Below are 144,179 nucleotides of genomic sequence, written 5' to 3'. Positions count from 1 at the left end.
ATAGTTTTATATTTTTGATACCTAAACCACCCTCCCCTTGGTTTACATAAAGTTGCCCTCATCATCTAAACTGTTTTACTCCCTTCTAAGCCCCAATCCCATAAAAAAAAAAATTGTATTCTCATTATATATGTGCTAACTCTGATGGATATTTTAAATAAAGACATATAATACAACAGTATATATGTCAAAAATGCTACATGGAAAAGGAAATGCAAACCTTTTTAGTTGAAGATCATAAAACTTATGTGGGATATTCCTTATTTTTTAATCCTTCTATATGTCTCTTTTTTGATTGAATCTTCTTTTTGTATGTTTCATTAGAACACCCCAAATGGTTTTTATTGATTTATTCTTTATTTTTGATAGAAAAAAAAATGATTCAGTTGTTTTGTAGTTCTGTTTTCTAGCTCAATTCTTTTTGTTTCAGTTGTTGTGTAGTTTTATCTTTGTGTTTTGAAGCATGGTTCTCTTTGTTTTGAATCTTTTCGAATGCTCTTGTATGAATTACCCCAAGTGTACTTATTGTATATTTTCTTTGTTATCGATAAAACATAAAATAAAATAGAAATAGAAATAGAAATAGAGACATTAAATATATAATTAAATAATGTTCAGATAATACAAACCTAATTTTTCTTTTAAAATGGTCATACGTGATTATGATTCAAAGATAAGACTGGATATGATATATATCCAATATGTTTATATGTTTATGTGAAAAATAACAAGATATTTGATATATATATATATATATATATATATATATATATATATATATATATATATATATATATAATTAAAAGTATGATAGAATATATAATTATTATTGTGTGAATCAAAATTAAAATTATATATATTAAATATTGTTAACATAAAAAAGATATATTTATTGTCATCATATTAGTACTATTGTCTAATAAATTTAGATACTTCATTAATAAGTATCAGTAAAGTATATTAAAGTATCGAACATGGATTTATATGTAATCTAAATTGAAATATCAGTGTATATCATAACATGTGACTATAAAGATGACTATTAATCTTGATTGTTAAAGTTAAAATTAATAATGTTTTGTTAGAAATGTTTTTGTTAATAATGTTACAACGTAGAAAATGTTGACAAAGGAAATAAAGCATAATTTTTTGTTTGAATAATTTCGAAGGCAAGATTGAGTTCAGTTCCCCTTTTAACAGCAACTCGAAAGTCAGGAATGTTAAATGTTCAGATCTCTGCATGCTCACACCAACCAAATTATGAAGTATTTGACACTCATAAGCATCAACAGTATGCCAAACATTTAAAAATAAAAAAACGAAAATTCACTCATGACATGAAAAACTTAAACTTGTAAACTAATAAAATATGAATGAACTTGCTCTTTATCTTTTATTTTTCTTTTATAATTCATATTGATAAGTTGCAAACAATATGGATGAACTCCTATTAATGTTCTATTATCTCATAATCATTAACTGGGTGTCATCTTTCATATAAATGAATTAGCTTATTACAATTAAATTAATTTATGCAATGCAATTGAACTAATTTTTCTGTGTTGTAGCTGTGGATAGTCACAATATCTTTTCAACTAAAACTTTTCTGAGAAACACTTGCAGGTCTCAAATCTGCAAATCTGTGTGTAGCACCAATGAAAGCAAGGAAATTCAAAAGATGTAGTGATTCAACAATAAAGAAGCAAAACCTTGAAGGTCTATTCAACAAGGAATGCTAGATAATGAAAATGGAAACACAAACCTTTTTAGTTAAACATCATAAAACCTATGTATGATATTCTTGTTTGTGTATCCTTGTCTTTGTACCTTCTTGTGATTGAACCTTCTTTTTGTATGTTTGGTTAGAACACCCCAAATATTCCTCATTAATAAATTTTTTATTGTTGATATAAAACAATTTTCAGTTGTTTTGTAGTTCTGATGTCGTTGCTCGATTCTTTTTGTTTCAATTGTTTTGTAGATTTGAATTTTTTCTAATGCTACTGTAAAAGAATTTAAATACCCCAAGTGTTTCTTTTTCCCATAAAAGATAAAATAAAAAAAAAGTAAAAAAAAAAAGTTATATATATAATTAAATAGAGTTCAGATAATTAAATAGTTTTCAGATTAATCTTGATTGTTGAAGTATAGTCATTATAATCTTTGTTTTTATATCGTTGTAATATTTGTTTCTATACTTAGTTTGTGAAGACGGTGATATACTACCCTACGGGGTATTGGTGAAGGAAAGTCGGAGCTCATTTTGTTTTAATGATAAAGTTATTTAATGGAGTAATTCATTTATTTAGAGAATTTAAAATTTTTTGAAATAACATAAATTAAAAGAAAATTGAAATTGAAAAAATTCAAGAAGGTATTTCAAATAACTAAAATAGTAAAATTTGAAATTCACTCAAAAAAGAAGAAAATTGAAATTTTACTTATTTTCACTCCACTCACAAAGGTTTTAGTCGGCCTGTGATGAAGGTCAAGCCTGTTAGGTTTATAAGGAGGGGGTATCATTTCTGGCCAATGTGAGACTTAGAATCATGAAGGTCAAGCCTGTTAGGTTTATAAGGAGGGGGTATCATTTCTGGCCAATGTGAGACTTAGAATCACACTTGGATTCCTAACAATCTCCCCCTCAAGGGTGAGGAGTCCCTTCAACCACATTGGTACACTCCCCCTCCAGCGGAACTTTCGATACAAGGACCATACTGCACTCGTCTGAGCCCAACCACATAAGGCATTGACACCACTCTCAACCCAAAACCTTAAGGCAATGGGTTTATGGGTCTTTATTCTTATATAGTGCTTCACTTTCTCATTTCTAGCCAATGTGGGACTTAGAATCACACTTGGATTCCTAACAGAGCCAGTGGTCTTGGCCGAAGGTTGACCTGGGGTGGTCCGAGCTGAAGTTGAGCTAAGTTGATTTGGACTGAAGTCGAGCTAAGTCAGCCTAGGTCGAAGGTCGAGCCGATTTGGCCCGATAACTAAAAGTCAAACCGAGTCAAGCTGAATCAAAGGTCGAGTAGAGTCGGCCTAGACCGAAGGTCGAACCGAGTTAGTCTGTGTCGAAGATTGAGTCGAGTCGGCTCAAGCTGATGAGCGAGTGGAGTCAATTCGGATTGAAGATCGAGCCAAGATGGCCCGAACTAAAGTCGAGCCAGGTCGGTCTGGACTGAAGTCGAGTAAATTAAAGAGTATGATTTGATACGGTTCCAATAAACATTTATCCCAAAATTATTTTAAAAGTCATACCTTATATAATTATACTTCTTAAGTGGTCGTAGTAAATTACCCACGATATATAACATTAGAATATTGAAATTTGAGACCATTTCTCTAATTTTTCTACTTGCATGGTGGAAAAAAAAGTCTATAAATAGCCTCCACAATAGAGAGGAATCCTCAAGTCGTTCATTTCATTCTCCATTTCACACCCTTCTTCTATTCTTCTGTCTTGAACACTTTGATATAATGTCTTCATTCCTCTTGTTTGGTTTGGTGTTTTTAAGCCGCATCATGGGTGGATTGAATACACCATTGCCACCTCCAAGCTATGGAGAGCATGTTTCCATTCTCAGCATTGATGGTGGTGGCATCAGAGGAATTATTCCTGCCACTGTTCTTATTCACTTGGACTCTAAACTTAAGGTCCAATTTCTACTATATTATCACTGCGTGTGGGTTTCAAATTTTTAAGCAGTTATCCCACAAACTCGTGTATTGTAGGATTAAAAACCGTACTGTATACATTAATTGTAACATTGAGATTGTGTTTTTTTTGCAGGAAAAGGATTCAAACTCATCGTTAGCAGATTATTTCGATGTGATATCAGGAACAAGCACTGGTGGACTCATGACTCTTATGTTATCAGCTCCAAACGCATCTGATTCCAATCGTCCTCTCTTTACTCCATCACAAATCGTAGAGTTCTACAAGAGATATGGCCCTGATATATTTAAACCTAGGTAAGTAACATAGTCATAACAACTATTTGAGACATGTTATATCACCAACCATAATTAAGTTTCTAAACTTTAGAAGTAAATGTAACTGGGTAAAATTTAATAAAAATGGTTTTGATATTACCTTTGTCTTAGTAAGTTTGCTGAAAGGCTTGGGTTCTTGTGATGCAAAACCATTGATAATGTTAATTTTTACCATTATCCAAGCTATATTTCATTAGCAAAATCATCTCTTCCAAAGCTTTTAACCTACTTAATCCTCAATTTTACCTTACTTTTGCAAATAAATACATTGTGGGTTACATTGATCTAATTAGTCCACTAATCCCCATTTTTGTGTCTTTTTGTAGATGGGAAGCTTTGTTCCAAGAATCCAGACTAATGAGTGACCCGGAATAGCAAAGAGAGAAGAAAATTGTCAACAGGAAGCGCCTGGCGACGCGAAGCCAGCGCCAGGCGGAACAGACCGCCAGCCACGCGCCAGCCAAGCGCCAGACAGGCGCTACTGTCAGTACCGCCTGGCGGCACTCAGTCACCGCCGGGCGGTAGCGGGAAGAATTGCCCCCTGTTTGGTGGCTTGCGCCTGGCGGTGAGATCCTTCCGCCAGGCGCCCTTGTTCGCTGATGTGTCAAGTGACCCCTTTTTCTTCTGTTTTCGCGAAGGAACCAGGATCTTGGACATTTTGGAGCTCGAGCAACGCGATTTGGAGAGCTTGGAGGTCTGCTAGGGCTTGTGGGAACAGCCCCATCTTCCTCTTTGTGTCTCCTCCCTCTTCCATTTCCATTTTGTAAGCTTGAGCTCTCCATGACAATGGAGAGCTAAACCCATTTTTGTTGGGGTTAGATGTAGCCACTGAACTTTCATGTATTTTCGAATGGTTTGAATCTATATATGCTTCTTCCATTGATTTCTAGTATCTTTGTTTATGCATTTAATGCTTGCTTTGTTTTACCCATTCATTGCATGATTTTTGGGTTATTAGGTATTGGAAAATATCTCTTGAAACCTTGAATTGGAACAAGATACCTAATGGAACTTGTATTTAGGAATGGAACTTGAACCATTAGTTGTCTTAAACCCTAATTTGTAAAGCGGGTTTGTTTATTTAGGGATTCAAGGAATTGACTCTAAATAAGGAAACCTAGGCTCATTCAACTAAGGGATTAGAGTTTGAGTAAAATTGTGGGTTGACATTAGTAATTAATGGAGAAGAGTTTTATTGCTTAATATACATGAGAGTGAAGTAGGTGAAGTCTAACTCCAACAATATCAATCCATTGCATTTCTAGTCTTTACCATTTTCTAGAGTCTTCAAATATCCAAGTTCAACTTTACTTGTTTATGCAACATTTAATTTAATTTCATACAAAAACCCCAAATTATGAATTTATTCATTAGTCTAAATTAGTCACTAATTACGCAAATATTTAGTATACACGAGTCTCTTGGGAAACGATATCCCGGTCTTACCGGTTACTACTTGCGCGACTTGGTACACTTGCCAAAGTCATAACAAGTTTTTGGCGCCGCTGCCGGGGACCCGTGTCTAATACTAGACTTTTGTGTGATTTTTGATTTATTTAGACTTAAATTCTTTTGTGCATATTTACTGTTTTTGTTTACTTTTATACGCACATTAATTTTGGGCTAACGTGTAGTTCGAGCTTGCTTTTGTTGTTGTTCTATAGTCTATGCAGGGTAGGATCCGTACAAGGAGGACTGCATCTTCAGAACCACTCCTTGTTGATCCTGAGATAGAGAAAACTGCCCGCAGAAACAATAGTGCCACAAGGAGAAGACGAGCTCAAGCACAACAAGTTGCCCATCACTCTTCTACTTCAGACACTCTTCCATCTACTTCTCGGAATCCTGCTTATTTGCCAGAAGAAGGAATGGCAGACAATCCTCATGGTGATGGTAGGGGTCGTGAAAGACGCACTTTGGAAGATTATGCAGCGTTCACAGGCCATATAAACTTCAACAGTATTGCTAGGCCAACCGTCAATGCCACCAACATGGAGATGAAGCCAGCTCTTATTCATTTGGTGCAGAGTAATCAGTTCAATGGCCTGTCTCATGAGAATCCCTACACTCATCTGGCCACATTCTTGGAGATATGCAATACTGTGAAGATCCATCAAGTTCCTGATGAAGCCATACGCCTGAGTCTCTTCCCGTTCTCACTAGCAGGACCTGCAAAAGCCTGGTTGAATTCCTTTCCTGAAAATAGCCTCACTAACTGGGATGATGTGGTTGCAAAGTTCTTGAGCAAATATTTTCCCCAGTCCAAGGTTAATAAGGGAAAGCAGGAAATCTCGGCATTTCAACAAGATATGGATGAGTCCTTGGGCCAAGCATGGGATAGATTCAAGGGACTGCTGAGGAAGACTCCCATTCATGGGTTTGATCAACCTACACAGCTCACTCTTTTCTTGGCAGGACTTAAATCCCAATCAAAGTTGATGTTAGATGCCTCTGCCGGTGGGAGTATCAAGTGGAAGACGCCAGAGGAAGCTTATGAGTTAATAGAGAATATGGCCGCCAATGATAATGAAGCTTACACTGAGAGAGCCCATTCTCAAAAGAAGGGTATTCTAGAGCTTCAATCTCAAGATGCTCTATTGGCTCAAAACAAGATTATGACTCAGCAGCTGGAGACCCTGATGAAGAAATTGTCACAACTTCCTCAAGAGCTTCAAAATGCCTCTGTAGCTCAACTCCAACAAGTGCAAAGTTGTGAGTTATGTGGAGGAAACCATACTAATGGGCAATGTGCTATGCCAAGCACATCTCAAGAGGAAGTTAGTTATATGGGCAATCAAGGCCGACCAGGGAACTATAACCAAGGATGGAGACCTCACCAAAACATGAGCCAAGCAGGACCTTCCAATAGGCCCCCACATCAACAAACTTACCAACCCCTCTTTGACTGACAGAACCTCAAAGCTTGAGGACATGATGCAACAGTTCTTGCAAATGTCAATTCAAAATCAAAAGAACACTGATGCATCAATAAAAAACTTGGAGGTGCAAGTGGGGCAATTAGCCAAGCAATTGGCTGATCAACGAGGAAGTTCTTTTTCCGCCAACACTGAAGCCAACCCCAAAGAACAATGTAAGGCCATCTTCACTAGAAGCGGAAAGGAGGTTGGACTAGGTTCTAAAGAAAAGGTGGAGGCTAGAGAAAAGAGAAAGAATGAAGAAAAGATTCAAGAGGAAGAAGTGGATGAAGAAATTGTTGTAGAAGAAGAAAAGAATAAAAGTGAAGAGAATGATAAAGAGAAAAGACAAAAAGAGAAGGTTGTTGTGAAACCCCTTCCCTATCCTAAAAATCCTTCAAGAAAAGATAAAGAGAGACAATTAGCTCGCTTCAAAGACATATTCAAGCAACTTGAGATCAAGATTCCCTTTTCTGAAGCACTGCAACAAATACCTTCTTATGCAAAATTCATGAAGGAATTCCTTGGCAAAAAGAAGAAGTACATAGAAGAGGAAACTATTGAAGTGCAAGGGAATTGTAGTGCCATAATTCAGAAAAATCTTCCTCCAAAATTCAAGGATCCGGGTAGCTTCACCATCCCCTGCACCATTGGAAATCAAGATATGGGGAAAGCTCTTGTTGACTTAGGGGCTAGCATTAATCTTATGCCCCTATCTATGCTTAAAAAGATTGGTGGTCTCGAAGCCAAGCCAACAAGGATGACCTTGCAGCTAGCAGACAGCTCCGTCAAATACCCCTATGGTGTGGTGGAAGATGTGGTGGTGCAAATTGATAATCTTAAATTCCCAGTTGATTTTGTGGTGATGGAGATGGAGAAAGATGAAGGGGTACCACTCATTCTTGGGAGGCCATTCATGAAGACAGCCAAGGTTGTTATCAATGTGGATGATGGAACGCTAAAATTGAAAGACCAAGATGAGGAGGTGACGTTCAATGTTCTTGAAGCTGTGCAAGAACCAACTGATGAACAAACTAGTCTTAAAAGTGTAAATGAGGTCTTATCTGTGACTAGTAGACCTTGGCAAGCTTCAAAGTTGCTTGAAAACTGCTCCAATTGCTTCTCTGCGAAGGTGAATGAAGAGAGGGAAGAGAAAGATGCTCTAGTTCACCACCATTCTTTGATGAGGACTAATGAGCTTAGACCCGGCCAACCAATTGTGATGAGAAAGGAAAGTTTGAAGATTTCTCCTAGAAGATTCAAGTCAAATTGGGCAAGGCTATGGGTTATTAAAGACATCAAAGTTGATGGAAGAATTGAAATTGAAGCTCCTTATTCTAGAAGGACTAAATTGGTGACTAGTGATCAATTGAAGTTGTATAGGTGTGAGGTTGGGAAGGAGCACACCAAAAGCAACAACCAAGCTTAAGCGCCTTATCCGTCAGGCTCGTGACGTTAAACAAGCGCTTCCTGGGAGGCAACCCAGTGCTCTAAACTCATTTTAGCTTTTAATTTTCATTTTTAATTCAGTATGATGTTTGTATGCATGTGTGAATTGTGTTAGTATGATTGTTTTGTTGTTGAGATATTGAACTTTGTGTTAAATTTGCATTTGTGAACTTGTGGTAGCTTAACTTGGAGTGTTGTCATGCATAGTTAATTATAGGATGGGATAGCATGTGCTTGTTGTTGCATTTTGAATTGAGTTTAGCCTTTGTGCATCATAGAATGTGGTAGTTTAAAATTGGTTGTTTGTGAGAGTAGTAGTAGCATAGCTTGTGTAGTGAATTTGTGTTTTAAGTTGAGTGTGCATGTGCTTATGTGAATTGAATGTTTTGCTTGAGTGTGAATGCTTAATTTAAAGTTGGAAAAGCTTGAAATAGATGCTTGCAAGAGTGAAACGTTGGGTGGAGTACAATAGAGTCAAAACCAACCCATACATAAGCCAAAAACACAAAATTCCACCACTGCAGCTTAACCGCCTGGCGGTGCATTCCCTCCCGCCAGGCGCCATCTGTCAAATAAGCCACTGGAAGCATTCCAGGATCCAGTCGCCTGGCGGCTCCCTAGCTCCCGCCTGGCGCCATACCAGAAAAAGAGGCCCAGAGGCATTTTACTGGTATACCGCCTGGCGGCTCGTGACCTACCGCCAGGCGGTACCTCTGCGTCAGCACTACTGGACCTTTTTAAGTGTGTTTTCGACCTGGCCCATTCACTTACCCTAAGTTCTCTCTCGCCTGGCGCCGTTGTCTTCCCCACTCTCACACTTACCAAACCCCAATCCTCTCTTAAATTCACAAATCCCCTAACTTCAAACCCCACTCTCGCGCCCTAATCTCACACTCACTCACACTGCCGCCACACGCTCGCCAGGCGAAGTGCCATTGCAGCTGCTTCCACCACTCAACCTCTCCACGCACCAACCCACTCTCACAGACTCCCCAATCTCTCTTCTTGCAACATTCTCTTTTGCATTCAACTCAAGTAAACTTCCTTCTTGTACTATTTTCGTTCTAGCATCTTGTTTTGTTACTCCATTGTTGATTCACTAGCTTAGGGTTTACTTTGCTTTCATATACATGTTGTTTCTGTTGCTATTTGTGTTTAAAAACTCATATTTGTGGTGTGGGCTGCCATTGAGATGTTGTTTTTCTGCTGTTCTGTAACCATTCACTGATTTCCATGGCTGCCCTGTTGTGTACCGCCTGGCGGTGGCCTTTTTGGCCTGTTTTACCGCCAGGCGGTGGCGCCCTACAGAGCTCGCTGGTTCGAGCTGGCGCCTGGCGCACGTTTTGGAGGGGCCAGGCGGTGGCCCCTGTTTTTGCCTCTTTCTTTGCTTTTCTTGTGATTGTAGCTTGGGTTGTGAGGCACCAATGCTACAAGAGTTTTTGCATATGAATGGCTTGACATTTTGTTGTTCTAATTTAGTCTTTAGATGCAATTAACTCTCCTTTTGATTGAATCTCTCACTTCAATGCTAACTCTAAATTGCCTCTTTGTACCAATGTTTATTTTGCAGATGGCATCCTCCTCAAATCCCAAAAGAATGAAGACCTCCGCGGGGAACCCTTCGAAAGGGCAGAAGTGAAAGGAGAGAATTTACTCTCATCACTTTCTCACAAAGGATAATGAGGACCGCTTCCAAGTGGTCATGCAACGAAAGTTGGTGGCAGAGAGGAAAGTGATTCTTAAGCCCGGGGAGGTCAACAACTTTCAGCTGGAATTGATTTCCTGAGTTGCACACCCCATCAGCTGAGGAATTTGCTGCCACTGTTGCTTGGCCTGGGGCCCAGGCCACTACTACTGGGGGAGGTGGAGCCTCAGCTGCTGGTGATGATGACGAGGAGGAGCTAGACGAAGAGGGCGAGGATGACGCCTGAGCATTTGGAGAGAGTGATTCATATTTTTTGCAAGACTTGTTTCGTTTATAGTCCTGATTTATTTTATGCTTTTAGTTTTCAGTCTTAACTTTCTTTTGATAGTACCTTGTGACTTGGTTGTGGTGAACTAATCTTTTGCGTTGAATTAGTACTTTTCATGATCATCTTTTGTGCTTGTTATGAAATGATGTTGAATTGGCTTGTGAGCTTGAGCTTGTGGTTGTTCTCATTTTGATATTGTGATGCTTGAGTTTAATTGTGACCAATGATTTTGGCATATGTTGACAATTTTGGAACCCAAATACCCTGTGAGAGGTTGTGCCCCAGAGTTGAATTGTGTGAATGCTATCACTGTGGACTCATAATTGACTTTGCTTGAGTTCATTTGTTATTCATTTACTTGCATGCTACAGGTGATCAAGGCCATCTTTCTTTTTCTTGTTACATAATTGAGCCAATCCTCTTTAAGTTAATTTCTTGTGCAAATCCTTTGAGTCTTCTTTGAGCCTTAAAGATAATATGTGCCATTCTTTGAACCTTGAGCATAGTGAAGATTTTGACTACCTTACTTTGAGCTTGAGAGAGCAAATGATTGTTAGTCATGAGTATGGTTCAAGTTTGGGGGAATTATTACTAATACAAAGGAGCATGGGAAAATTTGTAAAGTTTTTGGTTCAATTCAAAAAAAAAAAAAAAAAAAAAAAAAAAAAAAAATTGGTGCAAGCAAGTTGGGAATTGGTTTCATTGGTTCAATAGAGAAGGGAGAAAATACTGTCATGATTTGATTAGTTGCTCTCTTAGCTCAAAGTACTTTTGCTATCCTGAAAAACCAAATTTCTTTCTTAGCCTAGCCACGATACAAGCCATAAAAGACCTTGTGATGATAGCATGCTTGTGAAAGTCTTAGACATTTTGAACAAAAAGCAAAGTTAAATTGTGTGACATTGTGATGGTAGAGAGAATGTTGTTTATATCCATACACTAGTGGGCTTGAGTGAAAAACTTGTTCTTGTGAGAAGTGGTTCCTATTGATCAAGGAAACATTTTGCCATGATTGTTGATCCCTTATAAACTCTTGTATGCACTTGTGATATTTTTGTTTTGTGAACACCATAACCTTAGTTTGCCTTGCTAATGAAACATATGTGCTACACAATCTTTCAGATAAGAGCAAGCATAATTGACATTTGTTTTATTGATTTGCTAGATCATTGCAATTGTGTTGTTCATCTAGGCCAAGTTACCTTTTTGCTTGAGGACAAGCAAGGTTTTAAGTTTGGGGGAGTTGATAATGTTAATTTTTACCATTATCCAAGCTATATTTCATTAGCAAAATCATCTCTTCCAAAGCTTTTAACCTACTTAATCCTCAATTTTACCTTACTTTTGCAAATAAATACATTGTGGGTTACATTGATCTAATTAGTCCACTAATCCCCATTTTTGTGTCTTTTTGTAGATGGGAAGCTTTGTTCCAAGAATCCAGACTAATGAGTGACCCGGAATAGCAAAGAGAGAAGAAAATTGTCAACAGGAAGCGCCTGGCGACGCGAAGCCAGCGCCAGGCGGAACAGACCGCCAGCCACGCGCCAGCCAAGCGCCAGACAGGCGCTACTGTCAGTACCGCCTGGCGGCACTCAGTCACCGCCGGGCGGTAGCGGGAAGAATTGCCCCCTGTTTGGTGGCTTGCGCCTGGCGGTGAGATCCTTCCGCCAGGCGCCCTTGTTCGCTGATGTGTCAAGTGACCCCTTTTTCTTCTGTTTTCGCGAAGGAACCAGGATCTTGGACATTTTGGAGCTCGAGCAACGCGATTTGGAGAGCTTGGAGGTCTGCTAGGGCTTGTGGGAACAGCCCCATCTTCCTCTTTGTGTCTCCTCCCTCTTCCATTTCCATTTTGTAAGCTTGAGCTCTCCATGACAATGGAGAGCTAAACCCATTTTTGTTGGGGTTAGATGTAGCCACTGAACTTTCATGTATTTTCGAATGGTTTGAATCTATATATGCTTCTTCCATTGATTTCTAGTATCTTTGTTTATGCATTTAATGCTTGCTTTGTTTTACCCATTCATTGCATGATTTTTGGGTTATTAGGTATTGGAAAATATCTCTTGAAACCTTGAATTGGAACAAGATACCTAATGGAACTTGTATTTAGGAATGGAACTTGAACCATTAGTTGTCTTAAACCCTAATTTGTAAAGCGGGTTTGTTTATTTAGGGATTCAAGGAATTGACTCTAAATAAGGAAACCTAGGCTCATTCAACTAAGGGATTAGAGTTTGAGTAAAATTGTGGGTTGACATTAGTAATTAATGGAGAAGAGTTTTATTGCTTAATATACATGAGAGTGAAGTAGGTGAAGTCTAACTCCAACAATATCAATCCATTGCATTTCTAGTCTTTACCATTTTCTAGAGTCTTCAAATATCCAAGTTCAACTTTACTTGTTTATGCAACATTTAATTTAATTTCATACAAAAACCCCAAATTATGAATTTATTCATTAGTCTAAATTAGTCACTAATTACGCAAATATTTAGTATACACGAGTCTCTTGGGAAACGATATCCCGGTCTTACCGGTTACTACTTGCGCGACTTGGTACACTTGCCAAAGTCATAACAACCATGCAGTATTATCGACCAATGTCCCAAGTATGATGGAACGGCCTTAGGAAATATAACTCGTCAGATATTGAAAGATACACGACTCGATCAAACGTTGACGAACGTGGTAATACCAACTGTTGACGAGAAGAAAGCCAAACCAGTTATATTCTCCAACTACAAGGTTAGCATGCTATATAAAAATCGTGTACATGCATGTTTGCATGAAAAAATGCTATAAAATTTAACATTGTGGTTTGGATGATGCAGCTGAAGACAGAAAGTTACTTGAATGCGAAACTCTCAGATATAGGTCTTGGCACTTCGGCTGCACCAACTTATTTTCCACCTCACGAATTTCAGAACGATGGTGTTGAATTTTACTTGGCTGATGGTGTTCTCGCTGCTAACAATCCAGTAAATATTCATCACTAACTCAAATTATATATATAAATTCATGTTTTTTTACCCTAAACAGATTGTAGTAGCACGTAAGATTTTAACCTAGTTAAGACCTAGTAAATCTTTTGCAAGAAATATGGAGAAATATGTGAAGAGTTTGATTGAATACTTTAGGCCATGGCTGCTGTGAGTGAAGTGATACAAAACAATGGGGAAAAGGAAATTCTGTTGCTGTCATTAGGAACTGGAATACCAGAAGCTCAGAACAAGTTAGGTGGCATCTTTGATCTTGTGTGCCAAGCTTTATGGCTAGGTTTACACCAAGATGTCTTTAATGAAGCTATATTCAGGACAGACATGACGCATTACTACCTTGCCACTATCTTCCCTGGCCTCTTACCTGCAGATAACTATCTTCGAATTGAGGTATACATAGTTAGGTTTTTGTGCTTAAATTTTTCAATATACCTATAATTGAAGAAAACAAAACAGAAAATGAATTTAACAAGGAATAATGTATGAGTTAAAATGATTGATGATATGTCTATGTAATTGCAGGAGTATAACCTGGATCCATCCATGGAAAGAATAGATAATGCTTCTAAAACGAACATGGATAACCTTGAAAACGTGGGAAATGACCTGTTACCCCAAAAAGTTAAGAGGATGAATGTCAATACATTTCTCCCATATGAACTTGACCAAACAAATGCTCAAGCTCTTGACAAGTTAGTACAATCACTTTCTCAAGATGTTTTTTTTACTACTATGTATGTTTAATATCAGTAGCATGACTTATTTGATAAAAAGCATGTTATAGAATTGTAAATACTTTTATACTATGTTTTCTTTTTGTTGATTATATATTAATACTGATTTTGAGAGAGTTTGTTTTCTTAAGGTTGGCTGAGGAATTATATGCAGAGAGGCAATTGCGTCTGAAAAGGAAATCTATGGAAAAAGTAGGAAGACCTTTCATTGAAACTATATAAGTTCCTTATCGAGAAATCAACATCTTCACATTTATGAATGAATGTCATGTGTATGACATTATATTATGTTTGTTGTAATATATGTATGTGTGTTTTATGTCGGAATAAGGTTGATGCTTTGGGGTTCTGTGTAACTCCCATTTGGAGGAACCATGGATCACGTAACATATAAGGTTCAATTAATGTGCTTTTGAGTTTTATGTAACTTAATTGCTAGGATCATTGAAGTAAGTGATTCCTTTGTTTGATACATGATAATCCCATATCATTCTAAACTTTTTGCACTACCTCCTCAATTGTTCCTGAAAAAAAAAATCAATCAAATATTTTAAATTTTAAACCGTAAAATAACAGCAACTTTAAAGAACTGTTAAACTCAAGAAACAAGAGTTTTATAGATTAGATTCTGTGCGCATTGAAATGTGTGTTAAGTGTAAAAACCAAAAAACCACAAATATCATAGCATTCAATTGAAATACGATGAAATATAGGTATGACAAAGGTTGTGAAGTGTAAGCTGATGCGAATAAAGTCATCATTCCTTCTAACATTTTACTTTTACTCTTTACTTTCTAACTTTGATCAACAATTTGAATAATTTGTTTAACCACCCGTTATTTCAATTAAACATGTTCCAAAACTAATATGTTTTCCGCACTTATACTTAAAAGTCTAATTATATAGAACCAATTATGATGAAAATAAAAAGTAATTTCTGAAAAACAAAATTGAAATGTGTACATACACTTTTCAAATAAAAACTAGATGTTATTGTTCTTCAAACACAACTAGAAACTCTCATATTACATGAAATTTTTCTTCCAAATTTTTTAAAAAAATTTGCAAGAAAATATTTTTTTCTGTCACTTTTTCTAAGAATTTTAATTGGCAGATAATTTCTTCGTGAGTAATTATTTCCTACGAAATTATAAAATTTGCAAATATTTCCTACAAAATTTATTGTGAAAAGTGTTTTATACAAAATATTTTACAAGAAAATTGGTACAATTTCTTGCAAATTTTTTTCACAACAAAATTTGCAAGTATTTCTTATGAAAAACTTTTCAAAACAAAATTGGCATGAAATATGAATTTTTTTTAGTAGTGAAAATGGCTGAACGAGTGGAAAAGAAAATCAAGAGTATTCAAAGAAATTTCATGTGAGATGAGGGAAGGAAAATATCATATACATAGGGACGAATGATGAATCATAAAAATGCACCGTCAAATCTGGATATTTTACTTTTCATGAGAGTAATTTTATATATCGTGATATGAGAGATGATTTAAGTCTAAAGAGGGTGATGCTTGGCAGTGATCTGTGTGGTTAATCGGAAAAAAAAAATGAGTCATTTGATCTTTAGCAACTGGATTGCAAGTATTAAGATATCCATAAGCTCAGTCACTTTGTATCAAATTCGCGAGAACCTCATATGGCAACAGCTCGAACCTTTTTCTTATTCTGATTGGAAAACTTGTGTTGATTTGATTTATTACTAGTTATTATGTGTTTTTGGGAAACTCTTTTAATCTCATTGGAACTCTTTAAACTCTATGTGTGCGCGCGCATGTGTGTGTTTGTGTATGTGTATGTCTATGTGTGTTGTGTGTGTGTGGTTGTGTGTCTGTGTGTGCACTAACACCAGTGCAGAAAGGACTTTCTGTCCCGGTTATTTTCCACATTTTGCCTCGGGTCTGGAACAGAGGCATATTGGGGCGAGGCCAAAAGGTACACCTTTTGGCCTTGGTTATCACCCGAAGCCATAGATCCAGTTTTATGCCTCGGTTATGGTTAAAACCGAGGCCATATGTGAGTTTTTTGCCTCGGTCTTGGTGAGAACCGAGGGACAATCCCAATTAAAATATTCTCATCGTTTATCACAGGTAAAAACAGAACAGGCGACGGAGGTGCCTCCATCTTCTTCATCGCCTCCACCGCCATAGCCTCCGGGCCAATAATTCTTGGATTCCTAACATCAACAAAAAAACCTCACTGTTATATACTCTTCTCCTCAACCAAGCATCAAACATAACTCGAATGCATAATGATATGTATTATTGATACCATTCTCTGATCAAAATTGGAGTTTCCTCTTAGAATGGAAGAAAACACAGCATCTGAGTATTGCTCTTTACCTATTTGTTTCTAATGAATGACATTTACTGTGAAATTTTGTTCTGATTATGAGCTTTCTAGGTAGTATGTACGCATGTATTGATATGATGATGATTGTTACCTGTTGCACATCTTCCCCACAGTGAGGCATCTGCATCCATTACTCGTCAGTTCCACAAGCTGGTCCATAATCAAATCCGATTCTCTGCAAATCGGAAGGTCATCCTGATTCCTCATCACATCCTTCACCTGCAATTCAAATTCGCAATTCAAATTCCAATCAGACAACAACAAATTAGGGGAAAACAAATGTACATGCAAGGGAACAGAAAGAGGACCTTGAAGATGAGACTCTTCCCGATCTTGCCGGCTGGATGGTTCGCGGCGTACTCCTCCTTGGTGAGATTCCTGGCCTCCATGAGCGTGATGGCCACGGTGTCCCCGAAAACCATCTGAATAGCGGTGGATGTGACCGGCACAAGGTTGAACGGACAAAGCTCTCTCTGGAGAGGCAAATGCACGGCCATGTCGCACGCTGCGGCCAGCGCGTTACCTTCGACGGAGGTGAGCGCGATGAGGAGTGCGCCCTTCGCCCTCGCGCAAGGCACCAGGTGGAGGAGCTCCTCGGTGGCGCCTGACTTGCTGAGGAGGACGAGCACATCACGTTCGGTGAGGATCCCGATGTCACCATGGAGCACGTCGACCGGCGACAGAAAGGCGGAGCGCATGCCGAGCGAGACGAGTGTCTGCGAGATCTTGTGGGCGACGAATCCGGACTTGCCGACACCAATGAAGAAGACAGTGCCTGTGGCGTTAAGGAGGGCGCGCGTGAAGGCTAGGGTTTGGGAGTGGTCTATGTGTTCGAAGAAGAAGTTGAGGTGGCTCTGCTGGGACTTGAACAGCGTCGTGAGGGCGCTCTCGCTCGCGTGGTGGTTGCACTGGCCGGAGGAGGGTGTGGTGGCAGTGGGTGCAGCGGAGAGAGAGAGAGAGTGGAATTGCAGAGGCGCTGACGCGGGGAGGAAGAAGGGTTCGCGAATTTTGACCCCTAAATAAACCCTATGGCTTCGGTTGTTAGAGGAACCGAAGCCATTGACCCCCTTTTGGCACCGAGTCTCCTTGGACCGAGGTTTATACCCTGACTTCCAGCCACTTTTTGGCTTCGGGTCCTACTGGTCCGAGGCCTATACCCCTCTTTGGCACCGGTTTTGAGCGAACCGGGGCCTATACCCTCTTTGGCTTCGGGTATTTGGAGAACCGAGGCCTAAAACTTGGCTCTAATTTCAAAAATGCCACCGTGCCATTATATGCTTCGGTTCCTGGCCAACCGAGGCATATAAGGCGAGGTAAAATGGGAATTCTACACTAGTGTAATAAACTATTAATGATTGTCGCGAGAGAGGAACCTGGACCGGGAGCAAGTGAGAGCAAGAACGAGAGAGACTGAGACCAAGACCAAGACCGAGAGTGAGACTATTGTTAGTAATTTTAGGTCATGCATATATATGACACATAATTAAATGTGTTAGGGCCATTATTTATAAATTCAAATAATAAAGGTGATACGACTAAATTAAAGATTTGGCTAAAGGCATATGTCATGAAAATAAATATTGTATAGAGACCAGTTAGTAATTTCTAATTTGATGAGGGGCCAAATTAGAAATACTAAAACTTAAGTAATTCAGTTTATAAATAAATGGTCGTTGTCCCCTTCTGAGAACACACACACAGAGTCATAACGTGATAAGTATGAAAAATACTTATTATTCTTATTTTATTGGACTCCTTAATTGTACTTAATCATGTGTTTTGTGGGTAGTTTTAGGTTGTTTTTAGGTTCTTTTAGGTTAGATATATTTTGTGTTATTTTTGAGATTATTGTATAGGAAAGTGAAGGATTGGAGAAGAAGTGAAGTTATTCTGTCAGGACCCAGTCGCCCAGCGAAATGGATCAATCGCCCAGCGAGTGTTCTCCTTCGCCCAGCGAGTGATCACCGGTCGCCCAGCGAGTAAGTCATCTCGCCCAGCGAGAAGACGGTTTTCTGAAGTGGTTATAGTTTCGAAAACTTACACGAAACGGTGTGCTGGAGTGTGGGAACGCGACAGAACCAGAAAGGAGACGAAAAAGCGCCATTCTAGGGCAAGGAGACTTCACAACAATTCATCCATTCCATCAAATTCATCCATACTTTGTTCTAGATGCTTAGGAGTGATTAAACTCCTCCTTCATTGGGGTTGGATGTAATGAACCTATACTCTTTGTAATTTTCCTATGCAATGTAATCTCTTTCGTGTTCATATGTTTTATCTCAATTATAAATGTGCTTGATGGAAATCTTTGTTATTTGGTTGTATCTAATTATTGGAAAATGAATTAGAACTTAACCTTTGATAGAACAACCATGAGATTGGGTTCTAGGAATAGACGTAATCTCTAGGTCATTCTATACATTAAATCTTAATGCAAGTCATGTGTTAAAATAGTTAAGGAATTAATATTTTGACATATTTGACTTGAAACTTACTTCTAAGGAATTAGTTGTTAGTAAGCTTATGATGAGGATGTTTGAGCACGATAGAGAAATTGTGTAGGAAATATTGCGTTAATGGTTCATGAAATCCAACCTTGATGAAGTGTTTCTTAAATCCTTTTATAACTTTAGTGTTTATAAATTTTGCATGTTGTTCTTAAATTAAATCAATCTTTTACTTTGACGTTATTGCTAAAATTAGTAAATAATCACACTTAGACAAACGAACACAAATCCCTTGGGAAAACGATACTTGGACTACCATTTTTACTACTTGTAACGAATTGGTACACTTGCCAAAGAGTTAACAAGTTTTTGGCGCCGTTGCCGGGGATTTGATTGTTTTTGATTTGTTTGCTTGTGTTATTTACCAATTTAGGCTGCTACATCATTTGTACATTCATTTTAGTTTATAGTTTGTATATATTTAGTCTGTATATGCTTATTTGTCTTTTCTAGTGTTGTTGTTCTGTATGAGAAGCAGGATTCGAGCTGATAATCTACTATTTGATCCTGAAATTGAAAGAACAGCTCGTAGGAACAACAGTAGAAGACGAAGAAGAGGGCAAATTCAGAGGGCTAAAGAAGAGATAGAGGCAGCATCTACATCTGACCAAGCTATCTTCTCCTCAACTGATCCAGAGGAGGAAGAAATGGCTGGTGAAGGACATGGTGACAGGCATGTTCGCCGTACTCTGGAGGATTATGCTTCATTCTCCACCCCTCTTAATTTCAGCAGCATCGCACGACCTGTGGTGAATGCTGCCAACATGGAGATGAAGCCAGCTTTGATTCATTTAGTCCAGAGTAACCAGTTTCATGGCCATTCACATGAGAATCCATACACCCATTTGGCTACTTTCTTGGAGATCTGTAACACAGTGAAGATTCACCAAGTGCCAGATGAGGCCATCAGATTGAGTCTTTTTCCTTTTTCTTTGGCTGGAAATGCTAAGGTTTGGTTGAACTCCTTTCCTGAGAATAGTTTGACTGACTGGGAGGATGTTGTAGTCAAATTCTTGAACAAGTATTTTCCACAGTCAAAGGTCAATAAAGGGAAGCAAGAAATCTCATCCTTTCAACAAGAAGATTCTGAGTCATTGAGCCAAACATGGGATAGGTTCAAAGGCTTGTTACGAAAAACCCCTACTCATGGTTTTGACATGCCTATGCAACTTACTCTATTCCTTGGTGGATTGCAATCTCATACTAAATTGATGTTGGATGCCTCAGCTGGAGGCAATATGAAGTGGAAGACACCAGAGGAAGCCCATGAAATGATTGAGAATATGGCATCTAATGATAATGAGATGCAGAATGAGAGGGCCACTTCACAGAAGAAAGGAGGTATGCTAGAGCTTCAGTCTCAGGATGCAATATTGGCTCAGAACAAAATAATGACTCAACAGCTTGAATCAGTAATGAAGAAGCTTTCTCAATTGCCTAAGGAACTTCAGAATGTCTCACAGGCTCAGCACCAACAAGCTGTGCAAGGATGTGAGTTATGTGGTGGAGATCATCCAAATGGGCAGTGTGTTATGACGACCAATTCTCAGGAAGAGGTTAACTACATGGGAAATCAGGGCCGTCAGGGTAATTATGGTAACTACAACCAAGGTTGGAAGCCTCACCCAAGCATGGGCCAGCCTGGACCTTCTAACAGACCTCCACCTCAATCCCAACCATCTTTGAATGAAAGGACCACTAAACTTGAGGAAGCAATGCAACAGTTTGTGCAAGTGTCTATTTCTAATCAAAAGAGCACGGAGGCATCTCTCCGTAACTTGGAAATGCAAATCGGGCAACTTGCTAAGAAGTTGGAGGACAAGCTAGAGAAGAACTTTAGGGCTAATACTGAGGTTAACCCCAAGGAGCAGTGTAAAGCTATTGTTACAAGAAGTGGTAAAGTGTTAGTGGAGAGAGATGTGATCAAAAAAGAGAGTGAGAAAGAACAAGGAGAGACGAGTGGAGAGAAAAGTGAGAATGATGAAAAAGTTGAGGGAGAAGAAGAGAAAGAAGTGGAGAGAAAAAACAGTGAGAAAAAAGAGATTGTGAAACCACTTCCTTATCCCAAAACCCACTCTAGAAAAGAAAAGGAGAAGCAATTCTCTAGGTTTTTGGATATCTTCAAAAAATTAGAGATTACCATTCCCTTTTCTGAAGCTCTCCAACAGATGCCTTCTTATGCCAAGTTTATGAAGGAGTTGCTCACCAAAAAGAGGAAGTACATTGAGGAGGAGACAATTGAAGTGCAAGGCAATTGTAGTGCAATTATTCAAAAGATCTTGCCTCCCAAATTCAAAGATCCAGGTAGTTTTACTATACCATGCACCATTGGGAAATTACCCATTGGAAAGGCATTAATTGATTTGGGAGCAAGTATAAATTTGATGCCTCTTTCCATGATGAGAAGAATTGGAGATTTGGAGGTGAAACCCACGAGGATGACACTTCAATTGGCTGATCGATCTATTAAGTGTCCATATGGTGTTATAGAAGATGTATTGGTGAAAGTTGATAAGTTCACTTTTCCAGTGGATTTTGTCATCTTGGATATGGAGGAGGATACTGAGGTCCCTCTCATATTGGGGCGCCCATTCATGAAGACTGCCAGGGTGATTATTGATGTGGATGATGGTCATCTAAAAGTTCGTGTGCAAGATGAAACTGTGACTTTTAATGTCGTAGAGGCCATGCAACATCCAAGTGATAGTGGCAATTGTTTCAGAGTGGAGGTCCTTGATGAAGTGATTGACAGAGCTAAGAGTCAGATGCATGTAAAATCCTCTCTTGAGAGAGTTTTGACTGATTCTTGTGATGATTTGACTTTGGAGGAGGAAGCAGAAGTGGAAGAGGTTACTATGCAGTTGGAAAAGACTAGAGAAGTATCTTCCACTCATGCTAAAGTGGAGAATTTGACAAAGGAGAAATCTGATGATCAAGACAAACTTGAGTTGAAAGTATTGCCAGATCATCTCAAGTATGCCTTCTTAGAAGAAGATTGTAAGAAACCGGTGATAATTAGCAGTGCACTTTCACAGTTTGAAGAGCAGAGGCTTTTGGAGGTTCTCAAGGCAAATCAAGGGGCTATAGGTTGGCATATTTCTGACTTGAAGGGGATAAGCCCAACCTATTGCATGCACAAGATCATGTTGGAGAAGGACTACAAACCCATTGCACAACCACAAAGACGTTTGAATCCCACTTTGAAAGAGGTGGTGAGGAAGGAGGTGTTGAAATTGTTGGAAGCAGGGATGATATATCCTATTTCAGACAGTTCTTGGGTAAGTCCTGTGCACGTTGTGCCAAAAAAAGGGGGAATGACTGTTGTCAAGAATGAGAAAAATGAGTTAATTCCAACTCGCACAGTCACTGGGTGGAGGATGTGCATTGATTATAGGAAGTTGAATCAAGCCACTCGGAAGGATCATTTTCCACTCCCTTTTATGGACCAAATGTTGGAACGGTTGGCTGGGCAAGCTTTCTACTGTTTCCTGGATGGTTATTCAGGATATAATCAGATAGTTGTTAATCCAGAGGATCAGGAGAAGACTGCTTTCACGTGTCCTTATGGTGTATTTGCTTATAGGCGAATGCCTTTTGGCCTTTGCAATGCACCGGCCACCTTTCAAAGATGCATGCTAGCCATTTTTGCTGATTTGGTTGAGAAGAGTATTGAGGTATTCATGGATGATTTCTCAGTTTTTGGTCCATCTTTTGATTCATGCCTTGAGAACTTGGATGTGGTTTTGAAAAGATGCATTGACACAAACCTTGTGCTGAATTGGGAGAAATGCCATTTTATGGTGAGAGAAGGTATTGTGTTGGGCCATAGAGTTTCTTCCAGGGGAATTGGTGTTGATCATGCTAAGGTGGATGTCATTGAGAAATTACCACCTCCATCAAATGTCAAAGGGGTTAGAAGTTTTCTTGGTCATGCAGGTTTCTATAGAAGATTCATTAAAGATTTCTCCAAGATTGCTAAACCCCTGTGCAATCTCCTTGTTAAAGATGCTCCTTTTGAGTTTGATGATGAGTGTTTGCAAGCTTTTAATAGCTTGAAGGAGAAACTAGTTTCTGCCCCAGTGATAATTGCACCAAATTGGAATCAAGAATTTGAGTTGATGTGCGATGCTAGCGATTATGCCATTGGGGCGGTTCTTGGCCAGAGAAAAGAGAAAGTCTTTCATGCTATTTATTATGCCAGCAAGGTCTTAAATGGTGCTCAGCTTCATTATGCTACAACTGAGAAGGAGTTTTTGGCCATTGTCTATGCATTGGAGAAGTTTAGACCTTACCTTATTGGGTCTAAAGTGATCATATATACAGACCATGCTGTCATAAAGTATTTGTTGTCCAAGCCTGACTCCAAGCCACGGTTGATCAGATGGGTTCTCTTATTACAAGAGTTTGATTTGGAGATTAGGGACAAGAAAGGGAGCGAGAATGTAATCGCAGATCATCTCTCTCGGTTGGTAAATGATGAAGTTACATGCAAAGAGAGGGAGATTTGTGAGACTTTTTGTGATGAAAGCTTGATGCTCATTCAACAAAGGCCATGGTTTGCAGATATGGCTAATTTTAAAGCTGCAGGTGTTCTCCCTGAAGATCTTTCATGGCAGCAGAAGAAAAAGTTTTTACATGATGCAAAACAGTACCTTTGGGATGACCCTTTCTTGTTCAAGCTTGGTGCTGACAATCTTTTGAGGCGGTGTGTCACTGCAGAGGAAGCTGCAGGTATCCTATGGCATTGTCATAATTCGCCATATGGTGGACACTTTAATGGAGAAAGGACAGCCGCCAAGGTGCTCCAATCTGGTTTCTACTGGCCCACTTTATTCAAGGATGCTCATGCTCATGCTAGGAGTTGTGATAAGTGCCAGAGGATTGGAAGCATTTCAAGAAGAAATGAAATGCCACTGCAAGCAATTTTGGAAGTGGAGGTGTTTGACTGTTGGGGCATTGATTTTGTTGGTCCCCTACCTTCATCGTACAGTAATGAGTATATATTGGTTGCAGTGGATTATGTCAGCAAATGGGTGGAAGCAACTGCTTGCCAAAAGAATGATGCCAAAACAGTTATCAAGTTTTTGAAGAGACAGATTTTCTCACGGTTTGGAGTTCCTAGGGTCCTCATAAGTGATGGTGGATCCCATTTTTGTAATGCTCAGTTAGACAAGGTTTTGAAGCATTATGAGGTTAGGCACAAAATAGCCTCTCCTTATCATCCTCAAACCAATGGCCAAGCTGAAGTGTCCAACCGAGAGATTAAGAGGATTCTTGAGAAGACTGTGGCATCATCCAGAAAGGATTGGTCGGTGAAGCTTGACGATGCTCTTTGGGCATATAGGACAGCCATGAAAACACCTGTGGGGCTGTCACCGTTCCAATTAGTATATGGCAAATCTTGTCACCTGCCGGTGGAGATGGAGCATAAGGCTTATTGGGCCTTGAAATTTCTTAACTTTGATTCATCTTTGTCTGCAGAGAAAAGAAAGTTGCAGTTGCAGGAACTTGAAGAAATGAGATTGACAGCATATGACAACTCCAAGAGATACAAGGAAAAGGTAAAGCTCTATCATGATAAGAAGCTTTTGAAGAGAGAGTTTCACCCAGGCCAGCAAGTGCTACTTTTCAATTCAAGATTCAAGCTCTTTCCTGGCAAGTTGAAATCAAAGTGGTCAGGGCCATTCACCATCAAGGATGTCAAACCATATGGCGCAGTTGAACTAATGGATCCTTCTTCTAGTGATCCAAATAGAAGTTGGATAGTAAATGGTCAGCGCTTGAAGCAGTATTTGGGAGGTGAGGTTGAACGCCTCACCACTATCATTCACTTTTCTGATCCATGAACTGTTACCCGTCAAGCTAGTGACGTTAAAGAAGCGCTAACTGGGAGGCAACCCAGGGTTGTTGTTTGCTATTGTTTTTAGAATAGGTTTGCTTCAGTTTGTATTTGTTTCTGTACTGTTTTGTTCGCCCAGCGAGTGGTGTCGCCCAGCGAGTCCGTTTCTGCAGAATCTGGTTTTCAAAAAATTATGCAGACTCGCCCAGCGACCACCACTCGCCCAGCGAATAATTGCGTAAATTTGCTTCTGGAGCAGTAGCTGGGCGAGCCACTCTCGCCCAGCGATTGTGGCTAGTTCTGAATTCAAAAATCTTACACACTCGCCCAGCTAGCACGCGCCGCCCAGCGAATAATTGAAACATTTTTTTTTGCTCTGGAACAGTAGCTGGGCGACGCTACTCGCCCAGCGACCAAGCTTCAAAAAAAAAAACAAAAAAAAAATAATAATAATAAAAATAAAAAAAAAATTTCGAATTTGGAATTGGAGGGAACTGGGACGCTCGCCCAGCGAGCTGCCTCAATCGCCCAGCGACTGCGACAGACTTTAATGCTGTCAGGAGGTCGTTGGGTCAACTCTGACTTTTCTGTAAACGAGGCTGCTCGCCCAGCGAGTAGTGTCACTCGCCCAGCGAGTGCGTCTCGCTGGCCCTAAAAACCAGATTTCCCCTCTTTTTCTTTTTCTTTCTCTTTCAAAGAAAACCCTAGCCGTTTTCTCTTCTCTCTTGGGTGTAAGTCGCGCAGCTAATTTGTGTTTCCTTCTTGCCATTCCACTTTCTTCTTGCACTCATCTTCATCAAGGTAAGTATTTCTCATCTTCTTCTTCCTTTTTCTTTCAATAATTTAGGGTTTTCTTTAGGATTTCTCATTGTTGATTTTGAATCTATGAAAATTTCTGTAACTTAGTGTTGTTCAAGTATTGCATATAGAGCATTGTGTGTGAGTACTGTGTTTGTAATTTTGATTGAGTCGCGTTCGCCTAGCGAGCTTGCTCGCGTTCATTCTGAGGCACTGTTAATCTGTTGCAGGTTTCATCACTCGCCCAGCGAGTTGCTCGCCTAGCGAGTCTGTTACAGCAGCTTCTGTTGTTGCTGCTCGCCCAGCGAGTTACTCGCCTAGCGAGTGAACCTCTGCAGCACTGTTTTCTTTTGTTTTGTTTTGTGTGTTGATATTAGCATTGTTGTTTCTAACCTTGTTTTGTGGAACAATCTCTGTGCTGCTTTTGTGATGTTAATTGTGCAGATGGCTCCTCCTAAGGCATCTCGGGATTCTAAGAAGCGGAAAGTTACTCGAGGGTCTTCGTCCCGTGCTCCTCCCATTGATTCCATGGACGAAGACGCCGAGTTTGAGTATGATCAGCATAAGTTTACATCTGAAGTTGTTGCAAGGAGATTTGTGGAGATCATGCATGTCGGTATCTTACCAGAGAGACATGTGAACTTGAAGGTGGGGGAGTTTGATGATTTCAGATTGGAGCTGGAGAGACGACAGTGGCATAGAGTGCTGGGAAACCTTCCAAATGAGGTTGATGAGGTCCTTGTTAAGGAGTTTTATGCTAATGCCTACAATTCGGATGGTTCTTTGCCACGCCAAGCCAAGGTCCGGGGCAAAATGATTAAGTTTGATCGAAAGGCATTGAACACCTTCTTGAAGACTCCTATTTTTCCTACTGATAGGAACACGCCTTATGGAGATTTTCTGAATGAAGGTAAGGACTTTGAGGCTATTGCAGCAAGATTGTGCCTTCCTGGCGAGTCCTATGTGATAGGTGTTTCTGGCACTCCTGTTTGCATTCTGCGCAAGCATCTGAACTCCTTGGCACAGATGTGGAGTGTTTTCTCATATAACAACATATCTCCTAACACTCACACCTCCGATATCAATCTTGAGTGATCGTACTTGGTTTTTGCGATCATGACCGGAATTGAAATTGATATTGGAGCTGTGATATCACAGGAGATTGCCCTCATTGCGAGTAATGCTACCAAGCTCGGGTTTCCAGCACTCATCACGGCCTTATGCAAGGCAAAAGGTGTTGTTTCAGACACGCCAGTATTGCTTCGTCTCCAACCCCCTATCAATAGTCGGTTCATCTCTAAACATTGTATGAACCCAGCAGTTGCTCATATTCCTGCACCTAGGCCGGTTCCTCGCCCTCGTCCACCGAATGTACCTCGTGCCTCATCTTCTGTTTCTGAAGCTACTTTCCAAGCAGCCATGAGTAAAATGTTTGCTAGGCAAGAGGACATTTGGGATAGCCAGCAAGCAGTTCGGCGTGGCACACGATGTATCATGGACAACTTGCATAAGTTGTCTTTGGCTGTTCCAGACACTCCAGATGATTATTTGATGACTGGTGCTCAGTTTGATGAGTACATTTCTTGGCCTCAGGGCAGGCCAGAATCTCAGTGGGGGGGTGGTACTGCTGCTGACTCTGATGATGGTGATGATGGTGATGATGGTGATGATGGTGATGATGGTGCAGATGATGCTGATGAAGCTGAGAATGCTGTTGAGGAGGAGGTTCCTCCTGATGATGATGCCTGAGATGTGTCGTGTTTAGATGTGTTGTGTTTAAGACTTTGTTTAGTTGTTTAGTGATGTGTAGTTTTGTTATGGGTTTAGTACTTTGTTTTGTCTAGACTTTATTGTTTAGTTGTGGAGTTTATGTTCGTACTTATGTTTGTATTGACATTGTGATCTCTGTTCATATAGCCTTGCATGATCTTTGGTTATTTGCTTGCAACTTTGAATGATTGATGAAATGTTGATGTGGTTGCAATGTGATTCAGTCCTTATCCAGAGTGAAATTTGGCTCAATGAATGAGATAGTTGAGTGTTGACATATGTGCTTGGTGAGAATGCTAGGAAGCTATCATTGCTATGAAGTTAATTTTTGCATGATTCTTTGAATGCAATCACACACACTTGGTTAGGGATGAAAAAGGCAATTGTTTGTTGTTATGTAATGAAGCTACTTGGCCAAATAGCTAACCTTTGTGCATAATGTGAAACCATTTTTGAACCCTTTTTGAGCCTTGATGTATTGTTTCTTTACCCTAAGCCTTGTAAAATTTTATCTTACCTTACACCATGGAAGAAGAGAACAAGTTTTATGTTGTGAACATGGGTATGAGTGGAGATTAAGTTTGGGGGAAAGATGTGATTGAGAAAGGAGAAATTGTGATGATTGAAAAAAAAAAAAAAAAAACTCAACACTCTCAATTAAAAATAAAAAGAGAATAAGCAAAGGCAAAGTAATGAAAAGGGTGCATGAAATGAAAATGGTGAGGTTGAGTTATGAAAAGATTATGGTGGTTTGTATTGTTTATATATGGGGAGTGAGGATATTCATGAATGTTTGTTTATGCATATAATTGTTCTCCTCTTCCAAGGTGATTTGATTCCATGAAAAACCATAATTCTTTGTAGCCAAGCCAAGTTTCAAGCCTAGAAAGACCTTTTGATCTAATTCAATGTGTGTGAAGTGTGTGAATGAGATGATGTGCAAAACTTTGATGGATTGGATTTATGGTATGCTAGTTGTGAGATTGTGTGGCTAACACATGTGTGAGGAAACACTGACTTTTGTGTGATTTAGTGATTCTCATTGTTGATAGTCATATTGAATTCTGGATTGAGGAATTGATTTTCATGGAAGCACCACATCATATCTTCTTGAATTTGAGAAATGCAAGTGAATGGTTTTTGATATGTGTAAAGGGGATTATGTTATGAGATCATGTCTTTGGTTCATTGTTAAGTAGAGTGTTTTGTTATGTGTTTGTACAGTTAGGTTTTCTTTTCATGAGGACATGAAAAAGTACAAGTTTGGGGGAGTTTGATAAGTATGAAAAATACTTATTATTCTTATTTTATTGGACTCCTTAATTGTACTTAATCATGTGTTTTGTGGGTAGTTTTAGGTTGTTTTTAGGTTCTTTTAGGTTAGATATATTTTGTGTTATTTTTGAGATTATTGTATAGGAAAGTGAAGGATTGGAGAAGAAGTGAAGTTATTCTGTCAGGACCCAGTCGCCCAGCGAAATGGATCAATCGCCCAGCGAGTGTTCTCCTTCGCCCAGCGAGTGATCACCGGTCGCCCAGCAAGTAAGTCATCTCGCCCAGCGAGAAGACGGTTTTCTGAAGTGGTTATAGTTTCGAAAACTTACACGAAACAGTGTGCTGGAGTGTGGGAACGCGACAGAACCAGAAAGGAGACGAAAAAGTGCCATTCTAGGGCAAGGAGACTTCACAACAATTCATCCATTCCATCAAATTCATCCATACTTTGTTCTAGATGCTTAGGAGTGACTAAACTCCTCCTTCATTGGGGTTGGATGTAATGAACCTATACTCTTTGTAATTTTCCTATGCAATGTAATCTCTTTCGTGTTCATATGTTTTATCTCAATTATAAATGTGCTTGATGGAAATCTTTGTTATTTGGTTGTATCTAATTATTGGAAAATGAATTAGAACTTAACCTTTGATAGAACAACCATGAGATTGGGTTCTAGGAATAGACGTAATCTCTAGGTCATTCTATACATTAAATCTTAATGCAAGTCATGTGTTAAAATAGTTAAGGAATTAATATTTTGACATATTTGACTTGAAACTTACTTCTAAGGAATTAGTTGTTAGTAAGCTTATGATGAGGATGTTTGAGCACGATAGAGAAATTGTGTAGGAAATATTGCGTTAATGGTTCATGAAATCCAACCTTGATGAAGTGTTTCTTAAATCCTTTTATAACTTTAGTGTTTATAAATTTTGCATGTTGTTCTTAAATTAAATCAATCTTTTACTTTGACGTTATTGCTAAAATTAGTAAATAATCACACTTAGACAAACGAACACAAATCCCTTGGGAAAACGATACTTGGACTACCATTTTTACTACTTGTAACGAATTGGTACACTTGCCAAAGAGTTAACATAACGTATTTTTCCTGTTCCTTTCTCCCTATCCCCATCAAGAGAGAAAACCAAAGGGAAATAAAGGTGCTCTACAGGAGGAAGATCACTGTATTGTTAGTACTCTACTCTAATATTATCGTTATGGCCAATTCAGTTACGCTTCCGTTTACTTTTTACAGCATGATTATCAGTATGGGATATTGTTTATGATTGATTGTTAGAATCAAAAATAGGATCATATTCTGCGTTTATGCTTACATGTGGTATCAGAGCCACCCATACTTGATTCATGTTTGTCTTTTGTTAGTTTAATTAATTTCTATTCAGAACCCTATATCCCTAATTCTAAAACCCTGAAACCCTTAATCCCAATTTTGTTTTGGGAGAAAAACCCCAAATTGAGAATCCTAGGGTTTCTTAAAACCTTAATTAAAGTAAATTATTTTAATTAATTTTGAATTTTGGGTTCAAGACATTTGAACATAAGGATTTATATTTTAGAATATAAATAATTTTATTTATTTTATATATTTTTTGGTTGTTTAATATATAAAATAAATATATTTGGTTTTGGAATAAATATATAATCAAATTTTGGTTTTGTTTAATATTTTAAATGAATTAATTGAATCAAGAAGTCACCAAAGTGACCTCTCTTGAGTAGATAGTTCGTGAAAAATGTTAAATGTTGGTGTTTATGTACGTTCATGCGAGTATTGATCGGCCCAAAGGAAGATTAATATTTGGCTGGATTGCATACACACTTGTGATGATAAACATGTGATAATTATAAGGATTTGCTTTGTCGATGATAAATTAATACTTGATTATTATCAATGTTTGATCATTACAACCAGATACCCATAGCAGTTAATATTACTGTCCAAAGACTTGATATTAATGGTGCATTAGGTGTCTTGGGATGGGATAAACCATTATTTGAATATTTTTATAATGATTTATTTTATTATGTGAGCATAATTAGTTAATTTCTCTTATTTTATATACAGCTACAATTGCTTCTGTATCTTCTAATATGAATTCTATTTCGATCCTCAACGGAACATTTTTAAAGGACTGGAAAAAGAACATGGAAATTGTTCTCAACTGCATAAGTCTAAAGCATAGTCTTACTATGGTTTGTTCTGAGGTCAATTTAGCGTCAGTACCTAGTAATAGTTGGTGGTTAGACTCAGGTGCTACTACTAACATCAATGTTTCTATGAAGGGTTGCCTAAACTACCGGAAGCCAATTGATTCTGAAAGATGGATATATGTTGAAGATGGCAAATCGGTGGAGGTGGAGGCTATTGGGCATTTTAGATTATTATTATGTACTGGTTTTTTATTTGAATTTGAAAGACACTTTTGTTGTGCCGTCATTTAGACGGAATTTAATTTCAGTTTCTTATTTGGACAAATCTGGTTATTCTTGTTCATTTGGAAACAATGAATTTAGTTTGTCTTTTAATTCAAATATTGTTGGAACTGGTTCACTTTTGGCTTATGATAATCTATATTTGCTTGATACTGTGACCACCTATAATGAAACCCTCAATGCGGAATCTCATGGTACTAAACGTAAAATTGACAATATTCAATCAGGAGCATTATGGCACAAGCGCTTAGGTCACATCTCTAAAAATAGAGTTTAACGACTTGTGTCAAATGGAATCTTAGAGTCCATTGACTTCACAAACTTTGATGTTTGTGTTGAATGCATTAATGGCAAACAGACCAAAGCGAAGAGATTAGGTGCATATAGAGCTTCTGACGTCTTAAAGTTGATTCATACGGATATTTGTGGGTCATTTCCTACACCTTCTTGGAATGGTCAACAATACTTTATATCATTCATAGACGATTACTCAAGATATGCATACTTATTTCTTATACATGAAAAGTCACAGTCTTTGGATGTGTTCAAATCTTTTAAAGTTGAAGTTGAAAATCAACTCAACAAAAGAATTAAGTTTGTTAGATCTGACCGTGGTGGTGAGTACTTGGTAGATATGATGGATCAGGTGAACAGCGTCCAGGACCTTTTGCCAGATACCTAGAGGAGTGTGGAATTGTCCCACAGTACACCATGCCGGAATCACCCAGTATGAATGGTGTAACTGAGAGACGAAACCAGACTCTTAAGGATATGGTAAGGAGTATGATTTGTCATTCCACCTTACTAGAGTCACTCTGGGGAGAGGCACTAAAGACGACAGCTTATATTCTAAACAGAGTACCAACTAAAGCAGCTACTAAAACACCTTATGAGCTTTGGATTGGGTGAAAGCCTAGTCTAAAGCATTTCCATGTGTAGGGTTGTCCAGCTGAGGCAAAGCCTTATAAGCCAAATGAAAAGAAATTGGACTCCCGAACAGTAAGTAGTTACTTTATTGGTTATTCTGGGAGATCAGGGGATATAAATTTTATGATCCCATATTAAAAACAATTTTTGAGACAGGGACTGCTACATTCTTTAAGGATATTGAGTTTGGGGGAAGAATCAGATTAGGAAATTTGTTTTGGAGGAAGAATCAGTAATAATTCCAGAACCGATTCAAACAATTACTTTTGATGAAGTAAGTTCAAAACCTCCACAAAACATTGCTGATTAACCCCATACTCAAGATGATTTGGTTGTTCGTGAAGAACAAACTCAAGATCCTCAACAACCTATACTTCATGAGCCAGCACCTTTGCGGAGATCCATGAGAGAAAGGAGAAGTGCCATTTCAGATGATTATGTTGTATTTCTCCAAGAAAATGAAGATCCTAACAATGGTGTGATGGAAGATGATCCAATCACCGTCCGTCAAGCCATACAGGATCCTAATTCAGAAAAATGGATTGAAGCAATGAGGGAAGAGTATAAATCCATGCAAGACAATAAGGTTTGGGAACTTGTCCAATTACTAGAAGGTGTGAAACCCATTGGTTGTAAATGGTTATTTAAGACCAAACGAGATTCTAACGGTAATGTGGAGAGGTATAAGGCTCGTCTTGTAGCTAAGAGATTTACTCAAAAAGAAGGGATTGACTTTAAAGAGACTTTTTCTCCAGTTTCATCAAAAGACTCTTTTAGGACAATTATGGCTCTTGTTGCACATTATGATTTGGAGCTTCATCAAATGGATGTCAAAACGGCGTTTCTCAATGGTGACATTGACGAGACGATCTATATGGTGCAACCAGAAAATTTTGTGTCGGGAGACCCAAAGAATATGGTTTGCAAATTGACTAAATCCATTTATGGACTAAAACAAGTATCCCGTCAATGGTACCATAAATTTCATCAAGTAATTCTCTCATTTGGCTTCAAGATGAATCTTGTTGATGATTGTGTGTATCACAAGTTTAAAGGGAGCAAGTTTATTTTCCTGATCTTGTATGTTGATGACATTTTGCTTGCCATTAATGATATAGGCATATTACACGAAACTAAGAAATTTCTGTCAAGGAATTTTGAAATGAAAGATCTTGGTGACGCCTCCTTTGTATTAGGAATTCAGATACACCGAGATCGATCTCGGGGTATTCTAAGATTATCACAAAGGAGCTATATCGATAAAGTTCTTAAAAGGTTTAGCATGCATGAATGTAAATCCGGGGATACTCCAGTTGCTAAGGGAGACAAGTTCAGTCTCAACCAGTGCCCAAAGGGAAATTTGGAAATTAAGGAAATGAAGAAGATTCCTTATGCGTCAGCTGTAGGGAGTTTGATGTATGCCCAAGTATGTACGCGTTCAGACATAGCATACATAGTTGGGATTCTAGGCAGATACTTAAGCAATCCAGGAATGGACCATTGGAAAGCAGCAAAGAGGGTCATGAGATATTTAAAGAGAACAAGAGGTTATATGCTCACATACAGGAGGTCAGACCAGTTGGAGATCACTGGGTTTTCTGACTCAGATTTTGCAGGATGTCAAGATAGCTTAAAATCTACTTCAGGCTACATTTTTATGTCGGTAGGTGGTGCGGTTTCTTGGCGCAGTGTCAAGCAAACCCAAAGCTTCATCCACCATGGCAGCAGAATTTGTAGCATGCTATGAGGCATCCAATCATGGGATATGGCTGAGAAATTTTGTCACAGGGTTGAAAATTGTGGAAAGCATTGAAAGACCACTTAAATTATATTGTGACAATAAATCAGTTGTATTGTATTCCAACAACAATAGGAGCTTGACTAAGTCGAAGCACATCGACATTAAGTTCCTAGTTGTTAAAGAAAGAGTACAGAGTGAACAGATTTCCATAGAACATTTAGGGACAAACTCCATGATTGCAGATCCTCTAACTAAAGGACTTCCACCCAAGGTCTTTCATCAGCATGTTGCTCACATTGGTGTTTTACAGTTTGAGGAATCTGAGGTTTTGTGGGAGATAGTCATTTTTATATGTTTTATGTTCTATGCTTAATTTCTTGTATGCATACATTAAACTTTCAGACATATTTGGTTATTTATATATGTGGTTTTAATTTTTACATTTTGTACATTAAGTTTTTATATTGATCTCATTAAGTTAAAGTTTGGACCAGTTGAAAATATATGTGTATATACAGATCACCTTCACATAATTTTTCATGCTACACATTTCATGATGAATCCATGTCAATTGGTTGTGTCAGGATTAGTGATCATTGTTGGTTTTAGTTGCGATTGATGCAATGAAAAACTGGTTTGGTTCTATATACTGATATAATCAATGGACAGGACTTTTGGAGTATGCTCGAGTAATATAATGGCAATTTTGAGCTCATAAAGTCTAACACATTTATAAGTTGTAAGGACATATATATTTGTGACCAGTGGGAGATTGTTAGTAATTTTGGGTCATGCATATATATGACACATAATTAAATGTGTTAGGAGCATTATTTATAAAGCCAAATAATAAAGTGATATGACTAAATTAAAGATTTGGCTAAAGGCATATGTCATGAAAATAAATATTGTGTAGAGACCAGTTAGTAATTTCTAATTTGATGAGGGGCCAAATTAGAAATACTAAAACTTAAGTAATTTAGTTTATAAATGGTCGTGGTCCCCTTCTAAGAACACACACAGAGTCCTAACATATTTTTCCTGTTCCTTTCTCCCTATCCCCATCAAGAGAGAAAACCAAAGGGAAATAAAGGTGCTCTACAGGAGGAAGATCACTGTATCGTTAGTACTCTACTCTAATATTATCGTTATGGCCAATTCAGGTACGCTTTCGTTTACTTTTTACAGCATGATTATCAGTATGGGATATTGTTTATGATTGATTGTTAGAATCAATAATATGATCATATTCTGCGTTTATGCTTACAACTACAACAATGGGTCACCATGTAGACAATAAGAGCGCCTTAAACTCACGGTGGCAATGGAAAACCTGAAATGCAACGATACCAAAATAAAACAAGAAGGATGTTAGAGTTTTGCAATTATAAACAAACCTCAACGAACGAGAAGAAAAACAAGACGAAAAAGATAAATGAACCTCAACGAAGGACTTCTTGGAGGACAAAATGGAGGAAAACGCGAGTTCTACAATGGTGGAGAAGAAGAACGACGAGTTCTACAGCGACGCGATGCAACAGAACCTCTCACAGGCTTGTAAATATTCACAAATTAACCTTCTATAGAGGGGTAAAGGTTTTGGTTTTATGTAAAACCAAAATCTATACAAACTGACTGAGTATAGGCTATGGTTCACTCAAAGAATCGAAGCCTATACTTAGACAATTAGAGTATACGCTTTGGTTGTACATAGAATTGGGATCTATATTTAGACACTCAAGTAAAGTCTTTTAAAAACATAGTGGTATTTTTGAAATTATTGACAAAGTATAGGCTATGATTTTAAGTTAATTGAAGCCTATACCCTTACTATTTGAGTATAGACTTTGGTTCTTTGAGAGAACTGAAGGTACATTCAGGTAGTCAGGGTTAGGGATGTCGACGGAGCAGGTAGGGTACGGGTAGTAGCTCCCCTGTAACCTACCTGCTAGATAAATATTCGTCCCATACCCATATCCATATTTGTGCGGGTATATATCCGCATTTTTTTTTTAATATTCACGGATATTCATATGTACCTGTGGGTATTTACAAAAGAAAATTTTAATATTTAATAAAAAAAATTAAACATGAATTCAAATAAAAATACAATGCATAACCTTTATAAATTTCAAACAAAGGGAAAATAAGTCATTTAAATAGTGCTGAATGGCAGTTTACAAACAAATGAAGATTTTTTAAAACCAATTGATAGAAAATAACCTATTCAAAATCTATGTGTTATTAATAATTTCTTTTAATTTAAGTTAGAGTATAGTGGATACAAGTATTCACGGGTGCGGATGTTATGATACTCGTACCCGTCCGTTAACATGCGGGTATAAAAAATACTTGTACCCGTTATCCGTAGATATCCATTTTCAATATCCATTTACTACCTGTTGCGGATTTTATTCGCAGATACCTACGAGTATGGATTTTTTGACATCCCTAATCAAGGTATAGGTTTCGATTAACTTAGAACTACAACACATACTTTGACGATAATTTAAAAATGCCATTAGAGGTTTCATTTCTTTTAAAATCAAAGTATATTATTTTTGCACTAATAGAGGTTGCAAAAGACTTCCATCGACAAGCGGACATTTTCTTTTTCAAAGAAATGGCCACGTGCATAGCTATGCTCCATTTGGTATAATTCTTATGGTTAAGAGATTGAGAAGTAAGGACAAGACCAGCTCCATCGAAATAATGCAAGAACACAAGTAACTTATTGAGAATAATTTTTGAAGTTGATTTTACATCTTTCAAATCCAATGTTAGAGATTAAACTCCATTAAGGCAAATTCTGATAAGTGATAATAAATATTTGAAGAAACCTTTGTTTAAAGAAAATATTTTATTTTATCTTAAATATCAAAAAAAATATATTGTCATGTTTAATTTTTTTAAATAATATTTTAGAGAAACAATGATTTTTAAAATATACATTTAGGTTCTTCTTTAATGTAGTGAAAATATAAAATTAAAAGTTTTAGTTAAAATAAAAATATATCATGTAATTAATAAATTTTTCAATAAAAATAATACATTACTTTTTATTTCTATAAAATTTATGCAAATTTTCTGAAATAATACTTTAACTTAATCAAATAGATTTGTAGTTATTCATGAGAAAAATAAATTCTTATATCAAATACTTGATAATTATAATTTTATTATTTTAGTTATTATTTTAATCCGAATTTGTATAGTTATATAATCACGATTTTATTATTTAAATAAAAGTTAAAAACATATCATCATTTTATATTTCACAAAATCATAATTTTATATTTATATAAATTCAAATTAAAATTTTAAAAATTTTAAATTATAAAATTTAAAAATAATAAAATAATATGTTGTGACACATGAGCAAGTGACATGCATGATAAGATAAAAAAAATTCAAATTATCAGAATTAGAAATATAATTAAAAATAAAAAAATATAGAGAGAGAGGATGATGCATCACAAAAGAAAAAAAAAACACTTAAAACAAACAAGATAAAGAAGAACGACCTATCAATATAAATGGTCAAATTTATTTACGTTATCTTTATCTTTAATATGACATAATTTTGAATAAATGTTTATTCCTTTCTCTCTTTTTTTTCTTTAAACTTATTTATTATTTATTATATCTTTTGTCTTTTACAATAACTTTCAAATAATTTACATATGAATTTATTGTATTAGATAAATAAAATAAAGAATTATACGAGTATCTTATCGTAGTTTTAATTATCGAAAGATATCGAAACCAACCACACTATACGAGGAAGAAGTGATGAGCAAACATTAAATCTTAAAGCTTGGAAAACCCTCTCTTCCCTGTCCCTAAGAATTGGGAGAGAGTAATTTGGTCTATAGCAACTCAATTGAACCCATCAATCCGACACCATGCAGGTACACTCTTTTCCCAATTTCTTTCAAATCCTGCAATACAATTGTTATTTTACTTATCAATTTTCCTATCCCTGGGTGAATTAGAGTTAATTAGGGTTTTGAAATTTGGGTACCAAAATAAATTTGGGCGTTTTATGCAGGCCAGTGATAGGTTTAACATCAACTCTCAGCTCGAGCATCTCCAAGCCAAATATGTTGGAACTGGTCATGCCGATATGAACAGATTGTCAGTTTCGCTCTCATTCTTTTCCCCAAAATTCATTCTCAATTTTTGTTTTCCTTTTTCCATTTTTTTTATAAATTATTTGCCAATCGTTTGTTTTTTCTTGCCTGTAATGTGTGTGCAGTGAATGGGCAGTGAACATTCAGCGTGATAGCTATGCGTCATACATTGGCCACTACCCTTTACTGGCATACTTTTCTATTGCTGAAAATGAATCTATTGGAAGGGAACGCTATAGTTTTATGCAGGTTATTTCTCTTTCTCTGTGGACATTTTTTTTCCCCTTCAACTTAGTTGCATTTTTTGTCTCTGCTTTATAATAGATGTGTCTTGTCTTTGGTAAGAGTTCAAGTGAATTGGAAGTCCCACTCTAAAAATGAGTGAAATGACTGATATACAAGTAAAAGAACCCATGAACTTATTGGCATAGTCTTTTATATAGGCTTGTTCACAACATATTAGGACTGAATCTCCCGAGAAAAACTGACAGTAGTATCAGAGCAGAGCCTATGGTTCATTCTGGTGATGACTCGACAATTATGGTATAAAGTAGGTGAAGGAACCTAAAGTTTAAGGGTTTTTTACCACTAAGATACTCGTGTTAGAGAGTTATGTGTTCCAATGTGAAGAGACTCACGCCTGACGAAGAGATTGAAGAGATTGTTAAGAGTTCAAGCTGAGTTGAAAGTCACACATATGGTAAAACTGAGTAAAATGACTAATATATAAGTAAAAGAACTAGTAAACTCATTGTCATAAAATTTTGAATTCGAAATGGTGTCCTGGTCTCTTATCCCTTATGTCTTCTTCACAACTCATTGGGGACAAATCTCCTGGTGTCTTCCTTCATAAAAACCCAATAGTCTTCTAGCTTTGATATTAAGTCAGGTCTTTATCTATGTCCAGTAGTTTGTTTCACTGTCATCTTAGTAAAAGACAAATGCTAGCAGTACACTTTTCTTTTCAGTGTTCTAATGTATTGGGAGAGTTCATGAACGAAGAGTGGGAACAGTTACTGGTGTAACTGAAGTGTCTCAAGTTAATTTTGCCCAATAGCATAGACAAGAGTGCGTTACTAACATTTCTTTGTAGTGAAATATATTAATTTCTGCCAAACATGTTGTCTATGGACTTTTGAGACAATGGTGAAAAGAAAATCACTTGTTACTTGTGATGCTTTTCTGCTGAAGTTGTTGACTGCTGCCGTTATTGTTTGCTTATCCTGTTATTTTAGTAGAGTTTTTGTGTTGGCCCAATATGGGTTGTGGATCTAACATGATGGATCATAATGTTATATCATAAAAAAATATCCATCAGTATCTTGCTTTTATCCTAGAATATCTGCAATATCTTACCACATCACATCTTAGATAGTCTTATCTTAGAGGGGTTTATGCTGTCTTTAAGAAGCTATGTGCTCTTTAGGATCAGGAGTGTTTTGTTAGTATAATTGTGTAAGGGAGGTTTAGTGTGCTTATGTGTCGTTAAAACAGTAAAACATCACAATATGAATAGGGTATTATTCATAGTCTCCCTTCGCTCAATGAAACATCATAATTTCAGCACATACATTCATAAAAGTGACCACCCTATACCACAATTATGTAGCATTTGAGCAATGTGAATCTTCTTAATTCAGAGCTTTGTGGTGTCTCTGAACCTGCAACATGTTTATTCATCCTAATCCAATCGAGAGGGGAGGGGGGGGGGGGGGGGGGGGCTGGAATTCTGAAAGGAATTAGCAAGCAAGAAGTATAATTTACAATTATCTAAAGAGTAGTTATAGCATGACCCTTCTCTGAATTTTTTCTTGTCATGTTATCCTGAACTTGGATTCTCTGCTGGATCTTTAGCATTGTTTCTTTGTTGTGTTTTCAAAATACATTGATTTTGATATTCTAAAATATATTAAAAACTTTTTTTAATATACCAATATCAGTATATTTTGAAGGTCCATCAGAGGGACAACACCAAAAATCAACAGAGAATCCAGACCCTGTTAACCTTCTCTTTAGTGTAGTCTACAAAGTCATCATCTTTTCCTTATAAGTTATATGACAAATTCTATCTTTGGTGCAGAAAATGCTCCTGCCTTGTGGATTACCTCCAGAAAGAGAAGATGATTAATCACAAGTACAGTTTATGTAGTATTTGACAATGTATTGTGTTGTGTTTGTTATCTGATAGAGTAAACAGATGGTTGTCCTTGATTACATATTGTAGTGATCTTTCTTTGGCTTGTGGATGCTTAAGTAGTTGTTATGGAGCTTGAAAATTTTTCAAAATATGTTTAGTTTATTGTTGGATCTTAATTTTGTCTGTGTTTCTTAAATGGTGCCCTTTAGATTGAACGAACCTTGTATTCGCAACGGATTTTATGTAGTAATTATTTCCTTCGGAAATTTTAATAATGACTTCCTTTTTTGAAAGCATTATCGCACTGCTACTCCCAACATCAACTTCATTGGTTAGAATAGTTCAATACATGCATTTAAATAAAATGATTGGATACAGGAAGAGAATGATAAGGTGCAGAAAGCAATTGTCCTAGCTGATATGTTCTGGTTGTTCTTTTAGACCTTGAAGGGCTATTAATATTTGGAAATTACTTCCTGTACCTCATCGTTTTCTTCCTGCACCCACCCGATATTTTCAGGAATTTATTTTTTCAAATACAATAAACGATTCAGAATTTTTTTTTTTCAGAAGTCAAACATATCCTTTTAGAGAAAACATTTTTTGGAAACTTTTGATAGGGTGGGAGAAGAAATTTAATGAGGTGAAGGAATTTAAACTATTCACCCAAAGTGGTCCGTTAACTTTTCTGTAAGTATCCATTTTAATATTCCTATTCAAGAAAGTCTTGAGATTAAAACTTCATAATAAAAAAGTACATGTAAATTAAAATTTTTATAAATTTATTGTTCTATAAATGAATTTGAATATCCCTTGTATTCTTTATAAATATGTAAATTAAAATTTATTTCATATTATGAGTCTTATGGTTAGGTTAATTAAGTTACACTTTGTTGGTAAAGTCGTCATCAACTTCTCTATAAACTTTAATATCCTTGTCTTAGATAAATCTTGACATTAAAACTCCATAATTGAAAAGCTTACATGTAAACTAAAATGTAATTCATAATGTAAATCTTAAGATTAGGTTAACTAAGTATAATTTGCCGGCAAAGTCTTTTACCAATGTCTTTGTAATACCCATAAAACTTCAATATTTTAGTCTGAGTGTTGACATTAAAACTTAATAATTGAAAAACTTACATGTAAATTAAAATTTAATCTATATTGGGAGACCTAGAATTATAGGTTAATTAAATTATGGTGGTGGAGGAGTTGCAAATTCTCATTATATAAACTATATAGGAACTAGTAAAAAGTGGTAGATGGTGTAGGACCACATGACTTTTGTGGAATGCATTTTCTGAGTTTGAAACTTGTTATCCACACTTTGACCTATTGTGTGATTAGAGTTTATAATTAATTTGACCATACCTAACTAATCCATCTAGTTTTCTTTAAGCCATTTTAAATTTGGAAAATGTGCCTTTATGCATACACATAATCCCAAGAATAAAGGTACCAACAATATTTAATTTGCACCATTACTCATCCACAAGAATATAGTATTATCTTTTCAATTTGGAGTTTATATACATGTGATATTAGTTGTTATTAGGGACGTTAAAAAAATCCGTACCCAATAAAACTTGTAATGGATAGGAAACGAATATTAAAAATGGATACCCGCTATCTGTGGATACGAGTATTTTTTATATTTGCAGGTTAACATGACGGGCACGGATATTATAGTATCCGTACCCGTAGATACACATATCCGTTAAACTTTAATTCACAAAAATACCTTTACATATATATATATATAATATGATTTTCTTGTAATGTGATTTTATTTATAGTTAATTTTTAAAAGTATCTGCCGAACTGATTTTAGTGAGATTTCTTCTATCAAACATATTTTTTAATTGACAATAAATGAATTTAAAATTTTATTTACAGAATTTCAAGTCTACCAACTTCATGGTTGTCAACAGAATATATATTATTGCACTGAGCTTTTGGCAAATAAATAATAATTATCAACAAATAAAAGTTCAACACGAAGGCTAATATTGAAAGTGATAAGCATGTGGTAGTGGTAGTGGTTGGCTTAATCTATAAGTAGTAATTAAAAAATAAGTGTTAATGAGTTTATGCCAGTTGTATTCTTAATAAGAAAAAAACATGGTGCTTTAGTTTATCACCAAAATATTTAACTGTAGTAGTTGATTATTTGCTCACATGAGTTCAAATATTTTAAACGAAAGGACAAAATTAAAATAAGAAAAAAAAAAAAAAAGAGGAGAAAGTGCATTTTTTTCTTAAAACTCGTTTTTTTAAAATATATCTATTTTATTTCTTCCTTGTGAAAACGACCACCACTTAAATGCATTGGAATTGTTTCATGGTCAATAATTGTTAACTGAAAGATGACAAAACAAAATAAAGAAAACGACACCATCATCGTAGGTATAATAGAAAGTGAAAAGAAAAAGTTTTAATCTTATCACAACTTTTCGCTATATAAATCATTCCAACCGCAAAATTCAAATATATCTAATCATTTTATCAACCCATTGGATTAGAACAATTTACTAACACGTACATACCGATTCTGTATTAGAAAATTAATTTTAATCAATTTTCCATCAATTTAATCAAACAAACATCCACTATATACATTATAATGAATGCAAACGCAATTATGAATTTGATTATTTTATTTTCTAAAATAAAAATTTATTTATAATTTTATTATGTAATTTTTATCCCATTTTTATCAATTAATCATCTTTTTAATATAAAAAATTTGATTTTATCAATTAATCAGAATTATTGTTGCTATATTTTTTTCTAAATAACTACTATAAATATCTATAATTGGATGGCAGAATAAAATGATTTTATTTTTTAAGATTACATAACATAACCCTATAATTAAATGAAATAGAAAGGAAAAGTTGAAGAAAAATGTCATTTTCTTAAGTCAAAGGGTGATAGACATGAAGAAGATGAGGCAAACATGTGAATCAAATGAAGCTCACAGCAACTCAAAAAAAAAAACATATCGATGAATAAAGATGAAAAAACAGCACTGTCTCTTCCCTAGCCCATGAAACCAAGAACAACCGCCGAAGCAGCCGCCAGAAGCCCAATGCTGCCGGAAACTGCAACCGCTCCGTTGGGCTTTGACGGCGGTGAAGTGGTGTTGGTGGTGGAAGGAGAACCTGACTCAGACGGCGGAGAAGAAGGTGTTGAAGGGGTCGAAGGGGTGGTGGAGTTGGCGGCCACCACATTGATCTGAAGCTTCATTCCTCCGGCACAGTGCCCTGGCCTTGGGCATATGAAGTACCTGTTTCCGGTTGAAGACAATGCAATCTTGCTGTTTCCATCATTGTGGTTCTTGATGAGGTTGCTTGAACTGCAACTGCTGTAGCCATTCTCGTTAACCTCATCAACTTCATGGCTCGAATCATACTTGAACACTGTTTTTTTCAACATAAGAAATCACAAATTAGTTAGCTTTAGCATGATAAAAATCTTAACCATCAGAAATAAATTATTCCGTTAAATATGTTTTTGTCCATTAATTTTTTAGTGAATTTTAAAATTAGTCTATTTTGAAATTTTGGACCAATTTAGTTTTTCATCTTTCAAAATACGTGAATTTAGTTTTTTAATCAAATTTTATTAAATTTATTTGATATTTCAACCGCGTTTCATAATAGTAGTTGACTTAACATTAAAACAAACATATGTCAAACGGTATAAACAACTTAAATAGAATCCTGAAATGCGTACGAAACATCAAATCAACCTAATAAGATTTGATTAGAAGAACTAAATCTACGTATTTCGAAAGATGGAAGACTAAATTGATTCAAAGTTTCGAAATGAACTAATTACAAAATTCACTGAAAGTTACAAAAACATAGTTAACCCTAAATTATTTTACATGAAAAGAAGAAAGAGTATTTAAACCGTCTTAAATAAGATGCATAGAAAGAAGAAGGAATATTTAAACCATTTTAGACCAAATAGTGAAAAGAAAAACGAGTATTTAAACGGTCTTAGACTTACCCAAATTATCACCAACTTTGAAAGTTTTGCCAGAGACCCAATTGGTGTAATCAACCCCTGAGGCCCATCCACTCGTGTCACCAACATCATAGTCAACAGCGAAGACAGTGGGAAAAGCCAGCATCAGAAGCAAGAAAGAAGCTGCAATTGCTTTTGCCATGTCTATTTTCTGAGAAGAAGAAGAAGGTTTAAGGTTTAAGGTTGTGATTGGAGGAAGCTTTGGCAGTGACAAGAAAATGGTGTGCGAGGAGGGTTATATATATAACACCAACTCCATTTACTTACTGTGTCACCAACTTTGTATAAATATATGTGGATAAAATAGTGAGTGGTTATTGACTCTGTCACCCTCTTTCTTCTACCTAATGCATTCAGATTCTTTTCCCATAATTTCTTCTTGGAAGCTAACGTACAAATCTCAAATTGGAAACTGGCATAGCTGGTCTATGAAGAAACATGGTGAAATTTGAGAATTATGACAGATAAAACTACATATATAATATATTAATTTAGTTTAAGTGGAGCATATATAAATTTCTAAGTTAGCACAATACTAGAATGTTTGGAACAACATCATTAATTAACTAACTTATTGTTGTTTATGTTCAAAATTAAAATAGGGTAATGATAGGTTGACACCCCAAACTTACCACTTTTTTTACCACCTTAAAATTAAGGTGTAACCCAAGACTAATTAACTTGTAACCTATGAAAGTGGTAATGAAAGTGGTAAGTTTGGGGTGTCAAAGTATCATTTTTCATTAAAATATTATACTATTAAATTATGTTGTGCTTGTATTCACTTATATGCAATATAAATTCATTTTATTTATGATTGATGTAAGATTACCGATTCCTCTGATCATGTCAATATATTTTTCATTGGTTTTCTTTAGTGTGAAACAAAATATTATGGTTGGTTTGATAACCTATGATATAATAGAATTCAACAAACAATAAATTTTATTTGAAAATTTTTAAATAGTTGTGATACTATATTAGAAAACTAACTTTAAACATAATTCAATAAGATTTTTGACCTTTTAATTAGGGTTAAATATGTTTTTGGTTTCTTAATTTTTATTGAATCTTGAAATTAGTCCATTTTGAAACTTTGAACCAATTTAGTCTTTCATCTTTCGAAATACGTGAATTTAGTCATTTTAATCGAATTTTGTTAGGTTTATTTGACATTTCAAGCGCATTTCATAATAGTATTTTACTTAACATTAAAGCAAAAATGTGTCAAACAGTATAAACAACTAAAATACAATCTTGAAATATATACGAAACGTTAAATAAACCTAACAAAATTTGATTAAAAGGACTAGATTCACATATTTCGAGAAATGAATGACTAAATTGGTCTAAAATTTTGAAATAGATTAATTTCAAAATTCGTTGAAAGTTAAGAAACTAAAAACATATTTAACCTTTTTAAATAATATAAAGTTATCCTATATGAGATTTTGAACATAAAAAGGGATATAAACCAATATCTAAGGGATAAAAGCACATGCTATGTTGCTGGAAATGTTGTGAGAGTTGAATATTCAAACCAAAGGTTCAATATTCTATAAAACAGGAATTAATAGAGGCAGGCATTAACGTAGAAAAATTGTTAATTATGCATCACCATCATGCCATAGTAATGCCAATTGTATGTATATATATATACATCAACTTTATATTCGTGGTTGTCAACTTTTAGATTGCAGTCACCATCTTCACCTACTTTAAATAATTCTAAACCATTGTTTTACATAATTTTTCCCTTATTTTTCTCACTTTTTTAATTTTTAATTTTTTTTTCAATTTCATTTTAGTTTATTTTAACTCGTCCATTTTATTTCCATCAACTTACTTCCCCTTTTCACCAAACAAAACTTTAAAGAAATATTAATAGCTTTTTAATGTATTATTCTTTTGAAGGGAACAAAAAAAAAAAAAAATATATATATATATATATATATATATTCTTTTAAATTATAGAAATGAATTTTATTGTTCTGAATGATTGTTTCTAGCGAAGGGAATAACTAGGACAGAAGCAAAGAATTGTCAACATATTCTCTATTTTTTATTTTTTTCCCAATTTTTTTCCATTTTTTTTTTCAATCCTCACATTGCAAGCTTTTAGAACATATTTGTGTGTGTTATGATGACCAAATCTGAGTCAAATTATTATAATCTTGCCATGTGGAAGCGTATGCATTATCTTAATCTTTTGCATAAAACTTCAAAATATATCTACTCAACCTATTTAAAATATTTTAATTCTTTCATTAAATATATTTTCTTTTATCAGCAAATAACTAAATATGTACTATTACATAATTTATCTTATCCTAACTTTTGATTCTACAAACTGTTGTAATATTGTTATACATGGGTGTGCTTACATTGTCTAATTATGCAAGCAACATTTTAGAATTTATACAACAAAATTATGAAAACAACTCAATTTTAGTGAAAAACATGCAAAACTTTACTTTTTCAATTTTATTTATCGACCATTGAAAATGTTTTTTCTTTAATAAACTTCATATTTTTGGAAAGCAATTTAAAATTGATGAGCAAGCTAATGTATATGTTTTCAATAATATATATAAATATATAATTAATTTATCTCATTATTTACTCCAGCTGAACACACAAAAGTTACCAAACATGTGAAGCAACATAAACAAAGCAAGAACTACGAACGTGGGATAATTGTATATACCTAAACCACCATGCTTAAACATTATTATTATTATTTTAATTAATTAGTGGTAGTTATTGCCACCTAATACTAAGATACTTTACATCATGTTATGGAGATTAGTTTGGAATAACGACAAAAAATAATTCTCCTTGAGATCAAGGTATATACAAAACATTGCTAATATAATCTTTCACTTTTTTACTTATTTATTTGTCTAATCTTAGAGATAAAATGAGAGAAATAACGCTAACATTAATCTAATATAAGAAATCATATTGAACTTTTTTTTAAAAAAATATATAGACCATATTCAATCAGATATAAATGAAGAACGAACATTGAATCGTTATAAATATAGAAACAAAATAACAATAATAATTACGTGATGTGATGTAATAAAGGAGAATATTAATTATTTTTTGTGTTGATATAGGTTAAAGTAAGTAGTAATGAAAGTACATAAAAGAAAAAGTCAAAAGATTATTTAACAATGAAAAAAAAGGATGGATAAGCACATAAGAAAGTTTTATGTTTAAAAAAGAAAAAAAAACAATTTTGAAATGAAAAGTAGAAAGCAAGTAGGAGTAGGTTGAGAATTTGACAGCTCTAAGGGAATGATGAAGGCAGCATTGTAGGACCACACTACACACTTCTATTAATAAATATAAATATGATGAATGAATACACACACATCACACACATGCATGAATCCAAAAAAGTAAGGTTGTGAAAATAGGTCTCAAAGGAAAAAATAGAATGCAAGTTTGGTTATGTCTTTATCTCATATCAAGGAAAATAAGATCATATCCAATCAATGGTTTATTTTGATTGGAAAATATTTAAATTGTTATGCTCTTGTAAAAAAAAGTAAGTTTGACCTAATTATTGCCATAATTAATCATCGTATATTAATGTATGGTTGTTATTATATTTTTACTTTTCATAAATATAAACGGATTTTTGTTTATTTTTATTTTAGGATTAAATATGTTTTTGGTCTCAAGTTTCAGTGAAATTTAAAATTAGTTTATTTTCAAAACTTTCGACAAATTTAGTCATTCATTTTAAAAAATACGTAAATTTAGTCCTTTTAACCAAATTTTATTAAATTTATTTGACGTTTCAAGCACATTTCATGATAGTATTTAGGCTTAAATAGTCATTTGGTCCTAGTTTTGGTCAACTTTTTTTACTTTGGTCCTACTTTTAAAATTGTTTTCAATTTGGTCCTATCTTTCGTTAAATTTGTTCAATTAACTCCTTTTTCTTAACTTCGTCTAAATTGTTAACGGAACAGTGGTCAGCGTGGTCTTTTTCTGTGACGTGGATTGTTGTTCAGTGACGTGTTCGTTTCCACTGTATGCATAAACTAGATGTTATAATTGAAAGTTAGGGTTTGTGTGATTTTGAAATGTGGTTGTCTTCCATCCATCTTCAGCTGAATAGGAATGTCTCGCGGGACATCTTCCTCTTCTTGCAATAGCTGGGTTCACCGAACTTGGAATTCATGCCATGGTGGTTCTAGGGTTTCAGGCTCACCACCAATTTGCGATTGCAGAGACATTATAGTGGTGTGCAATCATTAACCTTAATCATTAACCTTAATCATTAACACTAATCCCAAACAATAGTCAGCAAAAATCAAACCCTAAACCAAAACCTACCTCTGCGATAAACACCTTCAACCCTCCACGAACGATTCTTCAAAGATTAGCGTCAATATTGGATGGCAGAAATTGATCTGGAAGGGGCAATTGTAGGATATCCCCAAATCGACGAACAAATCCCCAATTCTACAAACAGAACCCTAAACCTCATTCAATTAACCTTAAACCCTAAATGTTGCAATTACAATTAAATGGTCAGCATAGTAAATTAACAGACACGTCACTGAACAGTGCTCCACGTCACAGAAAAGAACCACGCTGGCCACTATTCCGTTAACCATTTAGACGGAGTTAAGGAAAATGGTTTAATTGAAAACATTTAACGAAAGGTATGACCAAATTGAAAACAATTTCAAAAGTATGACCAAAGTGAAAAAAGTTGACCAAAACTAGGACCAAATGACTATTTAAGCCTAGTATTTAATTATTTACACCGTTTGACACATTTTTGCTTTAATGTTAACTCAAATATTATCATACAATGTGTTTAAAATGTCAAATAAACTTAATAAAATTTAGAAAGAATGACTAAATCCACGCATTTCTAAAGATAAAGGACTAAATTGATATAAAGTTTCTAAGAGAGACTAATTTTAAAATTCATTGAAACTTGAGGGACAAAAATATATTTAACCCTTTATTTTAAGGTGTTATGAATTAAAGCAAATATTTTTTTTTATTAGTGTCCCTTTTAAAACATAAAATAGGATATATCATGACCATGCAAATCAGCTTTGCACTATCAATCAATTGCAAACTGTCATTTATTATGAATTTATTTATTAATTTTGACTTGAACATAGTCAAAATCTTTTGCTTTGCATCTAATTGGAAAAATTTTGAAATTGGAGCTTCGTGTTGGTTTCCCCTTTTGCCAGAGCTCTCATTGTAATTTTTTTCTTTTTCAAAATAACAAATTTTTATCTTTATTTCACCCAATAGCATACATGCTTAATAATTACTTAAATAGGAAGATCTATTGTAACAGTTCATAATTCAATTTTTGGAAAATCGATTCCTAAACTTGATCGAGTGTAAGTTTACTAAAAATATTACTCCAAATTTTGATAGAAAGTTTTATTATTTAAAACTGAAGGAAGGAGAATTTACAATTTTAAATTTTTAAAAATAGTTTTTCCAAAAAATTTATTTGCAAAACATATTTTTAATGTTATTTAAAAAATAATTATTGAATATAATAATTTTGAAAATAATTATTTCAAAAGTATATTTTAAGTAATAACTATCTAGAAAATACGTAAACAAGAAAAAATGGTTAACAACATTAGCATTTATAATTTTGAAATAATTTATTTTTGTAATATTTATTTGGAAAGTTTCATTAAAAAGTAAAGAAAAAAATAGAAAAAAAAAATAGTGGTGAGTGTTTTATATAATTTAAATTATTGATTTGTGAACAACAAATGTAATACTTAAAATGTTTATAAATATAGTAATTATATTGGTAAATAATAAATCAAAGAAAAGTAATCATTTATAAAAAAAGCAATTATAAGGAATACTATTCCCTACTTTTTTTTATCTCTATTGTTATTACTATAATTATTTCAATAACCATGTGTATGATTACAAAATAAATTTTAAAATTGTATACATAAAAAGAAATTATAAATTGACTTAGGATATAGGATTTATTTTTACATCTACATTTGCTTAATTTCTATTTAATTTATAAGTAAATAACTATCAATATCACATATTTCTCAACAATTAAAAAGTTTGAACCAAGTGAAATTTGGGTTCCTAGTTTTCTCTCACCCAACTCATTCTTACTATCCTAGACCAACCATTCTCTTCTCTTCTCATTTATTGATTTGGATAATATAAGCTTCCACTTTTCAAGCTACAAACAAGCAAGGAATTTGGATATTTGAATTCTCTATTAGATTTTCCTGTGTTGTTTCTCTCTTGTGTCTCTACAATACATTGATTACCACTCTATAATACATTGATTACCACTAATTTTGACATTTTAAAATATATTATAAAAATATTTAAAGTACTAATATAGTGTATTTTTAATACTCAATAGATAACAACACAAAAAAACAGTACAGAATCTATTAAAAGAAAATAATTTCCAAGGAAGAGAGAAACAGCATGCAAAAAAAATTATACAAAACAATTGATTATAAATAGGGCAAAAGCAAATATCCTTACAGGCTACCATTACCAGGATAAAGGATCCCTACGAGATGGAAAGGGAAGAGACATAAATTGGTACAAATAAGACATTAGACCTTCAATTCCCCGCATCAGCAATTTCCTCTATAAAATGGCACAAAGAAGACTTTAAATCCTCAATTCACCACATCACTATCCTCTGTGGCAGGTCCTGTCCCAAATATAAAGCAAATAAGGTCAGAAACCTTTCACTCAGACACATCATTAGCTCTTTTTACAAACATTATTTGTAACATAAAGTAGATCCTCGGTTGATTAATGAATGTGCAGTGAAACGTGTACAAACATCCTCAAGACTGAACGACTATCAAACTGAGATTTAAGCAACTATACTGAAATGCATTGACTTCAAATCTTTTAAATGGCCCGAGAGGATAATTTTGTAAAGACAAAATGTAACTTGAATCCAAGTAATGGTGAGCAATGGCTTCAAATATAGGTGAGACACTTTTCCAGGAGAATATTTTTAAAAACAATATCAGAGTCTTCTCAGCAATAAAAAATGCAGAAACATGAACACCACACAACATAAAATGATTACCAATAGTGGCAAAATTCACATTGCCTGCAATATAAGTCTCAGTTTCCAATAGGCACAAAATTGTTGGCATGCCAGGCATCAAACAGGTTTATCAAATGCTTCACAATATACAAGCACAAGTAACCGAGTTTCCCACATATATCATATCAATCCAACTAGAAGGGGGTAAAACACCACGGGAAACCAACTACAGATATGACATGACCATAACACAAACATAAAATTAACACAAAACACAAATCAAATGAAGTTCATTAATTTTTCCTTCTTATTTTATTTTCCTAAAAGTACTTGTGGAGAACTTTATACACAAAATGAAATACTACTACAGCTTATCTAATAATGGTGATATTCTCATCTCTATTGACATAGTGTCCATGAAACATCCAACATGAATTCATGTCCAACACAAATGCAGTTTGAAGTCTCCGTACTTCCTTGGAAACCAGCAGCCGATATGCAGCTACTGCGCCAAGGTTTTAAAATAACAGTCACAATTGCAACTGCGACATCCAGATTTCAGGGGTCAACACAAGTGCAATTGCAGCCACATCAGCTGCATTTGTTCATAAAGTAGAACACTGACCATAATTTAAAGCCTTGGCCGCAACCATGGTTGCAATGCACCATAAACCTCAAAAGAGCAATTTGAAACTATCATAGAAAACCAAGACCAACTATGTAATCACAATCTAGCCAAAGAACACCAGTAACATCATCATTCATTATTATAATAAAGTACAATGTGTTTCCAGTCGCTCAAATTTCATTAGTTTCGGTCCATGTATTTTAAGAACAATGATTTTTGTTTCTCATACTTTTTTTATAATTGGTGAATTTTGTATTCTTTATTGAACTTTGAGTACTTGAGGGAGTAGTGAACTTAACCTATCAAAATGTGAGGACTGATTATTATTATTATTTTGAAAATTTTAAGAACTCACTAATTTTAACCGAAAATTAATAGACTTCAAACACATCTTACCCTATAATTTATAACAGATATAAAATCAACCATTACTTTCTTCACAATCCCCTGACAGAAGAAATGCAATACAACCAAGGTTTTAAATTTTAAAAAAGTCCTCAACCGCGATAACACTTGCAACATCAAGACCTATGGAGTCTCAACAACCACTATTTCAAACACTTCAGTCCCACTTGTCCAAAAATTTCTACGATATCGAGAAACACAACAAAACCGCAACCTTGACAACAATCTAGAACCTTATCTGCAACTGTGATCGCAATGCAGTTGCATAAACCTAAAAAATTGCAATAGCAGTTGCGGTTGCAAACTGCTATTCTAAACCATCATAGGAAACTAAAACCAACTATGCAACTGCAATCAAGTCAAGCAACAACAACTACTTCATCATCATTCACTACTATTGAGGTTTCAAAAAACAGTCCACAGCGTAGTATCAAGGATTTTGGACATTCCACAAACTTAACACAAACCACATTGGCTACATTTATCTATATTTTTTTCAAAACTTAAAAGAAAATCTTAGAAGAAGAAATGGAAATAACTTCTCCACAAGCTAAAAGTGACTTGTATACAAGCTTGAAGCATATTTGAGAACTTCTCTACAAACACCTCTAAGATCTCTAAATATTGTTGTGTGAATGGTTATTTTAATGTGGACTAACAAGAATAATTCATCAGGTTTATAATACCAATGATTTACCTTCTTCACCATCCACCACACCTTCTTCGCCACCCTCATAATCATCTTCTTCTTCTTCATCTTCATCATCACTCCCCAAGTAATCAGCCCCATACCTCTGGTTCAAATAATCCACCGCACCCTGCGTGAGAACCAGCTTTTCCGCATCCAGAATGTCGAACAAATTCAGCGTCCTGGGCGTGTGCATCTTCAGAGTCCCAATGTTCCTGCTCGACAACCTCACGTTCTCCGGCACCTCCGTCATCAGGAACATCGCCTTCTCCTTCGGGTCCAGCCCCCACCGCTTCATCGCCGCTATGAACTCTCTCGTCCTTGGCTTTTCCGCGAACTCCGCCCCGAAGTCCTCCACCACGACAGCGCTCGACGCGGCGCTGGCCACCGCGGTGGAGATCGCGAGCCGCTTCTCCTTGCGGTTAATCTTCACGCTCCAGTCGCGCGGCTTGGGCCCGAATATGACGCCTCCACCAGGCCGGAGCGGCGTCCGGTTGGAGCCACGGCGCGCGCGTCCGGTCTTCTTCTGCGGGTAGGGCTTCCGACCTCCGCCGCTGACCTCGGCGCGAGTGAGCGTGGAGGCCGTCCCGCGGCGCTTGTTCTGGAGGTCAGTGACGACGGCACGGTGGACTACGGCGCGTGCGGTTGAGGGCGGCGCGGAGCGCAGGTCGAGGAAGGACTCGCCGACCTTCTCGCCGGAGAAATTAAGAACGGGAATGGGAGAAGCCTTGCAGGAGATTGAGAGGGAGGTGGTGGTGGTGGATTTGAGGGGCAGAATTGGAAAGTTAAATTTGTGAATGTGGAATTGGTGTGAAGAGAGAAAAATGGAGGATGAGGTGAAGGAAAGAGAGGTTGGGGTTGTGGCGGTTGTAGCGGTTGTGAGGAACACAGAAGCCATTTTCCGGCGAAGACTCAGACTCTGCAGAATTTAGAGTCACAGTTTTGCTATTCCTATCCTATCCGTTATAGATAACATTTAGGGGTGCTGTCTGTGTTTGTAACAAGTGGAAGTTAAGTTCATAAGCACTTTTATTTTTGTTTGTTTTTTTCTGAATTTTAAAAAAATGAAAATATTAATTTATTTTTATTTTATCTCATACAATAAAGAGATCATTTTCTTAAGATTATTACTCAAGTTATATTTAACTAGCATAACGAGGAGTTTCATCTCAACCTAGAAAAATATCCTATATTTAAATATTTTTAGAAATTTAATGAATTACTAATGAAATTAAAATTTAAAAGTCTTTAATATTAAATTTTGTGCATACAATTTGTTACTCAATTAGATAAATTCTACTTCTTTTTTTTTTATAAAACTCATGTTAAACATATGGTTAGATAAAATTTTGAATAAACACACATGGGAGAAGAAAATAAGAAGTAAATATTAAGAATAAGAGTTTTCTATGAACTAATCCTTGAATTATAAATAATATTTTTAAATAAATTAATATGATGAGATTTCTACAAATTAGTCGTTTAATTTTAGTTAAAGAGAAAAGTTTATTTCTTTTCTTTCTTAAAAGTGTTTTGGAGAATTATCATGTTATAAATGCATACGTAAAATATAATTTTGAATGTCGAAAAGATTATAAAATCAAATATGTAATGTTATAATATACGATCTAATATTTTTTTAATATATATATATATAATAATTAAATTCATAAAATCATCTAACATCATCTATTATAAACACTTAAAAGAAAGACCATCGCTTACAAACTTACTTTAGGACCTCTTTCTCCGATTGAGACGCATTACCGAAAATTTACATAATGATAGTTTGAATTAATTTATAGTGAAAAATATATTTGAATATATAAAGATTATTCTAGTTATTAATTTTTTTCTTTCAAGATTACGTATAAAGTACAAGGTATTTAGATTTAGTACACAGTTTTTTCAAACAATATAACGATAAAGTTGTTTTGTAAGAAAAAAACTCTCTCATAAAAGAATATTACAAAAATACACTCCTTGTTGAGCCTTAACTTCAAAACAGCAAAGGATTTACAAAAAAGTATCATGTTATGTCTACAAGACACAAAAATATCTAAAGTACTTAGTAGGTTGAAGAAATATTTTGCATGCAACATTTATGCGTGACATAAATGTATGTTTGAATCATTAGTTTGATTTGCATGGAGAAACTTCCCTTTTATAGACATCTTAAACCAAAATGATGAAGATTGCATGTTATGGTTTGCCTTATGTCAACACTTTAAACCGTCATGCTTGAACTAATATTAACATCTTTGATTATTGTACTAGTAAAGAGGAAAATATTTTTCTTTATTAATTCTTTGTGTTGGGAATCACGCACTAAGAAAATAATATCTTCAAGTGGAAGCACATCCATAAATAAGAGCAAAAAAATAACTAAAAGCACACAAAAAATTTAATGTGTTTTGGCACGCCAAGGTCTACATCCTCAAATAATCAATAAAAAATGTAATTTTTCGGGCAAAAATTACAAACCTTCATACAATTTTTTATGGACAAAACTACAAACCCTTCAATGACACAGCTATCGAAGTTCCTCATACACCCAAGAGAGACTTATTGAGTTGTGGTGACAACTCCAAAAACAATTCTTTATTTTTATAGTACTTTTTTGCTCCTCTCTTCTTCATATTACTTGATGTAAGACTTTGGTGAATACTCACTTGAGAACTAACTCTTTGTACTTCTCATAACACCATTTCAATAATATGAACTCTGATTGTGTGCATTGTGTCATAATCATCTTGGGGATGTGCTTTTGGTAAACTTGTTTCCTTTAGATATTCTTTTATCAAAAGATACATCATTTGTTGGTGGCATATAACTTGTGTCTAAGATGTTCATGTTTTATTTTCTTATAAGACTTCAACAGATATTGTCTAAGACTTTTTGAACATCTTACATGGAGGTTTCATTTGTTTGTATGCAACACTTTTGTATAATTTTCAAATTCTTTGACTAAAACTTTATAGCTAAGCATTTCTCTACAATGATTTCACGCTTATATAATTGTTATACACAAAAAATCATGTTATTATCACATAGAATATTGAATTTGAATGACATTACCTAAAATCCCTTTACAAGGTTGTGCTTTTTACATATTGGAAAGTAATATCAAGCTACCATTTCCACACTTTTTATGTTAAATCCAACGATATTCTTTGATTGTCATAAGAAAAAAGATATTATGACCATACAATTTGATCATATTTTTATAAAGATTTTTGTCTTTTTATAGAAAAAAAAATATTTTGCCATGGTTTCAATCTACAAATCCGTCTTTGTTAAAAGCAATGTTTCACTAATTGTCACAATTAGCTTATGCTAAGTAGGGTATGTTTCATACCATCTACTAAAAATACTTTTTCAATGGAAAGTAAATGTTTCATACATGTCCAACCAACTCAAATTATCCTCCTATCTTGGTTTCCTCCAACTATTACATCGCCTCTTTACTTGCATCTCAACTTCGGAACATATACATTTTGTCTACCATATGTCGTGAACATCCACTGTTGAGGTTCCAAGACTGGGGTCTTGCATTGAGAATACTTGCAAGAGGAATTATATTATTTTGAGGTATCCACAAAGTATTGGGTCATTTCACATTAGTTGATATGTGTGATTGCTTCTTATGAATGTCACTAAACAGTGTACTATAAAATTATGCAAGTGCCTTGTTATGAGGTTTTTCTTCAAATTTGATCATATTTTATCATATGGTCTCTTTGATATTTTTATAAAAAGATCGAGACATAAATAATTGATTGGAGTATGACTTTTCTCAATAAAGTCTTTCAAATACCATATAATTTATAGTTTTGCTTGTGTCGTCTTCTTCATAGCTTTTTCCAACACTTTTAGTTTTCATAACTACTTCTCTCTTTAATTTTTCAAACTTTGTGTTGAAAGTTTCAAGTTTCAAGTTTTTATATCAAGTTTAGGTTCTCTGAACATAATTTTTAATTCTCATTATTGAGCTCAAGATTTTCTTTAAAGACTTTGTCAAATGGTTTAAACTTATTTTTCAAATTATCAAGCTCTTTAGAAGTACTTTGAAAATTACTTCTAATATTTTTGAAAACTATTGTAACTATGGAAGTATTAAATATAACTTCATAATAAGATTGAGTAATAGATTGAATATCATTAAAATATACCTCTTCGTTAAAGTTACAATTTTAAAATATATTGTATGCAATATCTGCCATGAGACGTATATGAGCTTCATCATTTGAGTTAGAGGAATCGAGGTTTTCTCAAATAAATTTTTTTCTTCTTCTTGTTGTGTTGTTCAATACATTTTAAGATGAAGTATCTTAGCTTTTTACAATCATAGAAAACCACCTTTTCCTCACGATCCTTATATTCCTTAGGGTTGAATATCATACCCTTTCCATATTCATCAAGCCTTTTGAGCATTCTCTTGAAGTTGCGAAAAGAAGAAGTGCCTAATATGTTGTTTGCTACCTCAACTTCCTTTATTAGATTAAACTTTTTAGCCTTTTGAACAATGAGGGTGATGGACTTGCCTTTACTCCTTTGAGTGTCTCATTGTGAAACTTTTTCATATAATTTGAGAAATTGTATGAGTTCATCCAAAGATAACATCTCAAGATTCTTTAAATCACAAATGATTGTTTCTTGCACTCTTGATTAAGGGAAAACGTTCTTAAATCATATCAATAATATATAAACTATCAATGATTCTTCATTTGTAACTTGCAAATCGTTGTGTGTATGCTCTCATTCCCCTCCATACTAAAAAAAATCATAGTGGGAATTTAGAAGACTTATCTTGTTGCACTACACTTTCTTGGATCCTTCATAATTCATAACATGGGTATCAAAATGAGAAAGTAGAGCACTATATAAGAATCAAGACCCATAAACCCATTGCCTTAAGGTTTTGGGTTGAGAGTGGTGTCAATGTCTTATGTGGCTGTGTGTGGAGAGACTATAATAAAAAAAGTAGTATATAATTGGTTACTATTGGTTCATCCAAATTCAAGTTACGTCAAGTTCTCATTTGCAATTTATAAAGGCTTCCACTAACCACAATGAATTATAAGTATTATACCTTATCACTTCTAATTTAACAAAGTACACACACTACAAAAAAATATCATATTTATTGATGGATAATAATTCTTCGATAAAATGTATTTCGTTAATAACCTTAATTCTGAATATGAGATCAATAGTTTGTGGTCATAATGTACATAAGTATAATTTTGCATTACTAATGAATTTGTCAATAAATATTATTGGTGATGGATCCATTGGTAAACTTTGATAGTAATGAATCCTTTAGTAAAATTTGTCGATATACAAACTTAATAGTTGATTTATTGTATTACATTCCTCCTTTGAATATATTCTTAGTTCACTTGTTTTCTTTAGATGTTCTTTCATCAAAAGAAACATCTAGTGTAGTGTTCATCATTTGTAGTTTGCAAATTAGATTTTGGTTTTGGTTTTACATTTTCTTTTTAAGACTTCAAAAAATATCATTTTATAAGTGTCTTCTTTATAATCTTTCTTTAATTTTAATATGAGTATAATACTTTTCGGTTTACAAAATTTTCATCAATGCTTTTATAATTAAGCTTATTCTATTTCCACTATCTATTTCACTTTAGAGTAAATAATTAGAAAAAAAAAATATTATTATTTTATTAATCAAAGTATAATTGTCTTAAATTTGACTACTTAGATTAACACTCAAGTCTTATTAAAAAACGTCTATATTATATATCTTATGTTAAAACATATGTATATAAAAATTTAAATATTTTTTATTAGTAAAAACAAATAAATCAAATAAGGCAATTTGATTGTTTCAACCAATAAACAAAGTAATATATAAAAAAAGGAAAAATAAAATGTAGCAATATAATTCGTTTAAGCTTCCAAAAAATAACTTACATAAATAAAATAAAAAACACAAACGATAATCCCACAACAAAAAGTCACAATAACTTACAAAAGCAAAACACATAAAACATCTATGTGTGACATTCAATTTACTACAAAAATGTAAGCCTATATAATATAATTCAAGTGTAACATTTAAGGATACAATAAAGAAGCCATTTCTACGTACACAAAATATTGAGCTAATTAATGACATGTGAACATAAGTAGTTTTAAGTCAGATTAACAAATTCAACATACATAATTATACTTTTCAACATCCAACAGTATACAACTATTTTCTTTTATATCTTAATTTAAATTTTTAATTAATTACATTTTTTTTAATTTATATACAAAAATTAGAATATAACATAAATTCTTTTTCATTTTTTATATTTTTTAATTAATTCTTCATAAAAATAAGTAAATTATATTATTTAATGTAATAAAAATGTATTTTTAATTATAATTTATTTTTTAACATGTTAAACTGTTTTTAAATATAAAGATCGAGAACATATCTAACTTTTAAAAAATTATATACACCGTGGTTTAAATATTATATTAAGTTGTTATTTTAAATAATTAATTCAATTTGATGGAAGCGCGTCAACGGTTGCCATGTGTGAATGGTCAAACGCATCCCTCAAATAAAAACCAAACTTAAAAAACAACAAATCCAAATACGACACCGTATAGCCTTCCTTCATCTGTGGTCCACACGATTTCCATTCAAAAGCACCCAAATCAAACCAAAAACTAAAAAATCCCTTTTTCATTTCATTCTTCTCAACCCAAACCAACGTTTTCTTCATCGAATTGGTGCCTTCCGTCGATTACCGGATCTCCCTCTTCTCCGCCCATAATATTCCATTTTCCGGCGACTTCGCCGCTTCCCCGATATGAATCCCGAGTAGTATGTTTCGTTTCTCCTTCCTGATTGCGCTAACAATTTGATTCTTTTTGTTATTGTTTTTCAAGAGGGTGTCTGTGGATGTGCCCAATTTTGTTTGAATGGGTTGGTTTCTGGGTTTCCATTTTTTTGTTTGTTAACCCTAGATTGGATCGATTTTTCTGGTTTGTGGTTGGTTTATTTTTTATTTTTTGACAAATATTAGAAACATATGTATCTGCATGTGATTTGAATGAATTGAAAATTAAATGGCCTCATGTGAGATCATGTGATCAAGCGGCTATGATCTCATATATGTCTATGCGTGTAGAAGAATTTCTCGAAAGTTGTCAATCTCTTACACTGAGGAATTAGTCTCTGGCTCTTGATCAGGATACCTGAGAAATAAGAGTGAATTGAAAAAAAAAAATATAGATAGGGTGTTTGTATTTTATAGTGATTTTAGATCCAATAAAATGGATTCATGGTTTGAATAATTTGGACTATAATTTTTATACGGGGATCATCATGCTATAATTAATCTGGGAGGGGTACTAAAACTATTACTGATTAACAATTGCTGGATGATATTTTTTTTCGTAACCTAATGTGCCAGATTTCAAATTAGAATGTAACGATTTTTGTTTGTATTTATATATTTCTTTAACTTCAATTAAAGGAGCAAGTGGTCGATCATTTGTTGTCTGTGTATGATTTTAATGGTCTTAGTTGATCTTTGAGGTGAGATTTTACGGCTAATTATCAGTCTAATTTAAATGAGAAACTTCATGTGATGCTGTTATTTATGCAGTGACTATCTGTTCAAGCTCCTCCTAATTGGAGACTCTGGTGTTGGTAAATCGTGCCTTCTTCTAAGATTTGCTGTAAGTTATCTACTCTTTTTTTAATTTTATATCGTAGTTTTTGTGTTGTTTCCTTCTACTTGTTTACCGCGTTTTTCACCTCCTTATACAGTTTATATTCTCTCTCCTACCCAACAGATTTACATCCTTTGAGTAAACTTATTTGAAATGGACATTAACATCTTACTTAAAAGTAGTTACCCGCATATTCTCTATTATTGGTTTTGGTTTATTTTGGGTGGGCATCCCCTTTAACCTGTTGAGTTCTTCTCCCTTGGTATTCTCATTGGTCTTTCTAAGTGAAAATATGGTGTGCAGTTAAATGGTCTTGTGTGGTTATGTAAAGTACGTTTGAAGTGACCTTATGTGCGGAAGACTATAACCTTAATGCTTTATTTTTCATGTTGTTTTGTCTTGGAGACGGTACACAAATGCTCAATACTATTTTTTTAAATTACTATCTTTGATGATGATTTCAATGCTGCGCTACAGGATGATTCATACATTGAGAGCTACATAAGCACCATCGGAGTTGATTTTGTGAGTACAATATAACACCTTTTTAACTTGAACTCATTTGAGACTGTTGCTCAACTGATCATTACATTTTACTTTGTGCAGAAAATTCGCACTGTTGAGCAGGATGGGAAGACAATTAAACTACAGATTGTATGTATCTGATTGTCTTGATATTGCTTTTTTAGTTGCTAATGTTATATTTCAGTAAGCTTGTGATATATGTTTAATCTTTTGAGGTGTCTGTTGTTGTTCATTTCTATATTAATTTTGAAGATCCATTTTTTTTAAGATGTTGTATCACTACTCAATATGAGATTCTGAGTATCACTGAAAGTCTTGATTGTATTGACTGAGCTTTTCTTACTTGGTTTACTATTGTAGTGGGATACTGCTGGACAAGAACGATTCAGGACAATTACTAGTAGCTACTATCGTGGAGCACATGGAATCATTGTAGGTGGTGGTTTTCTTAGCTTAAGATTTTAAACATAGAAGGTTCCCTATCTTTGTGGGGGTTTTGTTGCACTCTTCTCTGACTGGTTCCTTTCACAGATTGTTTATGACGTGACAGATGAAGATAGCTTCAATAATGTGAAGCAGTGGCTCAGTGAAATTGACCGCTATGCCAGTGATAATGTTAACAAACTTTTGGTTGGAAACAAGAGTGATCTGACATCAAATAGAGTTGTTTCATATGACACAGCTAAAGTAAAACCTTGACATATATCACTTTCTGCTTATAATTGTTGGCATGAAAATGTTCGTGTTCCTGAACATGCACATCTCAACCCACCTTTTGTTTTTCTCCTATTGCAGGAGTTCGCTGATCAAATTGGAATACCTTTCATGGAAACAAGTGCAAAAGATGCTACAAATGTGGAAGATGCTTTCATGGCCATGTCTGCTTCCATCAAGAATAGGTACGGTACCTGTTCCTATTTATTATAGATTGGATGAATACAGATGTTAAACAATATCACTTAAGCTACGGTACACTTCTTTAAGCTTGTTTAATGTTTAATGTTTGTTTATGATATATCTTTTACCAAAACTGCATTTTTAGCTACCGAGAGAAGCACTAAAACAATTGTTTAGCTCTTTTTATTCAAAGCACTGATATACAGGACATATCTATTTTTTTAAAGTTATGAAGCAGCACATGATAACTGTTACAACATGTATAAAATTGATAATACTGTAAATTAACACTAAACAAAAACCTTAAATCAACAGAGAATCAGCATTTTAAAAACATTACCTTTCTTGGAGGTAAAGTTCAGACAAAAATTAGTTAAAATTTCCAATTGGAATAATTAAACTTTAGCATCCCAGTTAAATCCTGTTTATCTTATTTACCCTGTGCATTTTTTCCATTGACTGTTGATTTGTGAAATTGGAAGTGAAAGACAACATAAAATTCTTCAGAATAAATAAACAATCAACATAAAATTTCACATTTAGCATCTCAGTTACCTTTCTATATGGCATCTTTTTATCACTTGTGATGCTAATTCACACAGAATTGCTAATCTGTAGTTGGTCAATATAGATGCATACAAAAATAAATAAATAAATAAATAGGCATGAATGATAGTTAAGTTATTATGCAATCTGTAGCTCTCCAAAGTTCCATTTAAATCCTGAAATGTATGCTATATATCCTTCATCCACCACTAAAGGTAGCCTAATTATGACTAAACAACAATTGAAGATTTTATTTTCTTGTTCTTGCAAAGTATTTTTGTGATGGTAAGTTTACCCTTGTGCAGAATGGCAAGCCAACCATCTGCAAACAATGCAAGGCCTCCTACAGTGCAGATCAGAGGGCAACCTGTGGGGCAAAAAGGTGGCTGTTGCTCTTCCTAACCTGATGGTGTTGAGATCCATTTTGTTTGGTCTACACTTACCTTTTGCATGTAAGGGGTATGTTATTTCACTAAATAGTGGACCACTGTCACATAATTCGTCTTCTGCTTTGGGAATTGTGGCCTAGGTGATCCCATTCTTTACATATACTCGAATGCTATGCTTCTTCTTAGTACTTGTTAATGATAAAACTTTATTCCTACTTTAGTCTATTTTTATTACCATGGCAATACTAGTTTTATTTTTACTCTGCTTCCAAACATGTGTCCACTTTGTGATTATATAATATGCTTTAGTTTCATACAACATCAGAACAAAAGGTTGTGATGTGAAACATCAGTTTCACTGGGCTCATTCGGTTTGCTTATTGTGCCTTTTTGATCTATAAATAAATATAAATAGTCGAAGTAAATATAAAATGCCTGGTTAGATATCAGCACAATGTTTCTTCTATGGTTTTGTTTAGAGAAGAATGTGAAAGAAAGAAGGGAAAGTAAAATAGAAATAGAATTATTTGTTTTAATTAAAATAGAACAAAGTATATGGTTTTGGATTGTTTAGTAGAAAAGAAGATTAAGTAAAGAAAATTAAGTTTTCTTTCCTTGTTTGATATAACGGACAATGAAGGCAAGGAAAAATGATCATATATGTTAAAGGGCATAATTACCCTTGATGGAGTTATAGAATGGGAAAATCAATTTTAGGTAAATATATACTTACAAGAATTTTTTTACGTTGAAATAATACATTTTTTTTTGGCCCTTATAGAATAAAGTGTATGCATATAATAACAAAAGAACTTGGGTAATCATATAATGCTACTAGTTATTTTTATTCGTTATCTTATGGAAAAAGTTTGAGCCTTTTGAGGAGTGGAAAAAACCCTTCTCTTGTCACTTTATCGATGAACTCAATTTTTATATTCTTTCATATCTCATGTTAAAACTTATGGAAGTTGGTTTTAAGGATTTATATTTTTAAAATTTAAAATTTTGTATGTGTATATTTTCAATTTAAAAGATAAATGATTTAATTATAATTCAAGTTTTTCATAAATTTATAAAATTTCAATTGAATTTCAATTGAATTTTTAGTAAATTTTTCTGTTTATTTAATATTCAAAATTTTCAATTAAGGTTTTGTTTAATTTATTATATTATTAATTAAGTGATGTAATCGCTTCCTTTTTGTTGTTTTATTTTCTTGTTTTTTGGTATTGTGAGATGTAAGACTTTTGTGGTTAAATATTTAAATAACATCTAAGTATAAGATCTTTCATGTGTAGAGAGACAAGAAAATAAGATTACCAACAAGACAAGGGTTAAATATATTTTTGGTCTTTCAAGTTTAAGTAAAATTTAGAATTAGCAATCTTCAAAATTGATTACCAATTTAGTCTTTCATCTTTAAAAATACGTGAATTTAGGTCTTTTAACCAAATTTTGTTAAATTTATCTGACGTTTCAATCGCATTTCATAAAAGTATTTGAATTGTTTACACCGTTTGACGCATTTTCACTTCGGTGTTAACTCAAATATTATCATAAAATGCGTTTAAAATATAAATAAACTTAACAAAATTTGGTAAGAATAACTAAATTCACGCATTTCTAAAGATGAAGGACTAAATTGGTATAAAGTTTTGAAGATGGACTAATTTCAAAATCCATTGAAATTTGAGAGACAAAAAAATATTTAACCCACAAGATAATAATGTTGTCCAATTATTTAAAAATACATAATTTATAAATTATTTAAAATTTAAATTATAATGATTTTCTATATACATAAAAATGGGTCTTCCTCTTGTCTTACATTTAGATTTAAATCGGTGGGGACGGGATTTTGTGTGGAATTCACTCGACTTAAGTCTTAGGCAAGGAATTAACAAAAGATTTTGTCTCCCCCCACCTATCAAATTTCTTACTGCACCCCCATCAAAATAATTTCGGAATGATAGGTTCTGGGATAGGGTGCAGAAAGTAATAACTTAACTTTTATGTCTCTTTTCTACCCTTTTATGGGATAAATTTTTGTTCAATTTTTCGTCCCTCAATTTTTCCTTATTTTTTTCACCCTACCAAACAAATTGCTTGTAAGATCAAAAACACAAGACTGCATAAAGGTTGGAGATGTTTAAACCAAACCAATAAAAACATAACTACAAATTCATCTAGAAATGTAAAAATGGATCAAAAGTTTTCTTTAAATTTTTGAGTTTTTTTTTTAATTAAAAGGTTCAATTTCCAACTAAAAACAACACAAACCCTATCCATTATTGAATTTAAATATGATATTACACATTTAAAAACAATCAGTAACTAACAATAAGTGTATATATATCTTAGATGTTGTTTTGTGATATGGTTGTATTATTTATAATATTCTTTTACTCATTTTTGTTGTAATTTTTAGTTATAATTATTTCATTTATTTATTATTATGGAAGTTATAATTATTAATTTTTGAGAAAAAAAATATCACGTTTCTATTCGATAATTTTCTTTAAAAATATCTGTAATTCTTTCAAAAACATTTAATAATTTTATGATAATAAAATTTATAAAAAGTGTGAAACAGTTTAATCTGATTCAAATCTTGTAATAAACTAAAATCAAAGTAATCTGCACTAAAATCAAACTATAATCATAACTTGCAATCCAAAAAAATTCAACCTATAAAAGAATTCATTTGGCATAATTAAAACATTAAATAGGTAATAATTAATATTTTCAATTAGAGAAAACATAGATCTAATTCTATAAATTTAAACCAGACAATTATAAAAGTGCATTTTATATATTTAAAGTCACTTTTTGGATTAGTTTAAAGTGATTAATTGTTTAGGAAATTCATAAATTTCATAAGAAATAGAAAAATCACAAAGTTAAACAAATAAACAAAAGTGATGAATTGTTAATAATTCAAAAGAGTCAAATTACCTTTGAAGTATTATTTTCCCTTCCATCGAGTGTTTGGATAATACATTATTATTCGTCTAACTCTTTTGATTTAAAAGGTTAACCAAAAATCAATTTGTTTAAATAAATAAAAAAAGAAGACTAAGTTAAAAAAATGCACAAAAATGACAGATTTTTTGTTTCATTTTGAAATTACCACAATAATACAGGTTTTAAAAAAAAATTGCTTGTCAATATGACACCAATTTGATAAACAGAAATTGTATCAAATTATGAAACAAAAATATTTTAATCCTTTTAAGAATTTTTTTTATAGAGATCGTCATAATTTAACTTCACACCTTGCCCATGTGCTAATTTTTTAAAAAAAACCTGCATCAATCCAGTAATTTCTAAATGAAATTACACCAGCATAATGAAAAAACTAAAATAACATTTCAAAATTAATTTAAATGAAACGTATACAAACTATATTTTAATAAAAAAAATACTTTACTTATGTGCCATTTATACAAAATGGACAAATATAATATTTTCAGATGGGACACCAATTGAAAAAATCCAATTTAAAATCGTCAAAAATTATATTTCCAAAACACAATAACGTAAATATTCCTAACAAACTTTATGAAATAACAAACTCAACATCACTATTGATCTACTTACAAATATTTGATATTGTTTATTCGCAAATGTCTTTAAAAAAATATTCAATTTCCTCAGAACTACGTTCCACTTTACATCAAGAACGAATTACCATTAATAAAAAACAATTTAAAAAATAACCTTTTTTAGAGAACGGGCATTTATAACTTAAATTTAAATCTCAATTCTTTCGTTTTCAATTAGTTGTGGAAAACAACCAATGCAATTAGTTAGTCTCAAAAGAAAAAACTCAAGTTCTGCATATAGCAAAGGTTGTTGTGACAGTGAAAACACCAAAGAAATTGAAGCAAAATTTGAAACCAAAACTGAGAATTCAATCTATAAATAAAAGGAAACTCAACAACATTTATGTCTTATCCGCCACCATATAACCCCCCACAGTCTCCACCGTTGAAAAAACAGCAAAAGCATAAGGAGAAGGCTACAAGGACAGTGACCGTATGAAGAACAACCTAAATTTACATTTTAAGGCATAGAAGTCAAATAACCTTTCTAATTCAGGAAATCCAATTACCAAAGTCTCTTTTTTTTCCTGCTCAACACCAAATCAGAGAACCCAAAATTGAGAAAAAAGGACAGAGAAATCTCAGAAGGGTTCTGGAAAACCTCACTTGCCACCCAAGGTTGGGAATTGGCCAGGATCCTCAATTGATGGAGCTGCAACATTGCTCCCTGCATTTCCACTGTATCCTCCTCCTCTACCACCACCACCACGACCACGTCCTCTTCCACGACCACTTGTGTTGTAGAACCTTTCCCCTTCAGCTGGTTTCAGAAACTCATTGATGTTCACAGACTAAGAGCATCAAAGTCCAACAAAAGAAACAAAAGTTAGATGAGAGCAAAAAATACTAGCAAATGAAATCAAGAGATTGTTGCTTAATAGCCTAATGAATCAATACATGATGAACCAATGGTGTGCCTGCGACAAATCATATAAAGCTAGCACAAGTTGAAGGAGAGAATGAACAAAGCAAAGTACGAGTAAAGGTATTGTCCAGATGGATAATAATAATAATAATAATAAAACAGAAAACTAGAGAATCAAAATTAGAATCAACTCCAAAGGAATCAATATAGTGAACAGATTGAGTAGAACCTAAAACAATAAAAGTAAAAGCAATGTTATGATGTAACTATGAACATTAAATTTCAACATCATTAAAATGAAGTTGGATGATGGAATATGAACCTCTTCACTGTAATAACTGACCGACCGAGAGGAAATTATAATTGCAAGAAAAGCAATCAGGAGAGATAAAAAAATTAGGGTAAAATAGCATTTCCAGGTAATATATTTTAAATATGTATATATATACAGCAGGTTTCCAACATAGAAAAAATGGGACAGAAATTTTAACGTTCCTGGGCAACTGACATCATTTTTCATCACTTTCTGCCATCTGTAATCATTAAAACAGATGGCATCCTCCAAGTATTCAAATCAGTAAAATAAGTACTAAAAGACGTTAACCCTCAAATTGAAATGTGACAGTTGTTAATTAAAATTAGTGTTCATGCAACCAAAACGGTAAAATGATACTAGAGCAACAAATATAATTTGACAATTTAGGAGAAATTTGGTTACTCGTGGTGCTTGTTAAAAAGCAATCAGATACAAAAAAACAAAGTGTTCCGGTGTCACCTTCTTGGATCTCTCCTCCTTCTCCAAAGCATCTTTACGCTTATCCTTTTCGGATCCCTGGAAAAAAATTGAAGTGGCAAAGTATATCATTAGGCATCATTAATTAATATAAAATAATTTCAAATATAGGGCAAAATGAGACCAAAAAATCTCACCAATTTAATAAATATCTCATCATTGTCTTTCTTGTTTGACAGTGGCTGCATGGATGCAAACTCCTTGATATCCACCTTTCTTGTTTCAGTCTTGAGCGCCTGCAGGGCCTTCCTTCTCTCTTCCAGCACTTTCTCATACTCTTCCAGGGTCATCTCCTACAAAACAGTTTAAATTCCATTTAGCAATGGATGAACAATAACCTAGAGAATATGAATTTCAAATATAACCCACTTAAAGCATAATGCATACAAGTAAAAATATGCAATCAAAGCTTAATTTGATTGCAGTGACAGTGAGATGCACTACACAAAACCATAGAGTATTTTGCATGACCTAGCACTCATTCATAAGACATATATTCTGTTTGTCTCCTGATTATATGAACTGCAGAAAGCCTAGAATTTGCAGCAAGAGACTAAAAAAAATGGGGAAATAATTAATGGAAGTGATTATTCACCTTGTCCTCTGGTTCCTTCTCTTCATTTTCATTGGCAGGACTGTCCTTGTTTCCATCTGCTGCATCTTCCTCACCTACAGGCTTCTCATCACCAAAATTCTTTTCAGTTTCATCCGCCACTTCCTCAGTCACCCTAGCACATTTAATATCAAAAGAAACAAATCATCAAAAAACGTTCAATTGGATATGTATACATTCTTCTGAAGAATTTGTTATCCGATTTTCATTCCTATTAACACTGCTTACTGAGCAATTTCATCAGATTGGTTGCCCCAGTTTCCTCGTCCAGCACCATCACGCTTGAATTCATTTCTGCAATTAGATCGATTGCTAACATTATACATTAAGAGAGAGAGGAAGAGAGAAACAGAACTAGAATAATGAAATATAGTATTACCCTCGTCCAGTCCCACTGTGGCGTTCAAAGGCTCTTCTTGGGCGTCCATCATCACCAACTTCACCATTGCTAAAACGTCCACGTCCACCACGACCACCACCACCGCCACGATAAGCCCCACGTGGTGCACCATAACCACGTCTTTCTGAGGGATTCCCAGCCTCCCCTTCAAAAGATCCTTGGTTAGCAGGGGCAGATGAGTTCTCGTCATTGGAAAAATCACGACCAAAACCACTGCCACCACCACGTCCACGTCCATATCCTCGTCCACCTCCTCGGCCACCACCACGGCCACCAAAAGAGGTTTCATTTTTGGCCTCCCTCACTATCAGTAAGAAAGGAAAAAACCAAGGGAAAAACAACACAGGAATATCATCAACCCAGTGGTTCTTCAGGAATCAAGGTAGCAAGAAAAACAAGTTGAAATAAACTCAACACTGAATGAAGGGACAAATATACTAAAATACATGATAAGATAATTACAAAAGATAAATAAACAGGAGATCAAGAAGTAAATAAACAATTAAAGAGATTTAGTACCTACCAATAAACAAATCTAACTTTTAAAAAGCCTGCAGATATCAGGGACATATCACATGTTCCAAACAAATAGTCAACAACCAAAGCATTGTTCAACCACATACGTTAAGACATGACAAGTATCATAAAAATCTCCAATAAACTCCCACACGCTACCATACATAACTCCTAAAAAACAAGTAATGATGTAAAATGAATACATTAAATACCTTTTATCCCAAAATACTAAAAGCAAAAAGGTCCATACAAACAACGGGACAGTAACAACAAAATCCAATCTAAACTAAAAGCCACGTCTTTTCTAAAAGAACAAATTCATAAATCCATTTTCCCCTTCAACCCCATCAATTAACCCAACCCAAATAATAAGACAACAAACAACTTTCAATTACATAACAAAACGTAATGAATAAATGAACCAAACTAAAATCAAAAACAAAAGCCGCCTCTTTTCGAAAACTACGAACAGAAAAATCTCCTTACTCTTTTAAACCCCATCGACAAAAGCCACGATTTCATGACCCAAATAAACATAATAAAGAAAAAGCAAAATTTCAATTAGAATTGAGAAAACAAATAATGAAAACAGAAACAAAAGCACGAATCTAACCAGCCTGTGTGGGAGGAACTGGCTTGGAAGGCAACTGAGCCGGCTTGCTCTGCTGCGCTACCGCACCACCGCGGGGTCCAGGCTTGCCCTGCTCCTTCTTCGGTGCGGCGGCGGCCTTCAACTGCTCGGCCGCGATCAACTGCGACGGGTCCTCCGCATCGTCGCCCAATAAATCAAAGGGATTGGCAGTGGCCATTTGGAAACGCAACCCTTCTCAGGAAAACCCAACAAAGCTTATTTCTTTCGACAGAACACAAAAGGTTTAACTGAAGGAGGGTTCCATGGTTGATTTGAGACAGAAGATGAATTGGGAGAATGAAGTGTGAAGAAAGAGAGTGAGAACAAAACCCTAGCCGCAGGGGAAGAGAGAGGGTGAGATGAGAGAGTGACGCTAACCTAATCTCTATCTTCTCAATTTATTTATGCTTTCAAATTTCATTTACAGTTTTTTTTTTTTTTCACAACACTTCTTGTGTAATTCCTAAGTTTTTCATTTTCTTAATTTGAATAAATTTGTTAATAAATATGATTTTATGATAGCAAGCAAATGTTATCATATTCATTTTTTTGTACAATATATCACCTAAATATTCTCACTTCATTTGTTAATTTATAAAATTACACCTTTTTCTAATTTTAAAAAATTCATAATCATAATGATTAATAAATTTCTCATATGTGTGATTTTCATAAATTAAAAATCATTCAAACTAATATATATATATATATATATATATATATATATATATATATATAAACTAATCAACAATACTAATATAAATAATATAATTGAAGTTAATTTTATAACTTGATATTATTAGCCTATTTGCTCAATTATAATCATAAGCTTAATAAGTTTTTTTTCCAATATTTGAAGTGTTCATTTAAGATAATTTAAAAAAGGTTAAAATACCTTTTTGGTCCCAATTTTTAACAACTTTTTTCAAATAGGTCCCAATTTTCGCGAGGTGTTCAAATAGGTCCTAATTTTGGTCAATTTGATTCAATTAGGTCCTAATTGGGTAACGTCGTTTAAATTGATAACGTTTCACTGTACAGTTGGCTTTTCCTTGCTACGTGTCGAAATACTAATCCTACGTGTCCGTGTTTCCTTACAATGAGGTGGTTAATTAGTGGGTTAAACACATTAAGTTTTTAATTAAATGCAAAAAATGAAAATTAAAAAATAAACTGTTAGGTTTATAAAAAGTTGGGACCTTCACGCTCGTTTCTTTTCTTTTGCGGCGCTCTTTAACTTTGTTTCCTCAGCACTTCACTTCCAATTTTTCTCCTCACATTAAACTCTCTCTTCTTCACCATGCATCACCTCACCATCCTCCTCCTCGCGCTCTCACCTTTGATTTCAACTGTTCTCCGGGGATTTCCTGGAAAAGCTTATGCTCTAAATCTGCCGTGGAAATCCAAACTGGGTGCTGGAATTGCCATGCTCCACCTCACTCCGCACCTTTCCTCGTATGCGACTCGTGTCGGTGCATTCAACCCGTCGATGGTTCCATAGACTATTTTGAGATATTTGGGGTGTAAGTTTCTGGGGTTTTGTTTTTCTCTTCTGGGTGCTGAAATTTCTTCCAAAGAGATAGCTTCTTCGACTTTTTATAAACCCTAACACTTTATTTTTAATTTTCATTTTTTGCATTTAATTAAACACTTAATGTGATTAATTCCCTAATTAATCATCTCATTATAAAGAAAAACTGACACGTAGGATTAGTATTTCAACACGTAGTAAGAAAAAGCCAACTGTACAGTTAAACGTTATCAATTTAAACGGCGTTACCCAATTAGGACCTAATTGAATCAAATTGACCAAAATTAGGACCTATTTGAGCACCCCGCGAAAATTGGGACCTATTTGAAAAAAAGTTGACGAAAATTGGAATCAAAAAGGTATTTTAACCTTTAAAAAAAGAATCTTTAATTTAATCTTTATTTCATTTAAAAAATAGTGTTTTTTATTATATGTGTTGACAATAATTGAAGGTGATCACGGTGGATTGTTTTTAACATTTCAAAGTTTATATTTTTACTTATCTCATCACCATAATTGCATGAAAACATTACAAGTACTCCGGTTTAAATAAGATTGAAAAATTATATAATTAGTGACATATTAATCATATCACATTCAAATTTAAAAGATATAGCTGGATTTAAGTCGATTTTATAAGATAAATATAAAATCGTTAATTTAATCATATTATTTTTTAGACTTAATTAAGTTTTGAGTCTTTAATAAATTTAGAAATTTTTAATCAACTTCCTATTAATTTTTTATGATTCATCAAAGTTTTCAAAATTTAAAATTTTTCAATTGAGTTTTTATTGTTCATTTTTTTCTTTAACTAGGTAGCATGATGATGCACTTTAGTTAACTATTAATTGAGTGATGCGACGATTGGTTTGTTTAACTATACACTCTACCTCCAATACTCAATAAACATATTGAGTTTTGGTAAACAAATTAATGATGGTCTCATCCCCACTTTTGTCCTTTGGGTATTGTTTAGGTTAGTAGTCACTCATAACTAATCCCTTGAGTATTGTTTGGGCTTGTAGTCATTTTTTACTAATTCCTTAAGTATTGTTTGGACTTGTAGTCACTCATGAATAACCCTTTGAATATTGTTTGAGATCGTAGCCACTATTGACTAATCCCTAAGGTATTGTTTCAAATCGTAACCACTCTTGGTTAATCATGTATAAGTATTCTTTTGCTTTGTAGCCACTTCTGGTTAACCTCATCCATGTTTTTTTTTTAATAAGCCACTTGTGACTTAATCAAGTAGTATTTCTGCAAGCCACTTATGACTTAACAAAATATTCTTTCCACAAGCCTTTTTTGACTTAATCAAGTATTTTTTGAACAACATCCACTCATGGCTAATAATAAAGTTTTTTTTTTTTCTGTGAAACAACCACTAATGGATAAGATAAAAAGAGTATCTAGGTAGTGATAAAAAAATCATAAGGTTGCTCAGTAGAGAGATGTATCTTTGTTCATATATACAAAATTTGTGCATTGTCCTCTAATTTTATAATTGAACACAATGTGTTTTGATGAAGTTTTTTACGGACAAAAAAACAAATTAGGTAGCGTTTTGATACTATACAATGTGATCTATATATTTCTTCTTATTCTCGAGAGACATTATATGAATATGAAGAAAGTATCCATTGAAAATTTGTTTCTAGTAGTTGAGCAACTTCAGGCCTTTTGAACGTCCCTCTTGCATATGGTGAACATGATTGTGAAGGATGTCTTAAATGCACTTAATACAACGTTAAGTGATCTTTCGTCTTTTATGTAACATCGTGTCGCAACCAGAATCGTGACGGGAAAGCAAATCGAAAAGAAAAACGGGTTTGAAAGAGATTTGGAGTCGCCATCATAGTTATTCTGGAAAACTATGGAAAACCATAAAGATAAGACAAGTCTGCGAAAAACTAGATTTTGGATGCAGGAGTCGATTACGCGTAGGGAAGGTGTTAGCACCCTACAACGCCCACCCGAGGGCGGTACCTTTAATTAAAAATGCAAAGGTGATGTGGTTTTCAAAATGTTAATTTTCCCCAAAAATAAGACAAATAATACTAAAAAGAAACAAAAATATTTTTTTGATTTTTTGAGCCCGACAAGGATTGACTTTGGTCTTACATATTCTCATTTAAAGTAAGAAATCAGGGTTACGTAGTTCTTGAAAAGATATTAAAAAAAAACTATTTGGAAAATGATTTGATTTTTGGAGGTGAACTTGACAAGGACTGACCTTGCTCCTACGTATCTCACATCGGAGAATCAAGGATCACGTAGTTCTTAAAAGGTGTGGTTGTTTGAAAATGTTGGTATTTTTATATTTTTGGAATTTTATATTTTTTTTGGTATTTTTGAATTACTTGAAAATATGTGTCACACAACGCGAGCGGTAAGACAAACACTAAAGGGAAAGAAAATTATTTTTTGTATTTTTTAGAAAATAAGTGTCACACGGTGCGGGCGACCGAACAGACACTAAAAGAGAAAGAAAACTACTTTTGGTTTTTTGAAAGTGAGTGTCACACGGTGCGGACGACCGGACAGACACAATAAAGCAAAAGAGAATATTTTCATTTTTTTAGATTTTTTTCTATTTTTTTGTAGTTTTTATAATTTAAAATATTTTGTTTTATTTTTGTCTTTTTTTTTAGAAAATTATAAAGGTAGAATTTAAAAGGATAAAAATGAAAAAAATAGAATGTGAGGGTGCATGAATAATGTGAGGTACATGAAGTAAATGAGGTGTGTTTGTTAAAAGGTGGGGGTGTAGCGAGTAAAAGTCAAAAGTAAAGTGAATCTAGAAGGAGGGGTGTGAACTGTGAAAAGTGAGGTGCAATCTGTAACAACAAACAAGTCGAAAACAAATATGGGGTGCGAGGCTGGCAAACATCAAGGGTGCGTAAAGAAATACACAAACAGTCCAACACAAATAATTGAGGTGTAGAGATTAAAAACGGGGGTGCACAAATAAATAACATGGTCAGGCCCAATTTCTACTCAAACTAAACCTAATTAAAATTAAAGCTCTCATTTACCCATGGCAGCCGTCTCTTTGCAGCAGCCACCATGACTCCGACGGTTGAGACATGCGCTCACCTTTTGGCCACCACCAACGACACTAGCCTCCGCTGGAGGCCTCATCGGCGACGCCGTCGCCGCTCGCCGCTCCTCGCGTGAAACGGTCCTACGCCGTGATTAATGCCTCCCCGTTTCTCCAGCACATTCGAGACAGCACGACTCGCCACCACCGCACCGGCCACCGCAACCGAGTCACGCGAACACCACGGAAACCACCACCTGGCCGTCGCGACCCAAACCACCACCATGAACGTTGTTGCTGCTGCAACTAGAGCACGTCGACACAACGCCTGCTATCACCACCGTTAATGTCGCCGCTATCGCGACCTGTGCGCGTCACTGGTAGTGCCAACTTCCCCCTTCCCTACGTGAGGGTTTCTTCCTGGCCTAGGCTTTGCGCGCTCTGATGCTAGCATGTTGCGATTGTTTCCGCATTGTACCACCTTACCATAGCCATTTGCGTCTAGACGCGCCAGCAACAATGTCGTCGGTGATTATCTCTTCTCCCTTTCTCTATTTCAGATTTGTATTTGGGTGGAAATGATTGGGGAAGATGAAACGTGAATGTTTGGGGGTTGTTTGGGTATCTATTCTTTGATTTTATGCAGGTGAGAGATGAAGGTGAAAACTTGAAGATAAAATTCACCCTATCAACCACGACTTTGCTCCCTTCTCGTTGTAATCCCTCTCACTGTGTTCTTTCTGAATGCGTAATCCTCTGATTCCGTGGGTGGAGAACTAAGGAAGTTTCTTTTCATTTTTTTTTGTTGGTGTCCCCTTTTTGAATCTTAGTTTTTTCTTTTATTATGTCGATCCCTCTTTTGTTACATTTTGTCTCTACACCTTCCAATCTCGAGATTAGGCATAAGGGTGAGAGCAGATGTTGTTTCCTGCTCCTTCAGCTATCCTGACCATCGCCAGCTAGCTATTATCGGTCATTCCCAATGCAAAAAACATGATAGCATAGCAGTCATGAGTTTGATACAGAGAGACCTTACGTTACTTATAGTTTTCTTGCTCTTTTTTTTTCTTTTTTTTATATACATATTTTTTTGAAAAGGAAAAAAAATAAAAATAAAAAAGGTAAACAAAATATGATTAAAATCAAAATTAAAAAATTAAGTTTAAAAACAAAAATAAAATAAAATAAAATAAGAATAAGAATAAAACAAAATAAAAGTAAAATGAAAGTAAAATAAGATGAAATGACAAATCAAAATAAAAGTAAAATAAGATAAGAAAAAAAATAAAGAAAAAAAGTATTACCCGGACAAAATTGGGTGTTGACACATCGTAATACTTGAATGTACTAATCCTTTTTTGGTTAATGTTCCTTTATTAGATTTGTCCAAAGTGTTTTGTCTTACGAAATAGATACCCTTTCCATAGTTCATAATGCTAACATCAAGGAATTGTTGAAGAAAAACAACTTTGCCTTTTTTTTAAGACATCAGTTCATGTGACTTGTGCTCTGACAAAGTATCTTTTTGGTAGACAAAACTAACAAACATTCTCTACAATATTGAATAAGCATACATCTATGTCTTTGTATAGTATAAGGTTAGTTTAAATATATGTGTTTATCGTCTAAGCACATTCATGTCTTATCAAACATAAAACAAGATTGCACAATATTATATTATTTGTTAAAGTCACTTTCATTTTACACTATTTATTGTTGAACCAAACCATCATCTTATAGATGTTGCATGGCCATATTTTATACTTGGTTATTTTTACCACTTAATCAAATTCATGAGGTGTTGAACTTTTTCTTTATCATTCCATCCTCACCCTTAACATTTTAATTTGTTTCTTCTGCCTATGCACAATACTAATTGTCATTAGGAGTTGCTTACATGTTTCATACCAACATATTAATGTTGTGCACTATCTAATGTATAAAGCTTTGTACAACATCATCTTGATGCTAACATGAAAATTGTTGTTGCCAGTGAATTCTACCGATGCAAAACAATCATCCCAATTACTTTATTACTTTATCATACATGCTTATAGCAAATCTTCTAGAGGTTGATCTGTTGTCTCTATTTATAGATGTTATGTTGAGCTAAAATTTACCTCAGTTTCTCGTGCTTTCAGACCACTTTCCCAAAATTTAGAATTGAAACAAGAATCTACAATCACCTTTATTATGTCAAAATTTCATTGGTTACCCAAAAACAAAACCCCATTAAAAATGTTGTCCCATTTCCATTATGAGATTTATAAAGGTTGTAATTCTCCTAGTGAGCGTTGATGTTCGACTTTTGATTTTATGCATGTTAGGCATTTGGATACATAACCTACTACACCCCTTTTCATTCCTTACCACTAAAAAATGTTTCATGAGTTTTGATACATCTTAATTGATCTTGGATAAAAACATAGTTTACTTTTATGCACCTTGTCCTTTGTTTTCCTCCTTTTATTGTATGATGTCCCATAAATATTGATCAGTTTGTTATGCCTCTTTGATTTGTTTGAGATAATTATTATTGATTTTCAAAGTTCCTTGGTACAAACTCTTATGTCACACTTCTACTACTAAGTTGAGACAAAAAACTTTTTAAAATAATCATCATTCCTTTACAATCACAACAAAAATATACAAGGACTTCCAGCTCAAGGCATTTTTTGCTACATTTGTCTTTCTTGAATGGTAAAATAGTTCAAAGTTATAATCTTCTAAAAATTATGTCCACCCTTTTTGTCGCATATTCAATTACTTTAGGCTTTTATGATCACTAAAAACTTTGAATATTATCCTATAGGGTGATGTCTCCAAAATTTATGGAAACCACTATCAATAGTTCTAAATTGTGTAACGAATTATTCACTTCACAAGGTCTTAATTTCCTTGAAGCATATGTAACAAAATTTTGTTTTTGCGTTAAAACACAACATAATTTCTGTCTCCATGCATTACAATACATTTCAAACTTCTTTGCATCCAATAGGGCTAAAATTGTTGACAAAGTTAATCTTCTTTTTAATTCTTAAAGACTAGTTTTGCATTCATCATTCTATTTTAATACTCACTCTTTTTTAGATAACTTGGTTAGTGGTAATGAAATGCAAGAAAATCCTTTAATAAACTTTTGGTATAATATCTAGCTAATCCAAAAATCCTAATGTGTTATTGCTTCAATCTTTGGTGGATCCACTATTATTCCTTCAATTGAAATAGCATAACCCAACAAATTGAAATTGACCTTCACCAAAATTCACACATTAATAATTTAGTGTGTGGTTGTCTCTCCTTTAGAATCTACAACATAATCCTTAAATGTTTTACAAGTTCTTCAAAGCTTTTTGAATAGATGATGATATCATCAATAAATGTCACCATAAATTTGTCCAAAAATTAGTGGAAAATTTGTCTCAAGTAATCCATGAATACTAAACATTTGTAGTGACCATTGTTGGTCCTAAATGCACTATTTGAAATATCTTTTTCCACACCTAAATTTGATGATATCCTGATTGTTGGTCAATTTTTGAAAATAATGAAGCTCCTCAAAGTTGATCCAAGATATCATTAATTATTAGTGACAAGTATTTATTCTTGATTAATCATTAACTATTTTTTTAATAGTTCCTCCCATTGTCTCTTCATCTCAACCAGTTCTACTAAAGACATAAAATATGTGGCAATATATATCATACTAGACCTTAGGATTAGGTCTATTATAAATTAAATCTTTCTAGTGATAACCCTGCTTATTTCACAATATCACAACAGATTGAAGTCATAGATCACTTCACAAAAATATATAGAAAATAGAGGATGTCAAATATTAAATGCAGTTGCAACTATAAGTGTGCAAATTTATGGCATACACCACAATGTTTAGAAAGATGTGATAGATAACGCAACATGTTTTCAAGAGTGTGTATGACAATTAAGATAAGTCATCCACAATTTGCCCAAATGTAACCTAAGATAATGTTTGTTCTTAGCTTGAAATAAACAAATTATCCAAACTACTTTCTAAACTTGAATTGCTACATCCAGAAGAGTTATTCATTGAACAAGACTATTTTACAGGGAACTCAACATCTTTATTAAAAGACTACTATAACATCTATCTACCGTACTCTTAAATTTTCATTCCATAATAATAAATGCATGAGTATTCGACGAAGTCAATTCTAAAAGGAACTCAAAAATAGTGTTTCGAAATCAATTGTATCTATTATACAATTCATATAATGTTATTTGAGACATTTTGGAACGAATATTATCCAACACTCTTAAAACGACATTCTAGAAATATTTTTTCTGTACTATAAATTTCACAAAGATTAAATATATTTTGTGTGCCTTTTTAATGAAAATTAAAATTAATTTATCTTTTAATTTTTAGTAAAAATTGAAATTAATTTCTTTTCGAAACTTTGACTTATCTTTAGAAATGTATAATTTTAGTATTTTTAATCAAATTTTTATTGAATTTAATTGACATTTCAAATAACATTGAAAACAGAAATGTGTCAAATAATGTAAACAATTTAAATGATATCAAGAAACACATTTAAAACGTCAAATAAACTTAACAAAATTTGGTTAAAAAAATTAAACTCATATTTATCATAAAACTTGTTTAAAACATCAAATAAACTTAAAAATTATTAGTTAAAATGACTGAATTCACGTGTTTTTAAAGTTTGAAGACTAAATTAGGTCAAAGTTTGAATGATTGACTATTTCAATTTTCACAATCAAGGGACAAAAATATATTTAACCCATTTTATAATGATAAATGAAAGATGTTTTTTGAAAATATTATTAATTCTACTCGATTTCAGAATTTTCATTTTGCAATGATAAATATTATTAGTGTTCTAAAGTGTCAAAATATTGTAAAATTGATTTCATAAAAGTCTTTCTCAAATGGTGTTGAATGCTTTTGTAGTATAACTTATCTTAAGAAATTAATTTTCCTTTGGTGTATCAATCTGAATTTTAAAAAACGTTTAAGGCAATTTAGTAATCTCAGGTCTTTTTATGAGTTATGGGTCATAGATACAAAAAGCCCAAACATTTTTTTAGTAGGCAATATATACAAATAATTCAGCAAACTTTCCAATTACCATAATAAGTCTTTATAATTTATATTTATCACAATCTTTGAATTAGAAATATTTGAGTAATTTTATCTTACATTCACACTTCTTATATTAATTTAATGTGAATACCTGCCCTGCGTATTTGTTTTAGTACAAATAAAAAGTAATAAACACAAATAATGCACAATTAAAAAGATACATTCGAAGATTAAAAAAAGTACATTGTCTTTTATTTCATCTATGAAGAAGAATATTACAAATCAGTCACAGAAATTTACAGACTCATGGATTGAAAGAAACTCTTAAAGCAGGATGGAAAAATTCGACCAGAAAAAGCAAGAGGGTGAAAAATAAATAAATAATTGCTCAAGAACTTTTGGAGCCTCAAAAAATAATATGGTCTTCTAAGAGAAAGAAATAATCTTCTTACGAATCCTTAAAATCCAGGTAGGATAGTGAGATCTGCTATTCCTTTAGGAAGATCAGCAATTCCTTTTAGCAAAGTTAACCTGTTTACTCTGATCTTGTCATCGTCCTATGAAAACACCAGAAAGAAAATTATACTTTCTGTTAAAAATATTATATTATGGTTATGGAACTCAAATTGCAGAATATACAAGATAAATTTTACAGTCCAAAGCACAGAGTAACTACAAGAAAAATCCTAATTTTATACCATGAATAACTTTTTGAAAGAAAAGCTGTGCAATATCAAGGCCTAATATTTCTGAACAAATTTTGTTCCTGGACTTATTTTATCTTGTAATGAGTCTTGATCGTTCAATTCACATGGAAAACTATTAAAGTGCTTGCATTAAGAGTCGCCACAAATATATTAACGCCTGATATGTAATTATACAAGTACAGTAAGATTAACGTACCACCATTACAAAGACATTGTTAAAGAAATCCTCAAGTGGCTGTATCAACTGACATGAAGTTTCTACAAAATCATCTATGTCAAGACCTGTATAAAGAAAAATAAGAATCATAATCATAATAAAGAAAATGAAAAAGAAATTCAGAAATGTGTAAAAGCGCACACTGTATCAGTAATTCAGAATTTCGGAAAAATTATATTAGATCTAGTGCCAAATTAAAAGAAAATTATATTGCCTAAAATAAAAGCGCACACTATATCAGTGCATAATATCAACTATAAACGAAAAATTGCGGGGCATATAGAAAGAAAAAGAAATACCAGGATGGATAGTCTTTTTAACAGACAAAAACGTGTTCCATAAAACTCTCTCTTCATTTGTCACAAAAGCAGCCTCATCCACCTAATCAAGTAAGTTTAAGAATGAAGAGAAGATAAATGTCAAAATAATAGACATAGTAGAAGAAAAACGCAGAAACCACTCGTAAATAAATGGTTCATGATAGAGATATGTTTATGACCCCTATTTCTGTATTGCTTTCTCTTTTATACTATTTCTAAGAAGGTTTGCATCGTGTAGTGATGCCATAGCCTTCTTTCGTTTGATTACAAAAAAAGATAACACACTAATAAAAGAATTAAGTGAAATTTAATATACATGATCATCAAGATAATATCAGAAACTGTTCGATTAATGAAATTTACCTTGAATAAAAAGTTATTGAAAGTGTTGTACTTTTCAGATCTTACCAATGAAATCTAACCACAATTCTTTCTCTTTGAGCTCTTAAATTTAGTTTTTAATCTGGTGGCTTTTATGTTATGCATAACTCAGATTTGAGAGTAATTTGGTTGCCCCTGTGTTTACAATAAAATAAGAAAAATGCATACCTCCGTATGAAGTTCATCTTCCTTCCCACGGACAATTCTAGTTGGTCGAGAGTATGCTTCAACAACTTTAGGAAAAAGGTTCCCTCTTGATAATTTTTCCATCTAAATCAACATTGTAAACAATCATGAGTACATAATTACTATTCAAAAACACTAAAGACTTGTGGTTATCACATCATTTAGCAAACCTAATATTTCCCATATTTCAGAAACATGTGACTACTCATATTACAGTAACATTTGGTCCTTAATTTCACATATGAACAGTTATTTTTCTATAGAAATTGTAATTTATATCCCTGCCAACTGGTACATTAAAGTGCTAAACCAAGAATCTAAGACATGTCTAAAGGTCTGTTCGGAGGAAAGAATTTGAATTGTGGTTTAGCTAATTTTAATTTCAATTCCAATTCTGTATAATCAAGAGTATTAAGATACTAGGACAAAGTTGATAAGCATGGATTAAGATACCAGGACTATGGAAAATCGATTTGGTTTTATATCAAAAGTCTACAACAACAGGGATTGGTGAAATGGTACCAAACCAAAGAAAGAGATCTACACATGTTTTTTATTGACTTAGAGAAAATAAAATTGTTCGTGTGACTTATATCTAGACTATACAATACATGCTTGACAGAAATAACTACTGGTGAAAAAAATGTCGGAGGTGTGACTAAGGACATTTCTACAACATTAGTACTCATTAATCTAGTCCCGGATATGCTTACAAAGAGCATACAAAAGAAGATCCCTAATTGCATGCTTTTTTGCATACGAAATCATTTAGATTGAGGAATCAAGGAAAGAGATTAACGTGAAACTTTCAAGAGAGACCTCGAAATCAATTAAGTATACATCAATGCATTATGAAATATGGAGCAAAAGGAAAGATTGATACTTACTTTATATGCTGATTTTGCTGCAAGACAGGGAAAATTTGCTCTTTCAACAAGGATTGACCGCACAAACTCTGCATTCACCCCCTTGTCAACCTGTTAACAAAATATTCTTAAAATATGAATTTAGGTCTAACTATTTCACAAACCAGCCAATAAGATAATATTTACACCCACTTATATACCGTAATTTAATCATATTTATAGTCGATGAGGGACCTCTCTAACACATCCATTCATGCAACATTTTGAACATGAGACTAGATATTTGTGAGGTATCGAGTGGTACGATAAGTTCTAACAAACTTTGCTAAAACAGGATCTGTTACCATCTTAGAAAGTGGATTTAGAACTTAACCTCACAAAGTTAACTTATAAGGTAAGGTTGCATCCAACCATGATACTTAATATAAATATCCATTAATTAGTTTGTGTAAAGTCCTTGCTGTTTTAAATGAGAAGCAATTAAGGAGTAATATGAATTAGATTTTATACAATACATTTTTTTGCCCCAAAAAAAAAAAAAAAATCAAAATCAAACCATTTGCACCCTCTTCTTCCCTTACCAGACATACCTTATTTTGCTAAGAGCAGTGTGTAAAACAATTGAAGTTAATTTGGCCATAAAGAAGCAAAGATAAATACTTGAGGTAAAAGATAACGGTATGAAAAGTTTAACTGTAGTCAAGAAAAGGACCAAATATTATGATTATAATACCTACCAGAAATTGCTCCAACCTTCGTGTAACAAATTGAAGTACCTAAAGAAAGAAAAAACTGTCTCATCAGATTTCAATCACAAGAAGCAGCAGAAATTGAATTTACGAAATAATCTCATCTTACATCATCGATTACATGAGGATCTACTTTAATGGGCTGGACTTCTGCAGCAAGTTCCAGGGCCTTTTTAAAATCTAGATTTTTATTCTTTTCCACCAATAGTTGCACCTGGAGTATAAAATGCATCTCTGAGTGCAAGGAATTGTGTTTATAGATTTTCTGCTTTTAGCAGGAGGGGTAGAGAGGGCGGAAGGGGAGTGTCGATATAAAAGGAAATAGTTGAAGTCTTTAACAAATATTAGACACATGAAATATATGTTGTACTTACAAGACCATATGAAATTCTTCGCAGACCAAATGGATCATTTGTGGAACTAGGTTGACAACCAGCAGAAAATAAACCTACCAGGCTATCTAATCTGCAGAAAACTATCATATCTCGTAAGATTCAGATCTATGTTGTCAATATCATTTGGACATATTCCACTATAACATGCACCGTAAACTCATTTCACATTGCAATGAAGAACATTCCATAATAAAAATAAGAACACTAAGGAATTAGTGGAAACATGACTTCCGAAAGTATAGGATAGCTTTATTTATTCTTATATCAATGTTATAGTCAAGATAAAGGAAAATTCTATTGTTGAAGTTATTAGGATATTTTAGAATGAATCAATTCTAGAACCTTTAGAATAGACAAGCATTTTACTGATCTTATTCTTATCCTTACTTTTCTTTGTAATCTTTCCTATCGTATTTTTTTGTTTTGAATTTGAGTAGTAATCTGATTGGCCAGAAAATATCTAAAAAAAATCTTCCAATTAATCGCAATCACTGTAAAGAAACAGGTAAGATATTTAAATTCTGGCATCAGCTCAACCTATCAGCAATTGCCAAAACTATGCCAGCATCACTTTCAGGAAGCGTGTCCCCAGAAAATCTAGGAAGTGTGATCTCAAACAAGGCCTCTGCAATCTGCAAGATGATAAATGACAAGGAAAAGCAAAATTATGTTTCTACCAACCAAACATGATCCAATGAAGTTTTAAATATTGCAGTGGTAAAACATGACATTTCAGATAACCGAATACAGCAAAAAAAAAAGTTAAACAACCTGCTCCGAGTATCCATCTCTAAGGGCATAGTGACGCCCCATAATTCCCGAAAGTGAGGTAAATTCAGTGACAACTGCAGTGGAAAGATCAGACATTGCAAGAGAGGCAGCATCACGGATAATATCTTGCACATCTTCACTGATGTCTAGGATGCAACTTAGTTCAGCAACCATGTTTTCAACACGAGTCATCTTATCAAGCATGGTCCCAAGCTTCTCCTGTTTCATTCCATGTTATTCAAACAAGCAAGATGAGAGAGGTTAAGAGATATATTTTCAACAACTTGCACATAAAACTATTATTGTCTTTATTTCCTGACTTTCCCCTAATTCCTTCTCAGTATAAACATTGAATCAATATTTGACCTGATTTAGAAGAAAAAATGACTAATGGAAAATGATAAATGCCTATTTATTTAACTTTCAAATTAGAATAATTGTTTTATATATATTTTGATTACTGTGAGATTTACATACAAGCACTTCAATAAAAGTTTAATTTGTAACTTACATGAAATAGAATGTTTTTCAGTTGCTTTCGGAACTCTGTAAACCTCTTACGAGTGTCCATCTCATAAAAGAACTTTGCATCTTCATAGCGAGCTCTACAAATATAATCCAAACAGATTTTGATGTGCCTTCTCCATTAAATAAAAAAAATATATGAAATGTGCACATTACATTGTTCAAATATGTTAATTTTATTCTTAGTAATTGAAGAAACGGTATTAAGGCAAGTCTCTTATGTATATATATATATATTGGACAACTCTACTCAATGTCAATTGGTTTTAAGTTGAAATATAGCTTGGTATTAAAGCCTCTAACTCATCTTGATAGTTGTCTATTCTGATAGGCCTGCTTTGTTTGGTAGGCATCTGTGGATGAGTGGTGCTGGAAAGTCCCACATTGTTGGATTATATTCTGTTGGATAACATTGCCTAATGCTAATTGGCTTTAAGATGAAATTTACCATTAAAGGGTATTAGAGCTTTGAGTCCAAGTAGTCAAGAGTTTCATTCATGTTGCTTCAATTCTTCTAAATGAAGTTAATTTCAGCACAAACTAGAGTGGTATTGTGTATTTTCTCAGCTTCAAGCCTAAGGAGCACTGTGCTCGAAAGATAAAACCATTAATGTATCTTTACCATTAGCTTAAACAGTAAGGAGAGTTTGCCCTTGACAAAAGCCATCAAATACAACCAACAACTAATAAATGTTTGATAACTCGTCAAGGACACCAAACCCAGGAGGAGCCTGGGCATCTCTTTTTCAATAAAATATATGACACAATTAGTTGAGAAAAGAACACCTGAGCACAGCTTCATTTCCTTTCCTCACAGTAGTCTCATCAATTACTCCATTTGCAACCTGAGAAAATACCATGCCATTTAATAAATAAAATTTCAAAATATGAAGCTACTTATTTTAGAAGACTAATTAATGGAAAGAACTTACAGCAACGAAATAAGGCAATAATTGTCCATTTGCATCACATACAGCAAAATACTTTTGATGCTTTTGCATAACCTGCGGGCATGGTGCACAATAGTAAGCTTCTATTTTCCATATTCTTCAAAACCTCACACAACACACACACACACACACACACACATATATATATAACAGAACCGACAGTTGGTGCTGAAAACCACTAAATTGGTGCAACCACAAACTGCTGAATTTGACATAGTTTTACTGATGAAAGCTTCAAGTTATATAACAAATTCAATACTTCCTCATGACTTGAACGATGCCCCTCAGAATCTTGAATCTAGTCTTCATCACTGCTCTGCCAACTTTCCTTGGTAATATCATGCAAACTCTTTATTAAATCCGAAATTGTATTAAAGTTTATGTACATTTTTAAATAAAATTTGCTTTATTTACAATTATTATCAATTTCAACTATCCTTTTATCTTAGATTATAGTTTTACCTAACTTGGATTTTGTACCATCCTCGTCAAGAGCCTAACCTGATTCACGAAAATGGATCAGACATCCCAATGCCGACCTAAAGTTTATGGACCCAAAAATTGGACCTAAGTCTGTCTTGTGACTACTTGGTATTTTATTAAAAGATATTATTGTATAGGAGACATTAGATATTTTGTTATTCGGCTATTATTTTTGTAGCTACTTTACCATTAAATTAAATGTTAACTCCCAGGGTCAAGGGAGCAAACTATTTTACCTGAGTAGTGCTCTTTACTTCACCTTAGGTCAAGAGAGTTATTCAAATTTTTGTCTTTTATATTTTGACCTGAGTAGTGCTCTTCACCTTAGGTCAAGATAGTTATTCAAATTTTTGTCTTTGGTAAAAGACACTCAATTTTTTATCATAACAGTTTCATATGATTTCATATATTTTGCCACAAAACATGTTATATAACATTGAAAAATACATACCCAATTCTCACTATTTTGAATAGTTAGACCAATAAATCAAGAACCGGTGTCTTTACTAGTTCAACAATAGGTCTGATTTTGAAAGCAATAACATTTTTAGTTCCATGTTATAGATAGTTACCTTACAATTTAAACACATTTGCAAACTCAGCCCTCTAATGTCATTTTTTTGTCCGGGCTTCTATGAATAGGATTGACAATAGTGACATACTACAAAAAGTGCAGGTCTCTCATTGTTTTTCTCCCAACATGTCTGTAATGTGCTGTCCCAGTTCTGTAATAATTTTCTACTGCAGCAAATTTTCTCTAAAATAAGGAATGATTAACTTACATCTAGAAAATGTCCAATTGCATTCACTTGAATTCATGGTGAACTATATATCTAAAATATTGTTAATTTTTACTTCAATAGTAGTTAAAAGTAAATGTATAGAATAATTGGTGCTGTTAATATTGGTTAATTTTACTTCACATGCGCAGGCCTTCTCTAACTCTCTACTTTAATTTGCTTTCTTGATGAATTTCCTTTTCTTAGTATTTGATCTAATCTAAGGATATAATACAATGCCTATTGAATAAAAAACTGCTTTTAAAATTGAAAATTTACATTCAGAAAAGAGTTGAAATTCTGTTACAGACACCTATATTTAGACTAGAGAATTGCAATTGTCATGAAGGAAAAACAGAAAACGGAAGAGTGACGTATCTAACTCTCAGGACTTAGGGTAGAATAAATTGATTTCATTCATTTATGCCAAGAATACATCAGTCATGTGAGACATGGAAGTAATGAGAAGGAGTGGAAAGTGTATTGTAGAAAGAAATTTAGAAATATAAATAGTTAAGAAGTTTAGTTGGGTGAGACTTTCCGAGAAAGTCCATATATAGTTTTATCTTGTGGGGTGAGGGGGAAGGAGAGTTTTCAGTTGTTGTGACAGGGAATGCCCTATGTAAAAGGAGGAGATTTCCTTTGTAAGCTGATTCTATGCTCAGAGTTGATAACTGCTAAAATAATACAGAAAGAAGAGTCTTAGTATATGTTTTTCTCTATCTTCTTTCTATTCTTTGAGGAGGCACCTAACACATGTACACAAGGCTGGAAAGCTAATTTAGGAATATAAATACGATGGTTTTCCAATAATTCTCCCAACAGGCTAGAGTTGACCACAATTAAGGTGGTTTTCCAATAATTCTCTTCAAAATAAGAAAGGGCACAATTTAAATATTACAAAGAACAAGCATAGAGTAATTTTACATACTGCAATATCACTTCTAAAAAAAAAAAATAAGAATGCGGACATCATCCAATCTGAGATGGAACTATGATTTGGACTGGCTTAATGATCAACAGAAACGGATTCCAAACAAAAATTAAAAAGCCAGAAAAAAGTGAAATGCTCACCATTGTTAAAAGATCTTTTGGAAGATCTAAGAAGGTTTCTTTAAACTTTCCAAGCACGGGAAAAGGAGCCTCAACAAGATTTACAACCTAATATTAAATATAAAAGGGAATTCTTAGAAGTGAACGCACGTGAACAACATTAATTAGAAGGAACAAAAATTTTTACCTCGTCAAGCAAACCTTTTGGAATAAGAATTTGGCCATTTACACCTTTTGCTAATGCATTAGATTGCTCAAAAATAATTTTCTTACGGTCCTGAAAAAGTACCCAATCTAATTATTTAGATATATTTGCAATTATATATATGCATGTATATATGAATTTTTTTATTAACAACTTATCAATTGTACCTCAACTGAAACTTTGATTCCTGCATTGTTAATTGCAACTGAATAAGATTCTGCCTTTTCCACCTGCGATTAATATAGCATGGTTCCTTATGTAAAAGAATGTAAAAGTCCCTTATTAAAAATGAAAAGGATACAATAGAGAACAAAGAAAACAAAAAGTATGGCAACCATTATATTGACCACACATACTAATGTAAATATATCTTTACGACATATGCAATCATCCCAACTCAAGGTACAAAAACAATATGGATGGACACCAATAAAGCTGACTAGAATTGAAAAAAACTAATTTGCAAAGACTGTTAGAAACTAAAGCAAACACTAACCAAAGAAAAACAATAAAAAACAAACTCGCTAACTCAACCAAATTATATGAATCAAATTATACCATTTTGTTCTATCAAAAGACAATTCCTTAAAAAGGTTAATCAAAATCCTCTTATAAGGTTTCAATTTAAGTTTGAGTTTACTTCCACTCTAAATATTTTGAACTATCCAATTTGATCAACCATTCTACCTAGGGTTTTTATTGGTCTTCTTCTCACATGTTCAACTTTTTATCATCTTTACGTAAAGAGGTGCCACCCCCAACTTCTTATCTAATACATTCATTACTAATCTTATCCTTTTCTGGTTTACCACACATCCACCAAAAGTCATCATCCAAATAGAATTTATGTTCTGGTTAGCACTTTATGACCCAACATCATTCTGTGACATAACCACTGCACTGTCGGTCCTATGACCACGAGGTCAAAATGTCTTTACAGCTTTAAGTTCAGGGGCATCATTCTATCACAAATAATACCTCAGGCATTCTTCCCATTCATAGCCGAAGCTTAAATCTTATGTTTAATATCTCCCTATAATTCTCTAGTAAGAAATAAATGTTCTAAATTTACCTGAGTCGACATGTTCCTTGCATATGACGGGCAGAATTATACATCAGCATGAGAAAAACTCCACAGATCCACTTTGTAACATTTTTCTGGAAAGATTAATTATATTAATTTATATCTTGGGTTTATTAAAGATTTTTCATCATAAGCCGTAGACATATTCTTAACTTTTTTCTGAGTACACTGATATAAGTTTTAATCTCAATATAGTTATGTGAATTTCTCCTATCAATTAAATCAGATTTTACTATCCTCTGCCCTTGTTCATGTCAGATTTGATACTTTCTCTACATGAAGCAGCGATCTGGAACCATTGGTATAAATTTACACACAAATGGAAGGGTTTTACTAGACACATACAGAATCAGACATGCATATGGACAGATATTTCTCAAAGAAATATGTTCTTTCAACCATGCATCAAACTAAAAGTCATAGAATAAAAGTGAGAGTGATAAAGAAAACAAGCTTAATTTGCAGTTGTAGAAAAGTGTGCTTCAGGCATGCACCTGGACAACAGCTGAAGAAGTATTACGAAGACCACAAGACATGTTTCCGCTGTATAATATATACAAACATGGAAATCGTTATTCACACTTATCAGATAATAAACTAATAAACAACACAAAGCTTAATAAAATTGTGTGTCAGCTAAGCCTTGGAATAATTGGCCAAGATATTATTTCCCTAGTTTTATTCTTTGATCTTTTTACTTTTCGCTACGTAGAAATCTCACACTCCCTCATGATATTCTTGTTTCTGGTGAGCCATCTTCAGTATAATAAAAATACTGAGGGATGATAAGTGAAAAGAAATGAATAAAGTAATTATTGAGTAGCTATTCCAACAACATAAATAAGAATTGTTTGTTGCCATCACTGTTCACACTGTTCATAGCCGACGTTATTATTCACTGTTCATAACTGCAAAAAACATAGTATAATGTAATGCATTGCCACTGAAACCGCAATGTAAAAACCCAGTTTATAATAATTTTCAACCATCTATATTCCTCTCTAATTGACTAACTGTTACAAACAGACAACTTAGACTAATTAGTAAGCACCTCTTTAATAGGGGGTCAGCTAACACTGTTTAGTTTATAAAATCTATTCAAAAGACATGGAAACAGTTATGAGTAAGCATACAGCTCACATGGAATTCTGTTGAAATGGTGTCTATGACAAAAAAAAGGCACAAAGTCCGGTATGACACATGGTTTAGGAGAGGGCAAAGTAGAGATAATACCTAAAAAGAATAAATTACCTTGTCACCCCAGCAAACGTAAATGGGACAACTACATCTCCATGAAGAGCTAAAATCCAACGGATAGGCCTGCTAAACATCACCTGCATTAAAAGTTTCAAAACATGTTAATTCATGTAACCTGTGATTTCCTTCACTCCACAATAAAACCCCATGATAGCATTATATGAATTTCAATTATTTATAACTTAATGATGCAGAGAATAGTTTGTTTTGTCCAATGCATCCTCTGAGTCAACATTCACTCCTTTTTCCTGCTTCTCATTCGACTGTTCTATGACAACAGGCAAATTGAATGTCCTAATAAACTAGTTAAGGAAACAAAAGTATAAAATATTTAATGAAAAAACATTGATTATATTAAAAACACAAGTTATTTAATACTTGTTCTTTTCAGTAACCGAGAGTATTCAATGGTTTTTAACTATATACCTTTAGGGCATTTATTATCAATACCCTATTATTAGTATATACTAATCACTATGTTAGAAACTTAATATTAAAACCATCCCTAAGTCTAGTGATCTCCAGAAATGTAATATAAAATCATCCCAATGTCTTCACCTAATAACTTAAGCTTTCGGAAGTGTTGGTTTGTGATATGACATCAGAGTCTCTATAATCATGTGATTGGTAGTTTGTTGCCCCCATTCTTTCAAGTACTAAAAGTCAAAATTCAGTATCAGCGAACAGGTATGATGGACAATGGGCCCGTGCAATGTCCATGTTTGAAGCACAAAAGGGCTGTGCATAAGAGGGGGTCTTAGATAAAAAGTTACTCATGTATCTTCAATTCACCTAACAACTTAGCTTTTGGGAGAGTTAGTTAGTTCACGACAAAAGCTATCTATCTTCAGATGTTTTATGATCTATGCTGATAAAGTGTCGTGTTGCCTAGTTATACCCACTTAAAAATTTAGCATACCTGAGAATTCCAACGCATTGTCTTTGGAAATGAAATTTTAGCAATAGCAGCAGGCAAATCTTCAGACAAGACCTGATAAAAGTAGAACAAATCAGTGGCTGTAGCATTTTTCCTATAAAATGTGTAAGAAGCAAGATAAATAAACCCTAGATGACAGGATGTATGATTCACATCTCAAAACTCTTGCATCATATCATGGAACTGCAGTCAGAACTTGCCCTTGAATCTATCTCAAGTGAATTTGCCTTGAATTTCCTTTTATTATGTATTAGATGAGAAACAATTGGAAAGACTAAGCAAATTTATGACTGGTATAACCGTAAATAGAAGAAATTAGGTATCTTTGGCTAACTATTAGATATCCATAAATGTGTTATGATAGTTGGAACTTCTATCAAAATCAGTTTCCCAACTTTAACATAGGTAACTAACTGAACATAATCAAAACTGATTCATCAAAACAGCTGGTATTCTCTACAGTCCCTTAGGTTTATACGTCTCAAAAATGTTGTCTTTAAGACTATTAAGTTCACAAAGCACTTTTTAGTGAAACCAAGGGTACAATATTGCACTATTATCTTAAGCTTCATTTCATTTAATGAAGTGCTCAGTTGACTCTGCATACAACATTTATAAATCATATTATTAGAATATGTCATAGTAATATTGGCCTATTTAATTGGTTTAGGATTAAAAGGTTTAAGGAAATACCTTTAAGAAACAGACACTCACATTTGCAATACTTGTTTTAACAGACCACATAAAACGCACAAAAAGGCGAGACAAAGAAATAAAGAACAAAAACCTCCAAAGCATATCTTGAAGACTCCTTTACACGTGCATAAACATATTCTGTTTTTCCTGCAACATCAGGTACCTATTACAGGACTGAGCTTATACAGAGGTATATTAACAGTAAAATACACTCACTCAACAAGTCGTTGCTTCTGAATACTCACCATCGACCTTTCTGTATACTAGGTCCAGTGGTACAGAGTATCTACGACAAAAACCCTCAATGGCCTGATAAAAATAATATAAATGTAGGCACCATTTCATGAACATCAACTTAGGATAAAAAGAAAAACCTAAAGCATTGTAAAACCTTTGTTGGATTTCCTTCATGATCAAATGCTTTTGAAACAGGAGGACCTCGAACTTCAACCTCCTTTTCAGCCTGTTTTGTGTAAAGATTTTCAACAGCAACCTGTGAAATTCACAATACGAAAAGTTTATGATTACTGTCATTTCATATCTGAAGAATTATAAAATTTGAATATTTTATGCAAGAACAAAACATAAAGTTCTTCGGTTGAATTTATGATTCTATCCATACATTTTGGTGATACTGTCTATTAATCTTGAAAGGAATTATTGCAAATGCTTCACATAAGATTTTATCATTTAATACAGAACATAGATTATAATGAGATAAAACTTAGAGGGTAGGAACAATAAGGGTGAGGAATTAAGTAAAATGCAATGCATCAAGAAAAAAGAATTGCATATGAAAGATAAAGTTTAGTCACGCACCACTAATCTACGTGGAGTGGCAAATGCTTGCACTTCACCATGGTTTAACCTTTGCCGTTCAAGCAGTTGCAGCATTAAATCTTTCAGCTACAGTGACCAGCATAGTAAAATCCATATTAAACAATGAATAATAATAACTCACAGGAAAAATCATAATACAAATATAATAATAGTTGCCTAGAAAATAGCTGAAACAATTTATAAATTATATCACGTAAAAAGTGAAAAAGAACACACTTGAAATCCATATGTGAAGTTAAACAAATGATAAATTGAAGGTTACTGTATTCATGATTTTTAATTAGATGAAAACAAGTCATACTTGATTACTGGCATCAACAACATCTTGAGGTGGTATCTCTTCAGTCCCAATTTCAAGAACAAATACTCTGGAATGATCATGCACCTATAAGCAGAGAAAAGATAGAATTTTAAATTAATATTAATATACACATTTAAATTAGTATACGAATAAATTTGAGGAAAATAATCAGTAAAAATACTCTTGCTTAAGCTAAATATTAAAAGATTAAGTTTCTCAATATATCACACCATTCTTACTGACAATACTTTACATAAGACAGGAATAGGTCATAAATGCAGTCTAAAGTTTGTATTGAGTTAATCATCAAATAAACTACATCCAGAATATGTACGTGTAAAATAAAATACAAGATGGAATGTTCTTTGAAGCAAGAATACCAGCAAACAGTAACAATTCTGCTACAATATATCTGTATAGGAAATACAATTCAGACATTTGAGGGAAATGACATTCCAGGAGAAACCAGCCAAGCCTATGAAGTGATATACTTCTAATGTAACGAGGTCATATATACTACTAACAAGACATGGGAGGCCAGTACAAAGCCTAGGCATCATTGTAGGGACCTCAATATAACAAGACCATATATTCTATTTGTTGCTAGAGAGGTGAGTCACTTCTTCAATTCATGGACTTTGACAGTGCAGATATTGTGAAATGCAATTTGTTAACATGTTCCTAGTTGTAAATGATTGTGGTAGACTGTTGGATTTCAACCTTAAATATTTCTAATATTCTTCATTAGATAACTTTGGTTCAACAACTTTGAATTTGGAAATATTAGCTGTCTTGTCAGGAAAGTCATGCAAAGGATAGCAGATAGTGACCAAGCAGCGATACTCTAATACCGTAATAAACGAAAGGGAAAAGAAATATATTAGAGTTTAATTCCCCTCTTGTAGGTTCTCATACTTATAGTAATAGTGGTAGTTCAGATACAATAAATGAGAGGGAAGAGTTGCTCAATAAAGCCTATTTAAGACCTATTCTAACCAAATAAATTTAAAAAAGGACAGATAAACCTATAAAGAAAATCAGAAACAGAATTTTCAAAGGAAAAAAAAAAAATTGCCTCAAGCACTATTAACATCAAAATTTCACACGGGATAAGTTGATGGGAGTGACCCACATGCAAACTAACCTTCCCACATGCAGCTTCCAAAACTCCTTTTGGCAATACAAAATGATCAGGTTCAGAGATAAAACCAAGGGGAAAGCCAAGCATCTCTCTTGTCTTCAGCCAAAGTTGAGCACATTGGCGAGCCAAACTGGAGAAAACCAAGATGGAGAAAAACATAAAATGTAGAGAATCCTGACAAAGAAGCATAAGAGATGACAAAATAACTATAGACTAATGTAATAAACAGTACTAAAACCCTAAAAAATCCAAAGTCCTCAAATGAACACTAGATTCGAGCTAAGGTGCTATAGAATAACTTAACTAGATGATCATTTAATCCCTGATAGTGTGTTTTAAACTAGAAAATAGTGTATAATTACTACTGTGCAAGAGTAGCATGAATCCGTCAGGAAGCCAAGTTTAATTTTAGGAAGGAGTGCACAGGATCTTCTCCTCTCAGTAACAGAATGGTTCATGTTTGATGCAGATTGCAAGGAAGGTGAAGGGGTGTTGAGATAATAATAGGAGGGAATGGTTAATGTTACAGTTTTCCTGAGAGTGAGGCAATAAAGAGGAACAATACGGATGGAAATTCTTTCCTGTGTGAATGCAGTTAGAGTATTAAGAAAATATTTTTAATTTATTACTCAAATTATTTCGTAGGATTAGTTTGTTACCTTAGAGTATCTTAAATTGTCCTTAAAGATTGGTTCTATTATCCTAGAATATCATCTCCTAGGGTTAGTGTTCATACTTTTAGTAATTATCACGATTTGCTTCTTTTTCTTTAAGTTGAATTAGGAGGTTATTAATTAGTATCAAGAGGGTTAGTTGCTTAGTCTTATACACAAGATCATTGTAGCAAATCATATTAATAATTCAAGGATAATGTGTTTTTCTTTTCTCCTCTCTCCTATCCCTTGAAAACTTTGTAATTTAACAAATATAAAAGGAGAAGGGGAAAGACAACAAATGGGGAGGTATGGAAGAGGTAGAGAGCAAGGACTCTCAGATACACGGCATTACCTATTTCTTGATTCAGTTCAGTTAAGCAAAAAATTGTAGTTTTTAATGAGTCATTTTCATCTGCTGAAATGAAATATATGAATGAAAAGAAAGATTTTTGACGAAACAACTTGTTTTTTTTCTATTTGTTCAACAATTGAATAATTGCAATTATATGTTACTAGTATAGGTTTTATCTTGTAAACATGGGTATTCTTTCAAGGATCCAGAGATCGTATTGGAATTGGGATCAGTTCTGCACTTTCCTAAATTCAAATCAGGCAAATACATGTATCCACAGAAGAAATAACACAGTATTTTCATCATAACTATGTGTACTTTCAATCTTGTCTATATCAAAATTGCACAAGTCTGGGCCATAAAAAAATATTACTCTTCCAAAATTTCTTATTTTGGAGACAAGACAAAAAGCCTTAAAGTTCATGAATCCTATATTTCCAAATATGGTTGATATGTGATGAATATTTTGCACTAGACAAAAAAAAAAGTCAAGAACAGAGTTGTCTCAGCATTTGAACAAGAATACCATAGATGATAACATTAAAGACAAGAACTTTAGACAAAATATCACCAATGTATCCAACTTTCGATCAGATAGATTTTCACAGGACAATATCATGACAATCTCAAGGATTAATTTTCAATTGTGATTATGACTTTACCAAATTATGAAAGTGATACAAATATATATATAGATGCTTCACAAGTCAGGCAACAAGCACTACCTACGCATGCGGCCAAAATAGCGAGCACGCTCTGTTACTCCAACAAAGCCTCTGGAGTCTAGGATATTAAAAGCATGAGATGTTTTCAGAAGCTGATCATACCTAGCATGTAGTGGTAAAATATACATCAGAAGCAGAGACAGAGAAGAAACAGAAAACATATTGAATAGATAATGAGAGGAAAAAAATCCGAGAAATAGAATATGTAAGTCATAAACATACGCAGGGATTGCAAAGCCAGAAGAAAGTAAGGTACGAGCTTCCTCCTCAAAGAAATCAAAATGTTTTTGAACGTGATCAACACTAGCATGCTCCAAGTAGTATGCACTCATTTCCTTCCTAGAAAGGACAAAAAGTATCGTCACCACTAATCAACAAAAAAATCAATATTACTGAAAGACAAATTAGTGACCCATAAGAATAAGAGTAAAAGTGAAAAAAACTGAGATTTGTACATTATAAATGTTGAGATCCACTATTGAATATACGTATCATCAAAGTAGAGCTTCAGGTTGAGTTATGCCAAGCCAAATTCAAGAAATCATATCAACTGATATCATTAAGCTCTCTAACAAATTTCAAATTGAAATATGATATAATTGTGCATTATTTAAAAATTGAAGTTTATAAGAATTTATAAAGATCAACTGCAATGAAATGTATGTGTAATGAAAAACACTAAAACAACCCATTTTGCATAATCAAATTCAAAATCACATACACGGAGGAGAATATATTCTTGGAAGCTTGAGTGTGACAGTTGTTTAAATGTCATAATTTTTTATTTGAAAGAATACAAATATATCAATGGTGAGGAGGAGATTATAACAAAAAAAGGGGGACACTCGCAAAAAGGTAAACAATAAAACCAAGCTTAACTTTTTCCTTTGCTAGACATCGGATGCCTATAACCTAATTTTTTTCCCAATAGGATAACCAGTGAACATATTCATAATTTAGGATGAACAACCACTAGAATGGTTCATGTATCAACATGGCATCTAAAATTAATATATTTTAATCATCTTAAATCAAAATTATCTACTAAGCACCTCTCAGAGATGTATCTCATGGCTGATACACAATTTGTATCCATCCCCCATTTTTTACAACAAAACATCTTAACTATTTGTGATACCCCAATATATTACCTAACGCTCAAGTTTAGTCAACCCTTGCCAGAGTCTTCAATATTTTCATCTATGCAATTACTGGGGTTTCTATTCCAATCTTCCTCTATCTTTCTAAGCACTTTAGTAAAGGCTGTTCCACAACAAGGCATTTGCATTCATGCACTGTACAACCAAAACTCTGTTGTTCTTCAGTGAAAAATGAAATAATTAAGATGAGGAAAATGAAAGAGGAAGCATAACACAGTTCAATTGTTTTTCTCTGCTTTCCCAATTATAATAAGTGGGGTACTACAAAATTGAGAAAGATGTCCTCTCTTCAGCCTTTAGTCATCACTTGTATTCCTCTCTTCTTCCATCCCCAAACTATAAGTCTTTTGACCTAATGTGTTCAACTTTGTTGTACTTGTCTTCCAGTACTTTGGTTGTCTTACTAGGATGTTTTGCCCTTCTCAGAACTCTCATTTCAAAACATGAACTCTTAGTTGAAAAAAAGTAGTTTCCTGCTTTATAGCATTTCATTTGTCTTTTTAACTTTCCTTGACCTTCTTTACATTTCGCAACCAATTCAGACCAAGAAAATGGCCATGTAACCATAAGCATTTTCCCCTCATCAAAATGTTTTTGATATGTGTTGGAGATCCCACATAAACTAAAAATATGACCAAATCATAGTATATAAGTTAATGCACATCTCATCTTAGAAGTCGAATTTGTGAGGTTGAGCAAAACTTAAAGTTCACTCTCTAAATTGGTATTAGAGTCTATCCTAACAAAGGTTGTTAAGTTTATCGTATCACCCCATATCAGGTCCCCTCTATTCCCACGCTCAAGATATCCAGCCCTCAAAGAGAGAGGGTGTGTTAGAAATCTCACATTGACTAAATATATGACCAAATTATACTAAATAAGAGGGATGCAAACCCCACCTAAAAAGTTGATTCTTTTAAGTTGTGTTAGACGTAAAGTCCACTTTCTAAAAAGGTATCAAAGCCTATAAGAGCATATCTTAATGAGATTTATTAGACTTATTGTGCCACCTGTTATCAACCCACCCTACTCCCATGCTCAAGATGTTTTGTACTCAGCGTGAGTGGGTGTGTTGGAGATCCTACATCAACTAGAGATAAAACCAAATTATAGTACATAAGTGGTGCAAACCTTACCTTAGCAAGCTTAGATTATACTTTTTAAGAATGTTATAAGAGAAAATGTAAAATAAAATATAACAAATAAAAAGGAAAGATTTACTTTTTTATGACATCAACATATTTCACTACAAAAAAATAAAATGAAATGCAAATCAAAGCCAGTGGTTAGAGTGATCAAGTACTCATTCTCCAAGAACAACTCTCCATATGTAATTCCATCAGAATACTTTATCTTCTTGAAGTGATCAACCCCCTATCACAAAATTTATGAAACTTAATTAATTTATGGGTGATAGAGATTGGTTGAAGAAAAAAGAGAACTAGCCAACTTACTTGCAGTAACATAAGGATACGCTCAAGGCCATAAGTAATTTCCACAGATACAGGTGATAACTGGAGACTTCCAGCCTGGAGGGAGAGAGAGTTGAGATCATGAAATTAAATTGGCATATCTTTTTTGTTTCAATAAAAGAAAAGCATTCAAAGGCTGAATCATGGAAAATGACCGTAAATAAAAAATCTGTTTTCTTCCCCTCTTTTTATAGAAAAAAAGTCCCTATCTCTCTTAAGCAGAATATTCTTCTCTCTTATAAATTTTCTTCTCCATTACAAAATAATAATAAAAATTCTGTCATGGCAAGAAAAACATACCTGCTGAAAGTAGGTGAATTGTGTAATCTCCATACCATCCATCCAAATTTCCCAGCCCAAACCCCAAGCACCAAGAACCTATATACATTTTCAATTCCCATATGGATGACATCACAAATTTATTAGATTTAAAACACACAAAAAAGAAAAAGGTTTAAATTTCCTTTAAGTAAGCAGCATGAAAAGATTTAAAGCAGAACAATAAACATTACCGGACTCTCCCAGTTATCTTCCACAAATCGTATATCATGTGCAGTAACATCGATACCTATCAAGGATTTATGCACTCCACAAGTTCATATTCAGAGTTTTTGAAGTGGAAAATGGATAAAATAGGGTATAATAAGAACTGCACAAATTTCAAACTGTTATCTCGTTTTTAGTAGTTAATTAATCTAAATTTCTTTCACCTTATTTGCAATGGTTAAGGAATATCAGTAACTTAATTTCAAGGGGAGTAAACAGTGAGGCAGTAAGACCATTTTCACCTCCCTTATTGGGATTACAAAGAGCAGAGGTGTTAAACTCAAGAGTGAGAACACTGAATTATGTATTTTGTTACCCAAAAAAATATCTAGTTTTAGTCCCCAATTTCAGTACAAGACACACAACACAGGTTTTCCCATTAACAAGGATCATGTTTGGCATCACTTCAACTAGTTGCTAGCGTTTTGTTCTTTGTTTGACCTTATTAGTAATGTTTGATAAATAAGCTATTTTTAGTAGCTTGTTGCATTTTTTTAAATGCTACTTGATGTAGCGTTTTTTCAAAAACTAACTTCAAACCTTTTATATTTATTCCCATTTTTGTACTTAAAATATTTATTAAATTTTTTCTTTACTCTTTTTTGTACAAGACATGAATGAATTTATTACACTTTTTTCTTCATTCACTCATAAGACATGACTTCATTATTTTTATGTTTTTAAGATTTAGTGGGATTTTATTTATTTTTAAGCTTTAAAGCATTAGCAAAGGTAAAATATTTATTAAGTTGAGGTGGTAGATTGTAATTTGAGACATTGATATTGATAGATGATAGATTTGTTCTATTTTTATTAATTTTAAACATTTTGCATAATACATTGTCTGTTTTACAATCACACTATTATTTTTAGAAATATACTTCAAGATATTTCAACTATTACATTAATTAACATAATGAAAGTGTTATTATGTCTATTTAAAAATATGCTGTTTTTAATTTATTTTAAATTTGAATAGAAATATCAAAAGGTATAATGTAAGATTAATAGAATATATAACAATTCAAAGTAAAATAGATGTAATTAAAATAATTTATCTATAAAATAAAAGCATGATATTTCAATGATATTTTTGAAATTGGATTCTGTTAATTTTAAAATCTGCTAAACTTTAAGTGTTGATAAATGACGGGCCAAATGGGTACTTTTCATGCTCTAGAGGTGATAGACAAGGAGACCCTTTATCTCCTCTGCTTTTTTTGTCTTGCAGAAGAAGTGTTTACAGAAATATTACGAGTGCATCATGTTAAACAACAGATAATTAGTAACACACAACTAATCAGCCATCATTTACAACAGTAAGATCCATACTTGAGTAATATTCTAACTAGTGCCAACTATGTAAATGAATCTAGACTGAAATTCTTACAGTCAATAAACATCAACAAACTCACCCTAACTCCCAGAACAAATTATCCCTTCTAACCTAAAGAAACAAGCTCCCAAAACACAAATCCTAAAACCAATTAAAAGATCACCTTTAGTAATTAGAATGCACATTGAAGAGGCAAAGACATCTATGATATAAAAACTAATAGCGCCTGTGCACTCTCGACAAGCTTAAGAAATTGAAATAACTAGTAAAACATCCGCCCAAAACCATAATAAATAGAAAGGAACATGCTTTTGTTCACATCAAAGCCTCTTAGTTTTTTTCTTAAAACAGAGTTTTCTTACTTCTTTTGTAAGTTTCTCTTCCATTGTCAAGCGAGTTTTCTATGTGTATGCTTAATGCTCATAAGTCAACAGATAAACAAAAAAATATAATCTATTTCAAGTGAATCAAAGATTATCAGTCTCAGTTACAACCTAAAGCAGTGAGGCTGCGGATAAATAGATCCTGAGAATTTCCAGGATCAGGCTTCAATATCACCTGAGATCAGAAAACAACCAAGAATTCAATGCTAGAAATGAACACAAGTCATTCAAGAAAAAACAAGCTTAACTACAAGTTTATGAATTTGATCATGTCATCAAACTTGACCTGAAATTGAGTATGTCTTTGGAGCCTATTTGGGTTTTCTCCATATCGACTATCATCAGGGCGGATGCTAGGTTCCACATACCTAACATCAAATTAATAAAAAAACACCATCGATTTCAGATTCAAAACCCTCCTTGCTCTGCATTCATACTCATAAATAAAATTAACGAATTTTAATAAATGAGTATTAAGAACTGTTCTTGTCAAAATCTCTTGAGGTCTTAACTAGAACATTCAAGTGTGTTCCTTTCACATGATAATTCCAGGCTTATTTATAGAAAAGCAGTTGCAATCAGTAGTCAAGTTGTTGCAGTATATTATCCACATAATCAAGCTGTTAGTTTGTTGTCATTTTGGTACCTAGATATTCCGGCTAAACAGGGAGGGATTCTGTAATGTCCAGAGAGCAGTTAAAAATTACATATGTAGGTAACGGCCATGGCCGACTTCAATAACCTCAATGTCAGGCCACGCTAAGGTAGTTCAGCATACCTCACTCCAGGACTGATCATTCACGCTAATGAAAATCAGCAATAATAATCTACTTGAGGGTACGCAAACCCTCAGTTTCGAGTTAACTAAAAAGACACTCCATTCAAAGACCGATCAAATAGCTCGACATAGATCAATCACAGCCTGAGGGAAGGAACACAGCCCCCCAGTCTCAAGCTTACTAAACACAAACACTTCAATCTTAAGTTCATAAAACCACTATGCCTCCTATGTAAAAATAGACACTCCATCCCAAGCCCAACAACATAGCTCAACATAGATGGTCACAGCCCAACTGAGGGTACAAGAACAAATAGCTTCCACTCAAACAAGTTTACTTAAAACCATAAGTATTTTCTGAGAAAACAAAACACGCTTCTAGTAGAATACAACAATAGAACTCAGTAATCATTATATTCACTGCTTCAGGGCAGGGAAGGACATGCGCACTAATTTCAAAATCATTACAAAAATTTCTTTGACAGAACAAAATGGATATTTTAAAAACTAACGCATAAAGCAATAACTTACATCTAAAACATACTTACGCGACATTCCATGGTTCAGGGCCAAGAACCCTTAAATATGTAAGAGGATTCATAGTCCCAGCTCCAACCTGCTCAATACAGCAAAATGAAAAAAAAAATGGTATGAAAGAAGATTCAATGCAAATTCCAAGTTCAAACTGAACCTCACTACTTGAAGCCAACCCTTAAAAGTATACAACATTTACAAGAACAACAACAATAATAATATCATATATTAAGAGAAAGTGGTCCTTGCATTGAGTCATTGATAGAGCGAAGAGTTTATACACTATCATCCAATTACATATTGCGTACAAATTAGTTGACTTACACTACTTAAATAACTTAAAAGTCATACCTAACATAATTTCCTATTGATTGTGAATGTAAGAGTTTTTCCACATACAATTCACAAAAATTGAAGTAAAAAATATAGAGTAAATTACACTAACACTCCTGAGGTTTTTTGAGATGCACGTAACCCCTCCTTATTTAACATTCACAATAACCTCCTTCGTAGGGTACAGGATGCAATGTTTGTTAAACAATTAAAAAAGGTTAATGTAATGTTATATGAGGTGTATGTGTCAGTGTAAGGATAAAAAAGCAGGAGAGGTACCGTGTCCAATCTCAAGAAAAAAAAAAAAAAAAAAAAAAAAAAACAAACTCAGGCGATGTCAGTATAATATACTCAATAATATACCATCGATACATTTATAAGACAATTGAACCAAATTGACGAGTCACAATGCAGCAAACTAGTTTAACTACCTCTGTGTTGCTACATTGCATTATGGAGCATCCAACAGAAGCCCAGTATTCCTGCAATTTCCCGTACAAGATAAAATAATTGAACCATCGAACAGTCTTCGTGATAAATTTAAAAGAAAAAACGGAAGGATAATGTGATTCTGTTGATGCAAAGACCTGAAGGCGCTGAATGGCTTGCTGGAAGGTGAGGGTTGGGGGGTTAGCGGAACGATTGTCGGACTGAGTTGAAGCAGACGAGTGGCGTGAGAGCGAAGGTGAAGGTGGAGGTGGAGGAGGGGAATGGGGAGTGGTGGTGGCGGAGACGGTGGTGGCGAAGTGGCGGCGGCGGAGGAGGGAGTGAGAGAGGCAGAGGCGAGTGGTGGCGTGGGGTTTGAGAAGGGAGATGACTAAGGGCAAAGCGAGGATTCCCATGGCGCGACCACGGGTGGTTGTTCCAGAAATGGGGGATAAGATAGGGTTTATCAAGTTCAAGCTTTTCGTTCCATTCGCAGAACCTGTTCTCCCAAATACTATTTGAAAATAGAACCAAAGAACAAAAACCGTTACTACACTACACCAAAGGTTGGGTGACCATAAATATCTTTTCAAATTTAATAAATAAGTTGGGTTATTGTGTATTTTTCTATATTATATAGGGAATATGCCTGACTTTTAATGAAAATTTGTATTCATTACTTTTATTTTAATCATTTTTTTTATAAAAAGATTAAGTAAATTTGAGTGCCATAGCATTTATGAATGGTTTATATTGTTGAAAAATGTATAAATAATTATATAATTGGATATAATATTTATTTAACTATATTTCTTAAAATAATATCAGAGTTCTTCATAATTTATCTCACTGAGGTGTCTCGGCATCATGTCACTTACTTTCCTCTTTTTAATTTTTTTTAATTTGTAGCGTGAGAGATGTATTGAAAAGTTTACATCAACAAAAAATAAGACATGATTATATTATGTTGAAATGTATAGTTTAGTGAGAGATCATATCATGTATTGTAATATATAAAATATGTGTAAACTTCACCTAAGAAATTTATTATTTGAGTTTGAATTAGGTTTAAATTCAGATTATAATATGATATCGAGTGAGATTTGTTAAGTTTATCTTGTCATTTACTATTAGATCATTGATGGACCACTCACAATTATTTAGTTTAAGGCTCAAGAGGTTTAGTTTGTAAGGTACTATACTAGTGCTCACTAACTATGCAAAAATATAAATTACTACAAGAATCTTTTCTCAATCATGGATTATGGATTGGTCAAGGTTCTTGATACCATGTAGACACAAAGAAATATATGAAGAAGTGGATTATGTAGTATTAACCAGGTATAAAATGTTACAAAAGTGGTGTTATATATACACACAAAACAAACCCTAAAAGCCACAAGTAAATGGATCTAAAACATGGACCTATTCCAACATAACTCAGGAATATAGAGTACATCACTTATTACCTATGTTTTTCCTTGTATCTCCCATTTGATATCCTATGTGCCTTGCATCGCCATGCATGTGCCATTTCCCAATTTTATAAAATGTGAAAAACATTCATCTATCATGTGAAACCAATTCTAGTTGCAGTCATGTGGCTGCTACAACCACTATAGAGAAACCAAATGTCCTTTGCCTATGCTTTTTTTTTTCTTGCACACATGCCATCACTACTAGCTTTTATTTTTCATATAGTTTTGTATAGTTTGTTATTGCCTTTTCCCATTTAAGACGTTTTTACTGAAAATAACCCAATTGATGACACTTAAAGCACTCAATAGTTGCTTTATTGAATGTTTTACCTCTTCCTCGTCCTCTTGCATTGTCATTACCTCTTCCTTACCCACGACCGTGTCCTCTTCCACTAGGTTTCTCCTCACATGCAATTTCCAGGGCTTGATAATCTCCTTCTCGTCTCGTCACCTTAATAACTTTTGTTCATGAACAAGCAAGGAACTTTGAGGTGCATCAACGGTAAGTTTGTCTGTATTTGTTGCTTTTTCAATGGGACACACAATATAGTCAAAATTCTCTCTAAGTGTGCGTAAAATTTTCCCCATGATCTTAGCATATGTCAAGCCTCGTCTAACAAACAAGTTTGTAAAGTTGAATTATAGATAAGTTCACTTCCTTCCTAATATGACATAGACAAGTATGTCTTCTCATGGTAAAATGGTGGTAAAAGTAAATATGACTAATGAGGTACTCGTAGTTAAAATTGATTCCTTTTGAAAGAAAGTACCAATACACAAAGGGATTACAAGAGAAAATTGTTAGGAATGCAATGTGAGTTAAAAGTTGTATTAAACTTTATATGGTGGAATGTTGAAATTCGTCAAAATCATTCAATTTGGTCCATTTATAGTTAAAATTCATTTATCCCAAATAAAAGTTAACCAATACATAAGCGATTTACAAGAAAAAGTTATTTAGAATGCAAATTTAAGATGAATCAAAAGACCTATATGTATGAGTTGTAGATAAATGTTTTTGTCATCAAGTCAAAAACAATATCGTAAAACTCTTATCGACATCAAAGATATATTAAAGAATGCACTAAAATTATTCTAGGTCAATATATAATATAACAGACCTTATATAAACTCTATAAAAGTAAAAAAATTAACATGTTTCATAAAGCATATTTAATGTATATTTATGTTCTTTTGTGCATAAACAAATGTTTGAAGATAATACCATGGTTATTTTCTCAACTCTTTACATAAAACATTTTTCGTAAGTTGAAGAATAAAAACATAAGTAAACAATGAGAAGTTTTTGAAACATTTTTAATCTTAAACTTCACATGGAGAGCGTTTGTGTTCATATAATGAACTAAAAAAAGATGGTACTTATTTTACATCATCATTTTTTATCATTAAACTGTTTTAAAAAAATATTGAAATCTCACATAATAATATATGTGTTTCAAACAATTAACAAATTGTTTAACAAGAGAGTCTTCGTTTGAAAAAAAAAAATTAAAAAATAACTTCATTATTAAAAATAAAATATTTTATTATTGTAAATAGCATTAAGTGAGTAGTTAGATACATTTCCCAATTATGTAACTCATTCTCCACTGTTGGAAGTTTGCAAATGAAAGATAAATATATCTTATTCTATATCATTTTGAATTTCATGATTATTAAATTCAATTCTAGCATATTATGAATAACTTTTAAGTATTATTTTGAAAAGATATAAATATGTTAATTGTTTTCCTTAGTCTCTAAATAGATATGTAAAATTTAATCTACAAATAGATATAAATAGATATGTAACTTTATTATTAAAAATAAAATCCTTGTGAATTCTTAATTTTATCAAAATAAATTAACTAACACCTATAATTAATTAAAGAAATTATTATTAAATATGACATGTATTATTAGATTGTGAATTTTTATTTTTATTAGGAAAAACTGTGACATCCCATTTTAAAAGATATTACTACCAATTAAAGCGTCACAACCATTTTGATAACGAGAACCATTCGGATAAACATGAAACGCACGAAAAGCAACTAGTACAGTCATCCATAGGAGTAGTTAGAGGAAAACCTGGGCATACAACCATGCCACAAATAAAAGAAAACTAACATAATCCAACAGTTTTGCAAAAGGAGTCGCCACTGGGCAGCCATTACAAAAGGCCTCATGGCCATGAAACTGATCCTAAGGTCTTCAAGTAATAAAATCTAAACCGCACCGCTGCTGTCCCCAGATCCATCTCGAACATTCCTCCCATCTGCTCCCACCAGTAAGGTGATCATCGCAAAAGAGAAGGACACAAAACATAACATACACAGAAAGCAAGGGTAAGCTAGTGTAACATGAAACTTATCATAGTGTAAAAGAATAAGCACATAAACATTCCCAGGCATACAACACAGAGACACATAAGTCATGTCATGACAAACAAACAAGACACTATGACTCAATTATCCGGATACATATACTAAGATCGGATTCACTGGACGCTTGCACTTGTGGTGGCCTCTACTGCTCTGCAGAGCCATTGCCAATGAGTTTCACCCTACCACACACAAGGTTAGCCTTTAAGCGTCTAAGGCCATTATCCTGCCAGAGACTAGGGCCTCCCGCTACTCTCACCACTTGGGTCAGATTTCTCTACCTGAGACTCACTGACCCTTTAGAGTTTCGGGATGCGATCCTTACTTGAATCCTTATCTCAATATATACACTACACGCCACCATAAAGTCTCCCCATGGGACTCATGGAATTACGCCTATCTCACAATCATCAACATGTTTCTCATACAATTCCCACCTCTTTTGGTCATTCATCCAATTCTCATGCAAGTTCTCAACCAACCAACCAAACAAATATCCATGTGTTATTCACGCCAACATACCAACTTTTAGTTCATAAGATTCAAGCACCCAAGCATATTCACACATATCATATTTAGAAAGAATAATTTAAATGGCACATGCAACAAATCATTCAAACAGCCAGGGAAACATAGCACACTCTCGCGAACTCGCTCAGGCGAGACGCTGGCCTTCCTGACGCAGCGAATTCTCGCCCAGGCGAGATAAGCAACATGGTTTTTTTTTTTCGAATTCTCGCTCAGGCGAGACCTCCTCGCCTGAGCGAGACGTGGCGTCGCTCAGAACGTGGACTGGTCGCCTAGGCGAGCGTTCGAGGCGGAACCAGGGTGGGTTTCTGCTATTCTCGCCTAGGCGAGGCAAGCTCGCTTGGGCGAGAATATCAGCTGCCTTCACTGTTTCACGCATGCAGGACCACAGATCAGCCAAACACAACCATACCAAGCATTCAGATACAAACCCAGGCACATTTAACCCATTTCACGCGAAAAACAGAGATGAAAACAGATGCATGCAACGAAGACCATAGATCTAGCTTCCCTTACCTTCGATTGAGCACCAAAAACAACAGATCCGCAATCCCCGAAAATGGCAGCTCCAGAACCAAGGAAGTGAGCTAGAAACATGGAAACCAGTACAGAAACACGAGTACAGAGTTAAACCCTACCCAGACCAACGTACAAGACAATGGGAAGGAGAAAAACGGATTAAAGATCTTGAGTTTTAACTTACCTAGAGTACCGAATGGCTTAGGCTAGCTTGGAAATGGGAGTTGATTACGTGCCCTAGCAGAGGACAAGAGAGCAGAGGAAGCTGTTGTTCTGAGAAGGAAGACAAGAGCAAATGAGTGAATAATGTAGGGTATAGGGTCCTTCTGTAGGGCAGGGCCTTGGGCCTCCGAAAAGGCCAGGCCCAAACTCTATAGTACTGAAAAAAAAAAAGGCTTACAAAAACATACGACAAAAGATAATAAAATTATAATTATAAAAGTAAATATAAATATACTTTATAATAAAAAAATAATTTTTATTTATTTTATAGATACTTTTTATTATAAATAAATATTTTAATTTTAAAAGATGATTAAATTAAAATATATTAAATAAAAAATGGTTAAATTTAAAAAATGATTATTTAAAAATAAAATTAATAAGGTAATTTTTTTAATTTAAAGGATTATTTATTAAGTATAAAATTGGAAAACAAAATGGCAAAGATAAATTATCATAATTTTTAATAATGAGGAGAAAATAAACTTCAAATTTATTTTCTTTTGAAATTTGATTTGATGAAGCACAACAGAAATTGTTTTTAGAAGTAAAAGACAATTTTGCGAAAAACATGTTGAAGTTTTTTTAAAAAATGAAAAAGAAAAAATCAAAGAAACCGACCAAACCCTTCTCCATAAAGATGATGATCAAATCAATGTTTTGATCTGTGGCTATCAAATCAAACTCAAATTCGAACTTCATCTCACAATCTAATTGGAACCCAAAAGGAAAATCAGAGAATGGGGAACGAAGAAGAAGAGGAATTGGTGGCTGAAGTTGAAGCAGTGGAAGCCGTGTATGGAACCGATTGCACCGTTCTCAGTTCATTTCCTCCCCATTTTCACCTCTTTCTCAAACCCAGAACTGCTGATGTTTCCTCCCAACAGGTCTCCCCCTTCTCTATTTCATTGTTTTCCTTTCAATTTCACTATAATCCATTTTCCTGTTATTTCACCAACTCCCCAAAAGTAAATCTTGCGCATAAAATTGCTCTTAAGATGCAGTGTTATTATATTATATACAGATTTATGCCATTAGAGTGGAACTAGATTCGGATAACTTAATCAAGATTTTAAATTGAGACCTTTTGATGAAAAAAGAAAAATCATAAAAGAGGGTGGTTGAAATGGGAGACCTTAAGTCATTGGTTGGAGTGAAACTAGACTCGGTTTAGTTAAGGTGAAAACTTGATCGGAAGGATACCTACTAAAGGTGGTAGACTGGATTTGTTGGCTGAAATCACTCAATAGTATAGTTCATGGATACTTTGTACCAATGTTATTATAATAAAAATATCGGAATAGAGTTATGTTAATTTAATAAGGTGGAAGGTTGGTTTAGCAGTAGTGGAGAAAATTATTAGATTATCCAGAGAATCACCATAGTCCCTTTCCAATCACTTAACGCATACTTAATTTAACTTCTTGTCAGTTGAAAATTCCATGTCATGTGAAAACTGGCTGGGATCATGGATATATGGTAGCCTTGGACCATGTAATATGTCTTTAGTTCAAAGAGTGTGGTTAAGTGTGTTATCAAATTTGTGTGTTCCTCCCTTCTATCTGAAATTATAAGTTCTGAGACAGAATTCTCACTTTGGTATTTATTGTTAGGGCAAAAGGACAGTAGAATTAAAATGACCGAATGAGTGACTTTTGTAAAGTTAGGGACTAAAGTAGATTTTTTTTAAAATTAAGGACTACCATGATGAATGCTTATAATTTTAGTGATTGGAATGGGGGTTTGCTTTGTTAATTTTGTTTTTGAGATTAATTTTAAGCAATTTCAGTGTGAAGATTTTTATATTGTTAATCAGTTAGAAATCACAAGTATGACTTTTGAAGTAGTTGTTACAATAATCTAATTTTACACAAGTTAGATTGTTGATGTATTAAATTAAAGCCAAGTGTGTGATTGTTGGTGTTGATTTATAGTTATATCTCCCTTAATCTGTTGGTGTTGATTTTAGATGTGCAGCTCTGCCACTGGAGCAAGTGTCTGATTGTTAGTAGTTTCTTGTGTTCATTTTCTTTGCAGTTTGTGGAAGCCGTTCTCGAGATACGAGCTACCTTACAGGTGCATTTTTGCTGTAAATATGCATGTGATCTGAGTAAAGTTAACTGTTACTTTCAAATGCAATAGGTTGGGGTATCACATTCACTTTGTATATGTACAGACTGTAGTTTTCTTAGAGGGAGCTTGACTTGTACACAGTGTAAAACACATGCACCTAGTATTTTAAATGGGGTTTCCCTTACAGGTAGTAAAGTAACTTTGAAAATTGACTTTTGCTTCCTTTCTTGTTGTAGTATCCAAAAGAACCACCTTCTATTGAGCTTGTGGATTGCAAGGGTCTGGATGAACAGAGACAGAAACATCTATTAAATTACATACAAAGTAAAGCCTGTGAGATCTCCCCTTGTTTAATGCTTGTAGCTCTTTGTGAGGTAACAATTGCATCATTGATCTAGCTGCACATTTTAAAACAAGAATAATGATGGTTTTGCTCCATACACATGTATGTCTCTTGTTTGTGGATCATCTTATAAGCATTTAGTTAGTAAACTCTATAGCATCTACTTCGATCACATTTTTGCTTTGGTCCTGGTTGAGATGAAAATATATAATAAAAATAAGGTCCCTTTCCCCCAAACTATTTTTATCTGGTGATATTTATCAGTAAATGAGTTTTATATGCACTCAAGTCCTTGATATTGAGGAAGACTCTTGAATTTAAATGCTTTAAAGTAATGAGACTAATAGCAAATGTTGAAAGTTCTGAAAAGCACGGTGAAAACCTGCATTAGTTTAAAATAAAGTGATAGGAGATGCCTCAGTCAATGTTTTTTGGTTCTTTAATTCAAACTTATGGGCAGATGGAGACTTGATCAAGACCAAATCAGTGGTACAGAATAACTAAGCCCAGGATGAGGGAGTTAGGCTGGTGTATGAGAAGCTTCAGGTAGCAAACCTAGCCATACTGTTACAGTAGAAATTGGGCACAAGCTTCCCTTGAATTATGCATTCTATTGTCAAATAAGGGTCTCCATATTCCGCAAGTGCTTTGAGGGACTTGCTTCCTTGTACTAGAGTATCTAGTTCCAGCTCCAGCTTACCCTCCCTCTTTCCTCTACTCCACCTGAAACTACCTGTGGCCCATTCCTCTCCATCACATACACATGTTTCATATTGCAGCAGTCTGCTGCATTGATTTCCTCATTGTGGCTTAGGAAAGATAAGCTGCTTCGTACATTGCTTCCTTGGGATTATACTTTAGTCATGTGAGGTCTATAAGCCTAAAATTTCACGTGACTACTATTTTAAACTAGTAGTTCCGTTGAGTTCGTAGGTAAATCATTAATTAAGCAACATATATATTTAGATAATGGCAGTTGTTTATATCTTTATCTTGTAATATTTGGTTACCTAAGTTTTAGAAGATAAAGGGTTTGACAAAATTAGTGGATAAGCTAGCTCAATGCTGTAACGTAAGCTCAATTTAAAATGTTATCAAGTTTGAATGTTTATGCTAATATGTGAGTTGATTGAATTATTTGATAAATATAACATGGAACAAAATAACAATATTTCATTATTTATCCCTAATTTAAAAAGTTGTAGACTATATATATTTTCAAATAATTACCATTTTTCATGAATTCAATTTCAAATGATTTATTATCTTAAATATTAGGATGCTATTTAGAGTCTTAGTTAAGTTTGTTGAGCCTATCTTGTTAGCCGCTATTAGATTCCCCTTAGTCCCCAACTCGAGATGTCTAGTTCTCGGCATGAGAGGGAGTGTTGGAAATACCACATCGACTAGATATAAAACCAAATTATACTATATAAGTGAGTGTAAAACATACCTACCAAGTTATTTTTATGAGGTTGAATTAAGTTTAAATTCTACTTTCGTAAGAGGATTTTTTTTAGTTTTATTCCTTTGTAAAATATTTTTATCCAATGAAATGAGATTATAAGGAATGATATTTGATGAGAGTGAGAGAGAGTGTGATAAGGAATTTTAAAGATAAGAAGGGCAAGTGAGGAATTCTACTGAAATAGTAATAGTATAGGGATAAAAGTTGGAATCCTTAGAAAAAGGGTAAAGTTGGAAAAAGAATAAGCTGAGGTTAAAGGCTCAAATGCTATACAAAGTAGTGTTTTAAAAAATGCTATAAAGTAGTGAGATAAGCTCTTTTATAAAAAAAACTCTTTTTGGTGTTTTTAAAAGCTAGTAAAATAAGCTAGAAGAAGCTATTTTATTGTCTTGCCAAACAAAATGAAAAATTAGTAATATTAATGGTTAAAATATTCATTAAAAATTACTCCTCGCATTTGTTGCTATTGTTTTGTTGATAACACGTTAATTTATTGCTTTATAGTTTCAGACATAGCTTTGGATAACATGATAGTTGCAGAGCATGGAAATACATCTGTCATATCAAATATAGTTTTTCATACAGTAATAATTGATAATTGATCGTTGAAATGTATCTGAAGGAAGCTGTTGAGAAACTGTCAGCTATGAATCATCCTGATGGTGATTGTCCATTGTGTTTATTCCCTTTGGTCCCAGAAGATCAGCAAAGCGAAACTTTGCCTTTTATGAAGTTAATGTCTTGTTTTCACTGCTTCCACAGGTGTGTCTATTAATTTTATAATTCTAATTTTTCCCTTCTGTTCGCACATGTATTAACACTAGATTTTTAGAAGTTTTATGGGTTTATATTTTGTCATGGCTTAGCATTAGATTTCCATATCTGATTAGTAATTGTCTATAACTGGCAGTGAATGTATCATTAGATGGTGGAAATGGCTTCAAAGTTCTAAAGAACCAGACTCTGCCAATACAGACAGTGTAGCTGCACATCGGAACCATGGTATGGATAATTGGAAGGTGTTTTGACAAGATTAAACATAGTTTTCAATATGAAAATTTTCTTTTGTACGACCAAAACATAGAAGCTTCGAGAGCTAATATATTCTGTAGAAAATCACAATTAGCCTCTGAAGTAGATCAATAATTTTCGGTTTCTAACTAGGTTTGATAACATTATTTCAATTAGAGTAATTCCTGTTTATTTTTTGTCGTTCAGAATCTTGTTAAATGGATAAGATCCCATCATAATTCCTTGATCTTGTTTTTCAATAATCTTTTGCTTGAAAATAGTGGTTTCATTCACAGCCTGAAAATTTCACATAAGTTTACACGTAGTCTTCTATGTGAAATCATTCTCATAGTAAGCCTCTGTGTAATCACATCCATTTTTTTATTAAAAAGTTTAGGAACAAGCCATGCTTTATAGTTATTCATGGAGTCATCTGAATGGCGGTACTGTGAAGAGGTTAAGGCACAGGAGACTTAGAGTTGTTAGTTACCAAGGCAACAAATTCAGCTCGCATTGCTGCTTTCCAATGATTAATGCCTAAGCTTTCTTCACGGTTGTTGGTTTCATAGTAGTAAGTAGAAATATAGCATGTAAGAGAGTGTGGAGACTGCCCAGTTTGTTACATACCTTTTCTTGCCGAGGAATTTATGTTTTTTGGTATCGATGATATTTATATTTTAAGACAATCCATTTGGATTAGATAACTCAGCTTCTTTAGTTATGGATTCTTTATATAATTATTTTAAATATCCACAATTTGATATTTTAGTTTAGAGATTGTATTTAGGTAGCATATTAACGTCTATTCTGTTTTTCATTGCATGAAATACATACCTCATTTGTCCTGCTTTAATGCAGTCCTAATAAAAAACAATGAAAATTCATAGTATTATACATTCTCAAGGAAATTATGTTTTTTATTGTTAGACAATCATAAGAAAATGGAAGAGAGTGTGGGAAATTGTCCCGTCTGTCGCAAACCTTTTCTTGCCAAGGATTTGGACCATGTGCTTGCCCTAGTTGGATCATACTCTTCCCAATTGGTAAGTTATTTGTTTCAACTCTACTGCATGGACTGTAAATGAGAATTTCATTATTGGTTTATATTTGTTTGTCTAAATGGTTTGGAGTTAGATGATAGGCCTAGTTGGGACAAATAATTTTCACAAATCGTTATTTTATATGCATTTCAAGAATGGGTTTGTTTTAGATTGTTTGATGTGTTGAATTGAATCTGATATTTAGGTTGTGGAATAGAAGAATTGAATTTTTTTTTAGAAATATATATGTTAGATATTGTTTGATATTATTAAGATATTGTTAATCACAATATCAAATAATATTTTCTATTTACTCTATTTATTTTCAGTTACTTTTTTTAATTGTATCTTTCTTTATTATAAATAGATTATCCTATGTGTCGTTTATACACAAGAGATTAATCTCAAACTCTATTTTCTTTATTCTCAACAATATATTTCAACGCTGTTTGTGGTATACTATTAGATGCTTGTGACTCTTGCTCCTTGTAAGTTTTAATCTTGTGAAACAGAAGTGAAGTTTTATTCAACAGAACGAGGTCTCAATTCCAAGAATCAATTTCAGTGGTTGCCTTTATAGGGTCAATATTTTGACGCACTTTGTCAAAACTTCAAACTTGATATTAGTGCCAAAAAATTGGTTGAATGACAACAATCTTGTTTTGAATATTAGTTCCTTATATCTTGATCTTGAAGTTAGTCTTTGTTTCCCCTTGGATTTCAGACTTCAGACAATGAAGAACTCAACGATGAAGATACGCTCCTTCAATCAGAGAATGAGATCATTAGGAGACATAAATTTAAAGCCATCCTAAATTTACAGAAGGAGAACAGTGGCTTGATTGAACCCAAAAAAGATATAGTCATATTAACTGGTATGTATCTTCCACAACCAGTTGCAATGCCGAGCTCCACATCAACCAAGGAATCTGATGAGCAGACACAAAATGAACCACCTGCAGTTGTGTCAGCAAAACACGTCGGTGGGACGTCAAATGGACCCAGTTCTAGCAGGCAGAGGAATTTCGGTCCAAGGAGGCAGAAAGCAAGAAGTGATATGAAATCCAAGAAAACCAGTTCAACAGTGGGTAAGAAGAGATACTCCCAGCAATAAGCAATAGAAGTGATGTCTCTTACTGGTATAGCAGTGTGTTTGGTTTAGTGAAGTGGATGTGAAATTGGAAGTAGGTTTTGCTTTATTTGATGAGAAAACAAACATACTTTAGGTTTTATTATCACATATATGTTTCAAAAGGTGAAAAACAAAGTATAGATAGTAGAAAAAGACAGAGATCTGTGCCTCTTTTTTCCCTTTTTCAGCTAAAGGGGTGCTGGAGAAGCAGAAGCCAAGAAAGGAAAGACAAGCAAATTGATGTGTTTTCTGTTTTTCCTTTTATGATTGATTTTGCAATCAGGTTATGATTTGACATTCTGCCTTTTCTCATAATAATATTTTCTTAATCGGAGATTTTCTTTTTGATATGGAGTTTTGAATGCTACTTTTGATTCTATTCAAGGAATTAGCATTGAGCCTAACTGAATTTTAAGCCTCGTGTTCCAGTTCTTGCAGAATGAATCAGTGCAGCAACACTCTTCTCTCCTTTGTGTAATTTGTGGTTTTTCTGTTTTTTCTCCATGGAAAAGTTTATTCAAATGATATGCATTTTGTTTCTCTATGATTTAGAGGTTTACTGATTCCGACTTATTCAAATATATTTTTGATTCTTGAAAATTTTTGAGTTTTGTTTTTTATTTCTAATAATTTTTTTTTTGTTTTTGTCTAAAAATTGTAGTTATATAGCTTTAAATAGTAAAATAAAACTATTTGCCTAATATTTTTACGATTAAAGTAATATAAATAATAATGAGAACAAAAAATAGAAAATAAAAAATTATTTTTAGGAACAAAACAGTAAAATATGATAATTTTTCTTGAAGTAAAACTTAACCAAGCTTTACTGCAAAGAATATAAGTTCTTTGCCATAAGCTCTAAATAACATCAACAGAAGTTCTCACATGTTATAAGCCAATATGACACATCTACAAAAGTCAATTGGTAAAACGATTAAGATTATAATTAGAATTATATGTTTTACTTTTTTTCTTATGATAATAAAAAATAATAAAATTATTATTATTGTCATTATTATAATTACAAAATTAAATATAAATAATTTTTATAATTTTGTTGTAAATATTTTTTTTTTGTCAATATTTCTACAATAATTAAGAGAAATACAACTCCACCAAATAATGTGCAATACTTCTTCTATGAGGAAAAAGTTTGTGTTGTGGTGATACAGCTTAACTTTAATTTAATCATAATATAGTATTTGAAATTATCTAAAACAGTAACATGAAATTTCCAGTATCATTATTGGTATTACAAATATTGTGATTTGAGTCAAAATTAGGAAGTATTCTAAAATCTTCCTAATTTAAAAAAATAAATTTAGAAAAATAAATTCATAATCTGATTCATACATGAACATTCTAAAATCTTCTCCTTCTCTTTTAATATGTCTTGTCCAACCTTTATTATTAATTCAGCAATTTGTCATATTCATAATTTATATATAAAAGTCAACATAATCATCGTTAGAGAATACAATATATATACATCACTAAAACTGTGACATCCTATTTAATAAAATAAATTTACTCAATAAAGCATCACAAAATTATAATACTAAAGGAGCAATTAGATGAACAGGGAACATAAGGAAATCCACTATTACAGTCATCCAGGAAGTACTTAAAAGATGGTGAAGCACATTAACAATTGCCTCTAACAAAGCATAACCTAAAGGAGTTTTATCAGTATTACAAAAAAGCAGCAATGCCCCTCAAGAGCATGGAATTACAAAAGGGCACTAGGCCAAAGAACTGTTCCTAAGAGTCACATATACTATTTACTAAGCTGCACCACTGCTACCACCAGGCCTATTTCCAGGATTTCCCCCATCTGCTCCCACCAATAAGGTGATCATTGCAAAAGAGAAGACAAGACAAGAAACATACACAAAATGAAAGGGTAAGCTAGTGTAATTTGACTTTAACATATTATACCAGACAAATATTTAAAGCAGTCCCAGCATGCAACATCGTAAGCACAAAGAATCATGTTATAGCAAATAAACAGGACACTAAGACTCAATTATTCGGATAAATATATTAAAATCGGATTCACTGGACTCTCGCACTTGTGGTGGCCTCTACTGCTCTGCAGAGCCATTGCCAATGGGTTTCACCCTACCACACACAAGGTTAGCCTTTAAACGTCTAAGGCCATTATCCTGCCAGAGACTAGGGCCTCCCGCTACTCTCACCACTTGGCTCAGTTTGCTCTACATGAGACTCACTGACCCTTTAGAGTTTCGGTATGCGGTCCTTACTTGAATCCATATCTTAATATATACACTACACACCACCGTGAGATCTCCCCACGAGACTCATGAAATTACGCCTATCTCACACCAATATCATGTTTCTCATATCATAACCACCACTTTCATCTCATACATTCAATGTTTATTCCACCCAACCACCATTTAACAATTTCATGCCATAACTCATGCCAAACATACCAATTTCAGTGCATACAGATCACACAACCAAGCATATTAGATACGTACAGCCAAACCATGAAAACTTTCAAGAATATAGAATCAAATTTGCCCAATTCTCGATCAGGCTAAAAGCCTTCGGTCATGCTACATCAACTGTCTCGCTTAAGCTAGGCGTTGTCGCCTGAGCGAGTCCTGCAACAGTAGCACTCTGCGAGCTCTCGCTTGGGCGAGACCACCACTTGCCCAAAACCAAAGTCCCTCGCCTGGACGAGGACGCAAGCAGAGAGCACATCTGGTTTCCTCGAGTACTCGCTTGGGCGAGCCATTTTCGCCTGAGCGAGACAATGCATCGCTCAAAACCAGAATTGGTCGCCTGAGCGAGATGCTTGAGCAGAACCAGGGTGAGTTTCTGCTAATCTCGCCTAGGCGAGACGAGCTCGCTTGGGCGAGAATACCAGCTCTCACCACTGTTCCACGCATGCAGCACTAAAACCAGCCAACACAAACCACACAGTTCATTCATATGCGAGCACATGCACTCTTTAAATCATTTCAAGCATGAAACAGAACAGAAGCACACCACATACTTCAAAAACACGAAAAGGAACCTAGCTTCCCTTACCTTTTCAGATGCAAGAAAAGGAGCAGCAACTGAAAGAGCGCAACTTAGGCACAACAGCTCCACGAACTAGGATGGTGAGCTGAAATGAAAACCCCAGGACCCAAACTAAAGTAAGAGAATGAACCCTAAACGCAACAAAACACCCAACTGGAAAAGGAGAAAGAAAAAGCTACAACAAATCCGAGGGGTAACTTACCAGAGGAAAACAGTTGAGCTAGCTCGAGGGTGGAAGTTCTCTATGCTCTAGCAGAGCTTTTGCTTTCGTAGAGAGAGACAGGAGAGGAACTATTTTTCTGAAGAAAAGAGTAAAGTGAGATTGTGAGGGGGCTGACAGAGTATTGGGGTCCTACAGAGGGACTGACATTGGACCTACGAAAAAGCCGGGCCCAACGCTTAGGAACAGAAAAAGGGACTTACAAAAACTCTATACCCCCAATTTGACACTATTTATTTAATCTTTACTCAACAAGTATTAATTTAATTAAAATATAACACTGATTTACCTAAATTGTTTTGGTCTTGAAAAAAAAATTTAAAATATCATGTATTTCCAGTGATAAATTTTTTTTTTATGTTATCACAAATTAATCATGATTTATATAATGTTTTAATGTGTTATAATTAATTTATTAATTTAGATATAAAGTTATTGAGAATAATTATACTAATTTAACCATAAAATATTGTGTTAGTTTAATAAACACGTGAAAAAGTAGATTAGGTTTACTCAATATGTATGTTTATCACTTTTCATCAATGTTATAGCTGTTACATTTAAACTTCTTTGTAATTTTCTAGTTTTGTGAAATTTCTGCTCCCACCATGACATCAATTTCTTGTGTGGACGCCCACTACATAATTAAAAATTTTCATATTTTACGGGATTTTTTTATAAATTTATTATAAAATTTTGTAAAAAAATATTTTTTTTCTAAAAATTTTAATCGATAATAATTTATTATTTTTTGTGAATAATTATTTTTTACAAAATTATAAAATTATTTTTTATAAATTTTATTATAAAAAATATTTTATACAAAATATTTTGTAAAATGATCGATAACAATTTATTGTAAATTATTCATAATAAAATTTGTCAGTATTATCTAAAAAAATATTTACAAAACGACAAAAAAAATATCTATGTTCACTTCTTTGTAATTGTACATTTTGTAAGCTTTGTTTACTTATAATCAAGGTAAAAATAACTGGTTTAATATCTCAGACTTTTACAAGTTTTAATGATGATATACGTAGGATATGATTTATAGAAGTGAGAAATTTAATGAATGTGATATAATTTTATATACATTTTATTAAATAAGTGGATTTTAAAAAAATTATCATATAAATAATTGTAGATAAATTATGTATAGATAATGTAATTTCATTACATACAAATTATATTGAGTAAAAAATATTTTAATTTATTTTATTATAAATAAAATTGTACTTAAACAATATATAGATATAATCACAATGTGTGACAAAAACAACTTAGAACATATGATCAAATATGCATATTATTCACACAATCTTTATTGGGTTTGCATGGATTTGAACGTGCACCACATATATATTAGCAACCTTGCCGTAATCCAATAATTTATTTCTATCATAAATAATTTGATTTATGTAAAAGACTAGCCGATGTTATTTTTTTAACTTTTTATTAGTGTTAAATTTTGTGAATAAAATCAACTTATTTATCATTTTTATCTTGTTTAATCCTTAAATTTATGTTGTTTTTACATTGTTTTATATTTTAGTTATTTTTTTTACTTCTAATCTTTATTATGAGTGTGTGAAATAAGTAAATAGAAAATAATTCTGGTGAAGGACAACAAACTGGAATTCATGATCAGACACTTACAAATGCATAATTTATAATAAAATACTAGAAAAGTAATCATCAAAATATAAAACATAATATATATATATATATATATATATATATATATATATCAACCTATATTTATTTATAAGAGTAAAACATAAACTTTTTTTATGAGAAAAAAATATTAACTTCTTAAAGCATCATATTTTTTACATTATATAATCTGTCTTATATATAAATATCATCTTTCTCAATTTTACATATTAGTGTTAATAAAGTAAGCTTCCAAAACCTATTAACTGTTTTCAAGTATCAAGTTTCAAAATTTTGGCACAATTAAGTCAAACTCAATGATCTTTGTCAATTAGTAAAATTCTACTTTATCAAGTTTCAATTTTTTTTCCACAATTAAGTCGAACTCAATGGTTCTTATTAACTAGTAAAATTCTACCTTATCTTACAAAAAGAATGAAAGTTGAAAAACAAGAATTGTATTAATTATAAACATGAATCTTTTTCTTCACAAAAAGATATAAAAATTACAAATATAAATGAGAAGAGATTTTACTAATTACAAGCACAAGAGATTTTACTAATTACTAATTACAAATCCAAATTCATGGCTGAACAGAATGAATCTTTTTGTGTTTGCAAGCACAAGAGGAGCTTACAAAATTTTTGACCAAATGAAGATATGTTTTGAGGTCATGACACATGGCAACATCTCTCTTATTGAGGCATGGAAAATCCCTACTACTTAGTCTTAACTCTTGTCCAATGTCAACATACACCAATTGCATGTTTTCTGTGTACTTGTACAACCATCTTGACCAAATTCCCACACTAACATCTTTATTACTTTCCAATTCATCTAAATTCACAATAAACCCCGGAACTTTTGTAACAACATCATCAGAGTTCACTATTCGTAGTATCTTAATTCCTTTTTGCTCTAACTGCTTCCTAAAACTCTCATTTCCCACACGAGGTCCTCCAAATGATATAACCGTAACCATCGGCGCATTCTTGAAAGTGGTGGTTATATCATTCGCACTCAAAATCGCGAGTGCGGCTCCAAGACTATGACCCGTTAGGGTTAAACTAAGAGGCTCGTTGGTGTATCTCTGAATCACTCTTCCAATCTTTTTTCTTATCATCTCTTGCAAGCTTGCACGTTTAGAGGTTTTGGACGTGTAAAGACTCAAAAACCCTTTTTGCACCATGGGACCAACACCATCTTCTCCTGTGACAAGACCTGGCAAGTGTGTTAAGGAGACTCGTAAGTTTTCCAACCACTCCAAACATGTAACCGTTCCTCTAAAAGCAATAATAATGTCTCGTCGACCGAGTCGAACAATTTCTTTATCATTTACACATACTGCTATGTAGCCAATCAAACTAGATCGAGTACACAACTTTTTGAAAAATTTATTTATGCAAGCTGGCACATGAATTCCACATGTGACATATAAATATTTGGATATCTTATACCCATAATTTTCCAACCCACACTTTTTCAAAAGTGATCTTTTTGAATAAAGAGATGTGGCATAAGTAAGAGAAGTTGGGTCAAAATCAAAAGAGTTATAGCTAGCATCTACAAAATGACCATATCTTAAGATTTCCCAACGTAGGTTATCATCAAGAGGATCCAACAAACCTTCCCAATGGTTAATTCCTTGGTATTGCTTCCATTTGTGTGTAAGTTTGGGAAAGTTGCATTTGGTTGAGAAAGGTTTGAGTTGGTTCCATGATGGTAAAGACTTGTTGAATTGTGAGCTTAGGTTGGATTCAAAAGATGAACAATTAGGGTTGGCTTGAGAAATAGAGGATGCTACAAGCTTCATTATTGTGACTATGGCTATATTACAATTTATGTATTTGCATGACCTTTATATATGGGGAAAAAGGAGAAAGTGGAGAGTAATATATAGTGGGGTTGACTATTTTTGAAATATGATTGATCACCTTTTGGTAAAATATATTTAAGGTTATAACTTGTTCTTTTATTCATCTAATCTTATACACATATGTGTGCCTTTTTCAAATTGTTTACTATTGTTTATGAAAAAAGACAAGACAATACAATCTTCATGCAAGTGAAATTTGGTGAACTTATTTTGGATTTGATAGGTGAATTTTTTGTTAGGTACAAGATATTCATAGGTATGGTTGTTGTTTTCAGTTAAAAGGGTGTTGAATTTAATGAATGAGACTACTTATTGTAATATCACAGTTAAAAAAATAAAACAAAAATTGTTGGAAAAACTATTAACTTTATAATGATAAGGGAGAAGTTTAATCTCTCAAAAAGTAATGAACTTTATAAAACATAATGAATGAATTTTTATTAAGATGGTTAGTGAATATTTTATAGTTAGAGAGTATATATTTGAGGTTGCATGTTCCCAGATAAAAACACATAGATATAGACAAAAATAAGAAGAAAAATATCTTTTCTGTCCTAATTTTTTTATTCTAAATTTTGGAGTTTCTTTTGAAACACTTGTCAAGTTTAAGCATAATTATACTTTACACCTATAATATATGAACACAAAATAATTATCGAATATTACAAGTATTTGTATTCAATATTACAATTCATCTTATATTACAAAATATTGATATAACACGTATTAATATGATGGTTTACTCAATATTATGTAATTGTAGTTTGTTTTAAATTATATCACAATTCAAAAATCATTAATAAATATTAAATGTTAAATTCAATTATATATATAAACTAGAAATACTAAATTACAGTCTTAAACATGGTTAAATGTTTATTTTTTATAGTTTTTAAGATTTTTTGAGTCGTTATTAGCTATTATTAATATTTTAAAATATAATTTATATATATCTTGTTTAAAACTATTTTTATTTATTGTTATTATTATTTGAAAATTTTAGAAACCATTTAAAATGTATATGGTTATTAGCTGCAAAAAAAAGGGATCTTTAATAAACAAAAGAAAATTTAATAATTTTTATAATGTGATTGTTAATTTAGAAAAAAAGATAATGAAATTCAACAAGAATAATAAAGTGTGTCATATATATATATATATATATATATATATATATATATATATATATATATATATATATCAACACATATATGCTACCTTCATCAACATACTGATGCATCATAGCTTTGCATACTTCAATTATTTTTTTCTTAACTTTTCATCTATTGCATTTAAGTTTTTTTTTTTTTTAATTATTTCCATTGTGTTTCAATATGAAAAACTAGTTTTCCACTTTTTTATTCAATAGTATAGTAATCATCTCCTATGACATGACGTTATCATTTACCTTTAAGTTTCTCATGTAAGAAGCTTATAAGATATTTTATTGTACAATCATTACATTATATTATTTATTTTTTTTCAAATAGTGAGATTTTATAATAGGAAAAAGTTCGACAATTTTTATAAAGGTAAAATAGTCTTAACAAAAGTTAACTTTTATATTTTTAGAAGAAAGAGAAAGTAAATAGTTATGAGGAGTAGTATCAAATGATAGTAAAAAAAAGAATGGTGTCAAAATACCAGCGTCCTTTATAATAACCTATATTTTATAATTTTCTATTTATTCCTCAATTTACAACTCAAAAAATCAATTTAACTATTAAAATATCATTTAGACTTGATTTTTATATAAAATTAAATTCTTAATTTTAGAAATTTCTCCATGACACATCAATTCTTAGTTATTAGATTTAAAACTTAAAACATATACATTGCTTGTGCTTTGGGAGAACACATGAAACAAAATATAACATTGTTAGCAGTCCTATGTTTATGCATTTGTTTGGAATGTTTTTTGTGGGTATTGATGTGAGTAGTGTAGTCAGTGTCATGATATATAGTAGTGATAATAGTGTAATACACAATAGAAAAGAGTATGACCAATGCCACTATTTTTTTTTTCTTTTTCTTTCTTTTTTTGTGAAACAAATAAACTAGTTCACTTTAATAGCATATTCCACATATTCTCTTTGTTGAGTATGGATTCAGCACTTGGAAGAAGAATATTACAAATGGTGCAAGATCAAATCAAATGCTCACACATCTTGTCTCACAAGAAAAGTAATAATTGATAATATTTTTTTAATAATTATTTATTAGAGAAATGCTAGCAATATCATTGCATCATCAAAATTTTTTTTTTCTAATAAACTTATATTATATTCTCTTATATAATTTTTATCAATTATATCTTAAGTGAATAAATAATTCAACTTTTTTCTTGAAAAGTATTTGTGAGTAATTTGTTAAAATATTTGTGGTGAAAACCCTAAAGGGACAAATATGTAGAGAGAAAATTCAATTGGTGAGATGTAGTAGATTGTAACATTGGCTTCTTTCATTTAGCATATATAATTTATTTTACCTATTAAATAATGATGATAATAATGAAATTGTAGACTAAATTAAATTTATGATTCATCGTTGTTGTTGGAGAGTGGTTTTTCATTCATTGATATTTAATTAACCCACTTGGTTTGTGATCTACAATCTTAGGTCGTATTCATTTTCAGGAAGAGCACTATCATTGATTCTGAATTTCAGATGAAGATTTTCTTCAAGAAGCATTTTCATCAATCATAAATGTAAGAACAAAAAACGTTTTTCTGAAGAACAATGCATGCTTGGTGACAACATTGGAGGTACATGATGGTTTATTCAAAAGTAAAAGTTGGATACCAAGTACTCTTTTGTTTTGTAATTAATAAAAATATATTGGTGGAATAAACATAACCTCTCAATAACATAAAACATATATAGAAATATAAATTTTTTCTTTCTACTCAATAAAACTTTCTGATTTATAGTCAAATTTTAATAATAGTTACACAACGATTTAAACAATTTCTCCCACTCGAAAGTAAAAAACGTTAAAAAATCTCAGATATAATCTTTTATTATTTTGTTGAGATAATATAATTAAAGTCAATCATCGCGTTTGAAATATTATTTGTTTTGGGTTGAAAGGGAAAGATGTATTTAAATTGTTATTGAGCTTGACTCTTAAGTTATGTTAACTATGGGATGTATCTAACAAATCATTAGTCAAGGGTTGCGAAAGTTTTCGTTCTCACTAACGACATTAATGTTCCGATCTCAAGTCTATTAAGATAACATCGTTAAGATGAATCAATTTATCCAAAGTATTATCCATTTTTTCAAATAAAGTCATGTTAGGAATCACTATGAACTTTGATATATTAGTTATGCTAAATCAATCATTTATCATTACATGAAAATTTATTAAAAAAAAAAGAATACAAAGCATGGGGGACCACACCAACCTCATGATAAAAATTACACTTCATGAAACATAGACAAAATATACCTATTATGAAAAAATCTAAATAAATGCATGGAGGTAAAATATTAAACCACTTATATTGTTCTCTATGGATCAAAGCTAAACTAGTTAACATATCGACACAATGATTTCCTTCATGAAAAATATGAGAAACTTTGAACTGCATATGCTAACAAATGACGCCCTCTAAGACTCCAAAGAATCACTCGTTGATAAAAAAAACCATGAAAAATTAAAGAAAAAATACTTTCCAACCAAAGCCTTTGAAAACCCTCCCTCCAAGCTTGTTACAAACCATAAATACTCCCCCCCCCCTCCCCAAAAAAACTCAAACATAAATAGAGATTTGTACCCCTAAAAAAGCTGGAAAAATTACCTATATATTCACCTGACTTCCTCTAAAAGTACTAGCACATGAAGCAAAACCAGGACAATCCCTAGTTGTACCATCAATATTCACCTTAAGTCAATTAACAGGTGGAGCTTGCCATATTACGTCCATAAATGAACCTAGTCTACCTTCCCTAGTTTGAATATTGAAAATTTTCAGCACCAAAAAGCATATATATTATTACTCATATGCTTATTAGATTTATTCTCAGTTATATGTACTAACTCCTTAATTTGAAAAATAACAGGAGGAAACACAATTGAATCTTGAAATGTACCATGATTTTTCATCCTCAAAATCATTCAAATAACTGCAATAATGGTAGCCACTTTAATCACTTTAAGCAAATGACTACAAGGAGACTTCATAAATTGAATAACCAACTCCAAAGAAGAAAATTTCAAATCCTGAAAACATCATTCAACCATTCCAAGAGTTATTGATGAGGAAATGGCAATCCATCTGAGACATCCACATCTTTGAAAACCAAAATAAGTATGGTTTGGGAAACCCAACCGATTAAGAAAGACAAAGGAGCAAAGGATGATGATCCTAGCAGTTTCGGGGTAAAACGTTAACACGACAAGAAGACCAATTCTCAAGACAAGGAAAAATTGCCAAAAGCTCTATCAAGTCTTCTATAACACAACAAGAAGATCAATTCTCAGGACAAGGAAAAATTTCCAAAAGCTCTATCAAGTCTTCTATCAATACGATTCATACCTCTTTGAAAGTTTGACCAAGTATAATAAGATTCAGAAGATGGAATCACAACAAATTCATTAGAATTTATCCACTCCGAAAATTCAGCACAAGATATTGGACAAGGGCAACAACACCTTTCACATCCTCTGCACAAAGAACAACATTGAAATCACCAAAGATACACCAAGAATCATGAAGATTAACAAGAGAATATCATAAAGAGTGACGAGCAGTATAAGTAGTTGCACCATAAACCCCAACAACCTGTAATTTAAAATAATTCACCATAACAACAAATGAAATAAATTGACTAGTAATTTCAAACATGAAGTCACTTTTACCCAAAAACCACAATTTAACAACCTTGGTAAAAGAATTAGAGACAACCAACAACCTAAAGTTCAGACTATAAAAAAAAAAAATTAGCATGATAAGAACTAAAAGAGGCTGTTGGTTCAACTAAGAAAAGAAAATTGAGTTGTTCAATAATCAAATTTCATAGCATATTAAGAGTTTTATCATTAGCCTGTCCCCTCAAATTCCAAAAAAAAAAACCTCTAAAATTCATGATTGATTTTTAAAATCCCTTGCTCTAAAGAAGTTAATGTTAGCTTTCTTTGGAGGTCTTCCCCTGCCTAGTTTCTTAGTAGTTTGAACTAGTGCATCATTTTTCTCAGTGGTAGAATCATCCCTCTCTTCCACCACATTAGACCAATTAAAAGATAATTTCAATTCTTCTGCAAACTGAGCTTCCTTAGACGTAAAAAAGTTAGGAATTATTTGAGAATTTCTATTGTGAGAATCAATTTGTTCTAACTCTGGAGAATTATTTATAATGGGAGTAACATCCTTCAGAAAAGTCATACTAGCCAAGGAGCGAGAGTCCACCGACACCTAACCAATGGTAGTATCAAGATTATGCACAAGAGAAGATTCATCCTCAATACTAAGATTATCATAATTAACCACCAAGTGAGAAGTTAAACATGGTGTCGCAAGCTGAATCATAGGTCGAGACGAAGCAGTAGATGACACCACATCAGGTTGAACCATAACATGTTGTACAATAGTGACATGTTACACCACAATAGCACGTAGTACCACGTTAACAAGTTGTTGCATCCCATTAGCAAGTTGTTGCATCCCATTAGAAGGTTGTTGAACCAAAGATTACACTGCAAGCTTCTCAGATTTCACCAATTACCTATTATTTTATTCTCCTCTATCTTCGAGAACTCGCTTTTCATGTGCCTTATTTAGGCAATAAATTAAAACTTGGTTTCTTCTTTTAGTAAACCATGTTCATCAACCCATCGAAACAATGTGACACAACCAAGAAAAATAAGTGACAGTTATGGTTTCTTCTGGTTAATGGATTGTTACATTTGAAACAGCGTTTGTTTCATCGTTTGTGGAGAAATTTTGTTGTGACCTAATTGTCTTGTCTTTCTCAAGGTCCCTACTTACTTTCCCCACGTGTTTCCTTGGCAACACATGGCCAATGGGTATGCAGAGAAATGATAGTGTCTGTGCTCAGTGTTATCTTCGTGCTCCTCCACTTTTATGTTATACATCACTGTTCATGCACAATGAGTAGAGACACACGTACCTTCCACTATCATATGAGCATCAAAATAATTGTTCTAGTTTTGTTCTAGTTTTGGTAGGGTCTCAAATTTTTGTTATTGTTCAAGTTTTAATACTGTATCCAAATTTGTTATTGTGTTCTTTTACGTAACTATTATAATGTGCCATTATTTTCTTGATTTTTATCAAATCATTGCCGTACTATATCATACAGTATTAATATTAATATGGTATAAAAATTTGATTTTTGTTCAAGTTTTAATATGGTATCAAATTTTCCTTTTTTTTTAGTATGTTGAGATGCGTTTTCTGTTCTAAGTGATGTAATAACATAAGGGGATATTATTAACACTACTTAATAATTTGATTACTCATTTAAGTGTTTGATGACATAAGCTTATGACGTAATAGGTTCTCACATGTTAGTGACTAAAATCTTAAGAAAATCTATGTAATTATTACATTTAATGTGTTATTTTGATTGTGATTAAAATTAATTATCTTATATAACTTTTTTAAATTATTATCTTTAATTTGTTCACGACCTAATTTTAACTAATACATTTTTTTTTAATTTTTTTCTTAATATATATGATATGATGAAGTTTCTCCACCCATACCACACAATATACCATATAATGTTAACTTTAATGCAAGTAGTTTATAATCGTGACTTCATTGTAGTTGAAAGAACTATTGAAGTACTATATATAGAACACAAAAAATGCCATTGTTTCTATTGTGATATAATTGTGAAAAAATCCAATACTTATTATAAGATATTATTGTAGATGTAGTTTCTCTTTAGAACCACAACTTAAGAGCTTTATATCTTATCTCCATATTGTAAATGGTTTGAATAATTAAGAAATTAATAATGAAGAATGGCCTCCATTTTATATGTTTACATTTTGGGGTGCATGGTGCTCCAAAGGGAGCCTATAAGGTTGGTTTCCTTCATAGGGTCCCCTTAAGTTAACTTTTTTGTGATTTGTATTTGTTTTTTTTTTTCTTTTTGTGACACTTTTGTTATTGATTGACTTTCTTGTCACTCTTTATCTAGGTGCCTTCTAGCTAGAGTAACCACTTACTTTATGTAGTGTTGTAAGACAAATAAGAACTTGGTATAATTCTTTTTTTTTAACTCCAATTTAAGCATAAGTACTTTTTTTCTTGCTTTGTATAATCTCAATAATGAATAGAAACAAATAGTCATTCCCATTAAATGAAGAGTGTTGTATAGATGATATTATTAAATCAAGTTTAGTTTGTTAGTACTTGAGTTTATTATACTAGATTTTTTTTATGGTATTTCATTTTAAAGACTATGATAAATTTTATATCGTCTACCGTATAGTGTTCTGCATTGTTTATTGTTTTGTAATTTATATCATTTATTGTCTAGTGTCTTTTGTATTATTTTTCATTTAGTGGAGTTGTACGTACATTTTATTAGGGGTGTCAAAGCAGGTTTAGCATATCAGGCTGACCCGTCAAGAAAAGGGCGAGGTCGGATTGTAATTTTCAATCCACTAGTCCATTTTGATCCAGTCTGCTAAGCTCGTCAAATTGGCGAGTTAACCCTGTAATCCGCTGACTCGTTTTTATTTTTATTTTTATTTTTAAAAATTAAAAAATTAAAATTTTATTTTTGTATAAATGTAAATATGAAATACACACTTACAAGTTAAGTTCTGACTATTAGTTATAATAGAATAATTTAACATTTAAATATAATTATTATTTTAATTTATCCAACTAAAGATATTAATTTTAATTAAAAGTTTACAAATAATTAAATATGCTCTAAATATTTATTTACAAATATGTATATAACTAAATTTTATAAGTAAAAATTAAAAAAAAACAAAAAAAATATGGTGGAACAAGTTACAATTTTTAATCCATTTTTACCCGTCCAGCCTAACTTATCTAAGTTTTTTAGTAGCGTTGTAGGTTACTAAAGTTTAAGCTTTAGTTCCACTAAAAAAAAAAAAAAAACATTACACCGTTAGTTTTTATACTGTAGATTTATCTAACTTTATTTTTAGTTACAAAGTATAAAGTTATCTTATTTAAGAAGATATTTTTTTATGTAGTTATTAGTATATATGTTTTAATTATTTCTCATATTTTAAACAATTTTAGCACTATTTTACATAAATTTTCAAGTAACATCAAATAAAATTGGTGACATCAAATCAACCATAATTAACACTATAAGGGATTTGTATTTCTTGATTTGTAATGATCATTTAACAACTTGTGCTGTATTTGGGTCTTTAAAAATATAATTGTTTGTTGATAATGTGTTTGATATATAAATTGTACTTATGAAAAATTTGCATGTAAATATTTTTTATATTTGATGTTCATTAATGCAAGTCTAATGTATATAATTGTAAAAGTGTTTAGAGTCGAACCAATCAAAACAAATAATCAAAAAGCTGATAAAAGAATTGATAACAACTTAAAACAAACAAATTTTGGATCAATTTAGATATATATTTTTTCCATAATATACCCAGATTACCAAAATCAATTATTTAAATATTATTATATTTTCTATTATTTCACCCGTATACGAGATATGTTTGTGAGAAGAAAACGTAATGGGCGTCATATTTATAAATTTGTGACGAAAGAGTAACCAATATGCTTGACATATGAATGAGGTGGAGGAAGAGTTATTTGAATGCTGTGAATATTACATAACATTATTAGTCTTGGATTAAAAGTGTTAAAATAAAATTAAGATATTACTGGAATTTTGACGTTTATGTTTTGAATGAGGATTTGTTAGACTTATGAGAGATAGATCTTAAGGAGTTATATTCTATTTTAGTTTCTCTAGTGATAAAAAGCAAAAAAAAAAAAACTACTAAGATATCTAAGCAAATTGTTTAATATTATAAACAATGTGGAAGAGAATAAATATTTGATTATATAAAGTGAAGTAAAGAATGAAACAATTCATCATGATATAGGAGCTTACATCATTTTCGTAATTTCATAAACAAATTACCCAGGTAAAAACGCAAACCCTAGCTTCTCTAATTCAATAGGCATTTAATTTTCGTACTTTTTTAGTTATTAAAATTCAATCGATTTCCTCCTCTATAATTACCAATATTAAGAACAGAAGACATAATAATTAATTAAAAGAACATACAAAATTAAGTTCTCATTTTGAGCATTATTTTTCTTGTTTGTTTGTAGTAAAATATTTTATACACTTTTTCCTTGGCTAATATATACAGGACAATGTCATTTTACCCTTCAATTAATTAGACTTTTAACAACGGAAAAAATATCAAGCAGACCAAATGGCAATCAAACTGTTAAGAAACGAAAGTTGGAATTTAACCTTAAAATTACAATAGTGATACATTGCATTAATCTTATTTTCGGATGCTGGCAAACAACCCATAAGTAACATTCTTTTTCTTTTTTACTCTGGGTAGAACACAACGTCCTCATTTACAACGAGGAAGAATGAATTTACGAAATTAAATGTCATATCCATATAACACATACATATATACAAAAGGATGTTATGGAGAGAGATATACTACGATTCACCAATGAAATTTGGTAGCTACTTGTGTTGTTCTAGGTCCTTTAGTTGTTTTTTTAAAAGTGAATGTTCATACCGCATCCTTTCAATCCTACTCTCAACCATGTACATCTCATCTTTAAGGTGATGAATTCTTTTCTCCAACCACGCTATGTCTGAAGGATTTCTTGTAACGTCATTGTTCATAGTATTGATGAAGTCTACAGGAGTGTTCATATGTATGTGTTGAGGTCTCGCCAATAGCAAAAGTATGCTAAACTGCTGCAGAGAATAGAAGGTTATCAGTATTAGTTGACTTGGAATTATGCTGAAACATAAATCTTTACGGACACACATCATACCATTAAATCCCAGATGTTAGGAAAGCATTAAAGCCCAACAAAGATGCTTCCAGAGAAAACATGAGAATTGAGGGCGTGGATGATTCTATTATATTATTGTTACTCAACAGCTGAAATACGAATTTTAGATTCTTGAAATTTGGTTTTTTCATGTGAAAAATAGTCACAAACTGAAGTGACATAATATGCGATCTCAAGCATTTTTTATGCCAGTAAGTGCACTTTTTTAAACACTTTTGAAGAAAGAAAACACACAAGTACTGCTAGTCCAAGAATCCTAACAGAATTTTATTTACATAAAGAGAAAAAACATAAATGTGTCAAAGTTTGAGTCTAAAGTACAGACCTGAATGAAGAAAATCAGGGCAATAATAGTAACAAGAAGCAGAGAAAGATTGCTATGACTTTTCAAGGATGATCTGAACTTTGTCATAAGCTTTATGAACAATGGAACAGATGATGGTTCAGTGAAATGCCCTTGCAAGTGAGAGCCAACACTGTGGGTAGTAGTAGTAGCATCCAAGGCATTGCATGTAGGTAGTATCTTTGTAAGGTTACTTTGTCCCTGTGACCCTTCTGAAGATTCTCCAGTCTTCACATCTCTACCTAAATTTATTTCACCGTTTTGATCTACAACAACAGCAGAGCCACTTTCAGAATCACGAAAGTAAACCATAACTTCTAAAAAATTAGACATTTAACTGGACATAGTGTTGTATGGAACCCAGAAGGAACTTCAAATTTTTTGAAGATATAAAAATTTTAAAAACCAAACCTTGTTTCTCAAGGTTCTTCTCCTTCAACCTTTCATGTGCCTGAAATATCATACATTTTCAAATAAACATCCGAAAGAGCTTGCACCAGCAGCAAAACAAAATTTGTATGATAAAAGAAACAGCACAAACACAAGATTACCATGTTCATCCATGTCGTATAAGCATCTCGACATTCATCAATTGTTGATTGTACAATTTTGCCTGTGATTGTATTGACATGGAATTAAAGAAATTTCAATCTCATGACAAGACGAATAGAAAAACAGACTAGAGAAATATAAACTGTTTAGAGGGAGACAGATGATTTTTATTGAACAAACTCCTGTGATAGAGTTATGCTAATGTCTATAACTAGGAATAAACTAGAACATCAAAATAAAAAACATAAGAAAAATTTAAGGAATTATATTATCAATATTGAATATCTTTTATTACAGATATCAGAATTCCACCCACACCTTTCCAAATAGTTTTTTTAGAAAATGACACATTCACATATACGCGCATGATGCAGCATTCTTTTGATTCATCCTTGTCTGTATCTACATTCCACAGCCCCTAGTAATTCACAAAGAAACCATGCATAAGTAAAAACTGTTAATTCAAGGGAAACATAATTAACAATGAAATTACTAAACAGAGAACTAAAAGAAGACTGCTTCATAAATAAAATAAAGCTCAATAATAACAACCTGATTGGGTCCCAAACTTAGGTAATGAAATAGTAATCTTTTAACTAAATAGATTGATTTACTCAAAATTGATACAAGCAATTCATTTACAACTTGTTTAACTAATTGAAAACATAAAATGCATGTTGAGGTACCCTGATGTCAAGAGTATAAAATCAAACATTAAATACAATACCAGAGATTATACTGCAATAGTAACAGCAAACACTGATCAAACTCATTCATTCAGTGAGACTCCAGAAATGGAAAACAGTCCAAATGTTTTAAACCTAATTCCTTAAGAGACCACTGTCAGTAAAATGTGCAAATGATTTTCCAAAAGCAGCGCCAAAAAAAGTAGTTGTATCTAGCAATATAAAGTAGATGGGGCCCATGCAATATAAACCGTTAATTTGTCTTCTCCTAAATTAACCTTGAGAGGCAATTGGTTTATGATTGAAAACTTTTGTGTTGATGATATTACTCTCTTCCTTTTTATTCTTTTTGTTCCTCTGCTAAAGAGATATTTCGTCCTTAATTAATCTCAATAAATTTGCCCCTCTAACAAACTCTACTTTTCTTCAAACAATATAACCCAAGAAAAATTTAATTAAAAATGTATACTGTCAAAAATTATAATTACTTAAAAGCCAATGTGCATTAGAGAATTATTGTTTCAAGAAAATCTGTACCTCAACACGGAAATAATCTGCATAAGGTACATCACTGACTTCTTGAGATGTCTCTATAACCAAATGACTGGATGAAATAACAAAAACATGTCAAGATAAGAGCACATTATAAACACCTTAAGAACACTACATTTTAATTTCATGTAGTCAATGCAGTAACTAACTTTTAGACAAATAAATCACATAAAGAACACAAGAATATAGATAAAGGGAATAATAAAATTCACAAAGCAAAAGCAATTATTTACTCTTCCACATAACATAATAAAAGTATCAAACCTCCCAAGTCCTACCCAGTTTATATTATCCAAGACTAGAAAAGTAAAAACAAAGTAAACAAGCCACCAACAAGCTTCTACTCGTATGCTGCGTACTCCGTTCCAAACTTAGTGCACGGTTTGAACCAGTAAGGTAATAATAAAATGCACAGGAGAAGCAAAACCAACCATTTTTACTCTTAAACATAACATAATAAGTATCAACACTCCCAAGTCCTATCCAGTTTTTATCATCCAACATTAGAAAAATAAGAACAAAGTAAACAAGCCACGAAAAAGCTTCTACTTGTATGCCACTTACACCATTCCAAACAATTAAATTGGTTAATTGATTTCTCTCCAATATACACCCACCTCCCCACCACAAGTTCTTAAAAAAGCAACTCGCAGCACCCAAAAAATTCCATTTCTATCAACTCTGTAAACTCTGGCACCACACAGCTTTATCCAGGCTACACAAAAACAGTGCGAGAGACATTTTCTTTCGGCCTATCTCACCACCATTTATAGTTATCTTATTCTCACAGCTTCTCCCACTTAAAGCTTGCCAATAAAACAGGAAAATATGCTATTGCTACACTTTATTACGCTATCCAACCCACCCCACAACATCCAACCCCGTAATTATCCTCTACCTAGCTTATTTTTTTATTAGAAGCTCCCTGAAAACTTTACCTTAAAATATTACAGTGAGAGCAGAAGATGAATACATGTAAAACATAAATAGACTGAGATAAAAGTCATTGAAAAAACCTGTTCTTATAAACACGAAATTTCTGGACCTCATTGCAGCCACCAAATTTTGCTCCTGAAAAAGAAACGTAGTCATGTCCACTGGCACATAGGTAGGATGCCTACATTTCTAGCTAGCCTTAAACATTTAGTTCCAATGTTCTTCAATTAGTCACACATAACACTTATCTGCGTCCCATTAGCTATCATTAGGCCCACTTATCTGCGTCCCATTTTACAAAAATGTGACCTTGTGGACATATTAGCTTTTGCTTCTAATAGCTTTACTCAAACATATATTCAGTCAATAATAACTGTGTTAATAGCTGGTTGCAAAATTTAGATGCCATCCTTAAACTTATTCCTATAAAATTAAAGAGCTCCATAACTCAAGAACATGTATGTCAATCTAGATTAGCTTACGTGACTATTGAGTAATCAACAACCTATAAATACGATGGCTTAAACTACCTATGAATACGATGGGCTAAACTTATGTGAAAAGTAAGTCAGAACAATTATACAATGTACGTAAAAATTAAAACAGCAGAAGCATACCAAGATAAATTTTTATTGGATGTTGAAATGACAGTTCACGAGCATACCCAAATTTCTCCTGAGGATGCCACGAACCACACTTAAAGTCTGAAAGCAAAAAAAATAAAAAGTAAAAAAATAAAAAGATAAAAAAACTCATGAAACAGTAATGTATGGAGAAAGACATCATTTAATTCTATTCCTTGCCTAAAATAATATGAAATGACAATGAGAATAGTAAGGAATACTAGAAAATGAAAAATCTCAATTGAAATGCATAGGTTTAGAAGTTTCATGCAGGTTACCTTTATCACCACAATTTTTGTGAAAAGACTCAAGAAAATTTACAGCATCATCTGAGAAAAAGTACCTAAAGAAGTCTTCAACCTTTATCTGCAATGTGTAAAACCTAACTTTGAGAAAATCTCTAAATTTTAAAATTAAGATTTATCAAAATAACAAGGGAAACCTTAAAACGTAAAAAACAGATCTAGTGATTTACAAGTAAGATTATACCGGAAACACTGCTTCCGCGACGCATGTAAATGCTTCATCGACTGCATATTAGAAAATAAGTTCAAAATCCCATCAGATTAGTTGCACGTATAAGGTGAACCAACAGCAGTATACCACAAGATAAATGTGGTGGACATCTACACATGTGATGTTTGTCCTTTTCAGATGCATACAATGGTTATCAAACCCTAATAGCAGGGTTAAATCAAAGTAAATCAAGCTAAATAACTCATATTACATATTTATAAATTCTCAAATATAAAAGGATACACAAGAAAAATGTATATCTATAATTACCAAAAGAAGAGAAATTCTTAAACACAGAAATCAATAACACCTAAGACACATTCTTAATAGTCCAGCTGCTTTAAGGAGGACTGTGAAGTTTTTCAAAACAGAAAATAACACAAGAAATACAGCGCAAGTGGTAAAGCAGAATACAGACTTGGGATTAGGCCCCAAAAAAAGTATAAACAAAAACAGAAGGATGAGCAACACAACAGAGGCTGAGGAAGGGCAAAAATTTTTCATTAGGATTTTCTTTACATTCTTTAAATTTTTTGTGCAATAATCACATTTGCTCTTCTTACACTCATCACACTCTGAGCATTTTCGCTCTCCAGCACCCTGCCATGTCCTGTTACCATTTTTGCTTTCCAGCAGCCACCAGATCCTCTGAACATTCAGCAGCTGTTGTTGCTCTCCGGGAGCCACCACCATGTCCTCTAACCATGTTTGACAAGCTTGACCCGTATGATACATATGTTCCACCTTGAGGGGAATCTCAAAGATGTGATTTGAAAGGAAAAGGCATATTAAAGATTAATTGCCACTTTGACAAAGAGAAAGTCGTGTCTAGGAAATATCTACTGGCTGTCATGATTTACTCTGTCAGCTTCACAACCAACTGCCTGACATATTTACTAAGTCTCTAGACGGATCTTATGTTGATTATATTTGTAACAAGCATATCTCATATGATACATATGCTCCAGCTTAAAAGTGTTAGACATATAATTTGACTATATTAGAAATGTTACTAGATTACATTAAATGGGGAGATAAGACACAGAATTCATTATATTTCTTCTCGGTTCCTCTCTTCTAAACATGGTACCATAATGTTTTCAACACTCTCTCTAACAACACCCTAGAAGCACAAGTCAAGTGGCATATTTGAGGGTTTACACACGCCACTAAACAAATCTAGAGTATGTAATTTGCTTCCGTCCAACAAGTAATTGGCATATTGATCTTGCATACCAAATGTCAATAAAATTTACTATAAGAATATTTATGCAATCAAACAGTTAACACTTTCCTATATTTTGGTACTTTCTCAACAAACATTTTAAGACTTCAAGATTGGGTTCAAACATGCTCTAAATTTTATAAGCATGGGACAAAAGAAACTTCACTTCAATGGGTTATATTGTGAGAAATTTGTCCTAAAGAAAATTATATGTTGACCTAAGATTGATTCATGTTATGGGTGCATGTGTACACATGTATGTGCGTGTCGGAGCATAAACTGAAAACAGACTAATAAGGAAACAGAACCATTGTCCACAAATTATGTAAAATGTTGAAAATACAGGGGGTCGAAAACGAAACAGGGGGTCCCTTGAACAATTTAAAAAAAAAAAAAATCATTGAGTTATTTTCCATTAGAACAATTTCTAAATGACTTCAAATATTTGATTATTTAACATGAATCTATTATACAAGCACACATACACATAGTAATACATATACATAACATATATTACAAACTCACTTGATGGGGCATCAATATCCTCCTCGTTCCACTTCCAACTCTCACTTGGAGCATCACTATTCAATTCAAGTTCACCAACTTGTTGTTCTATCTCTGAATCCCCCACCAATACAGGGACATCTCCTACAATGGATGGAGACGCTGCATCTTTGCTCCTGGCTCACGTATACAAGAAAAAGCTAAGTGAGTTGCACATAAAAATAATCTAATTATAAAGCAACAGACAATATGGTCATGGACATACAGGTCAGTGGAGAGTGATGCATTGTCAGGTATATCAGAACTGTTGACATTTTCAACAGCTACAATTCCATTATCTTGGCTGCTGAGCTCAGACACTGTCTCCTGCAATAAAATAAATAAATGAGGGTAACAATACAAGCAATGTAATTTTGACCAACGGATTTGCATTATAAGAGCTTATCATGCTCAAATGATGCAATTTTCCAGAGAAACTGAATGCTCAAAATGATAAGTGGAACAATATTTTTTCCAGGAGGAAAACAACAATGAAAGCGATAGAAAATTTAATTATCCGTGTTACTACTCTAGTTTGGAAAATATAGGATGCAGAACAATGTTTTTCAATACAATGGGGCAAAAAGACCATAAGCTAAAGACTGATCCAGATAATGTAGAAAACCTAAGAGAAATACCTAAAATAAAATTAAAAAAACAGATATTCAACATATAAAATCCTACAAGAAACTTTTCATACAATATCCTGCTGTTGATTAATGACTGAGCTTCTCCTTGGCTTCCTAACTAACTCTCAAACTAGTAACTGCTATCTGAGCCACTATCCATCACCAGATTTTACTACAGTAGAGGGGCACCATTCTTCTCTAAAATCGACCTCATTGCCGACATACAAATTTATAATGTTTATATACTAACAAGGGAACAAAAAATAATAAACAACTAGTATCAACATAGAGTTCTGTAGCAAATACCTTCTGCTCCATGATTATGGCTCCATTGCCGTGTCGTGACCATCCATCATTAATAATCTTGAAAGCTTCATCGCGTGATAGGAAGGATGCGAAGAAGTGCTGCGAAATAAATAGGTGGATCAAGACATTGCAGCACAGTAGAACAGAAAATACAAATAGCAAAGTCATATTAGGGACATAAATTAGTTGAAATACAACTTGCATAAATGTACTCCATGTCCAACACACCTTCCTGTTTCCAGCTTGAATTTCAATGGCATTGGGAAATATCCCAGCTGTCTTTGCCCTCTTTACACTAGTGACTTCAGGGAATGGGATTACTTTCTGAAAAACATTGATATTTCCAATAAGCAGAAAAAATGAAAATTAAAACCAACACTACTAGCAAAATCTCATAATAATTAAAAAAAGTCATGAGATGAGATAGTTTTCCCATTAAAATTCATATTTTATTGCATCTACTAAAATTCCAACTCTTCATCCACTAGTTAGTTATTAATTAAATGTAACATATGTATGTGATTTTTAATACAATACATAAATGGGTAGTAGAAAGTGAACAACTGCCAAAATAACTTGAAGAAGAAAACTAAATTCTGCCACACAATTTAAAAGCAGAAGCCACTTAGGTGACCATAATTAAGCTATAACAATTTGAGGTAGTCTCAAGTGTTTTTAGGTATCCTTCCTATGACTAAAGAGAAAATTACAAAGATCAACATCACAAACACAAATTACTTCAGGGAAAGGAAATACATATATATTAGACTAGCAGAAAGTCAACATAGTAGATTACGCATATACATTGAACAACCTTGATACATATCTTATACTTATAAACATATTATAGGTACATTGAAATTGAATTCCTCCCGTGAAGAGTTAAAAAGAATATTTAAATGAAAAGATAATTGCATTAAGCACTTTACCTTTGTCTCATATCCAAATATATTTGAGTAGAAACAAATGAAGTTGACAAAGAGATACATATGACCCTACAACAAGCAATTAATAAATCATTAGGAAAACAAATGAAAATGCTATTAGTTCAAACTATAGATGCATTTGAACTTATTTTCAACCAAGCAAAAATAACGCAGAATTCTTCAAATTTAAAGGATAATGCATAGTATTTGTGAGTTAATACCTAAAAGTTGTGAGCAAAATATTACCTGAATAAGTAAGTTTTCCTGGATGGCACAGTTAAAATCTTCAATAAGGACCTAAGGAAAATAAGAATGCAAAAGAAGTGTCTTTAATTAAAAAAATTTAATTACAATAATACAAATGGGGAATCAAATCGCAGTAAGTTCTCAAGTAGGAACTCCAAAAAACGATTGATATGGACTTCAGTTTTCGGTAGTATGGAATGTTCGATGGAGTATTTAAGAGTTTGATTGATAAAGCATGCTAATGTGAAAGACAAGAGATTGCCAACTGTTTCATTATAAGATGATGACCACTAAACCAACTACAAAGCATAAAGTTATACATTAGATATCTATATGAAAGGTAGAGCATCACTTACTTCCTCAGGGGGGAGATGGAACAATTGACGATACTCTTCGCTCTTCAATGCGTCCGGAGTCGGCAACTGAAAAAATAGATTGATCAAAATAGCATATCGAACTTCAAACAAGATATATATTTCATTTCAGTTAAATGTGACAAATAACAGAAGATTCCATAGAGCAAAGCCATCTTGTGACATCAAAAGCCACAATTCATAGTTTCACAGAACCCGCGACAACAAATTGACCTATTTCGAACAATGACATACGCAGGCTAAACGACACATCAATTTTCCATCAAGTGAAGTGTGTCGAAATTAGGAGATTCCAGATAGCAAAGGCGTCCTATCAAATAAAAAAGCTACAATTCATAGGTTTCACCAAAGCCGCAACAATAAATTGAACTATCATTTCACACTCCAGCTAATCGAAACTTCATGTAAGTTTCAATTAAGTGCAATATAAATTCCAGTTAAATAAGTCGAAAAAGAAATAGAAGATTCCCGAGAGCAAAGGCATCCTACAGCATCGAAATTCATAATTCATAGATTTTACTATCTGTTTCGAACAACTCCGCGCTCGAGCCAAACGACATTTCAATTAAGTCACGATCAAGTCAAAAACGACACTCCACAGCATCAATTTGAAGAATCGCAAATGCAGCAAGCACGGAATCGAAAGCAACGGTGATTAACGAAGTACCTGAACTTCATTGTCGGAGAAGTTGTTCGCCGTGGAATTGAAGGAATCGCTCCGATCACCGACGTCGGGGGAGGAAAACGGCGAAGGATCCACCGCCTGCGACGGCGGTTCGCTCCTCGCGGCGGCGGCAACAACCGTGGAAGCCATCGAAGAGCTAGAGCGAAAAAGAACGAGAGAAAAAAAAAAACTTGGTAGATCTAAAAATTTAGAAGACGAGGGGGCCGGTGGTTGGGGTTTTACACGGTTTTAAGTAACGGCGACGGTACCGCAGAAGCGTCGTTAAATTACCGTTTTGTTTTGTATGATTTGATTTTGATTTGAGAGTGTTGTTTTGGTTATGGTTCGGGAGAAGGGTTGAACTTTTAGTCAACGTCGGTGAACGGATAAAAAAAAGGTCAATTCTCTACGCAATGGCGATGTTGACCTGCGACACGTGAATTTTCTTCTCTTCTGCATCTGCCATCTGTCGTAAAAAATATGCTAGTTAAAAATGGAAAAGAATTAAAAGAAATTAAGAAGTATAACATAAGTTCATGTTGAAGTTGTGAAAAACACATTAAGCTTTTAGAAATTACTAATATTTATAGCTTTTTAAATTACATGAAGAAAAAAGAAAATGAATAGTTGGGGTTTTAAGTCTAAACCAAAAGTATTACTAAGATTCATTAAAAAAAAATTCAATGTATTGTTAATTCTATTTGATGATCGAAAATCAATTTCCCAAAGCGTGAATTTCATCAAAAAAAAATGCAAGGAAGAAGTTTTAATTTTTATCCAAAACAAAAACAAAACATGATCAAAGCTAAGCTACTCCAGTAACGAAACCCCAATTCAGTTAAAAATTTAATTTGAATTAATACTCTCGAACTCAACAAAAATTAATGTGCTTTAATTGACAGCACAAAACATACATGCAAATGAATTATTATTGTTGTTGTTATCAAAATAAAATATTAAAGATAAATTAATTTGATTTTAAAATATAAGAATAAAACGTAAATGATAAAATAATAAAAATTTATATAGATAAAATAATGTGTATATTAAAAAACGGTTAAAAAAACAATCTTTGTTTGTTATTAATAGTATAACTCACTATTTCTTAGGTTTTTTTCTCGGAGAGAATGGAAGGAAGAGAAGTTTGTTAAAGTGTGAAGAATGGACTCCAGTTTCTACTCGGTTTAATATCATTTTGTTTTCTAACTAAAACTGGAATTAGTTTTTTTTTTAATTTCAGTCTAGTTTAGTTTTTAAATTTTAAAAATGTTTAAATTTATCTTTTTAATCATATTTTGTTAAATTTATTTAACGTTTTTATGATTTATGTATACTATTTAACATATTTTAAATTCAGGATTAATTTAGAAACACAGTTAAAATATTAAATAAATTTAATCAAATTAAATTAAAATGATTAAATTTATACATACATTTTAAATTGAAACAAGAAAAATTATTTTCAAATTTGAAGTGATCGATGACTTATTTAATCCATTTGAATATATATTAAAAATAAGCTTAATTTGAATATATATTTTAACCCTCAAAAATATTAATCAAGATTTAAGAGAGAAGTGTTTTGATACAATCCGAAGTTGTACTTCATTTATAAGTTGAGGCCAAAGAGGATTTACATTAGTTTTCTGATGTGTATTTTAAAAATAAATTGTGATTAAACTCCGATTTTAAACAGTATTTAAAATTTAATGCTAAATGTGGTAGTTCAATATTTTAGATTTATTGTTGAATAAAGGGAAACTTTGAAGTTTCTTGATCAATTTAGATTTTGATTACTTCATGTTTAACTCTCATCGAATCTTCGACCTATTTAACTTTATTTTTTTCCTCTCTTTTTTTTCTATTTCCCTATTCTTCTATCAAACAAGAAATATTTTTTATAGAGTATTTCTTATATATAAAAGATAAGAACAAATATTATTTCTAACATATTTCCACACTATGCATACCTAACAAAAAAGAAAATTAATTTTTTTTTTGAATTTAATTTGTTGAAGTTTTGAGTTCAACACTTTCTAAATTTATTTTTAATCCATAATCATTTTGAGGTTCACAAAAACAAGAAAGGATGTGTACTTAATGAAAAGAATATACCTGGGTAATGAGCCCAGAAATGGGCCATCAACGTAAATTTTAGAAGCATTTCTTTCTGCATCCCCTCCTTTTCTTCCTGCACCCCCTAAGTCGTGAAATCCCATGCTTATGCCCTTCTTCTTAAATGTTATTATAATAAAAATGGTTAAATATGGTATTGGTCTCTTATCTTTTAGTGAAAATTGTAATTAGTCTATTTTCAGAGCTTTGATCAAATTTAGTCTCTAAACTTTAGAAATGCATGGATTTAGTCTTTTTAACTAAATTTTGCTAACTTTATTTGACTTTTTAAACGTGTTTCATGATAGCATTTGAATTGTTTACCTTGTTCGACACATTTCCACATCAATG

At 33.1% G+C, this 144,179-nt stretch overlaps 10 protein-coding genes, 2 long non-coding RNA genes and 1 pseudogene across 18 annotated transcripts; 4 read left to right on the top strand and 9 right to left on the bottom strand.

Annotated features, from left to right (window-relative positions):
* Positions 1-3,483: 3,483 nt before the first annotated feature.
* LOC114166906 lies at positions 3,484-14,466 on the top strand (annotated as a pseudogene).
* A 1,620-nt stretch (positions 14,467-16,086) lies between these two features.
* On the bottom strand, positions 16,087-18,544 carry LOC114166905 (probable arabinose 5-phosphate isomerase). The gene is made up of 4 exons (XM_028051781.1): positions 18,520-18,544; positions 16,749-17,455; positions 16,532-16,659; positions 16,087-16,264 (listed from the first exon to the last, which is right to left on the bottom strand). Exons 1-4 carry the CDS (start codon positions 18,542-18,544, stop codon positions 16,087-16,089), a joined length of 1,038 nt encoding a protein of 345 aa, XP_027907582.1.
* An 18,927-nt stretch (positions 18,545-37,471) lies between these two features.
* On the top strand, positions 37,472-40,318 carry LOC114166073 (uncharacterized protein At4g14342-like). Of its 2 annotated transcripts, XM_028050728.1 has the most exons (4): positions 37,472-37,666; positions 37,807-37,892; positions 38,014-38,137; positions 39,969-40,318. In XM_028050728.1, the coding sequence occupies exons 1-4, from the start codon at positions 37,661-37,663 to the stop codon at positions 40,014-40,016; spliced, it is 264 nt and encodes an 87-aa protein (XP_027906529.1). In that variant the 5' UTR covers positions 37,472-37,660; the 3' UTR covers positions 40,017-40,318. The 2 variants fall into 2 exon arrangements, with proteins under 2 accessions (XP_027906529.1, XP_027906530.1); XM_028050729.1 differs by lacking the exon at positions 37,472-37,666 and having other exon boundaries at positions 37,801-37,892; positions 39,969-40,265.
* A 2,596-nt stretch (positions 40,319-42,914) lies between these two features.
* Positions 42,915-44,351, bottom strand: LOC114166196 (uclacyanin-3-like). Its single transcript, XM_028050882.1, has 2 exons — positions 44,046-44,351; positions 42,915-43,450 (listed from the first exon to the last, which is right to left on the bottom strand). The coding sequence occupies exons 1-2, from the start codon at positions 44,203-44,205 to the stop codon at positions 43,071-43,073; spliced, it is 540 nt and encodes a 179-aa protein (XP_027906683.1). The 5' UTR covers positions 44,206-44,351; the 3' UTR covers positions 42,915-43,070.
* A 6,166-nt stretch (positions 44,352-50,517) lies between these two features.
* Positions 50,518-53,852, bottom strand: LOC114166637 (50S ribosomal protein L4, chloroplastic). The gene is made up of 2 exons (XM_028051389.1): positions 52,857-53,852; positions 50,518-50,775 (listed from the first exon to the last, which is right to left on the bottom strand). The coding sequence occupies exons 1-2, from the start codon at positions 53,743-53,745 to the stop codon at positions 50,741-50,743; spliced, it is 924 nt and encodes a 307-aa protein (XP_027907190.1). The 5' UTR covers positions 53,746-53,852; the 3' UTR covers positions 50,518-50,740.
* A 5,621-nt stretch (positions 53,853-59,473) lies between these two features.
* Positions 59,474-63,175, top strand: LOC114166638 (ras-related protein RABD2a-like). Its single transcript, XM_028051390.1, has 8 exons — positions 59,474-59,694; positions 60,482-60,554; positions 61,026-61,073; positions 61,155-61,202; positions 61,434-61,505; positions 61,605-61,760; positions 61,869-61,972; positions 62,822-63,175. The coding sequence occupies exons 1-8, from the start codon at positions 59,681-59,683 to the stop codon at positions 62,916-62,918; spliced, it is 612 nt and encodes a 203-aa protein (XP_027907191.1). The 5' UTR covers positions 59,474-59,680; the 3' UTR covers positions 62,919-63,175.
* Positions 63,176-66,797: 3,622 nt separating this feature from the next.
* Positions 66,798-70,713, bottom strand: LOC114166721 (RGG repeats nuclear RNA binding protein A-like). The gene is made up of 7 exons (XM_028051501.1): positions 70,311-70,713; positions 69,161-69,485; positions 69,010-69,075; positions 68,764-68,896; positions 68,306-68,461; positions 68,151-68,207; positions 66,798-67,301 (listed from the first exon to the last, which is right to left on the bottom strand). The coding sequence occupies exons 1-7, from the start codon at positions 70,504-70,506 to the stop codon at positions 67,113-67,115; spliced, it is 1,122 nt and encodes a 373-aa protein (XP_027907302.1). The 5' UTR covers positions 70,507-70,713; the 3' UTR covers positions 66,798-67,112.
* Positions 70,714-80,100: 9,387 nt separating this feature from the next.
* On the bottom strand, positions 80,101-104,086 carry LOC114167093 (glycine--tRNA ligase, chloroplastic/mitochondrial 2). 5 transcript variants are annotated; one of them, XM_028052035.1, is made up of 36 exons: positions 103,700-104,085; positions 103,544-103,594; positions 102,794-102,861; positions 101,754-101,835; positions 101,579-101,642; positions 99,715-99,770; positions 99,503-99,580; positions 99,185-99,259; positions 99,034-99,104; positions 96,793-96,909; positions 96,571-96,672; positions 94,829-94,967; positions 93,697-93,780; positions 93,375-93,461; positions 92,947-93,048; positions 92,801-92,864; positions 92,647-92,702; positions 91,842-91,913; positions 90,917-90,999; positions 90,160-90,208; positions 88,749-88,811; positions 88,564-88,653; positions 88,398-88,484; positions 86,044-86,115; positions 85,898-85,956; positions 85,098-85,191; positions 84,587-84,805; positions 84,353-84,447; positions 83,795-83,885; positions 83,530-83,634; positions 83,409-83,447; positions 82,693-82,782; positions 81,788-81,889; positions 81,218-81,299; positions 80,898-80,983; positions 80,101-80,551 (listed from the first exon to the last, which is right to left on the bottom strand). In XM_028052035.1, exons 1-36 carry the CDS (start codon positions 103,952-103,954, stop codon positions 80,453-80,455), a joined length of 3,228 nt encoding a protein of 1,075 aa, XP_027907836.1. In that variant the 5' UTR covers positions 103,955-104,085; the 3' UTR covers positions 80,101-80,452. The 5 variants fall into 5 exon arrangements, with proteins under 5 accessions (XP_027907836.1, XP_027907838.1, XP_027907835.1 ...); XM_028052037.1 differs by having other exon boundaries at positions 94,841-94,967; positions 103,700-103,954; XM_028052034.1 differs by having other exon boundaries at positions 80,225-80,551; positions 80,898-80,995; positions 103,700-104,086.
* Positions 104,087-107,062: 2,976 nt separating this feature from the next.
* On the bottom strand, positions 107,063-108,732 carry LOC114166037. The gene is made up of 3 exons (XR_003599835.1): positions 108,632-108,732; positions 108,445-108,515; positions 107,063-107,294 (listed from the first exon to the last, which is right to left on the bottom strand). It is a non-coding gene; the product is annotated as an uncharacterized LOC114166037 (long non-coding RNA).
* Positions 108,733-109,263: 531 nt separating this feature from the next.
* On the top strand, positions 109,264-116,084 carry LOC114167360. Its single transcript, XM_028052433.1, is given in 8 exon segments — positions 109,264-109,556; positions 110,707-110,745; positions 110,979-111,116; positions 113,176-113,315; positions 113,464-113,555; positions 114,492-114,607; positions 115,329-115,663; positions 115,665-116,084. Coding segments are annotated over 8 exon segments (1,068 nt in total). The 5' UTR covers positions 109,264-109,409; the 3' UTR covers positions 115,726-116,084.
* Positions 116,085-117,305: 1,221 nt separating this feature from the next.
* On the bottom strand, positions 117,306-119,148 carry LOC114165786. The gene is made up of 3 exons (XR_003599782.1): positions 118,993-119,148; positions 118,797-118,875; positions 117,306-117,570 (listed from the first exon to the last, which is right to left on the bottom strand). It is a non-coding gene; the product is annotated as an uncharacterized LOC114165786 (long non-coding RNA).
* A 2,102-nt stretch (positions 119,149-121,250) lies between these two features.
* Positions 121,251-122,480, bottom strand: LOC114166904 (phospholipase A(1) DAD1, chloroplastic-like). Its single transcript, XM_028051780.1, has one exon. The coding sequence runs from the start codon at positions 122,478-122,480 to the stop codon at positions 121,251-121,253; it is 1,230 nt and encodes a 409-aa protein (XP_027907581.1).
* Positions 122,481-131,994: 9,514 nt separating this feature from the next.
* LOC114167216 (protein VASCULAR ASSOCIATED DEATH 1, chloroplastic) lies at positions 131,995-142,058 on the bottom strand. Of its 2 annotated transcripts, none has more exons than XM_028052226.1 (18): positions 141,717-142,058; positions 141,032-141,097; positions 140,676-140,726; positions 140,433-140,498; positions 139,732-139,827; positions 139,504-139,602; positions 138,795-138,895; positions 138,551-138,705; positions 136,774-136,814; positions 136,563-136,650; positions 136,279-136,365; positions 135,742-135,796; positions 134,711-134,777; positions 133,806-133,905; positions 133,487-133,548; positions 133,347-133,386; positions 132,918-133,201; positions 131,995-132,488 (listed from the first exon to the last, which is right to left on the bottom strand). In XM_028052226.1, exons 1-18 carry the CDS (start codon positions 141,861-141,863, stop codon positions 132,252-132,254), a joined length of 1,842 nt encoding a protein of 613 aa, XP_027908027.1. In that variant the 5' UTR covers positions 141,864-142,058; the 3' UTR covers positions 131,995-132,251. The 2 variants fall into 2 exon arrangements, with proteins under 2 accessions (XP_027908027.1, XP_027908026.1); XM_028052225.1 differs by having other exon boundaries at positions 132,022-132,491; positions 141,717-142,056.
* Between the last annotated feature and the right edge of the window lie 2,121 nt (positions 142,059-144,179).

The sequence above is a fragment of the Vigna unguiculata genome, chromosome 10 (assembly GCF_004118075.2).
Source record: "Vigna unguiculata cultivar IT97K-499-35 chromosome 10, ASM411807v1, whole genome shotgun sequence".
Taxonomy (NCBI): Eukaryota; Viridiplantae; Streptophyta; class Magnoliopsida; order Fabales; family Fabaceae; genus Vigna; species Vigna unguiculata.
The sequence above is the reverse complement of the archived record's forward strand: the minus strand, read 5'-3'. Positions and strand labels throughout refer to the sequence as shown.

Bases quoted from the DNA above. Each gene is read 5' to 3' on its own strand.
- LOC114166905 (XM_028051781.1), bottom strand. From the start codon at position 18,544: ATGGCGCTTTTTCGTCTCCTTTCTG. The intron at 17,456-18,519 runs GTTCTGTCGCGT...GGGTTTATTTAG, and splicing joins GCTTTTTCGTCTCCTTTCTG to GGGTCAAAATTCGCGAACCC. The intron at 16,265-16,531 runs GTAACAATCATC...TGTTGATGTTAG, and splicing joins GTGGGGAAGATGTGCAACAG to GAATCCAAGAATTATTGGCC.
- LOC114166073 (XM_028050728.1), top strand. The intron at 37,893-38,013 runs GTCAGTTTCGCT...ATGTGTGTGCAG, and splicing joins CATGCCGATATGAACAGATT to TGAATGGGCAGTGAACATTC. The intron at 38,138-39,968 runs GTTATTTCTCTT...TCTTTGGTGCAG, and splicing joins AACGCTATAGTTTTATGCAG to AAAATGCTCCTGCCTTGTGG.
- LOC114166196 (XM_028050882.1), bottom strand. From the start codon at position 44,205: ATGGCAAAAGCAATTGCAGCTTCTTTCTTGCTTCTGATGCTGGCTTTT. The intron at 43,451-44,045 runs GTAAGTCTAAGA...TGAAAAAAACAG, and splicing joins CAAAGTTGGTGATAATTTGG to TGTTCAAGTATGATTCGAGC.
- LOC114166637 (XM_028051389.1), bottom strand. From the start codon at position 53,745: ATGGCTTCTGTGTTCCTCACAACCGCTACAACCGCCACAACCCCAACC. The intron at 50,776-52,856 runs GTAAATCATTGG...TATTTGGGACAG, and splicing joins TGTGGTGGATGGTGAAGAAG to GACCTGCCACAGAGGATAGT.
- LOC114166638 (XM_028051390.1), top strand. The intron at 61,203-61,433 runs GTATGTATCTGA...TTACTATTGTAG, and splicing joins AGACAATTAAACTACAGATT to TGGGATACTGCTGGACAAGA. The intron at 61,506-61,604 runs GTAGGTGGTGGT...TTCCTTTCACAG, and splicing joins GTGGAGCACATGGAATCATT to ATTGTTTATGACGTGACAGA.
- LOC114166721 (XM_028051501.1), bottom strand. From the start codon at position 70,506: ATGGCCACTGCCAATCCCTTTGATTTATTGGGCGACGATGCGGAGGAC. The intron at 68,897-69,009 runs GTAAGCAGTGTT...TAAATGTGCTAG, and splicing joins CAATCTGATGAAATTGCTCA to GGTGACTGAGGAAGTGGCGG. The intron at 68,208-68,305 runs GTGAGATTTTTT...ATTTTTTTCCAG, and splicing joins ATGAGATATTTATTAAATTG to GGATCCGAAAAGGATAAGCG.
- LOC114167093 (XM_028052034.1), bottom strand. From the start codon at position 103,954: ATGGGAATCCTCGCTTTGCCCTTAGTCATCTCCCTTCTCAAACCCCAC. The intron at 103,595-103,699 runs GTCTTTGCATCA...GGGAAATTGCAG, and splicing joins AAGCCATTCAGCGCCTTCAG to GAATACTGGGCTTCTGTTGG. The intron at 90,209-90,916 runs GTAATTTATTCT...TATATTATACAG, and splicing joins ACGTTTGCTGGGGTGACAAG to CGGAAACATGTCTTGTGGTC.
- LOC114166904 (XM_028051780.1), bottom strand. From the start codon at position 122,480: ATGAAGCTTGTAGCATCCTCTATTTCTCAAGCCAACCCTAATTGTTCA.
- LOC114167216 (XM_028052225.1), bottom strand. From the start codon at position 141,863: ATGGCTTCCACGGTTGTTGCCGCCGCCGCGAGGAGCGAACCGCCGTCG. The intron at 140,499-140,675 runs GTAATATTTTGC...TGCTTGTTGTAG, and splicing joins AGGAAAACTTACTTATTCAG to GGTCATATGTATCTCTTTGT. The intron at 134,778-135,741 runs GTTTTTTCAATG...TATTTCATCCAG, and splicing joins TTTCGTGTTTATAAGAACAG to TCATTTGGTTATAGAGACAT.